We start from the raw sequence: 144,179 nt of genomic DNA, 5'->3' as shown, positions 1-144,179 counted from the left end.
TAGTACTCACCACTCTTCTTTCTTCTGGCTCTGTTAGGGGTGGTGGCATGCTGCGGGAATGTACGCTCGCCATGGTGGGGCTTGCGAATAGTTCCCTCAGGAGCTAGTGTCCTGTCAGCGGGGAACAGGACCATTAACCCTTCAAGAGGTTTGGCCCCCCCAAGTCCACGAAGCAGGCAGGCTGGTGCCATCCAGTCCTGCCTGAAAATAACAAACATATAAAATAAATGCAGAAAACTCTTCAGGAGCTTCCAGAGACATGACCGGCTCCTCCGGGCACATTTTCTAAACTGAGTCTGGTAGGAGGGGCATAGAGGGAGGAGCCAGCGCACACTATCAAATTCTTAAAGTGCCCATGGCTCTTAGTGGACCCGTCTATACCCCATGGTACTAAGTGGATTCACAGTATCCCCTAGGACGTAAGAGAAATGCTGTGATTCGCTGGTCTACGGGGAGGGGTGGGGCTAAATTATGTAAATTCACCTAATTTAACACTGCCACCTCCATACGGTGCCGCAATTCCATGTATAATCTCGTCATGGGCAGGATGCGGGAAATCTGGCCACTTTTGGGAGCAAGGGACTGCCCAATAAATCGGGAGCCTCCTACAACTTGCCGGAGAGTAGGCAAGTATAGTTGTGTCCCTATCATTCAGGAGGTATTACTGTATGAATAACAACGTATAACAGAATGTTACATTAAATATATCAAAAATAAATATAACAAATACAGTATCTGTGTTTTTACTCACACATACAGACTCAAATCTTTTGAAGTGTTGTCATTTTTTCATACATTTGGATTCAGTTTCTTGGCTTCACTACTAAGTGAATCAATCTGTATTACTTAATGCTTGTTGACAATTTTTCAAGATAATGAAATAATTAATCTGCCGTTAAGCAGACGCCTTCAGCCATACACACTTCATATCTTGGGGCCCATTCATGAAGAATCACATTTGCCATGTGATCTTGGCGCAATATTGGCAAGATGTAACAATCTACACCTGCAGGGACAGCGGTTCTGTCCTTGCAAAGTGTGCAGCATGGTGGCAGGGCATCTGCGCATGTGAGGTCCCGATGGCCACCCTCTACCAGCTAATTTTTGCGAAGTGTAGCACCATAGACTACAACGGGCTAACACCATCTTCAGATGGCGTTAGCTGCCAGTGCCAAGCTCAGGGATGCTTCACATGTCAGAGCTTGGTAAAAATGGCAGCATCACATCCACCATAGAAACCTATAGGGGTTGTGGCTGCAGGAGGGAATGGAGAAATCTCCCATATCTGCTGCAGTCTCTCAGTAATACATTTCTGTGATATTAAATATTTACGGATACCAGAGTAAGCCACAAATATTCATTGATAAATAAGCCTCCATGACTGTTTAACAATAAATAAGTATATAAGGATTAATATGTATCACTATCTGCTTCTTTAAGAGCTAGCAACAAATATGCTTTACATAGGCAAACGCAGGGGGGCTTCCGGTTGCCAGGAAACCTCCCTCCTCTTGGCAAGTGGCTCAAATTATGACAATAGCAATGGGAGAGCTGCTGCCAAATCATGCAGTTTAAAGCGCAGGGCAGAACTACTATACATGCACAGTGGTAGCAGCTTTTTCTACCAAGTTTGCTGTGTGTGTGGATCTGACTCCTCAATCAGTGCACTGGACCAGAGAGTAGCTACCAGGATGAAGAGACAGGAGCCTTACCATAAGGAGAGAGAATGTGTGCTTAGAAAGTGCAGTACTGATTCTATTATGTTTGTGTATTTATTTATTTATTTATTTATTTATTATGGTATGTTTAACCTTTTCCTGACCGATAATTTATGTTATTTAAATGTTTGAAACAGCCTATACCAGGGGTGGCCAAACAGTTGATCGCGATCGACTGGTTGATCGCGGACATGCGACCAGTCGATCGCGATCCGCCGCCCATCCACCCGAGGCGAGGAGAGCGCAGCGCGCACCTCTCCTGCCTGCCGCCCTGCCCCTCAGTCTGGTCTCCGGCAGTGACAGCGGAGTGTATAGCTCAAATCAGGCACCGGTTCTTTAGCCAATCAGAGCTCGCGGACCGGCGCCTGATTTGAGATATACACGCTGCCGTCACCACCGGAGACCAGACTGAGAAGCAGGGTGGCAGGCAGGAGAAGCGCGCGCTGCGCTCTCCACACACAGCAAAACGGTGAGCAGTACTATGGGGGCATATCTGGCACTGTGGGCACATGGCACAATGGAGGCATATCTGTATCTGGCACTGTGGGGGCATATCTGGCACTGTGGGCACATGGCACTGTGGGGTCATATCTGTATCTGGCACTGTGGGGGCATATCTGGCACTGTGGGCACATGGCACTGTGGGGTCATATGTAGCACTGTGGGGCCATATGTGGCACTGTGGGGTCATATGTGGCACTGTGGGGCCATATGTGGCACTGTGGGGGCATATCTGTATCTGGCACTGTGGGGGTATATCTGGCACTGTGGGGGCAAATCTAGCACTGTGGGCACATGGCACTGTGGGGACATATCTGTGTCTGGTACTGTGGGACATATCTAGCACTGTGGGCACATGGCACTGTGGGGGCATATCTGTATCTGCCACTGTGGGGTCATATCTCGCACTGTGGGGGCATATCTGGCACTGTGGGGTCATATCTGTATCTGGCACTGTGGGGGCATATCTAGCACTGTGGGCACATGGCACTGTGGGGGCATATCTGTATCTGGCACTGTGGGGGCATATCTGGCATTGTGGGGGCATATCTAGCACTGTGGGGGCATATCTAGCACTGTGGGGTCATATCTGTATCTGGCACTGTGGGGTCATATCTGGCACTGTGGACACATGGCACTGTGGGGTCATATCTGTATCTGGCACTGTGGGGGCATATCTAGCACTGTGGGCACATAGCACTGTGGGGGCATATCTGTATCTGGCACTGTGGGGTCATATCTGGCACTGTGGGGGCATATCTGGCATTGTGGGGGCATATCTAGCACTGTGGGGTCATATCTGTATCTGGCACTGTGGGGTCATATCTGGCACTGTGGGCACATGGCACTGTGGGGGCATATCTGTATCTGGCACTGTGGGGTCATATCTGGCACTGTGGGGGCATATCTGGCACTGTGGGGACATATCTGACACTGTGGGGGCATATCTGGCACTGTGGGCACATGGCACTGTGGGGGCATATCTGTATCTGGCACTGTGTAGGGGCATATCTGTATCTGGCACTGTGGGGTCATATCTGGCACTGTGGGGGCATATCTGGCACTGTGGGAGCATATCTGGCACAGTGGGCACATGGCACTGTGGGGGCATATGTGTATCTGGCACTGTGGGGGCATATGTGTTTGAGGTTTTTACCTGTAGGGGCCAATGTGTTATTTCGTGCGAGACAGTCATTACACTCTGTGCAGCAAGGCTACGTCCCTTTTTTTGTTATACCACGCCCACTTTTTTGTTATACCATGCCCACTTTTTTTGTTATGCCACGCCCCCTTTTGGGGCGCTTCTGCGGCGCGCGCTATTATCCCGCCTTGGTAGATCACAAAAGCTTTTCAGCTTTCAAAGTAGATCTCTGACTCCAAAAGTCTGGCCACCCCTGGCCTATACTATAGATCACAGGTTCTCAAACTCAGTCCTCAGGACCCCACACAGTGCATGTTTTGCAGGTCTCCTCACAGAATCACAAGTGAAATAATTAGCTTCACTTATGGACCTTTTAAAATGTGTCAGTGAGTAATTAATACACCTGTGCACCTGCTGGGTTACCTGCAAAACATGCACTGTTTGGGGTCCTGAGGACCGAGTTTGAGAACCACTGCTATAGATCATCTATCTTGTTAAATATTAATACTGTATTCCATGCACTATATAGTGTATAAAAAGACCAATGTTTACATTAATGTCCAAGGTCATTACTAGGTTCTTCTACTGCTCCCCAGACTTCCGCACTTGCTCCAATGTTCCACAGAGTGGGAGATTGTGGATTGCATTTGGAAGCGCCCCTATAGAAATCCTGCGTTTGCCATTGCTTTAACATATAATGGAAACATATTTACATAAACTACTCATTTCATAACTCTAAGCCATGCACACAATAGCTAGAGAAGATGGAAACACTTTGTGAATCATTTTATCTAATGGTGGGATTTTTTTCATAATTTTTATGGATGTTTTTCTTGTTTTAATAATAAGCTCTCTGCTCTGACTTAGCCTAATACTGGGGAAACTAATAGATCATCTACTTGCGGAAATAAATGCTTTTGCTTTTGAAAATTGTTTAGTAGAAAATTGGAGTTTGTAGTGATTGCTTGAGAGCTGGACCTTAGACAGCGCTGATCATAATGTCTCTTTGTTATAGTAATGAACAGGGATGCTGCTTTTTCTAATTGTCTGTTTACATGCATTTTTTTACATGAACCGCTTTATGACAATTTATAAATATTGTTTTTTTACTTGAGAAAATATTCTTATGCTAATATATTCTAATTCGCAGCCCATTTCACGGCAGCCTACTTAATATGATATGCTTATGTGACTGCTTGTCTATGTGAATATCCGTGCGCCTGCACGCTTCCGAGTGTCATATCTCCCAACATGACCCTCTCCAGCAGGGACAAAATGCTCTGCTTCTGGACTTCCCTCTTAGGGGTGTATTCAGTAATTGTCGGAAGCTGCCGTCTTGTCAGAAAGACGGCAGATTCCAACAGGTTTAGGTCGGAAGGGGATCCGACTTATTCAATGGGGTGCTGTTTTTCCAACAAGTCGGGAATTCCTGACTTGTCAGAAAGCTGTCGGAATGCACTGCGTGTATTGTCGGAAGCGCGGCCAAACTCGACAGGTTTTAGCCCCGTTTCCGACAATGTAAATCCGCACTGCCATTGTCGGGACCGGGCCAAAATTGTCGGGTTTGGCCCGGCATTGAATACTGACCTGTCAGATCCATTCCGTTGGAAAGGATCCGACAGGTATTGAATACACCCCTTAATGTATGATTGCAAGCACCTGAATGAATGACACAGGATTTCACAGAACAAAACAGGATCTTTTCTGTATAACTAGGGGTCTGCGATTCTTACAGGAGGAGCAGAGGTCATGGCAGTAGTAGGGATGTAGTGTGTGCACTATGGAACAAGACTAGGCCCTATGGTGACAGAATAGCTGCATAATGCCTCTACCAGGGCTGGATTAAGCCTTCGGGAGGCCCGGGCACTAAAAACTGAAGAACCCACACTCAGTGCTCTGGCCCGCACCTCACCTTTTTGTCAGCAGTCCCTGGGACTTAGCTGTGAAGCGACAGCACCACTGCAGCAAAGGACACTGGTTACTGATGAAAGTCATCAGAGCTTTCTACACAGGTAACTACATGTGGCTGGTAACACTGTAACTACATCAATGGTGGGTGCACTGCCACTGAGCTGCAGTGAGAGACCAGGGGTTGCAACAGAAATCCTAAGAAACTGATGTAACTTGTGGCTGGTGGATAGATAGAAAGATCGATAGATAGAGTCCTTGTGTCAGGCATCTTTTGTGCAGTAACAGGCAGCACAGAGTGCTCCTGTAGAACTGCATAGTGCAGCAGTTTGCTGCTGTGAATGTGGGGCCCCCTCAGAGAGGGGGGCCCGGAGCACTGTAATCCCGGCTCCCCCCACTTAATCCAGTTTTGGCTTCTACATGGGGATGTCTGCTGTCGTCCATGATTTCTGCACCATTCTGACCGGAAGTTGGTTCAACTGGTCAATTTTAAGTTCTGCAAACAAAAAAAAAATATCATGCCTTTTCCATTCTGCATCCAGAGAACCCTTACTACCCACACTATCAATCTCATTATATCAGTATTTGGTTATAATACTCAACAAGAAGGCTATTTCCAGAGTAATAACCATTTTAATAAATGGAATCATGTAAAAGGAAAGTACTCCAGGCAGAATATTTTATGACATTATATTTAATACAGTATTTTGCAATTTATTTTCAGGCTCTCATCTTAAGATCAGTGCTTTGTTAGCAATAAGTAATGTGCAGATATTACACTTACAAAGTTAAAATAATCCCTTGAAATTGCACAGCTACAATACTGCTACAAATTAGTTTAAAAGCTCATTAAGAGCAACCTAAGAAGTGTTTTCCATAATGAGACCACAGTTTGTTATTCACTTGAATTATTGCTTCTCTGGTTTTCTGTAATAGATTGTATCTAGTATTTTGTTCAGATAATTTTACATTCAATTAATATTGCATTAATTAAACAATTTCCACATTATGTCTCAGGTTAACTGCTTTGTATTGTAGTAAAAGAAATTCTGGCGGTGGTTTATTGGATATTGGCTGAAAATGCTTCATGTATAAGACCTGAGTGTCTGCTGGATTTCTTCTAGTTGAGAAAAAAAATAAGAATTTACTCACCAGTAATTCTATTTCTCGTAGTCCGTAGTGGATGCTGGGACTCCGTAAGAACCATGGGGAATAGCGGCTCCGCAGGAGACTGGGCACAACTAAAAGAAAGCTTTAGACTACTGGTGTGCACTGGCTCCTCCCACTATGACCCTCCTCCAGACTTCAGTTAGGATACTGTGCCCGGAAGAGCTGACACAATAAGGAAGGATTTTGAATCCCGGGTAAGACTCATACCAGCCACACCAATCACACCGTATAACTCGTGATACAATACCCAGTTAACAGTATGATAACAACTGAGCCTCTCAACAGATGGCTCAACAATAACCCTTTAGTTAAACAATAACTATATACAAGTATTGCAGACAATCCGCACTTGGGATGGGCGCCCAGCATCCACTACGGACTACGAGAAATAGAATTACCGGTGAGTAAATTCTTATTTTCTCTGACGTCCTAAGTGGATGCTGGGACTCCGTAAGGACCATGGGGATTATACCAAAGCTCCCAAACGGGCGGGAGAGTGCGGATGACTCTGCAGCACCGAATGGGCAAACTCTAGGTCCTCCTCGGCCAGGGTGTCAAACTTGTAGAATTTAGCAAATGTGTTTGACCCCGACCAAGTAGCTGCTCGGCAAAGTTGTAGAGCCGAGACCCCTCGGGCAGCCGCCCAAGAAGAGCCCACCTTCCTCGTGGAATGGGCTTTCACTGATTTAGGATGCGGCAGTCCAGCCGCAGAATGTGCAAGCTGAATCGTACTACAGATCCAGCGAGCAATAGTCTGCTTTGAAGCAGGTGCACCCAACTTGTTGGGCGCATACAGGACAAATAGGGAGTCAGTCTTTCTGACTCCAGCTGTCCTGGAAACATAAATTTTCAGGGCCCTGACTACGTCCAACAACTTGGAAGCCTCCAAGTCTTTAGTAGCCGCAGGCACCACGATAGGTTGGTTCAGATGAAAGGCTGATACCACCTTAGGGAGAAATTGGGGACGAGTCCTCAATTCTGCCCTATCCATATGGAAAATCAGATAAGGGCTTTTACATGACAAAGCCGCCAATTCTGATACACGCCTGGCCGAAGCCAAGGCCAACAACATGACCACTTTCCACGTGAGATACTTCAATTCCACGATTTTAAGTGGCTCAAACCAATGTGACTTTAGGAAATCCAACACCACGTTGAGATCCCAAGGTGCCACTGGAGGCACAAAAGGGGGCTGAATATGCAGCACTCCCTTAACAAAAGTTTGAACTTCAGGTAGTGAAGCCAGTTCTCTCTGGAAGAAAATCGATAGAGCCGAAATCTGGACCTTAATGGAACCCAATTTTAGGCCCATAGTCACCCCTGACTGTAGGAAGTGCAGGAAACGGTCCAGCTGAAATTCTTCCGTTGGGGCCTTCCTGGCCTCACACCACGCAACATATTTTCGCCATATGCGGTGATAATGGTTTGCGGTTACTTCTTTCCTAGCTTTAATCAGCGTAGGAATGACTTCCTCCGGAATGCCCTTTTCCTTCAGGATCCGGTGTTCAACCGCCATGCCGTCAAACGCAGCCGCGGTAAGTCTTGGAACAGACAGGGCCCCTGCTGCAGCAGGTCCTGTCTGAGCGGCAGAGGCCATGGGTCCTCTGAGAACATTTCTTGAAGTTCCGGGTACCAAGCTCTTCTTGGCCAATCCGGAACAATGAGTATAGTTCTTACTCCTCTTCTCCTTATTATCCTCAGTACCTTTGGTATGAGAGGAAGAGGAGGGAACACATAAACCGACCGGTACACCCATGGTGTCACTAGAGCGTCCACAGCTATCGCCTGCGGGTCTCTTGACCTGGCGCAATATCTTTCTAGCTTTTTGTTTAGGCGGGACGCCATCATGTCCACCTGTGGCCTTTCCCAACGGTTTACAATCAGTTGGAAGACTTCTGGATGAAGTCCCCACTCTCCCGGGTGGAGGTCGTGCCTGCTGAGGAAGTCTGCTTCCCAGTTGTCCACTCCCGGAATGAACGCGGCTGACAGTGCTAACACGTGATTTTCCGCCCATCGGAGAATCCTTGTGGCTTCTGCCATCGCCGTCCTGCTTCTCGTGCCGCCCTGTCGGTTTACATGGGCGACTGCCGTGATGTTGTCTGACTGGATCAGTACCGGCTGGTTTTGAAGCAGGGGTTTTGCCTGACTTAGGGCATTGTAAATGGCCCTCGGCTCCAGAATATTTATGTGCAGGGAAGTCTCCTGATTTGACCATAGTCCTTGGAAGTTTCTTCCCTGTTTGACTGCCCCCCAGCCTCGAAGGCTGGCATCCGTGGTCACCAGGACCCAGTCCTGTATGCCGAATCTGCGGCCCTCTCGAAGATGAGCACTCTGCAGCCACCACAGCAGAGACACCCTGGTCCTTGGAGACAGGGTTATCAGCCGATGCATCTGAAGATGCGATCCGGACCACTTGTCCAACAGGTCCCACTGAAAGGTTCTTGCATGGAACCTGCCGAATGGAATTGCTTCGTAGGAAGCTACCATCTTTCCCAGGATCCGCGTGCAGTGATGCACCGACACCTGTTTTGGTTTTAGGAGGCCTCTGACTAGAGCTGACAGCTCCTTGGCCTTCTCCTCCGGGAGAAACACTTTTTTCTGTTCTGTGTCCAGAACCATCCCCAGGAACAGTAGACGTAGGGACCAGCTGTGACTTTGGAATATTTAGAATCCAGCCGTGCTGGTGTAGCACCTCCCGAGATAGTGCTACCCCGACCAACAACTGCTCCCTGGACCTCGCCTTTATCAGGAGATCGTCCAAGTACGGGATAATTAAAACTCCCTTCTTTCGAAGGAGTATCATCATTTCGGCCATTACCTTGGTAAAGACCCTCGGAGCCGTGGATAGACCGAACGGCAACGTCTGGAATTGGTAATGACAATCCTGTACCACAAATCTGAGGTACTCCTGGTGAGGATGGTAAATGGGGACATGCAGGTAAGCATCCTTGATGTCCAGTGATACCATGTAATCCCCCTCGTCCAGGCTTGCAATAACCGCCCTGAGCGATTCCATCTTGAACTTGAATTTTTTTATATATGTGTTCAAGGATTTCAAATTTAAAATGGGTCTCACCGAACCGTCCGGTTTCGGTACCACAAACATTGTGGAATAGTAACCCCGTCCTTGTTGAAGTAGGGGCACCTTTACTATCACCTGCTGGGAATACAGCTTGTGAATTGCCTCTAACACTGCCTCCCTGCCTGAGGGAGTTGTTGGCAAGGCAGATTTGAGGAAACGGCGGGGGGGAGACGTCTCAAATTCCAGCTTGTACCCCTGAGATACTACTTGAAAGATCCAGGGATCCACCCGTGAGCGAGCCCACTGATCGCTGAAATTTTTGAGACGGGCCCCCACCGTACCTGGCTCCGCCTGTGGAGCCCCAGCGTCATGCTGTGGACTTAGAGGAAGCGGGGGAGGACTTTTGCTCCTGGGAACTGGCTGTATGCTGCAGCTTTTTCCCTCTACCTCTGCCTCTGGGCAGAAAGGACGCGCCTTTAACCCGCTTGCCCTTATTGGACCGAAAGGACTGTACCTGATAATACGGTGCTTTCTTTGGCTGTGAGGGAACATGGGGTAAAAATGTAGACTTCCCAGCTATTGCTGTGGAAACGAGGTCCGAGAGACCATCCCCGAACAACTCCTCACCCTTATAAGGCAAAACTTCCATGTGCCTTTTAGAATCTGCATCTCCTGTCCACTGCCGAGTCCATAACCCTCTTCTGGCAGAAATGGACATTGCACTTATTTTAGATGCCAGCCGGCAAATATCCCTCTGTGCATCCCTCATGTATAAGAGTGCGTCTTTAATATGCTCTACGGTTAGCAATATAGTGTCCCTGTCTAGGGTATCAATATTTTCCGACAGGGAATCTGACCACGCAGCTACAGCACTGCACATCCATGCTGAAGCAATAGCTGGTCTCAGTATAACACCTGTGTGTGTATATATAGACTTCAGGATAGCCTCCTGCTTTCTATCAGCAGATTCCTTCAGGGCGGCCGTATCCGGAGACGGTAGTGCCACCTTCTTTGACAAGCGTGTGAGCGCTTTATCCACCCTAGGGGATGTTTCCCAACGTGACCTATCCTCTGGCGGGAAAGGGTACGCCATTAGTAACCTCTTAGAAATTACCAGTTTCTTATCGGGGGAAGCCCACACTTCTTCACACACTTCATTTAATTCCTCAGATGGAGGAAAAACAACTGGTAGTTTTTTCTCTACAAACATAATACCCTTTTTTGTGGTACCCGGGGTAACATCAGAAATATGCAACACATTTTTCATTGCCTCAATCATATAACGTGTGGCCCTATTGGAAGATACATTAGCCTCATCGTCGTCGACACTGGATTCAGTATCCGTGTCGACATCTGTGTCTGCCATCTGAGGTAGCGGGCGTTTTAGAGCCCCTGATGGCTTTTGAGACGCCTGGGCAGGCACAGGCTGAGAAGCCGGCTGTCCCATATTTGGTATGTCGTCAAACCTTTTATGCAAGGAGTCGACGCTGTCGCGTAATTCCTTCCACAGAACCATCCACTCAGGTGACATCACATTTATCGGCATCTGCTCCGCCTCCACATAAGCCTCCTCATCAAACATGTCGACACAGCCGTACCGACACACCGCATACACACAGGGAATGCTCTGACAGAGGACAGGACCCTACAAAGCCCTTTGGGGAGACAGAGAGAGAGTATGCCAGCACACACCAGAGCGCTATATAACACAGGGATCCCACTATAAATGAGTGTTTTTTCCCTTATAGCTGCTTATTATATATATATATATATATATATATATATATACTGCGCCTAAATTTAGTGCCTAAATTTAGTGCCCCCCCCTCTCTTTTTTACCCTTATGTAGCTTGACACTGCAGGGGAGAGCCAGGGAGCGTCCTTCCAGCGGAGCTGTGAGGGAAAAATGGCGCCAGTGTGCTGAGGGAGATGGCCCCGCCCCTTTTCCGGCGGACTTCTCCCGCTTTTTCTGGAATTCTGGCAGGGGTATTTTTACACCTATATAGCCTTCCTGACTATATATGGTGTAGATTTGCCAGCCAAGGTGTATTATATTGCCCTCAGGGCGCCCCCCCCCATCGCCCTGCACCCATCAGTGACCGGAGTGTGAGGTGTGCATGAGGAGCAATGGCGCACAGCTGCAGTGCTGTGCGCTACCTTGTTGAAGACAGAAGTCTTCTGCCGCCGATTTTCCGGAACACTTCTTGCTTCTGGCTCTGTAAGGGGGCAGGCGGCGCGGCTCCGGGACCGAACGATCGAGGTCGGGTCCTGTGTTCGATCCCTCTGGAGCTAATGGTGTCCAGTAGTCTAAGAAGCCCAAGCTACCACCAGTTACGTAGGTTCGCTTCTTCTCCCCTTAGTCCCTCGCTGCAGTGAGTCTGTTGCCAGCAGATCTCACTGTAAAATAAAAAACCTAAAATATACTTTCTTTCTAGGAGCTCAGGAGAGCCCCTAGTGTGCATCCAGCTCAGCCGGGCACAAGATTCTAACTGAAGTCTGGAGGAGGGTCATAGTGGGAGGAGCCAGTGCACACCAGTAGTCTAAAGCTTTCTTTCAGTTGTGCCCAGTCTCCTGCGGAGCCGCTATTCCCCATGGTCCTTACGGAGTCCCAGCATCCACTTAGGACGTCAGAGAAAAAGTATTTTGAATGCCAGTTTGGCCAGGTATTCAATACTCAAGTGTGGACCAAAGCTCACTTTTGGGTTTGCAATGACATAAGTTTTTTGCCAAATGTTTTAAGTACAATTATTTATTAGGAGGTAAAACATTTAAATAGGAACACAAACACTGCTCCAAATATTGCAACTGTATTTACTTTACCCATCAGGAAGTACAGATGGCACTCATATATGAAGCCTGGACTGACAGGGAGCCCGGCCATTGCCAATGATCCAGGCCTCCAACTATCAGTGTAATATATACATTTGATATATATAGAGAGAGAGAGATGTGCGGCTGGCACTTATCGTGTTTTGTGTTTTGGTTTTGGTTCTAATTCCACTTTCGTGTTTTGGTTTTGGCTTAGTTTTGCCAAAACCACCCTTTCGTGTTTTGGTTTTGGTTCTGGATGATTTTTGAAAAAACATAAAAACAGCTAAAATCACAGAATGTGGGGGTAATTTTACTCCTACAGTATTATTAACCCCAATATCATTAATTTCCACTCATTTCCAGTCTATTCTGAAGACCTCACACCTCACAATATTGTTTTTAGGCCTAAGAGTTGCACCGAGGTGGCTGTATGACTAAGCTAAGCGACACAAGTGTGCGGCACAAACACCTGGCCCATCTAGGAGTGGCACTGCAGTTGCAGACAAGATGGCACATGATGCAAAGAAGAAAAAGAGGTGCAATTAGGTAGCTGGATGGCCAAGCTAAGCGACACACAAGTGTGCGGCACAAACACCTGGCCCATTTAGGGGTGGCACTGCAGTGGCAGACAGGATGGCAGATTTAAAAAATAGGCCCCAAAAAGCACATGATGCAAAGAAGTAAAAGAGGTGCAATGAGGTAGCTGTGTGCAGTGCCGTAACTAGGTATTTTAGCGCTGTGTGCAAGAAACGGCATTGGCGCCCCCCTTCCCTACGCAAGACAGGGGCAGTGCACGCCGCAGGCGCGCGGAAAATATATAGGGGCGTGGCTTCATGGGGAAGGGGCGTGACCAAAAAATAATACCAATTCATACTACGGTGCATAGTAGTCTCCATTATTCAAATTACGCTGCACAGTAGCATCACTACACGAGGTAGAGCCCCTTTTTACACATTACAGCAGATAGCGTCCCCTTTTTACACATTACGGCAGACAGCGTCCCCCTTTTTACACATTACGGCAGACAGCGTGCCTTTTTACACATTACGGCAGACAGCGTCTCCTTTTTTACACATTACGGCAGACAGTGTCCCCCTTTATACACATTACGGCAGACAGCGTCCCCCATTTTACACATTACGGCAGACAGCATCCCTTTTTTACACATTACGGCAGACAGCGTCCCCCTTTTTACACATTACGGCAGACAGCATCCCCCAAATTACACATTACGGCAGGCAGCGTCCCCTTTTTACACATTACGGCAGACAGCGTCCCCCTTTTTACACATTACGGCAGACAGCGTCCCCCCTTATTACACATTACGGCAGACAGCGTCCCCCTTTTTACACATTACGGCAGACAGCGTCCCCCTTATTACACATTACAGCAGACAGTGTCCCCCTTTTTACACATTGCGGCAGACACAAGAGAGAGAGAGAGAGAGAGAAAGAGAGACAGAGATACTTACCATCTCTCCCAGCTGGCAGTCAGGCTCCTCGTGCTGGCAGATGATCAGATCCCTCGATGCAGGCAGCGGAGAAGGAGGAGGAGGAGGAGGGAGGGGGACTGGAGCTGCAGCAGCACTATGTAATTGGTAGAGATGCCGCTGCAGCAATACCCTCTCCTTCCGCATGCCTGCTGCTGAGAATGCTGGAATGAAGGAACCGCATCCCAGCATTCACAGCAGCGCCGGGCAGCCAATACGGAAGGAGAGAGGACTGCTGCAGCGGCGCTACTACTACCAATGACATAGCGCTGCTGCGGCTCCAGTCCCCCGCCCTCCTCCTCCTTCTCCGCTGCCTCCGGCGCTGCTGCTCTCCTCCAGGGCGGTGCACGGCACACAACAGGCGGCATGTAATGAGTCAATTTGACTCATTACAAGCCGCTGGCCGTGAGCCCTCAGGGTAACTGCGCTGTGTGCCAGGCACACCTGGCACACAGGTAGTTACGGCGCTGGCTGTATGACTAAGCTAAGCGACACAAGTGTGCGGCACAAACACCTGGCACATCTAGGAGTGGCACTGCAGTGTCAGACAGGATGGCAGATTTAAAAAATAGTCCCCAAACAGCACATAATGCAAAGAAGTAAAAGAGGTGCAAGATGGAATTGTCCTTGGGCCCTCCCACCCACCCTTATGTTGTATAAACAGGACATGCACACTTTAACAAACCAATCATTTCAGCGACAGGGTCTGCCACACGACTGTGGCTGAAATGACTGGTTTGTTTGGGCCCCCACCAAAAAAGAAGCAATCAATCTCTCGCACAAACTGGCTCTACAGAGGCAAGATGTCGACCTCATCCTCCGGTTCCTCACCCCTTTCACTGTGTACATCCTCCTCCTCACCAGAGGCGTCACTAGGGTTGGTGTCACCCGGTATGGTGACTCATGGTGTCACCCCCATGGACCTCCTTCTGTATCACACCACACGGAACCCTTAGTAATGTTTTTGTACTAGTTTTTGGACTGGGGGTCTGGGGCGGTGGTGCAATGTGTCTAAATGCTCTACCTGGCGCAATGTGTATAAGGGGTTCTACCTGTTGCAATGTGTATAACATGCTGTACCTGGTGCAATGTGTATAATGTGCTCTACCTGGCCCAATGTGTATAGGAGGTTCTACCTGGTGCAATGTGTATAACGTCACGTGCTCTACCTGGCGCAATGTGTATAGGGGTTCTACCTGGTGCAATGTGTATAACGTGCTCTGCCTGGTGCAAGTTGGGGTAGACAAGTTGTCTAGCCCTGAGGACGGGGAGCATCCCCGAAACATGTAGGCGAATAAAGGGACACTATTTTGCATTATTGTTCCAGCCTGCTTGAGTGCCGCCGATTTCTCTATTCTATATATATATATATATATATATATATATATATATATATATATGTATATGCCCGGCACTCCCTGTGTACCTGCAATAATCCCGGGTGCCCTCCGCAAATTGGTAATGAAATAAACGTGGAAAAAGGCAGCAGCACTTCGGTAAACGTTAAAAGATGATTTTAGTGTGGAATAAAAAAAAAGTGGTCACATAGTGCCAACGTTTTGGGGCTCGTAGCCCCTTTGTCAAGGCGTGAACAGGTTTTAACTTTTACCGGAGTGCCGCTGCCTTTTTATATATATATATATATATATATATATATATATATATATACAATAAACACAGATAGGGTATTGTGGGCGACCTCTGGTGTCGTGAATTATATAAACCAACTATAATAGTATGTAAAAAGTATAAAAAATATTTATTAAACACAATACTTACTGTTTTTAATAAATATGTGTTATACTTTTTACATACTATTATAGTCGGTTTATATAATTCACGCCCACAATACCCTATCTGTGTTTATCATATATAAATTTCTGCAGGCGACTCATCCACCGCTTGCTTATACTTAGTGTTGGAGCAGACACCCCAATATACTTAAGTGGGGGGCGTGTCAATTGGAAACATTGTGGTAACTTGTATACTGGACATGTTTCTGGCGCTGAGAAAAATCTTTGTGTAAAAAAAACAAATATATATATATATATAAGATATATATATATATATATATATATAAATCACACAGATCAATGTATAACTATTTAAAAGACACATATTCATGTATAAATATATTTATATAATAATATAATACATATTAATATTAAATCTTTATATATATATATATATATATATATATATATATATATATGTATATATATATATATCTCATACACCCATTGCTGGCGGTAGTCAGTAATACCCTAAGCGAAGCCGCAGCTCTTACTCTATATATAAATTATTCATCCAACTCCCCCACTGCTGTCAAATTCCTGCCTCTCCCGCCGCTGCCGACTGCCCCCCTCCTCCACAGTCGCTGCCGAGTGTCCTCACCGCAGCGGTCCCGCAACTCCGACAGGTATCCGCGTGTTTGTCTAACCCGCCGCTGCCGAGGTCCAGACTCCCCCTCCAGTGACTGCAGTTCTCGCACCTTCTGAGTGAGTGGCCGCCGCTGTTCAGTGCCTGCTGCTTCCAACGGCTATCCGCGATCTCTGCCTGAGCCTGAGGAGCAGCAGGTGACAGTCAGTGGCAGTGCGAGTGCGCGGCGGCGGCTCTATTTGGTGTCACCCCACTGAAGAGTGATGTCCGGGTGCGGGCCGCACCCCCCGCACCCGCCTCATGACGCCTCTGCTCCTCACACAGTATTAATTCGTCCCCACTCGAATCCACCATCACAGGTCCCTGTGTACTTTCTGGAGGCAATTGCTGGTAAAGGTCTTCCCGGAAGAAGAATACTAGAAATGTTGTGAGGGCTGCGCTAACACCTTATGTTTAAAATAGCAGCTATGGAGGATATGGGGTTCTACTAGCCCTGTTGCGTATATATATGTTGGTTGCTCCCAGCACTTACTTTTAAACAAAGGACAAATATACAAGTAATAATTAAAATATATATATATATATATATATATATATATATATATAAATATTTATTTATTAGTACAAAGAAAATATATAAGTATATGGCTGTAGTATGCAAATAACTCTAGAGAATATTAATAAAATACAATTTTGTATATGGTGTATAATTTATAAAGGATAAAAAGAAAAAAGGTGTACTGTAGAGAATATTAATAAAATACAATTTTATATATGGTGTATACAGGTTGAGTATCCCATATTCAAATATTCCGAAATACGGAATATTCCGAAATACGGACTTTTTTGAGTGAGATTGAGATAGTGAAACCTTTGTTTTCTGGTGACTCAATGTACACAAACTTTGTTTAATACACAAAGTTATTAAAAATATTGTATTAAATGACCTTCAGGCTGTGTGTATAAGGTGTATATGAAACATAAATGAATTGTGTGAATGTATACACACAGGGCCGGTTCTGGCGTTCTGTGCGCCCCGGGTGGCAATAGGGGGCGTGGCTTCGTACAGGGGGCGTGGTCATATACGCCCCCTGTACAGACTGAAATGATGTGCGGTGCGCGATGACGTCATCGCGCACCGCACAGTAAAGGACCTCTCCACGAAGGGAAACTAGACGCGTACGCGTCTAGTTTCCCTTCACAGCGGCAGCGGGGGGGGGGGGGCAGCGGCCAGCGGCAGCAGGGGGCAGCGGGTCGCGGGGGGCACACAGCAGCAGCGGATCTTGCCCTGGTGCGGCGCCCTCCGGATGGCGCCCTGCGCCCTCCGGATGGCGGCGCCCCGGGCAAAAGTCCTGCTTGCCCGTGGCAAGATCCGCTACTGTATACACACTTTGTTTAATGCACAAAGTTATAAAAAATATTGGCTAAAATTACCTTCAGGCTGTGTGTATAAGGTGTATATGTAACATAAATGCATTCTGTGCTTAGATTTAGGTCCCATCACCATGATATCTCATTATGGTATGCAATTATTCCAAAATACGGAAAAATCCCATATCCAAAATAACTCTGGTCCCAAGCATTTTGGATAAGGGAGACTCAACCTGTAATATATAAAGGATAAAAAAAAAAAAGGTGTATTAAAAATGTAAGTATATTCCTAATACCGGTATACATACACTGAACAATGACAATACTAAACAACATATAAGATAGAATTGAGGAGTGTAATAAAAGGTTCTGTGGAATTTAGTAGAAACGCTTGTGCGGTTTAGTCTACTAAAAAGGTGCATCAAAATTGCTTGAAGATTTAACTTCTATTTGATACTATGTTTTAAAGCATGCTTGTTACTTGTGTCAGATTCTGGATACAAAGTCTCTCCAGCCAGGGGATATGGCAGTGTTAGGCAGTAGTAGCTGATAAGGATGATTTCCAAAATGCATTCACCGCTATTATAAGTGGGGTGGTATCTTTGACCGCTGATAGGGTCTCGTGCTGGTGGTTAGAAACGGGTGTCTGCCGGCAGACAGAAGAAATCGGCGACAGTGGTCAGCGTTTGAAAGCGTGTGTCCAATCCGTAGCTCAGCAATCTATGCATTTTGCCTGTATAGAACAGGCTGTTTGGTTGTTTTGGGGAACTTTATACTTCATCTCTCTCCAAGTCTTGATATAGGGGGTAATTCCAAGTTGATCGCAGCAGGAAATTTTTTAGCAGTTGGGCAAAACCATGTGCACTGCAGGTGTGGCAGATATAACATTTACAGAGAGAGTTAGATTTGGGTGGGTTATTTTGTTTCTGTGCAGGGAAAATACTGTCTGCTTTATTTTTACACTGCAAATTAGATTGCAGATTGAACACACCCCACCCAAATCTAACTCTCTCTGCACATGTTATATCTGCCCCCCCTGCAGTGCACATGGTTTTGCCCAGTTGCTAACAGAATTCCTGCTGCGATCAACTTGGAATTACCCCCATATTTCTCCTAAATGGTTTAGAATATGGAATAGTGAACCTGTAAAGGCAAAAGCTTTTACTATTACTACTACTACTAACAATTTCTTATATAGCGCAGCGAATTCTGTTGCACTTTACAATTGGAAAAACAGTGATAAAACAAAACTGGGTAATAACTGACAGTCATAGAGGTAGGAAGGCCCTGCTCGCAAGCTTACAATCTATAGGGAAATAGGCATTGATACAGAAGAGTAGGTGCTATTTATTCCATAATGGTTCACCAGATTACAAAAGCTCTTGATGGGCTGTATGATATGGTCACTGTTAACGGATGCGCCTCACTGCCCACGCCAAGTGATCACAGATTGGTTTCGGGACCTTAGCCAACAAGGTATTCCCTCTTATAGTCAGTAACTGCCTGTTACTAACCCCACTCACTGTGACGTGAGCAGGTATTTTTATCTAGTGGGATGTTGACAATGCCTCCTCCAATTCCCCTATTGACAGGGCCGGCGCCACCATTAGGCAGCTGCCTTTGGGCGCCGGCCACTAGAGGGCGGCGACTCACGCTGGCGATAAAAGAATGCTTACCTTATTATTATTGTAGCTGAGCGCCTTAAGAGATGAGGAGCAGGGACTGCCGCCCAACTTTTATCAGTCAGCCGGCAGCACAGCCACAGTGTAAGTGTGTGTACCCCATCTTATATGCGCTGTCTGCTCCCTCCCTCCTCCGCAATCATCCTCCTTACCTCTACACCCTCGTATATGCAGAGTGCAGTCTCCCGTATATACCACGCGCTGCCTGCCGCTGCCGCCCGCCCCCCCCCCCTCCTCGAGACTATGCCACCCGCCCCGCGATCTCTTACCCGCATATATTCTTTCTTCCCCCCTACCCTTTATGATCCATTCTAAACATGCTACATGCCTAATTTGTTCAGTAGGCCCATGGAGTCTAGCTAAAGAAAGGGGTGGGAGGGGGAGGGGGGGAGCGGGGGGGGGGGGGGGAGCAGCAGCGGCTCTGGGGGTATATAACAGATAGGGTAACCCTTTGTTACCAATGGAATTTTATTTTTTGGCTATATATATATATATATATATGTAGAAAAATCCACAAAAGAAGCCGCTTCTCACTTTCTATGATGAATGATGCTGGTGCTCGGTCAGTATAAAAATGTAGCAAAAATTCCAAGAATAACCACCAGAGGGATCAGACTCAGAAAGACCAGCACACTGCTTAAATGCAAAAAAAATTGCTTTTTACTGATGATGAAATAAACAGTGATGTTTAAAAAAACAGCAAGCATATGGCACACATGATAGCAGCATATGAAAACCAATAAATACTTAACATCCCGACAGCTGTTTCGGCTATCTTCTTCAGGGGATTGAGTAAAGTGTCATGATGCTGACCACTGCACACACCGCAGTGTCAATTCTTAAAGTGTCATGTGCGGGGGGGGGGGGGGGGGGGAGCAGCAGCGGCTCTGGGGGTATATAACAGATAGGGTAACCCTTTGTTACCAATGGAATTTTATTTTTTGGCTATATATATATATATATATATATATATATATATATGTATATATATATATATATATATATATATATATATATTGGAAGTAGTTGGCGGCACTCTCAGGCACTAATGGAATCCAAAACTGTATGACTTGAAGTCATATTGTTTTGGATTCCATTATTGCCTGTGCGCCGCAAACTACTTCCAATATATACAAACAGTGGTAGCTGCCACTTCCAGTGCATATATGTGTCTGTGGTGGGCACCCGACTTTTATTACCTTTAAGTATGTAACTGGAGTGCCGAACACCAGCTCTATATATATATATATATATACATATATATATATATACGCACAGATGTGAGAGGCAGGTAGAGAGGGATGTAGTTCGTATGTCGGCGCTCAGGATCCCGGGGGTCAGCATGCCGACATCGGAATCCCGAATGCTAAAAATGCCACCCCCTGTCGGCATTCTGTATGCCGGGATCTCGGTGTCGGTATACTGAGCACCGGGAACCCGGCAGCCCGCATACCATACCCAACCCCTCTAAGCTCCTCTAGCTGACACTCAGGTGTAATGTGCACGCACGTCAGGCTGCTGTGCGGTGTGTGTGACACTGCTGGGGAGCTGAGCAAGCTGTCATTGGGCAGGAACAGCTGAGCAGCCACGGAAGAACAGGAGGCTAGGCCAATGTACAACTGGTGAGTTTGCTTATGCTGCTGTGGGAGGTGCTGTGGTGTTATTATTGTAGGGGCTGTATCTGTCAGTGTGGTCAGTCCTGTATGTATACGTATCAGTGTGGTCAGTCCTGTATGTATACGTATCAGTGTGGTCAGTCCTGTATGTATACGTATCAGTGTGGTCAGTCCTGTATGTATACGTATCAGTGTGGTCAGTCCTGTATGTATACGTATCAGTGTGGCCGGTCCTCTCTGTATGTGTATCAGTGTTCCCGATTCTGTGTGTACTGTATATGTGGTCAGTGTGGCCGTTCCTGTCTGTATATGTGTCAGTGTGGCTGGTCCTTTCTGTGTGCATTTCAGTGTGCCCGGTCCTGTGTGTATATGTGTCAGTGTGCCCGGTCCTGTGTGTATATGTGTCAGTGTGCCCGGTCCTGTGTATATATGTGTCAGTGTGCCCGGTCCTGTGTGTATATGTGTCAGTGTGCCCGGTCCTGTGTGTATATGTGTCAGTGTGGCCGGTCCTTTGTGTATATGTGTCAATGTGGCCGGTCCTGTGTGTATATGTGTCAGTGTGGCCGGTCCTGTGTGTATATGTGTCAGTGTGGCCGGCCCTTTGTGTATATGTGTCAGTGTGCCCAGTCCTGTGAGTATATGTGTTAGTGTGCCAAGTCCTGTGTATATGTGTGTTAGTGTGGCTGGTCCTGTCTCTGTATATGTGTCAGTGTGACTGGTCCTGTGTGTGTATGTGTCAGTGTGACTGGTCCTGTGTGTATATGTGTTACTGTGGCCATCCTGTCTCTGTATATCTGTCAGTGTGGCTGTCCCACTTCTGTATATCTGTCTGTATGGCCAGTCCCGTCTCTGTATATCTGTCTGTATGGCCAGTCCCGTCTCTGTATATGTGTCTGTGTGCCCGATCCTGTATTTAAATCTGAAAAGCCAGGGCCACTTGGTTGCATTTGCCCCCCTGGCTGAAAGTTGCCACCCTGCCCCTGGTCATCACCATGTTATATATTTTCACTAATGGCATATAGGGCATTACCCCACCTGTCACAATCAATCCAGGGATGTTTTTTAGATTACATCTCACTCTGGGAATGGAAAAATGTGATAAAACCCTGTTTTCAGGGTTTTACAGCATTTACCGTATGTACTAAGACCTGGCCTCCAGGCTTCCGATAGCTAGGTTAAAGCCAGCTAAACCTGACATCACCCGATAGAAGCCTATGAGATTCTTTCCTCATTGGTGCTCTCAGAGGGGATCCATCAAAGAAGTGCAGTACCAATAGATAGTGGTATTATATTGCTGGATTATTGGCAGGAAAAATACAGGTTGAGTATCCCATATCCAAATATTCCGAAATACAGATTTTTTGGAGTGAGACTGAGATAGTGAAACCTTTGTTTTCTGATGGCTCAATGTACACAAACTTTGTTTAATACACAAAGTTATTAAAAATATTGTATTAAATGACATTCAGGCTGTGTGTATATGGTGTATATGAAACATAAATGCATTTTGTGCTTAGACTTGGGTCCCATCACCATGATATCTCATTATGGTATGCAGTTATTCCAAAATACGGAAAAATCTGATATCCAAAATATTTCTGGTCCCAAGCATTTTGGATAAGGGATACTCAACCTGTATTGTTATATTTTTCTGTTAGTCTTCAAAGTGTTGATGTAATCTTGATGTTATGCATTTTTTTTTTTTTACGGTAGTTGGTATCCAAATTAATATTTTATGAGCTGTCCTATAGTGGTTCTTGTTGTGCAGTGGTGTGAACATGTATGATACCAAAAAGCAGTGTTGCTATTAGAAATGTATATTGGACTTTTCTGGACCCTGAATGCTGTGTGGAGAGATTAGGAGCCGTCCCGGTGCGCACTTTGGGAGCTGTTTACCCTGGTGCAACCCATCAGTGGTGCTCCACCCCTGTGACGTCACACGTCGATGCGCAGGGAAGGCTTGTGTTTAAGAAGACTTTCCTGCACATCGCCCAAAGTTTGAGGCAGAAGCGGGCCCCCATCTCTGTCCAGGTCTCCACTCCCAGCAGTCCCCACCTGATGGCGGCCTTGTGTGTATATATGTGTGTGTGTGTGTGTGTGTGTGTATATACATAGAAACATAGAATTTGTCGGCAGATAAGAACCACTTGGCCCATCTAGTCTGCCCCTTTTTTTTTTACACACACACACACACACACACACACACACACACACACACACACACACACACAGTCAAGTCACAGTATTATGACTAATTGCCAGAGTAACCGCTGTGCGCAGAATCATGTTCAGCAGCTAGATGGAGCTGAGCTGTTGTTTTAGCCCCAGATTCATTGTGACGGTCAGCTGCTCCACTGTAGTGTGTCGGTCGGCCCTCGCGCATCTTCGTAGCCAACATTCACCTCTCACACCAGTGGCACGTGGTGCTCCGCAGTTTCCACATCAATTATTTGCAATGTTGCCATTTGTCCAGTCACAGTACACCTGCAGCAGCATGTGAACAGTTCACACACTCCACTGTTTAAGAAATACTGCCGCCCTTGGACCAAAACCTGATAATCACCCCTTTTTTGCAACTCTGATGAATCGCGTCATTTACCCATGACAGCAACGAGTGATATGTGTGCAGACGGCCTATCGCACACCTTATATACACACACCAAGCCAGCGCAAGACACGTGGCGTACTTCATGGTCTACGCGCTGCCGACATCACATGTAGGAGGTGGTCATAATAATGTGACTCCGCCGTGTATAATTATTCCAAAGGCAAGTGCAAGCTTGCCTTTGGGGTAATTCAAGCCGTTTTACGGATATGTGCAGAAGGTTTTTTTTACTTTAAAAAATATATAAATTGTGCCAAGGTTATTGCTGTTACTGTTAGTGTTATTTATTGTTGCTATAATTTATGTTGTAAATCTAAAAAGAAATCTAATACTAATTTAAAAAGTCAAGTGTGTACAGTATGTGAGCAGCTGCGGGGAGGGTATAGGTGAAGGCAGGGGCACTATTGTGCAGCTTTGCCTAGGGCGCCTAGAAACCTTGCACCGGCCCTGCCTATTGAGAAAGGCTGAAGAATCCTTACATTTTCTTTAAAATCTGTGACTGTTTTTCCTTTTTTTGTGCCCTGCTTGTTACTTCCAACCAGTTTGGACACATCTGTGTGACCCTATTATATGCAATTACTGTAAGCTGAACAACAACTGTAGGGTGTAGATGTGTGGAAAGATTCACCCATATGCAGAGCCATGATGGGCCCATCGGGGGTATGTAGTGGTAGGGGCCCATGCTTAGGGGTGTGACCAGTATCCTGAGGGTGTGGCCAGCTATCAAATTGGATTGCCAATTAGACAGTGCATGGGCTTGGCCTCTTTATAAATATATATAGTAAATACTGCTAGCGCATGGATGATATGATAATGTAGCAGATTAATAACAGCAATGCTCTGTAGAAAAGACATCATATTCCTGTGCAGTACAGTATAAGGTAACATATGTATAATATATAATTTAAGTGCAGTCTAGTACCTGATCCCTAGAGGAGGGCCTCAATTGCCCCCTTTGCCCAGTCCAACCCTGCCAATATATGTAAGCACTCACTTTTACATCAGTACCATAGGCATAATTAATAACAGACACACATTCATTTACTGTCATCCAGTACCTGTAAATCTGGTTTCAATGTAAAGTCGAATAAGCCGCAGAATGCAGAGATGGGTACGTTTACCTATACGTACAGTATGCATAGTGTGAAATCTTGCAAATGACACATGCCCACATTGTGTGTTCAGGGCTGGCAACAGAAATCAGGGGAAGAAATATCTCTGGGGCCCCCTCAGACTACATTATTGTATGTATGTATGTATGTATGTATGTATGTATGTATGTATGTATATATTATCGGTATGCAGGCTTCCGTGCATTGGCCAATCCACTAACTAAACCCCCATCATTTATTTATTGAATTGTTGAGGATAAGTGAGCTTACTTTGGTGAGTGCTGAGTTTTTTGTTTATATTTATTTGAGCGATGTGGTCATGGGCTACATGCACCCCGCCCTGTGAGTGGTAAGTACAGCTGTGTACCCTGCTTTTGTGGTGGAGAGTGCTGTGTTACATGCACCCCACCCTGTGAGTGGTAAGTGCATAGCTGTACTGGGGTGTTCTGGGGTGGTGAGTGCTGTGGTTTTCTCTGTGTGTGTGTGTGTATATATATATATATATATATATATATATATATATATGCGCACACACACACACACACACACACACGCACATGTGCCTTGAAGTGCCTTCTTTATTGGGTGATATATATATATATATATATATATATATATACGCAGATGGAGCATCGTTCATCTGGGCTTCTCTGCTGCGCCTATTGTTCTCAGATGCAATACAATACAGAGAACAATACATCAGGGGATTAAGTCATTACAGCAGGGGATTAAGTCTGACTGCCCTGGCTCAATTGATCCTATTAAAGGGATAGATGAGGAGGGCTCCATCTGTATATCTCCTATATAATAGCCCAGATCTGTCACTCTGTGACTGTGTGGATAACGCTGGGCGTGGCTAGAAGCTCTCATTGGGTTAGCAGCAGGTCTATCACACCCAGTCCACAGCTGATTGGGCAAGAAACGCCCACCCACACAGGTTACATCAAATGGGAGGCTCTGCCCTTTTGCTGCTGTGTGTTCCCAGAGCAAGATTAACAATGGGGCTGATGGAGGTGCAGCTCCAGGTCCACACCCCAAAATAGTTCCACTGCATCTGCAGCAACATACCCTCCAACAATTTACACATAAAAATCGCCACAAATTCGAAAAGGGGGCACGGCCATGGGTACAGTCCCTTTTCCTATACTTTCAATGGAGATTTGGAGAGCCAAAAATCAGTACAGACCATAAAAAAAGGTACTGTACCTGCCAAAAAGGTCCAGCTGGAGGGTATGCCACTGCATCTGCAGCAAGTCTCTGCATCTCAGATAGGGAAAACAAAAAATCCTTTTACTGCAGCATCCTATATCCTGCTGCCAGTCCGCCTGCCCCCTCCGGCATCAACAATCACCACTCCCTAGCCACGTCGCAGGTGGAACAAAAGCTGCTGTGGCCACCGGCATAGATGTGTATGAAAGCGGCGCAGTGGAAGGCTTTCATAGCCCTCTCTGCACTGCATACTCTCTGAGCCCCGGAGCCTCCTCTGCGCGTGATGTCACAGAAGTGCCTCCCCGCCACAGCCATACCTAGATCCCCAGAGGCCGTGACTCCGCAACACAGCACCTGGGCTGCCGGCCTGGAAGACTCGAGATGGCTAATGTAACAGATAGAGTGGGTGATATCGCGGAGGGTAATGTCTGGACGCTGAATCAATGTAAAAGGTGACAGTGAGGTGCAGTGCAGTGGGTGTGCATCCGCGTCTCCCCCACCCCCACCACTTACCCAACCACAGCACCTACTAGGTGATTCATCAGGCCCTGCATGTGCTGTTCACGCCGTTGCGACCCCTTAACCATCGCACGCCCTTTGTCCGTGCAATATTTAACCACTCACACAATTATTAGAGGTAATACTCCATATAATACAAATATTGCACGCCACAAGGGCGTGCAAGGGTTAAGGGGGCGTAGTTCCTTACGACGGTGTGAAGAGTGCCCGTAGGGTGCGATGAATCACCTAGTATATATATATATATAAAAATGCAACTGAATTTGCTGCGCTATATAAGAAAATGTTTGAAAATAAATGCCGTGATTCTATACAGGCATTGAAACGTTGCCATTACATGCTGCTTAGTATCATTTTGCTTGGAGTGCCGCTATCTTTGTGCATTGTGTGTATATATATATATATATATATATATATATATATCATACTCCACAGAATGGCACCCATCGGCCTTTCAAAAAGATGACACAGACAAGTTTTCTTAGCAAGCTTTCGGGCTTTAATGCCCTTCGTCAGGTAATGTGTACAGACGAAGGACATTAAAGCCTGAAAGCTTGCTAAGGAAGCTTGTCCCTGTCATCTTTTTGAAAGACCGATTGGTGCCATTCTATGGAGTATGGGAATTATGAAAATGTGCACCAGGGCTGTTGAGTCTAGTGAAGGAGGGTGCTAGCCTTTTGGATACTGCATATATATCTATAGCTATATATATATATATATATATATATGTATGTCATTTTTTCCTCCCCCACACACCACAGTTTGTCTCTCCCCAGTGACTCCATGCTGCATTTCCAGCTCCCCCACCCCATCCCAAAGCCTTGTATCCCCTCACCAATCCACTCTTACCCCGGTCAGAGACTCCCCTGTGCTGCACTCCCCAGTATCCAGACCCGAACACCGCACAGCAGGTACCATGCAGCCATCACATCCCAACAGAAGAGACTGGCGCAGGGTACAGGAATCCTGGCCAGGGGAGCTGCTGCCATGTCCGTAACTGCCTGCAACAGAGCTGGACCCGGAAGAGCAGGCACACTCACGCCGCACAGTCACTGTGTGTGAGAGGCTCCTGTCACTACAGCTCGCTGTCTTATTTGGTAAAAACGGCTCACATCCCTGCCAGGCACTAACCGGCGTATACTTAGGGCCCCTCTGATCCTCGGGGCCTGGTACAGGTGTCCCCTTTGACCACCACCCTGTTGCCAACCCTGTACAGGTTACATGATCTTCTAGCACCTTTCTCTTTTGCCTATGTGGTATGTGTTTGTATGTTCATTTATATATTTATATGTTTATCTATACTGTATATAAAAAAGATGTGTATTAAGGGGTCCGCTGGGGTATAGTGCTGCAGTACAGCCCAGAGTCACCCCAGACACCCACTCAAAGACCTACACTGTCCACTTTATTCATGTATTAATTTCATGCTAACATAGGGAGCTGTCTGTGCTGAGTAGAGGATAATACATTTACTACTCATTGAAAAAGTACTGTAACTGATATTCCAAAGTGATGTCATTGTGACCGAACATCAGCTCGGCATCCTTGTCCTGTCTGCTCTGATGAAAGGTCAGACAGTGTAGGAGTGTAATGTTTTGTATATACTCACAGATAGCAGCTCGTCTCTCTGCACTGAAAACATTTATTCTATGTGCATGACATCAGATAGTCACGACATACTTGCCAGCTTTTGGTGGGAGGCATACAAGAGAGGTAGATACTAAATCAGGGGTAATTTAAGAGAGGAGGAGGCCCATATGCAGCCTCCTCCTCCGGGCCCCCTCCTCTCTGTTGGCAACGCTGTAGAGTCTGAGCCTAGACTTTAATGCGCATGCACAGATCTCCGGGAAAATGGCACGTGGCCATTTTCCCAGTGATTTCTCTACTGAGCATGCGCAAAACACCATGAAAATGGCAGCTGCAGTGATTGAACAGTGCTGCTGCCGTTGGCGTGGGAATCTGGAGGGGTGAGTATTTAAGAAATGGGTGCAGCGTGTGGGTTCCCCTGGAGTCAGGGGCACATGTGCACCGCACACACTGCACCCATTATAAATATGCCAGTGTGCTAGATCCAAGTGAGTTATAGGGGGGAGCAAGGCCGGTGAGATAGCACTATCACAATCCATGTCGACAACTACTTGCTTCGCTTGCCACTGAGCCCGAAGCGTAGCGAGCCTGAGCATATACAATTTCTAGTCCCATGTTCTGACCTTGCTCCTATCCCCTCTTGTCGCTGGTCACGTGGTGGTGACATCACAAGCCCTTTAGCCAACTTGGATTCAGCCATAACCATATCAGAGATCCACTGAGGGGAAGGTCCAGGTGACAGAGAGGCAGATGTGATGCTATGGATTGAGTCATCACGGCCCCGTCCCTGCAATGTTTTGCAGCGATTCACCGTAGCAGTGGGCAGCATGCAGCATGCAGGAAAGATGCAAACTATCCGAGGGGCTGGAAGGACTTCCCCAAATACTGTAGTCCCTCTCCTGGGGAGTTGGCAACTATGATTCACGATACAACAACTAGTAGTGACAAAAGAAATGGTTCTATCTCCTGCATGTACTACACCAAAGAAAGGCTATGGGCCTAATTCAGATTCCAGAATTTTTGAGAAAAAGATGCGGGGGGCGCAGAAAATGGCAGAGGCGGCCAAACTGGGGCGTGATCATGGCGTCTGCAATACATCACACGCAGCCACGGTGATCGCGAACATGGCGGCGGGACTCCTATGGGCGCAGCTAAGCTGTGCCAGCAGGAGGCTTCCACAGTTTCTGCTAATAAGCAGAAATTGCGAACCGTTTGCAATTTCTGTTTGTTGAACTGGGGGAGGCGGCGGTCAGCATGCAGGGTGGCCTTGCCCAGCGATGGGCGGCCCAAAGCATGCGCTCCAAAGGATAGCAAATTCTGCTAATTAGCAGAATTTGCTATCCTTACTGAATTAGGCCCTATGTACCCACTGACCTTAAAATTATGCGTTTAACATGTATCTCCATACCCTCCAACTGTACCTTTTTGGGAGGTACAGTACCTTTTTATTAAAGCTCTGTACCGATTTTTGGCTCTCCAAACTTCCGTTGAAAGTGTAGGAAAACCCTTTTTCGAATTTGTACCGATTTTTATGTGTAAAATGTTGGAGGGTATGTATCTCTAGCTCAAAGTATTCACATATAAACAGATAAAACTCTAAAGCACTGAACCGAAAAAGACCATGGGCTAAATGTACTAGCCTGCGAGAAGTAGGAAGTGCGGAATTTCATGCAAGTCTGGTTGGATTTTTAAAGTGTAAATCATATACAAAGCAAAACCAACCTGGTTATGCCGTGTAAATGCTGTACTGCATTGACTGCAGCCCATAGAAGCTGGCTAGGGCTGCCCAATAGGCAATGAGTGGCTTCCTACAGGAAGTACGCTCTCTGCTAATCGCAGTCCAGTCTGACAGTCCCAGAGGGAGGACATACCTCAACAATGGGACTGCCTGTAATGTCACAGTCTACACTGCCAGTCACAATGTAGCCAGTGCAGTCTCATGAGCTGCATCTGACTCACTGACATGAGCCGAGGTGTCTAATTTTACTGGCCGGGGGTGGGGGGGGTGGGGGGGGGGGGGGGGGGACACCCTAGGTAAAATTTGCCACTGATAGTGACACAAAGTAACAGGAAGCAGATTTCTCCACTGCTGATCTGTCCCCTCTCTGTTGTTTGAGATCTGTTGGCAGGGAGGTGAGGGGTGTGTGCACGCCTTACAACAATAGTAATAATAATAATAATAATAATAATCATCATCATCATCATCGTCATCATCATCATCGTCATCATCATCATCTGTAGAATCGTTGGGAATGGCATGTCCTCAGTTCGACATGCACTGCCGGGTATGCACATGTTTGTCTCAGGACATACCATTTTTTAATATTTAATAAATTATTATTGAGTAGGAAAAGAAAACAAAAACATAAGAAGAAAGTGTGACCCTTTAAGTAAAAATTAAGTGGCAACAATGACACAAACACAATACATAAAAACAGTTATGATTGTCAATTCTTAAAAATAGTAAGCAGTCTGTAGGTGAAAGGTTGAAATGTCAACGAGTAGATGTTTTAAAAAAAGATAAAATGTACTTAATAAATGGTTTAAGTGATATACTGTATATTTACTCCTATTTCGCAAAAGCATTTCCAAAGAGAGAGTTCTGCATATGCCTTAATTACTGAGCAGATATTCAAAGGTACTGTTACCCATTGTGGACTATTATTTCCCAGACATAACCCCGGATTACCAAGGAATTAGAGCTCCATGACAACAGTGCACCCATTGAGGGAATACCTAATGCGCCAATATAACAACCCAAAGGCATCACACGCTTTCTGTGTAATCTGAACCTGGCAAATGTTCTTTTATATATCGGTAAATCCAACCAGTGGTTTTGAACCTTTTAAGTATTCGTACCCCTTCAGTTTTCAGAATTTCCTCTTGTACCCTTTGTCAAGTATTATTACTTTGAATGATAACTTTGCACTAGAAATTGTTGTAAATAGGTCCATTGGAACATAAGCCTCATGGGATATTACCATACACACCTACCGACCTAAAACTCATATTATAAAAATGAAAAAGCATCCATCCGAACCTCAATGAACAACTTACCGAAAAATAAATAGGCATACAGTATAAAAAAATTGAAAATCACCCATTCACGCCATTACCCGTCAAGAATATTACATTTACAATAATAAATTCATAATTTTATTCACATAAAAAAACCCCTGAAAGATATTCTTCGACCACGATACGCAATACACACAGATGCATTGCTGGAGACTCTTTTATTGTATTTTAATAATAAAGATTTTCTTAAATAGCCACACGCATGTCGTCACTTGCATTGCAGCGCAGTCTGGCCTTTACTTTGATCTGCACGAGTTTAGAAAGCCGACTTGGCACAAGCAGCTGGAAGCAAATGCTCTGAGGACCCTCATACCTCTCAGCACAAGCAAAAATAGCACTCCTATGAGGGTCTGGGACTCCAGGTCGACAACAAAAAGGTCGACACACCTTAGGTCGACGCCAATTGGTCGGCACACCTTAGGTCGACATGGACAAAAGGTCGACATGAACAAATGGTCGACAGGAACAAGGTCGACATGGAAAAAGGTCGACATGAGTTTTTTATGTTTTTTTGGTGTCGTTTTCTTCGTAGAGTGACCGGGAACCCCAATTAGTGCACCGCATCCCCTCGTATGGCTCGCTTCGCTCGCCATGCTTCGGGCATGGTGCCTTCGCTCCGCTTCGCTCGGCACAGATTACCGTTCCAATCGTAGTTCATGTGGATCGTTAAGTATGAAAAGGTTCCAAAAAAGAAAAAAATTGTGAAAAACTCATGTCGACCTTTTTCCATGTCGACCTTTTGTCCATGTCGACCTAAGGTGTGTCGACTAATTGGCGTCGACCTAATGTGTGTCGACCTTTTTGTTGTCGACCTGGAGTCCGGATACCCTCCTATGAAACCAGTTGTGCAAGCAGAATTTTTTCTTAGTGGTACTGATAGTAAAAATGGGCATGGTCACGTGTCATGAGGGGACGTGGTCAAACAAAACTAGAGGAGTGGCTACATGACAATAGGGGCATGGCCACATTATGCCATGCACCATAATGCCCCTTACACATTATGCCAAACACCGTAATGCCCTTTAGACATTATGCCACACACCGTAATGCTTATTACACATTATGCCACGCAACGTACTGCTTATTACACATTATGCTACACATAGTAATGCCCATTACACATTATGCCAGACACCGTAACACCCATTACACATTATGCCACACACTGTAATGCCCATTACACATTATGCCACACACCGAAATGCCTATTACACAGGGGTTAAAGTGAGCCGGAACGGGGCGGAACTGTGTTCCGTCAGTTCCACTTGGAGACGGAACACAGTTCCACCTCCTCCGGCCTACCTCGCCCGATGTGTGCCCGGCGCCGTAGGGAGATGCCAGGTGCCCTCTGAGATTGTGTTACCAGCGGGCGCCCGGCTCTCTCTTCACAGCGGAAGCCGGTGGCAGTAGCTCACTACTGAGCTCCGGCTTCCGGCTCTGTCAGTGCGCACTATAGGAGAGACATCATGACGTCTCTCTCATAGTGCCGGGGAGCAGACGCCAGGAGGATCACAGCGGTCGGACGTGGGAGCGAGGCTTGGTAAGTATGGTGTTTTGTTTTTTTTAAACCTATGTGTGACTGTATTAGCAGCACGTCTACTGGGGGCAAGCTACGGGGGGGGGGGGGACGACGACAAACTACTGGGGGGCAAGCTACAGGGGGCTAACCACTGGGGCAATCTACTGGGGGGCAAACTAATGGGGGCAAGCTACAGGGAGCTAACCACTGGGGGCAATCTACTGGGGGCAAACTACAAGGGGGCTAACTACTGGGGGCAAACTACAAAGGGGCAAGCTACTGGGGGCAAACTACAAGGGGGCAAGATACTGGAGGCAAACTACAAGGGGGCAAGCTACTGGGGACAAACTACAAGAGGGCATAACTACAGGGGTGCATTACTACTGGGAGCATAACTACAGGGGCATAACTACAGAGGTAACACTACTGGGGACATTACTACTGGGGGCATAACTACAGGGGCATTACTACTGGGGGCATAACTACAGGGGCTAAACTACTGGGGGAATTACTACAGGGGGGCTAAACTACAAGGGGGTAAACTATAGGGGGGCTAAACTACAAGGGGGCAAACTACAGGGGGGCATTACTATTGGGGGCATAACTACAGGGGCTAAACTACTGGGGGCATTACTTCTTGGGGCTAAACTACTGGGGCATTACTACTGGGGGCTAAACTACATGGGGCAAACTACATGAGGACTAAACTACAGGGGCTAAACTACTGGGGACACTACCACTGGGAGGCTAAACTAAAGTGGGGGTAAACTACCGGGGTCATAACTGCAGGGGGCATTACCACTGGGGACTAAACTACTGGGGGCATAACTACTGGGGCTAAACTACAGGGTGCTAAACGACTGGGGGCATTACTGCAGGCGACATTACTACTGGGGGCAATACTACACAGGGGCATTACCATTAAGGGCATTACTAATGGGGGCACTACTAATGAGGGCATTGTAAAGGGGGCACTTCATAAGGGGCATCACTCCTGGGGACATAAGGGGCACTGTATAAGGGGCACCACTACTATGGGCTCTATATAAGGGGCACTACTACTGTGGGCACTACCAGTACAGTGGACATTGCATAAGGAGCACTACCACTGTGGGCATTGTAAAAGGGGCACTACTGCTGTGGGCATTGTGTATTACAGGGTGCTACTACAGCGGGCATTATTACTATTGTGTGATCACGCCCCTTTCTTTTTGAGACCACGCCCCTTTGCAATACCTTTATTCCATGGGCGCCGAGGGGATGAGTTCCACCACCTCTCTAGGACCACTTTAAGCACTGCTATTACATATTATGCCACACACAGTTATGCCACTGACACCATTTTACAAAAATGCCCCTTATAAATTATGCACCAACAGTGGGCTGGTGGTACTGCATCCCACCAACACATTTCTTAATGGTACTCTGTACCACCCTGTACCACTGTATGAAGCTGAGTGGGGTGGCATGTCTCATACCCCCGAGCGTGTACATTTCATACCCCCAAGGGGTAACTATGGTTAAGAACCCCTGCACTAAACTGTTTCCTGTAAACAAATTCCTTTTAACAGCGAATAAGGCCATTTGGTGACAGCAGAGGACTCTTGATGAAAATAATTTGTAAAATGAATTTTGGCTTTAGAAAACACCTCATAATAAATTGTATGTGTGCCTTGCTAGCACCTGGCACTGCTGCCTGCCTGAATACCCTCCATATGTAAGCACAGGCTAGTGCTGCTTTGGACAGTGCACTAAAAGGCTTGCTGAACAGCAGCACAATGGGACCTGCACAATTGATTCCTGTTTAAATCTACCTTGTAGAGCTCAGCAGTTTACTTACTATGATGTGAGCAAGAGGCAGGAAAAGAGAAGCAAGGTCACATGAGCAGCAGCAGCAGCAGTGCCCCCACCCCCTCCCAGCCCCTAGCAGATCATCATGCCTCGCTCTATCAGTCTGTGCTGATGCTAAGGGGACTGGGGGGAGCACCCTCTGCTTCCTCCCACATCTGCACCGACAGCCCCATCCAGCAGCAGCAGCAGCAGCAGCCCTGCACCTGAGCCTCCACTTTGCATGTGCTGCTAGCCTGCCAGGGGCTTCCATCCAGCTCCGCTCTGCAAGACCAGGACAAGCAGCACAAGAGGAGCTGGATGCATGATCAGCTGCAGGAGAAGGGTATGGAGGGGGCACATGCCCATCCGTTCAGTGTGAGCCTCCATAGTCACAATGCTGTGCACAGACTGTAAAATACGAGATCCGAGGCTGGCATCAGTGGCAGGTAAGTAAATGCATGCTATGTCTTGGGTAGGAGGGCAGAGAACCAGTGCCACACTGTATGTGCCCGGCGCCGTACCCCCCACACTGGGTGAGCCCCAGATGAGACAGCAGCGGTGACCTCTGGAGCAATGCATAGAGGAGATTTGACTTGCAGCTAGGCACACACAAGGTTGGCTCTGCCAGGCAAAACAGGCATTAAACTGATCATTGGCTTGTGTTACAGAGGCTTCTTAATGCCTGGCAAGTTTTAAGTGATTTCTAGAGTTTATCTGGCACAGATGATGGTAACCAGGCAGTGCAGGGTAATCTCATTGCTGGAGAGGCTAAATAGGATAATTTAATAGTGCAACCAGTTCATTAATAGGAATCCTTTTTAATTAAGTCTGATAGTGTAAATGGGTTAAGGCTGCCTCAGTGAGAGGATGTTATATTGGGTATTGTCACCTGCTGCTATGCATCCTAATTCCATCACGTTTGGAAAATGGTTGTGATGTATATGTTTGTTTTGTATCAGTACTTTCATGAATATATGATGTGAGAGAGAAGATGACACAGACATGTGAAACATTCTTATTATGCTGGGTAAGTGCATTGTATTTGTTAATCATGTTCAGTGTATGCACAATATGCAGTTGCAGATATTACTAAACTACATTTCCCATGAGGATCAGTCAGCTGAGCAGTTCAGGAGATGCTGAGTTACAGTATGCTGAGGCTGAGCATCCAGTGGGTCTGTCAGTGACAGCCAGAGAGCAAAGGTCGCTCATAAATACCTGCTGAACATCATTTTATCTAGTCATTGTCTCTACAGGACCTTTAGGGTCAGAGGTTAGAGTACAAGGATGTATCATGTATAGTATGACCCCACACCCAAATCTGTAATTATGTCTCCCTGTCATAGGATCCTGCAGAGCATTGCTTTATCACCGATGGTGCTCCTGGGCACTTACAATGTGTTCCCTTATAAAGTCCTCTCATATTCATCAGGATGAACATCGCAGCTTTAACTCGGTATAAGAGGGATCATAGTGATGGCAGGATGCGTACCCGATGGCAGGGATCACTCCTGTGAATAAAAATATCTGTACCAACTATTTACCCCCCTTTTTTCTAATTCTATTGAACCTGCAGGCTATATACAGTATGCACATGGTCTGTCCAGGCTCTACAAATGGTGGAAGCAGATTATTCATCCCTATGGAGAACCACAAGTCTGTATTAGCATATGAGGAGAGGGAAATGCTTGAATGCACAAATGTGTGAGCTACAGTATATGACCCACTTACAGGCATAGAAGCATCTTCCTATGTTCTCACTGACTCTTGGTTCTTCATATGTATTAATCATCCTCAGTGCTTTTGTTTGCTATAAAATAGTTACCAGTACTCAGAATAAAGGTGCCACTCTCACCTAAAGTCACAAGTTGATACAAGTTATATAGTAGATTACATTCTCTGGTCAAGTCTTTCCAATGTTTATTTTATGAATTTATTCAATGGTTTAACTGAAGTCTCCCTGTTTCTGAAACTAGTAATGAGTTAATGTGTGTACACACTGTGAGATTCGGGCTAAACACCGATTCTCACTATGCAATAGGGACTAGGGGGGTCATTCAGACTTGATCGCACGGTAGGATTTTTTGCTGCGATCAGGTCAGAACTGTGCATACGTATGCACTGCAATGCGCAGGCGCGTCACACGGGTCCAAAGCGGATCGTTGCTGTGCGATGGATTGTTTTGTTGGTGGCAACTGACCGTTTTATGGGAGTGGTTGGGAAAACGCAGGTGTGTCCAAGCATTTGCAGGGCGGGTGTCTGACGTCAATTCCGGCCCGGACAGGCTGACTTGATCGCAGCGACTGAGTAAGTCCTGGGCAACTCAGAAACTGCACAAAACTGTTTTGTACCGCTCGGCTGCACATGCGTTCGCACACCTGCAAAGCAAAAACACACTCCCCTATGGGCGGCGACTATCTGCTCGCAGCAGTGCAAAAAACCCCTAGCGAGCGATCAGGTCTGAATTAGGCCCTAGGTCGGTATCGCAAGCTTGCGATACTGGCTTTGTACAATTTTGGCTAAGTGTCAATTTTGACTATACTTTTATACGAGATAGTCAAAATTTACTTGCCTGCGCAGTCTATCTGGGCTTGCGATACCGACCTTGCGGGACTGCGCATCAGGAACGCAAGGTGACTTTCACCTTGCGATCTGCACAAACTGTCTTTGCGATTTTTATTATACTGTGTAGTCAAAATCACACAAAAAATCTCACCGTGTGTACACACCTTAGAAATACAGGTCATAATCACAATGTAACCGCTGTTTGACTGACAGGAAGACGGCGTTTTGGGTGTGTCAGAAAAAACACAGGCATGTCCAGGCGTTTTTGAGGAGGGTCTCTGACATCAGCGTAGACCACTTCCAGGCCATCACAGATTAGTGGCAGACTCAGACCTACTCACATTTGCTCAGACGGCAAAGATTCTTCGATGTTCCAGGAATTGCGTATGCATCTGTGAGTGGATAGCGATCTGAGATGCATTTGCAATTTTGCACGGGGCATTTTTTTCTTCCCATCGTGGCAGCGACTTTCTACTTGCAGACAACTGCAATTTCTCTGAATAGCGATCCATGCTGAATTAGGCCCAGACTCAGATATGGCAGGTCATTCCGACCTGATCGCACGCTGCGCTTCTTCACAGCCGTGCGATCGGGTTGGAACTGCGGATGCATTGCGCAGGCGCTTCGTTGCCCGGCGACGGCCGTTGCCAGGCAGTGACGCCGCTAGCAAAGAAGGCGGGCGCAGCGGCGACCACAAGAAGATTGACAGGAGGAATCTGGAACTGGGCGGCAACTCACCGTTTTCGGGGAGTGGTGAGTCCAACGCAGGTGTGTCCAGGTGTTTGGAGGGCGGATGTGTGTCGTCAAATCCGGGACCTGCATCGCTGGATCGATCGCACAGGGTAAATAACCCTTACCCTGGTCTTCTTTTACAGGAAACCTTTTTTGCATAGCAGGGCTGCACAAGCGTTCGCAGCCCTGCTATGCAGAAATACACTCCCCCCATAGGCAGCGTCTAGTTGATCGCACGGACTGCAAAAAATTGGAATGACCCCCATGGTTTCTCAGGTGGCGATTACTTCCGTTGAGGCATGTGTGAGATCATTTGTAATCATTCAGCAATATGTGCTGCCACTACAGTGTTTTAGGCAGTGATTTAAAATACCACATGCAGCCTGCCCTTTCTTTGTGAGACCATGTGTGAGCAGATTGACCCAGATATTCTGTTACTGGGATCTGGTTTGTCAAAGCAAAACTCATACTGTTATGCTATGATATTTAGTCTTGAGGTTTCATTGGTTGCAGTTCCTTACTCTTTTGTGGGTGTCTATTTTTGCTAATCATGCCCATATTTCCAGGTAAGCCCATTGTATCAAGATGGCAATAACTACAGGGGTACAAATTATTACTCTTTTCCATGATAGGAGCTGGGCAAAGTGACTGATCCCACGCTGTGTGTGGAATGGCTGCAGTAACGCGTCTGATTCTGCTCCCAAATACCTTTGCAATTTGTGTGTTGTTCCCAGGCCTGCATAGTTAAAGTATCTATTACATACAATTGGACACCTATTGCATCATTATGGTGCCTTATAAATAAATAATATAATTCCAATAACAATATTAATACAGATCCCCATGGAATAGGGAAGTGCTTTACTATATATTAAAAAGATCATAATAAAAAAATTCAAACGCACATAATGTAAATATCAATAATGCCCATTTACACACAAGAGTTATTATGAACATAATGAGGCTCTAACGAGCTCTATTTTAGGAGAGAGAGACTGAAACAGTTGCAGTTAGTTAACGAGGTGGCCAATTAATGACAGTATTAGGAGCTCACAAATGGTTCTGTACTTTAGAAATTCAGAATGGGGCTTCCATCTGTGCATGATGCAGAATTGAATGCAACTCAGTTTTGTGTGCATATTTTGGGTGAGATTCAAATGATATATCACGCCCAATTTCCTTTCTAAAATGATCTCCGTTATCGCACATATTGCGCCCATAGTAATCAGGTTTAGCGGGGTAAAGGGTTGGGTGCCTCGCTACTCCGGGGGTAGCGAGCTGAAATTATGATACAACGTCCCTTAGGGCAGAAACAGAACGAGTGTGGAAAGGGGTGAAAAGAATTGAATCCCGCCCTTTGTGTGTCTTTGCACTGTGCATGCTCCGCAGTACAAGGAATGATGGGGGGTAATTCAGAGTTGATCGCAGCAGCAAATTTGTTAGCAGTTAGGCAAAACCATGTGCACTGCAGGTGTGGCAGATGTAACATGTGCAGATAGAGTTAGATTTGGGTGTGTTATTTTGTTTCTGTGCAGGATAAATAGCGGCTGCATTATTTTTACACTGCAATTTAGATTTCGGTTTGAACACACACCACCCAAATCTAACTCTCTTTGCACATGCTATATCTGCCCCCCCCCCTGCAGTGCAGATGGTTTTGCCCAACTGCTAACAAATTTGCTGCTGCGATCAACTTTGAATTAGGCCCGATGTGTCATAAGTAGCTCAGTTGCATCTAAAGGGCCCTACACATTTAGCGATCCGCCGCCAAGCTGCCTGACGGCGGATACGGCTAACGGGCGACCCGGCGGTGGGGGGGAGGTGACGGGGGGAGTGAAGTTTATTCACTCCCCCCGTCACCCGGCTCCATTGCAGCGCAGGCAAATATAGACGAGTTCGTCCATATTGGCCTGCATGCACAGGCGACGGGGCACCAGCGATGAACGAGCGCGGGGCCGCGCATCGTTCATCACTGGTGCCTCCACACTCAAAGATATGAACGGAATCTCGTTCATTAGTGAAAGAGATCGTTCATATCTTTGACTATTATCGCCCAGTGTGTAGGGCCTATAAGCTTGCATTTGAAGAGTTTTTAATTGGGTGGTAACAGGTAGGGTGGCCAATCCCGGGATCGGGATCGGCAGGATCCCGGGATTTAGGCCAAAAATCAGTCAGAATACAATCCTGGGATTGGAAGCTCCAATCCCAGGGATTGAGATTTCATGAGGCCCTTTGTGCTTTTAAAGCTGGGCAGCGTTGAGCGACCTCAGAACGCTTAGATGCTGCCCGGCTCCCTCCTCCAGGCTCCCCATGCGCAGCGTGATGTGCAGTCACAGGTCACGCTGCGCAGTCAGCCGTCCAACGTCACCCACCGCTGAGCCCGAAATATGTGTCTCACCCTCGTCGTGTGGTGAGTTATGTGTGCAGTGCGGGAGGGTGTGTGGCGAGAGGGGCAGACACATAAGGAAAAGCCAATCCCGGGAATCCCGGGATTGACCATTTTTCAAGACCGATATCCGGGATTGAAAAAATGGCCCGGGATTGGTCACCTTAGTAACAGCCCATTTGCATATAGGCACCATTTATTATCAGAGTGTCAATGGTGTGTTGACAGAATTACGGGCCATACAGAGTTGTCTGATTGTGTAAATACACAATTGCAAGTTTCAGACTGATCTTTTGCACCAAGGATAGTGTTGGTGAACAACGCACTGGTAATGATGACGGCCCGCCATCCACAGAGATGCGCACAGTGCTGCACAATTGAGTACATTAAGTTCCTGCTGAAAACGGTCTGTAATCACATTCTTGTATGAAGAATTATTCTCTGAGGCAGAATACCACAACGCATTTACAGGTACTTCTGCATCAAATGAACATGAAGTCGTCATACAGGGTCATATATTCTGCTGTCTTATACTAAAAATGATGTCTGTCTTTGCAAAGCATTGTGGAATGAAACTATTATCTTTCATTTTACAATCTTTTAAGAGATTATTGATAATTTACCCAAGTACTGTACTTGATTTTATAGCTATTTGAAGGGAAAAGGGAAGGGGGAGACCTGAGCACAGGTGTATCAATTAGGGTGTGAATCAATTGCTAAGAATATATTGTTCCACACAGTGGCGTAACTAGAAATTTTCCTCCCCCAAGCCAAAAAATCCTTCGGTGCCAGATCTTCCCCCACAGTGCCAGGTATATGCCCCCCAGTGCCAGGTATATGCCCTCAGTGCCAGATCTTCCCCCACAGTGCCAGGTATATGCCCCCAGTGCCAAGTATATGCCCACAGTGCCAGGTATATGCCCCCAGTGCCAGGTATATGCCCCCCAGTGCCAGATCTACCCCCACAGTGCCAGGTATATGCCCCAGTGCCAGGTATATGCCCCCAGTGCCAGATCTTCCCCCACAGTGCCAGGTATATGCCCCCAGTGCCAGGTATATGCCCCCAGTGCCAGATCTTCCCCCACAGTGCCAGGTATATGCCCCCAGTGCCAGGTATATGCCCCCAGTGCCAGATCTACCCCCACAGTGCCAGGTATATGCCCCCAGTGCCAGGTATATGCCCCCACAGTGCCAGGTATATGCCCCCAGTGCCAGGTATATGCCCCCAGTGCCAGATCTACCCCCACAGTGCCAGGTATATGCCCCCAGTGCCAGATCTACCCCCACAGTGCCAGGTATATGCCCCCAGTGCCAGGTATATGCCCCCAGTGCCAGGTATATGCGCCCAGTGCCTGCTCTCCTCTCCCCCCTCCCCGCACCTTTGTGTTGGAGGGACAATGAGCGCATAGCGCGTCTCTCCTGTGTCCCTCCTGGCTCTCCCCCGGCAAGTCTAATAAAGGAAGTGCCGGTTCGTGAGCCAATCAGAGCTCACGAACGGCACTTAGACCGGCCGGGGGAGAGCCAGGAGGGACACAGGAGACACGCGCTATGCGCTCCGTGTCCCTCCAAGTCCTTACAGCAGGGAGGGAGACCACAGATTGACATGCGGACGCTCGTCCGCATGTCAATCTGTGCAAAGTCAGTGGCGCCCCCGCAGCCCCTCGCCCCCAAGCCACCGCGAGGACTGCGGGGGCAGTAGTTACGCCACTGGTTCCACAGTGTAATATAAGTACCATGGTTTTATGCAGTGGAATTCCACTTAGAAATGTCTCGGGTGGAGGTGATCACCTGAGTGTATGGTATATAAGAAGGGGCAGAAGAAACTCTCTTTTTCTGGGGGCACTCTTATAATTATAAAATGTGACTTTTATTACTGTACTTTAAAAAACAATAAGGGGGATATTCAATTTGGTCCGAAGAGACATCGGGAGTAAAAACCCCCGATGTTTCTTCGGGTGCTGCGGTCGGGCTATTTAATTTGCTCGGCCGGTAACAAGTCCTCTTACACCCGAAAACACACAGGTTCAGTGAAACCTGTGTGTTTTCGGGTGAAACAGCCCCGTTTTCGGTTGAAAACGGGGCTGCTATCGGGCATTTTGCTTCGCCTGCCGGAGGCAGGTGAAGCAAAACCCCCGATAAGCCGCGGCACGCGCCGGCTTATCGGGGCCAATTAAATAGCCCCCACCGGCCGATACTTATCACCCGGCACCCCGGGCCAAATTGAATATCCCCCTTAGTATTGTAATCACATACAGATAGACAAACATCACATATAACATATAGGGCAGAATTCAAATGATATATCACGCCCAATCTCCTTTCTGAAGTGTTCCCCGTTATCGCGCATATCGCACCCATAGTTATCGGGTTTAACTGCGTAAAGGGTTGGACGCCCTTGCTACTCTGGTGGTAGCAACCTGAAATTATTATACCACGCCTGTTAGCAGAAACAGAACGGGTGTGGAAGAGGGTGAAAATAATTGAATACCAATAAGTTGTAGATAATAGCAGAGATAATAAATTATTTTGCTGTAATAAATGCTTCAACTAGACAATGGGGGTAATTCTGAGTTGATCGCAGCAGGATTTTTGTTAGCAGTTGGGCAAAACCATATGCACTGCAGGGGAGGCAGATATAACATTTGCAGAGAGAGTTATAGGCCCTACACACTTGGCGATATTCTGAAAGATATGAACGATCTCGTTCATAAATGAACGAGAACTCGTTCATATCTTTCAGTGTGGAGACTTAAGCGATGAACGATGCGCGTCCCCGCGCTCGTTCATCGCTGGTCTCCCGTCGGCTGTGCATGCAGGCCAATATGGACGATCTCGTCCATATTTGCCTGCACTTCAATGCAGCCGGGTGACGGGGGGAGTGAAGAAACTTCACTCCCCCCGTCACTGCCCCCCCGCCGCCGGGTCGCTCGTCGGCCGTATCGGCCGTCGGGCACCTCGGCGGCACATCGCCAAGTGAGTAGGGCCCATTAGATTTGGGTGGGTTATATTGTTTCTGTGCAGGGTAAATACTGGCTGCTTTATCTTTACACATGTTATATCTGCCTTCCCTGCAGTGCACATGGTTTTGCCCAACTGCTAACAAAGATCCTGCTGTGATCAACTCAGAATTACCCCCAATGGGGGTGATTCCGAGTTGTTCGCTCGCTAGCTGCTTTTAGCAGCATTGCACACGGATGTCCCCCTTCAAGACAACATGAATCTACCTGCTGCCTACACGCTGCTTCCACTGAAGCACGGTGTAGTGTGATTAATGAGAATGATTGTTGCACAAACCCACTTATTTCATAACAATGTTATTGAGATACTGTAACTACAAAATATGTCTGGGCTGCACAATTATTACCCCTTTCACACAAATCCCGAGTTATTGCATGTGAGCGCGCTGCAACCCGGGATTTAGCTTAGTGTAAAAGCAAACTACCTGGGACAAAGCCTTGGGATCCCCGAACCTGCTTATTATAAGGGTCGGGCTGAGACACTGGATATTGGTGGTCATTCCGAGTTGTTCGCTCGCTAGCTGCTTTTAGCAGCATTGCAAACGCTAAGCCGCCGCCCTCTGGGAGTGTATCTTAGCTTAGCAGAATTGCGAACGAAAGATTAGCAGAATTGCGAATAGAAATTTCTTAGCAGTTTCTGAGTAGCTCCAGACCTACTCACAGATTGCGATCAGCTCAGGCCGTTTCGTTCCTGGTTTGACGTCACAAACACGCCCAGCGTTCGGCCAGCCACTCCCCCGTTTCTCCAGACACTCCCGCGTTTTTCCCAGAAACGCCTGCGTTTTTCCACACACTCCCAGAAAACGGCCAGTTTCCGCCCAGAAACACCCGCTTCCTGTCAATCACACTCCGATCACTTCAACGATGAAAAATCTTCGTTCGGACGTGAGTAAATCTACTAAGTTTTATGTTAAAATACTAACTGCATGCGCACTGCGAACCATGCGCATGCGCATTTTTGCCTTAATAGCTCCGTTGCGAAAATCGGCAACGAGCGAACAACTCGGAATGACCCCCAATGTGTAGTTTACTGATAATTTAGAAAGCTTGAGCGAAATAATTATTTTTCAAAACTGGTAACATATACAGGTTGAGTATCCCATATCCAAATATTCCGAAATACGGAATATTCCGAAATACGGACTTTTTTGCGTGAGAGTGGGATAGTGAAACCTTTGTTTTTTGATGGCTCAATGTACACAAGCTTTGTTTAATACACACAGTTATTAAAAATATTGTATTAAATTACCTTCCTGCTGTGTATATAAGGTGAATATGCAACATAAATGAATTGTGTGAATGTAGATACACTTTGTTTAATGCACAAAGTTACAAAAAAATGTTGGCTAAAATTACCTTCCTGCTGTGTGTATAAGGTGTATATGTAACATAAATGCATTCTGTGCTTAGATTTAGGTCCCATCACCATGATATCTCATTATGGTATGCAGTTATTCCAAAATACGGAAAAATCCGATATCCAAAATACTGCTAGTCCCAAGCATTTTGGATAAGGGATACTCAACCTGTATTCAAAGTCTCATAGATAATTCCTATTGATACAGTAGCATACCCTCCAACATTTTACACATAAAAATCGGTTCAAATTAGAAAAGGGGATGTGGTCATGGATAAAGGGGGCGTGGTCACACCCCTTTTCCTATACTTTCAATAGAAGTTTGGAGAGCCAAAAATCGGTACAGACCATAAAAAAAAGGTTCTATACCTGCTAAGAAGGTACAGTTGGAGAGTATGTAGTAGGTAACACAGTTCACAGTGCAGATACTGTATACAGCCGGTAAAGAATAATAATGACTCCAAAGAACAATCACCAATGAGTCCGCACCACAGAATATCTCACAAAATTGCCAAATAGCTGATGATATCAGTCCTTAATGTCAGTATTGCTTATTAATAACATGCAATGTGAGGGTATGTCGTGCAGGATAAAGGTAAAACTCCTTGCATGAGAGGAGAGGTAACATAGTATCTACATAGTATCTAAGGTTGAAAAAAGACAATTGTCCATCGGGTTCAACCTATTTGTGGTCTCCTATGCACGATTATTTTGTATAAAATTTTGACTGAAGTTGATGACTGTCGTTACGTTTTACCCCTCTTTTTTATAATAACCATAGTGCGTGACTATGCCCCGTAACCCTGGATATCCTTATCCATTAAGAATTTATCTAACCCATTCTTAAAGGTGTTGACTGAGACGGCCATTACGACTCCCTCAGGCAGGGAATTCCAAACACGTATCGTCCTTACCGTAAAAAAGCCTTTACGCCGTATTGTGTGGAATCTCCTCTCCTCTAACCTGAGCGAGTGTCCATGAGTTCTCTGTGTTGATCTAACCAAAAACAGGTCCTGCGCAAGATCTGTTTATTGTCCCCTTATATATTTGTAAATGTTGATCATGTCCCCTCTTAATCTCCTCTTTTCCAGTGTAAACATGCCTAGTCTTGCAATCCTTTCCTCGTATTCCAGCGTCTCCATACCCTTAATTAGTTTGGTCGCCCGCCTTTGAACCTTTTCTAGCTCCAGGATATCCTTTTTGTAGTAAGGTGCCCAGAATTGTACACAGTATTCAAGGTGTGGCCTCACAAGTGATTTATATAGTGGGGGTATAATACTCTCGTCCCTAGCATCAATTCTCCGTTTTATGCATGCTAATATCTTATTAGCCTTCTTTGCTGCAGTCCTACTTTGGGTACTACTGCTTAGTTTGCTATATATGAGGACACCTAAGTCCTTTTCCAGTACAGAATCCCCTAATTTTGCCCCATTTAGTAGGTAGGTGTTATTTTTATTCTTGTTACCACAGTGCATTAACTTACACTTGTCTGTATTGAAGCGCATTCTCCATTTCGCTGCCCAAGCTTCTAATTTAACTAAGTCGTTCTGAAGTGACTCAGCATCCCCCTCCGCATATATAACTTTACACAATTTGGTATCATCTGCAAAAATTGACACCATGCTCTCTAGACCTTCTGTTAGGTCGTTAATGAAAATATTGAACAATAGTGGTCCTAATACTGAGCCTTGCGGCACACCACTTAGCACTTCAGTCCAAGTTGAAAAAGATCTATTAACCACAACGCGCTGCTCCCTATTATCTAACCAGTTTTTGACCCAAGTGCATATTGTGATTCCTAGCCCTGATTCTTGTAGCTTGTAGATAAGTCTCATGTGTGGTACAGTGTCGAACGCTTTGGCAAAATCTAAAAAGATTACATCCACCTCTTTACCCTGATCTAGGTTTGCGCTTACTGTTTCATAAAAGCCAAGTAAGTTGGTTTGACAGGATCTGTCCTTCATAAACCCATGTTGATTCCTTTTAATGACCTTATTGACTTCAAGGAACTTCTGAATACTATCTCTTAGAATACCTTCCAATACTTTCCCCACTATAGATGTAAGACTAACTGGTCTATAATTACCTGGTTCAGCTTTACTTCCCTTTTTGAATATAGGCACTACTTCCGCTATATGCCAGTCTTTGGGAACCATACCTGATATTACTGAATCCTTAAAGATCAAAAATAGCGGTTTTGCAAGTTCAGAGTGAAGCTCCATTAGAACCCTTGGGTGAATACCATCGGGACCTGATGACTTATTAATCTTTAAATGTTTTAATCGGTCACAGACTACTTCCTCGCTTAAATTAGTACCTATCAGTGGGATATTCTCATTATTGAGATTATGTGATAGTCCCTGAATTGGGTCCTCTCTAGTAAATACTGTTGAATAAAACTCATTTAGTGTGTCCGCTATGTCATTATAATTTTTGCTTAAGACTCCCAATTTGTCTTTTAAAGGGCCTATACTCTCCTTCTTTAATCTCTTGCTGTTAATGTATTTAAAGATTTTTTTGGGATTCGCTTTGCTTTCCTTTGCTACTAGTTTTTCAGTTTCTACTTTAGCCGCTCTTATTTCCTTTTTGATTATTTTGTTACATTCCTTATAGTGCTGAAATGACTCTGCTTCCCCGTCAGATTTGTATTTTTTAAATGCTCGCCTTTTCTTGCCCATAAGTTCCTTTATCTTTGTGTTAAGCCACATCGGTTTATGATTTTTATTCCTTTTTTTGCTGCTCGTAGAAATAAATTTTAGTGTATTTTTAGCTAGCAGGAATTTTAGTACCTCCCATTTCTCCGTAGTATTTTTTCCTAAAAACAAACTTTCCCATTCAATATCCCTGAAAAATACCCTCATCTTATCAAATTTCGCTTTGCTAAAGTTTAGAGTCCTTTAGAGTTGAGCCAGTATAGGGCTCTTTATGGAAACTGATATTGAACGTGACCATATTGTGGTCGCTGTTTCCTATGGGTTCCCCTACTATAATACCTGATACCAAATCCCCATTGTTTGTTAATACCAGGTCTAAGATTGCATTGTACCTAGTTGGTTCCTCAATTAGTTGGACTAAGTAGTTATCATTAAGTGTGTTTAAAAACATATTGCCCCTAGCAGTATCACATGAATCGTTTTTCCAGTTTATCTCTGGATAGTTAAAATCTCCCATCACTACTATGTCTCCTACTCCTGCTGCTCTTTCAATTTGCTTTAGTAACAATTCCTCATCAGATACGTTGATACCAGGCGGCCTATAGCATACACCCAATACTAACTTTTTTATTCCTTTTCCCCCGCATGCAATTTCTACCCATAATGTCTCGGTAGTAACAGGCAACCTTGTATTTTGACACTAATTGGGGCAGCTGCTGCTCACTTTGTGCCGGTGCATTTATAGTGAGTGAGCTTGTCCCACAGCGTCACCGGGTTTAGAATAAGGTTCATTTGGTGCTTCTTCTGTTGTAGTGTAACGACCTGAGTACTCTTTTGTATTCAGCGCAGGGGACTCAGATCATTACCCACAATGAGAGAGCGCAGACGTAGAAGATGATAGAGTAATGTATCAGAAAAGATATAGATTATATTCAAGGCACACTCCACCTGCTCAGCATGGTATGAACCAGGAGTACCTGACATATAATACAGGTTGAGTATCCCTTATCCAAAATGCTTGGGACCAGAAGTATTTTGGATATCGGATTTTTCCATATTTTGGAATAATTGTATACTATAATGACGATGGAACCTAAGTCTCAACACAGAATACATTTATGTTTCATATACACCTTATACACACAGCCTGGAAGTAATTTTAGCCAATATTTTTAATAACTTTGTGTATTAAACAAAGTGTGTGTACATTCACACAATTCATTTTTGTTTCATATACACCTTATACACACAGCCTGAAGGTCATTTAATACAATAATTTTAATAACTTTGTGTATTAAACAAAGTTTGTGTACATTGAGCCATCAGAAATCAAAGGTTTCACTATCTCACTCTCACTCCAAAAATTCCGTATTTCGGAATATTCCGTATTTCGGAATATTTGGATATGTGATACTCAACCTGTATTGTTATACCTGCACCGGACTTATTCTAATTTTGTGCCTCTACCAGGTGCTTTGCATTGTGTCACTTTACATATTAAACTGCGATACAATTCTGGTACCAGATTTTTGCATGTCATTTTATATGTGTTTTGTTAACAGAAGGTTTAGTGCACTTCATACCTTATGCACATCCAATTAATGTGTAATAAAAATCAAGTCAGCCAGTGATATACATTGATTTGCATACCTCCTGTTTTTTGGGACTGTTCCGCGGGCCGCAGTGTCCCGCGGGGGGGGTGGGGAGAAGCGTTTGGGGGGTGCAGTTGGGAGGCTCCTGTCATCGCTGCCCTGCTTAGCAGAGCAGCGGTGAGTAGACGGCGTCTATTCATTGGAGAGGGAGAAGGGAAATGCCAGCAGCTCATAGAGCGCTGGACATTCCCCCTTAGTGATGAAAATGGGGGCGTGGCTTGCAATCGCAGTATGCCCCTTTCCCCATAGACCACACCTCTTTTAAAAACGCTGCGCAAATGTCCCTCTTCGGCTGTCCCAAATGTTGGGAAGTATGGATTTGGTATATATACAGATTTAAGAACATTCTTACAGGAGCAGCGTTCACGTCGGTCACCAGCTTTTTTTGCTCACAGCTTGGTAGTCATAGGCCCATTCCAGGTTCTCATGTGAATTAAGGCAAAAAAGACCTCTGTGTAGGTGGCATTAGCAGTTTGCTCCATGATGGCCTGTTCTTGCAGTTACTTTTGTACCATAGTAGTCATGTTACCGTAATAGTACTTAGTACCCGGTCTAGCAGCCTTCAGATTCCTGGGTTTCAGCTCCATGACCCTTGTTGGGAACTGTGTCGGTAACCCGGGACTTAATGGGTCTATTTACTAATCCATGGATGGAGATAAAGTGGCCGGAGATAAAGTACCAGCCAATCAGCTCCTAGCTGCCATGTCACAGGCTGGGTTTGAAAAATGACAGTTAGGAGGTGATTGGCTGGTACTTTATCTCTATCCACTTTATCTCCACCTGAGGCTTAGTAAATAGACCCATAGTCCCGCGTTGTTTCCTTTCAGACATGCAGAAATCTCTGCTTGATGCGCGTTCACATGCAAAAACCCGTGATTTAGCTGCATGTCTGAAAAGGGTATAATTTGCCTGCGGATATCCTCCTCCGCTCTCTAATTTCCTTCTTTCAATGTGCCATGCTGTGTGTGTATTTCTGCAGCACACTTGTGACATCAGACGCCAGTGTGAAGCCAGCTCAACCAGACCCGTCCACTCAGCCAATCAGCCAGTGTCCCGCCAGCTCAGCCAATCAGCCCTGGTTACCACCAGCTGGCTTGAGAAACCCAGATTGCGCCTTTTTCAAACAGCCCGCAACTCATGTAAGACAGGTAACTTAGACCTGAGTTAACCCTTTGACACAGAAAAACATCCCAGGTCGAACCAGCTTGTGCCGGTAAATTACTAGTTTGTTTTCTCTGTGAAAGCGATGGGGGACATGTACTAAGCAGTGATAAAAGTGGAGAAGTGAGCCAGTGGAGAAGTCTCCCATGGCAACCAATCAGCATCGACAGAACATTTATAATTTGCATTCTATAAACGTATACAGGGCAGCTGATTGGTTGCCGTGGGCAACTTCTCCACTTTCTCACTGCTTAGTACATATCCCCATTAGTCCAGAAGCTGAATCACACAAACACACATGCAGAGCTATGAATATTTCATGCTTGTTGCTATAAATGTATCATTCTTATTTCTGTTTCCTGAGTGTTCCAGAGAACGTAAGGGCTGTACAAAGTCTCTGACTGACGTGCAGGCTTTGTTTTGTCTTCCACATTCGAGCAATCCTTTTAGCCTTGCAGGATTTACTGTTTATATCTAAGCAGTGCATTTGACGAGATAAAAATAATGTGCGCAAACAAAAGCCTGTGAATACAGCATGGTAGCCATGGAAAATGACATGCAGAAAGACTTCACAAGATCAACGCTCATGTTTGGTAACCTTCTAACCTTGCTAGTACCAGAAAGACCTACATTTCAGCACTGTTAATTAAGACCTGCAATGAAAGACTAATTGTATTCCCAGTATTCCCTATTGTGAGACAGCGGACTGATGTTATTAGCCACTTAACTCACTTCATACACATTTTTCTTTTCAGGAAATTCAACCGTTCATTGTGGTAAATTTAGAATGAGACAGCCCATAGCAATGACAATAACCTACATTGAAAGAATAACCGGGAAAGGTAGAGTGTTATTGCCCAAATTGGATGCTGGCTGCTGATTCATAAGGGGCTCCATATAGGAACGAGTCATAACCCCTGTAGCTCAAAGAGGATACAACATCGGGATGCAGTTAAAATACCGGCTGTCAGGATCCTGTCGTTCAGGAGACCAACGCCGGAATCCCAATAGCCAGTGAAATACCACCGGACGGATTCCTGACCACCGCTGGGTATTCCCACTCAGTTGGTGGGCCCAAAGCATAGCAAGCGCAGTGAGCCCGCAAAGGAACTCACTGCTGAGTTACCAACAGAAGGGATGCCGCTGTCGGTATACTGACAGACGACCTCCCATCTGTCGGTAAAACATACCGATTCCATAACATCTGCTCTGTAATTGGCAAATAGTTGTAAGATCATCTTACTGATGTTTATGACTGTACCACTTATGCCATCTATAAATGGCATTGCTAGCAGCAAATACGGACAACAATTGACTGATGGTCAAAATACAGACAAGGTCAAAATATCGATACAGTCAAAATACCGACACTGTAACAGTGTACTGCGTCTCCTTGCATGGCTCTCTTCGTTCACCATGCTTCCGGCACGGTGCCTCGCTGCGCTCGGCACACTATTATATCCTCCCTCCAGGTCCACTGGAATGGTAAAGTATGAACAAGTCGTTTTCGATGAAAAAATCATGAAAAACATGTCGACTTTTGGACCTGTCTGTCTTTTGACCTTTTCGGTATTTTTAATGTAGGTATTTTGACCATGTCGGTACTTTGATTTTGTCGGTATATTGACCATCGGTCAATTGTTGTTGGTATTTTGACTGCCGGGCTTTTGATTGTAGGTAAATTGACTGCATCCCAAAACTCTGGCACTTTGGGGGTCATTCCGAGTTGATCGCTAGCTGCCGTTGTTCACAGCGCAGCGATCAGGCTAAAAATATGCATTTCTGTGCATGCGTATGGCCCGCAGTGCACACGCGCGTCGTACGGGTACAAAGCCCGTTATGGTTGTGCACAGGTTCTAGCGAAGTTTGCAGTCGCACTGACGGCCGCAAGAAGATTGACAGGAAGGGGGCTTTTCTGGGTGTCAACTGACCGTTTTCAGGGAGTGTTTGCAAAAACGCAGGCGTGTCTGAAAAAACACAGGCGTGGCTGGGCGTTCCCTGGGCGGGTGTATGACGTCAAGTCCGGACACGAATAGGCTGAAGTGATCGCAAGCGCTGAGTAGGTTCAGAGCTACTCTGAAACTGCACAAACTGTTTTTGCAGAGCTCGGCTGCACAAGCGTTCGCACTTCTGCTAAGCTAAAATACACTCCTGAGTGGGCGGAGGCATAGTGTTTGCATGGCTGCTAAAACTAGCTAGCGAGCGATCAACTCAGAATGACCCCCTAAGGGCCTAATTCAGTAAGGATTGCAAAGCATCGCAATTTCTGCTTGTTAGCAGAAATAGAGGATGCCTCCTTACCTGCGCCCGCAGGAGGCCCGCTGCCATGTTCCCGATCGCAGCGGTTGCGTGTGATGTCATGCAGCCGTCGTGATCACGCGCTGCACCGCCCCCTGTTTGGCTGACTCTGCCCCCACAACGATCCGTCGCCGCCCTGGAAACATAGCATTGGTGCCCCCCACCCTGCAACCGCTTCTGCCTGATTGACAGGCAGAGGTGATCACATTTTCTGCGCCCCCCCCGCAGAAAGTGCGGACGCATGCACAGGACGGGCGCTGCGCATGCGCCCGTGGGGTGATCGCAATAATTCCGGTTGGATCGCGATTTACGATCCAACCTGAATTAGCCCCTTTGTCTTCAGCAGCAAGTATGGGGTATAGAGGTGTTGCTGCAGCCCACATGATCCCTCTTTTCATAAAACACCCCAGGGCAGTATTATAGGGTAACGCAGGGATGCTTTTACCATTTTCTGTCCATAGGTGACACAATTGTGGGAGTTTTCATTCTATCTTTCTAAAAACTACCTTTCTTTTTTTTTTATTTCTTTTTTTTTTATTTCTTTCGTTTTTTTTTATTTCTTTGACACTTTTTTTATTCCTTGCTGTGTGAATCACTAAAGCATTGGATTCCTTCCTATGTGACAAAATAAGTGCTCCTTTTCCTCTTCTAGCACTTCAACAGATGTGTATTTCTAGTTCTACAGCTATTAAGGAAATGGCTGCACTGACATGTTGTGAAGAAAATGTCGTTTTGTTCCTGTCTTTGTAAAAAGAGAGGAGGGGGCGTATACACAGTCGCTGATGGACGCCAGAAACGTAAGTATAGAAGAAATGGGTGCAGTGTGTGCGGTGTGGGCCCCCTCTGGACCCAGGGGCTCATGTGCACCGCACACACTGCACCCATTATAGATACCCCAGTGGTCATACTCCATTTCATTGGCGGCTTCTTCCTACAATTCCTGTGGGCCCCCTCCTCTCCTGTAGCCGTCACCGCCGCTGCTAGTGCTCTCAGCGCTGAGACTCTGGCACAGTGCCAGAGTCTACAGCGCATGCGCAGGACTCCGAAAAATGACCGCCGTGCCATTTTTCCGGAAGTCCTGCGCATGCGCTGTAGACTCTGGCACTGTGCTCACTTATCCTCACAACATCAATAAATAAATAAATAAATATATATACACTGCTCAAAAAAATAAAGGCAACACTTAAACAACACAATGGGCCAGATGTACTAAGCCTGAAAAGTGATAAATATCACAGTGATAAAGTACCAGCCAATCGGCTCCTAACTGTCATTTTTCAAACACAGCCTGTAACATGGCAGTTAGGAGCCGATTGGCTGGTGCTTTATCACAGTGATATTTATCACTTTTCAGGCTTAGTACATCTCCCCCAATATAACTACAAGTCAATCACACTTCTGTGAAATCAAACTGTCCACTTAGGAAGCAACACTGATTGACAATCAATTTCACATGCTGTTGTGCAAATGGAATAGACAAAAGGTGGGAATTATAGGCAATTAGCAAGACACCCCCAATAAAGGAGTTGTTCTGCAGGTGGTGACCACAGACCACTTCTCAGCTCCTATGCTTTCTGGCTGATGTTTTGGTCACTTTTGAAAGCTGGCGGTGCTTTCACTTTAGTGGTAGCATGAGACGGAGTCTACAACCCACACAAGTGGCTCAGGTAGTGCAGATCATCCAGGATGGCACATCAATGCGAGCTGTGGCAAGAAGGTTTGCTGTGTCTGTCAGCATAGTGTCCAGAGCATGGAGGCGCTACCAGGAGACAGGCCAGTACATCAGGAGACGTGGAGGAGGCCGTAGTAGGGCAACAACCCAGCAGCAGGACTGCTACCTCCGCCTTTGTGCAAGGAGGAACAGGAGGAGCACTGCCAGAGACCTGTAAAATGACCTCCAGCAAGCCACAAATGTGCATGTGTCTACTCATGAGGGTGGTATGAGGGCCCGATGTCCACAGGTGGGGGTTGTGCTTACAGCCCAACACCGTGCAGGACGTTTGGCATTTGCCAGAGAACACCAAGATTGGCAAATACGCCACTGGCGCCCTGTGCTCTTCACAGATGAAAGCAGGTTCTCACTGAGCACATGTGACAGACGTGGCAGAGTCTGGAGACGCCAAGGAGAACGTTCTGCTGCCTGCAACATCCTCCAGCATGACCGGTTTGGCAGTGGGTCAGTAATGGTGTGGGGTGGCATTTCTTTGGGGGGCCGCACAGCCCTCCATGTGCTCGCCAGAGGTAGCCTGACTGCCATTAGGTACCGAGATGAGATCCTCAGACCCCTTGTGAGACCATATGCTGGTGCGGTTGGCCCTGGGTTCCTCCTAATGCAAGACAATGCTAGACCTTATGTGGCTGGAGTGTGTCAGCAGTTCCTGCAAGACAAAGGCATTGATGCTATGGACTGGCCCGCCCGTTCCCCAGACCTGAATCCAATTGAGCACATGTGGGACATCATGTCTCGCTCCATCCACCAACGCCACGTTGCACCACAGACAGTCCAGGAGTTGGCGGATGCTTTAGTCCAGGTCTGGGAGGAGATCCCTCAGGAGACCATCCGCCACCTCATCAGGAGCATGCCCAGGCGTTGTAGGGAGGTCATACAGGCACGTGGAGGCCACACACACTACTGAGACTCATTTTGACTTGTTTTAAGGACATTACATCAAAGTTGGATCAGCCTGTAGTGTGTTTTTCCACTTTAATTTTGAGTGTGACTCCAATCCAGACCTCCATGGGTTAATAAATTTGATTTCCATTGATAATTTTTGTGTGATTTTGTTGTCAGCACATTCAACTATGTAAAGAACAAAGTATTTAATAAAAATATTTCATTCATTCAGATCTAGGATGTGTTATTTTAGTGTTCCCTTTATTTTTTTGAGCAGTGTATATATGTATGTATATATATATATATATATATATATATATATACATATGTGTTTTAAATATATATATGAAATTGGAGTATCTATATTCACTCTCTGGTTATTAACAAAATAATACAGGAGCGCAGCCTTTTTTGTTTTCTTACATTGTTATGTATACTGTGACAATGCTGCAGAATGTCAGAGTTCCAGTATTGAAAGCACTCATCTGTAAAAAGTGGTGTCTTTGTGCAGCAGTAGATGAAGACTTCATGATGCAATTTGTCATGATCATTGCTAAACAATGATGCAAATTGTATTCTCAAGCAGCAGATACAACACCTGACATTGCAAATTACATCAAAGTCCTGCTTTGCTCATTTAACAAGAGATATGACTTAAGGAGCTTACACACTGGGCATTATATCGGCCGTTCACTCAATTGATCTGTATATATATCTTTAGGTGTGTACCCAGTATTAGAGTCTGCTAGACAATCCAGGAGAGTAGACATGTACAGTATTAAATACAGGAGGAATTATAAGCTGCCACTCATACACAGCAAGACTTTGAAAGACACTTATATATGCAGCACAAGAGACAATAGTACAGTGGACAACAGTGGATTTAAAAAAAAACAGAGTCAATTTTTTTTTTTTTAATGAGTGGGACCCGTGTGCAAGTTTCCATGTGGGCCCCCATCCAATGATGCAGTGCCAGAGTCCTTTTTAACCCATATTTCCAGTGATTGTGCCAACGTCACATTTTTAAGAAATCAGTGCAACACTAGTGTTGGCCTTGTTCTGGGTGCTGGGTATGCGGTGTAGGCTGCCCTTAGGGCAAGTGTACTCTGCACATACTGCACCCATTGTAGATACACCCCTGGTAGGAGTCAGGCCATTGTCACTACTGGTTGAGTTGCCTGGATCACATTTAGCACTAGGACCTATAATCTCTCAACTATGTAATTGTGTATTGGAGTTTATACATATTTATGTCACTTACGTAATTGGCATTCAGTTCACAATTATTGTCATTTAGAATTGTTTTAGAGAAATCATAACCGCAAGGTCATCTGGTTGCTGTCATATCACATTGCAGCTGTCTGTTGTGCAATCCCTCAGGCATCCATGCATTTATCTTGCAAATAAAGAGAACTGTAAGGAATAAAATAAATCAATAATTTGCTGTTTGTGGAGGATTTCAATAGCTTTGAGTGCCGAAGATATGTGATCATCTAGTATAGGGCTGTTCAACTGGCAGCCATGAGCGTGACACAACCCTCAAAGCTGTTTTCTGGCCAGCGAGCTGTAATAACAACCTTCACACCCTTTATTATGTGGAACTTTTTTTTATATTGGTCGTACTATAGGAATGTTTAATCTCCTAATTAAAAACTTGGACATCACTGGCTTCGAATATTTGCACCTGTGTATGCATAAGTAATTAGTAGTTATATACATTGACTACTATAAATTATAATGCTCTGGGTTTCTGAGAGTGTTTACATTTCTGTTACTTATTTTTCCCAGCTTAGTACAGATATAACTTTTGCAGGTGGCCCCCGACAAGGAGTCCCCAACAGGTCTAGGTCAAGGCTTGTTGGGGCACCATGGCAGCTAGCTTGTGGGGTCCTTACCCAGGGGGAAGTAGAATTCCTGTCACCCAGGGCAGATTCCCCGATCAGCTGCACTGTTGGTAATCCCACATTTAGTAAAAGGTCTTGACAAATCTCTTGGCACCCCTGCCATTGCATTTACACACATTTCCAGTAATTAAGGTACGTACAACGGGCGTTATTTTGCCGCATAGAGTAAAACAGAAGAAATATGTACAACTCTGCGCTGGAAATTAAAAGCAGCAACCAGATATCTTCCAGTGTTATCAAACTGGAATAAACAATGTATTTGGGTGGTCATTCCGAGTTGTTCGCTCTGTAATTTTCTTCGCATCGCAGCGATTTTCCGCTATTTGCGCATGTGCAATGTTTGCACTGCGACTGCACCAAGTAAATTTGCTATGAAGATTGGTATTTTACTCACGGCATTACGAGGTTTTTTCTTCGTTCTGGAGATCGGAGTGTGATTGACAGGAAGTGGGTGTTTCTGGGCGGAAACTGGACGTTTTATGGGAGTGTTTGAAAAAACGCTACCGTTTCTGGGAAAAACGCGGGAGTGGCTGGAGAAACGGAGGAGTGTCTGGGCGAACGCTGGGTGTGTTTGTGACGTCAAACCAGGAACGACAAGCACTGAACTGATCGCACTGGAAGAGTAAGTCTCGAGCTACTCAGAAACTGCACAGAGAAGTCTTTTCGCAATATTGCGAATCTTTCGTTCGCAATTTTGATAAGCTAAGATTCACTCCCAGTAGGCGGCGGCTTAGCGTGTACAAAGCTGCTAAAAGCAGCTTGCGAGCGAACAACTCGGAATGACCACCCTGATGTAAGAGATGATATCAACATGCGCTAATTAATGAAGAGTACAGATCCTATAATTCAAGACAGTCTGAAACCAAAAATATACCCACTCCACATATGCAGTCCTTTTCAGGTTTTTCTATTTTCTTAGTCTGCAAAATTGTGCAAACTCCTCCAATAGAATGTACATGTAAAAGAGAAAACACAAATCCGCTCCAATGTGTAGTACTATCCTTGTCGGTAAAAGGTCAAGGGATAACGAGGTGATAGAAGGTATGTATATCCTCCGCTGCGTGATAGTAAACGTAGTATGGGGTCACCCAAAGTGTACAATGATCACAAAAACTGATGCTCACTTTCAAGCTTACATTAAAATATAAAGTCCATGCTCATAAAGGTTTCATGGGGTTTTGGGAAGACCAATGTGTTTGGAATAATAACATGTATATCAAAAACCTTGTAACGTGGAAACGTTATATAGATGATATTTTAGTTATTTGGTGAGGAGAAGAGGAGGATTTGAAGATTTTTTGTGACATCTTAAACACAAATATATACAACATCCATCTTACCTTCGAGATCAGTACAAAAGAAGTACATTTCTTGGATCTATGTATATATATATCGAAAATAACTCTATAGAGACAAGAAATTATATAAAACCTACAGATAATAATTCTTATATACCAAGAACAAGTAACCACCATCCAGCATGGCTCAAAGGAATCCCTAGAAGTCAGATACAAAGGATAAGAAGACATTGTTTCAATGTGCAGGTATTTGACAAACGTCGGACATGACCGCAAGATTTGTGGAAAAAGGGTATAATAATGAAGAAATAGAAAACACAGTAAATAAGATACGTGATACAAAATGGATAACATTACTTAAATATAAGGGTAAGACTACAATGAAGGTAAAGAAAGTTCCATTCATTACCCAATATAATGCTCTGCATCGAGAGATAGAAAAGACTATAAAAAAGCATTGGCACATCCTTAGAGGTGATCCACTCCTTAAAGAAATCATCCCAGAACGGCCACATTTTGTATATAAGTAAGCCAATAATTTCAGATCACATTTAGTAAAAAGTGCCCTCCCAGAGAAGAAAATGGGGAGAGTGAAAGCGGTGAGTTTCAACAGATGCAGCGACTGCATTATGTGTAAAAACCATAAAAATACCCCAAAAAAGGTCACTGAATTTATGGCAACAGGAAGTGGTAGGAAATACCCTATAAAGGAGTTTATCACCTGGAATAGCAAGAATTGCCTTTATTTAATTCAGTGCAGTTGTAATTTACAGTATATTGGACATACAGCTCGGACGCTTCGGGAACGATGGGGTGAACACACGCAATATAAAGAAAGGATTTGAGAATCACAATTTATTGAACCATTTCAAGGAAAAACATGAATGTTCATTGAAATCCATTTCCCTAGTTATTGGTATCAAGAAGATAATTGGTAACTGGAGAAAAAAGGATACAAGTACACTACTGGCACAAACAGAAATGAAGTATATATATGACATGAAAACTCTGATACCATTGGGATTAAATGCAGAATTTGAATTGAAATGGTTTTTATAAGCTGCAATGAGCGATGCTTTTTACCAGAACATTCCATAGAGATGGTTATTATGGTGCGCTGCAATTAATTGAATCCACCCATTGATATGAAACGTACTGTAAATAAGATTTACTATATCTTTCCCTGCATGCTGGTCCAATTATCTTTACTAAGACAGTGACATGAAAACAATTTGTGAAATGATCAAACTGTGGTTTAGTAGATAAATATACCCAGAGATAAAGCCATCCTGTCACTTTACTCTCCGCAGGGTATGACATAAACGTTGTAGGGAATCAGTGCTCTTATACATAAATATCATTTGTGATTGAAGAAGCAGTAATCATCTTTTCAGTCACTGCATTAAGATATATGTATGATATCCTCACTTTACCAGATAAAGACTACTATGAAGTTAAAAAGCTTCAATATACTGTACTAACAAATTGCCTTATATTATAGTGATTCAAGGACATTTTATTTAAGCAGAAGTTGTTCATTGATTGTGTGTTTGAAGTGGAATACATAACACTAGGCCTCAGATTATTTTTCTCCTGAAAACACAGAATTAAACATATGTAAGTTTTATTTTTCATTTGTTAAGAGTGAGGGAAAGGGTTACCAGGCAGCCCAGGCATTTCCTTAGGGTGTGATAATGCCCCCTCCATGGTGTGGCAATGGCCCCAGCCCCAATCTGCTCATGTAACTATGGGGGTAATTCTGAGTTGATCGCAGCAGCAAGTTTGTTAGCAGTTGGGCAAAACCATGTGCACTGAGGGGGGGGGGGGGGCAGATATAACATTTGTAGAGAGAGTTAGATTTGGGTGGGTTATTTTGTTTCTGTGCAGTGTTGTTATATCTGCCCCCCCCTGCAGTGCACATGGGCCCTCATTCCGAGTTGTTCGCTCGCTAGCTGCTTTTAGCAGCTTTGCACACGCTAAGCCGCCGCCTACTGGGAGTGAATCTTAGCTTTGCAGAATTGCGAACGAAAGATTCGCATAATTGCGAATAGAAATTTCTTTGCAGTTTCTGAGTAGCTCGGGACTTACTCTGCCACTGCGATCAGTTCAGTCAGTTTCGTTCCTGGTTTGACGTCACAAACACACCCAGCGTTCGCCCAGACACTCCCCCGTTTCTCCAGCCACTCCCGCGTTTTTCCCAGAAACGGCAGCGTTTTTCCGCACACACCCATAAAACGGCCAGTTTCCGCCCAGAAACACCCACTTCCTGTCAATCACACTCCAATCACCAGAACGATGAAAAAACCTTGTTATGCCGTGAGTAAAATACCTAACTTTTGTGTAAAATAACTAAGCGCATGCGCTCTGCGAACCTTGCGCATGCGCAGTAAGTGACTAATCGCAATATAGCGAAACTCGACAACGAGCGAACAACTCGGAAATGAGGGCCAAAGTTGGCGCTCCTGCTTCAAAGCAGACTATTGCTCGCTGGATCTGTAACACGATTCAGCAGGCGCATTCTACGGCAGGATTGCCATTGCCTAAATCGGTTAAGGCCCATTCCACAAGGAAGGTGGGCTCGTCTTGGGCTGCTGCCCGAGGGGTCTTGGCATTACAGGTGTGCCGAGCAGCTACTTGGTCGGGGTCAAACACGTTTGCAAAGTTCTATAAATTTGATACCCTGGCTGAGGAGGACCTCCTGTTTGCTCAATCGGTGCTGCAGAGTCATCCGCACTCTCCCGCCCGTTTGGGAGCTTTGGTATAATCCCCATGGTCCTTACGGAGTCCCAGCATCCTCTAGGACGTTAGAGAAAATAAGATTTTACACTTACCGGTAAATCTATTTCTCGTAGTCCGTAGAGGATGCTGGGCGCCCGTCCCAAGTGCGGACTTCTTCTGCAAAACTTGTATATAGTTATTGCTTACATAAGGGTTATGTTATAGTTTTATCGGTTTAGACCGAGACTATGTTGTTTGTTCATACTATTAACTGGGTAGTTATCACAAGTTATACGGTGTGATTGGTGTGGCTGGTATGAATCTTGCCCTGGGATTTTCAAAAATCCTTTCCTCGTACTGTCCATCTCCTCTGGGCACAGTTTCTCTAACTGGGGTCTGGAGGAGGGGCATAGAGGGTGGAGCCAGTGCACACCCAGAGTCATAGGCGTGCGCAGCACATTTTATTAGGGGGTGCACCGTCGGAATGGTGTGCATAGCACCGCCTTTTGGGTATGTCTAGCAACATCTATTGACATCTATCAACATCTATTGACATCTATCAACACAATATAAATATCCACCCTTGTATCAATCCTAACAAAGCAGATACATTGTCAGATGTTGTGGTGTGCACCAAACAAACACCCCTGATGGCACTCACTGCAATTACACTGCTCCTCCTCAGCCTGGTCTGGCTCCCCCTCTCTTTCCGTGTGACGGGTGGGCGTGCAAGCAGCATGACATCATCACGTCACATCACGCTGTTTTTGTACATGGAAGTGGAGCCGGAAATTTGAAAGCCGATGTCAGTGGCACCGTTGATTAACCCAGGCGTCCGGTCAGTAATGCAGTCCTGACAGGGTGCAGCGCAGAGGGGACAGTAATCAGCCTGCTCGGCAATCGCTGCATCAGGCATGTGAGATCGGAGGGCGAGACATTAGGGGGTGCCTGTGCGCACCAGGCACCCCCCCTGCGCACGCCTATGCCCAGAGTCCAAAGTCTTTCTTAAAGTGCCCATGCCTCCTGCGGAGCCCGTCTATTCCCCATGGTCCTTACAGAGTCCCAGCATCCTCTACGGACTACGAGAAATAGATTTACCGGTAAGTGTAAAATCTTATTTTATGCCTTCTCCAGGCTTAATACATCTGCCCCAATTTTAGTTATACCAGATTCCTTAGTATTGTCCTTGATTTTCATGTACGGTCACTGGCAAAATGATGTACTGTTTTTCGGAGTATTCACGTAAAAATTATGTCTCTCTAGTCAGTGTAGTTTCCCAGTCCGTCCCTGACCCTGGATATTTTCAGAATTTGTCATGCCTCCCAACCTTTGGACAGCATAGAATGGGACCCATGTCGAAAAAGGGCGTGTGTCCTTGCAGGAAAAAACTACCTTACACCTCAGTTTTGCACCCGGCACCCCGACACATTGGCCATCACAGGAAAAAACACACACTCCTGACAGGAAAAAATAAAACAAACTGACTCTGATAGGGAAAAAAAACACCTGACCTCCGCAGTAAAAAAAACAAAACACTTTGGCCCCTACCAAAAAAATAAATAAAACACACAGGTCCCCACAATAAAAAAAAGACAATGGCCCTCATTCCGAGTTGTTCGCTCGTTATTTTCCTTTGCATCGGTGCGATTTTCCGCTAACTGCGCATGCGCAATGTTCGCACTGCGGCTGCGTCAAGTAAATTTGCTAAGAAGTTTGGTATTTTACTCACGGCATTACGAGGTTTTTTCTTTGTTCTGGTGATCGGAGTGTGATTGACAGGAAGTGGGTGTTTTTGGGCGGAAACTGGCTGTTTTATGGGTGTGTGTGAAAAAACGCTGCCGTTTCTGGGAAAAACGCGGGAGTGGCTGGAGAAACGGGGGAGTGCCTGGGCGAACGCTGGGTGTGTTTGTGACGTCATACCAGGAACGAAACTGACTGAACTGATCGCAGTGGCAGAGTAAGTCTCGAGCTACTCAGAAACTGCTAAGAAATGTCTATTCGCAATTTTGCAAATCTTTCGTTCGCAATTCTGCTAAGCTAAGATTCACTCCCAGAGGGCGGCGGCTTAGCGTGTGCACTGCTGCGAAAAGCGGCTAGCGAGCGAACAACTCGGAATGAGGGCCAATGGCCCCCACAGTAAAAAATAAAACACACATTGACCCCCCACACAGTGTTGGACTGGGGCATGAATGGCCCACCAGGGAAATGCAATTACAGGGGCCCACTAAGGAACGTTGTCATATACTGGAAGGGGTGTGGCCACATGACCAGAGGGGAGTGGCCAGCCATTTTAGGCACCACCTAGCATAGTCTATAAAGAAAAAGAGCTCTACTTTGCTGCCAACTTCGAGCTGTTGTGTATGTGTCTGGGTTACACCAGGAGAGAACAGTAGTATATGCGCCTGGGTTACACCAGGAGAGAGCAGTAGTATATGTTCCTGCGTTACACTGGGAGAGAGCAGTAGTATATGCGCCTGGGTTACACCAGGAGAGAGCAGTAGTATATGTGCATGGGTTACACCGGGAGAGAGCAGCAGTATATGCATCTGGATTACACCGGGAGAGAACAGTAGATATACAGAAAAACCCCAGTATAGTGCCAGATACAAATAGTGACCCCAGTAGAGTGACAGATATAAATAAGGACCCCAGTAGAGTTCCATATACACATAATGACCCCAGTAGAGTGCCAGGTACTCATACATCCCCAGCAGTGCCAGATACACATATGCCCCCAGTAGTACAGTGCCAGATACACATATGCCCCACAGTGCCAGTTACACACACTAACCCCACAGTGCCAGATACACATATGCCCCCACAGTGCCAGATACACATACTGACCCCACAGTGCCAGATAAACATATGTCCCCAGTAGTGCCAGATACACATATGCCGCACAGTGCCAGATACACAAATGGCCCCAGCAGTGTCAGATACACATAATGACCCCAGTATAGTGTCAGATAGATTAAAGCACCCAGTAGTGCCAGATAGACATATGCCCCCAGTAGTGCCAGATACACGTATGCCCCCAGTAGTGCCAGATACACATATGCCCCCAGCAGTGCCAGATACACATATGCCCCCAGCAGTGGCAGATACACATACTGACCCCACAGTGCCAGTTACACTTATGCCCCCACAGTGCAGGATACATATATGCGCACACAGTGCCAGGTACTCACCGCCACGGCTCTGCTGCTGCTCCCACGGATGCTCCGTGTCTGTGGACTGGGAAGGAGAGTGCAGCGTGCGCCTCTCCTGCCCCTCAGTCCAACTCTGCCTGCAGCTCTCTCAGGAAAACTGCGTGGGCGGGGGTCTCGGGGCTGCCTTAGGTGGCTGTGCAGCGAGTATGCTGGGAGTTGCTGTCTGTCTAATCTCAGCGGCTGCCTCCGGATACTAGAGGGGCTGCACTGCCTCTATTAGCCGCCCTGTCTTGCCCGTGGATGTCAGGGACGCTGTGGCTGCTGTATGCAGGGAGCCAAGTTGGCGCTCTTCACTCGTCACTCTGCACTTTTTTCTACCGGCTGCAGCTCCACCTCCTAACCCATATCCCGAATCCTTCCCACTCCACAGAGGTTCAATCTGGTGAGTGTAGATGGGTCACACGATCCTCCTCCACACCTCCCGTGCCTGTTGTAACTGAGGCAGCCGCAACATAGGGCAAGCAAAACTGTGGGGAGGGATGTAATCTCCGCCGCCGCCCAGGCTCTGCTGCTGCACCTGTGTCGGGGCTGGAGAGGAGAGCGTAGCGCGTGCCTCTCCTGCCCCTCAGCTGACTCTGCCGATGTGTCCTGCCTGCCTCCCTCCCGGGACCACTGATGGAGGGCAGATTTATATGGCCAGGCGGCTCTTCACAGCACTGATCTCCTACAGTAAGCCCCACCCTCACACAAATGGGGCGTGGCTAAGAATCAGTGGGGCCTACCTGTGATTCCACCGGCTCCCCGGTGGCCCAGTCCAAGCCTGCCCCCACAGAAAACTTACCTGACTTGTCCGTAGCACTGCAGAGCAGTGGAGCTCAGTCCCTCCCTTACCCTCAGCTAAAGGCAATACCAGCAACAGGAGCTGTGCAGCCTCGCCTCAGTGATGCAAAGCAATGTGTGGGGGACGGGATGGTGATGCGGCGTGCGGCTGTGTGACCTATGATGTCATACTTACGCACCACAGTTAAGTCACAGCCTGGGAAGTGTCTGAGTCATCTGGAAGAGCCCAACGCAGCCTGTGCCCGAAGGGACTGCGTTGCACCCCCATTTGTTTGCTCTGGTGGTGAAAGTGATTATCACTTATCTGCCCAGCAACATTATCTTAGCAATAGTAATTGATTTTCTAAAGTTGCAGTAACTGGTGAAAATCAGCCTTGTCACTACAGATTAATAAAAATAAAAATCTGTAAATTAAAACTATTTGCTTACAACAAAATACTTAAAAGTATAATTTTTAATGTGTGAATTTTTGTTGTTCAGCCATTAGATAACACTTCTTTTCAAAGTTCTTAATGTTATTTTTCTAAAATACCGAACATAACATAACATAAGAAAATGTCCTTTCGGATGTGCTACAATGATCTATATTTAGTTTGAATAGATGAAAGTGTTCTCTCATTCTGACAGCAGTGTATGACAATGAATACAAAGGATAAATAACAAAACTTAGACAAGAAACTAGAATAAAGGATCCATTTGAAAAAAATAATAGTAAAAACGTGCGAGCTCATTGTATTTATATACATATATACAGTACTGCAATATGTTTTAAAGTAAGTTTATTTTTATCAATTAACAAAATGCAAAGTGAATAAACAGAAGAGAAATCTAAATCAAACCAATATTTGGTGTGATCACCCTTTTCCTTCAAAACAGCATAAATTATTCTACAGTAGGTAGACTTGCAATCAGTTGCACACAGGAACTCATCAGGGAGATTGTTTCAAACATCTTGGAGAACTAACTACAGATCTTCTGTGAATGTTGGCTTGCTCAAATCCTTCTGTCTCTTCGTGTAATCCCAGAGAGACTCGTTAATGTTGAGATCAGAGCTCTGTGGAGGCCATATAATCACTTCTGGGACTCCTTGTTCTTCTTTATGCTGAAGATAGTTCTTAATGACATTGGCTGTATGTTTGGGGTAGTTGTCCTGCTACATAATACATTTGGAGACAATCAGACGCCCCCCTGTTGGTATTGCATAATGGATAATTACTTGCCTATATTTCTCAACGTTGAAGCACAAAGAAATGGGCAATGTTGAGGACTGTAGATGCAGTGGTCTGCAAAAGAAACTTAGTGCATCAGATGAAAGACACATCATGCTTACAGACAGTCAGATTCGCTGATATATCTGAAGATATGTCGGGCATCGGCTGTGCTGCACAGATGGCGTGATATGTCTGTGAACGACATCATTCACAGACATTTCAGGGGTACACACCCGCCAACGGGTTTGCGATATATCGGCCGTTCCCAGCCAATTCTAGCTAGTCTTTCATTAGGTTAAGTTGACTCACCAATACAATATTGCTTTCCATCTTCCCAGTCAACACTGGGTTATTCTGTGGCCTGAGATGCCTGATTTTTCTGTTCATCACTTATGCAAGGTATGTTTGTCTCTTCACACTTTTATCATGTTCCCTTGGCTGAATGTGTTGACTGAAGCTTATAATAAAAACATTCCTTTCAGGTTGGTACAGCTAATGAATATGAGGTGACAGGTGACCTACAGCACCACATAGTTATTATCCCTGTAGAAAAACATCAAATGAGATTTCATCAGTGTGGTAGTGTAGGAAATGTTATTTGAAGTGTTAAAAGCTGCTATTTACTGAAGAAACATGGGCCCTCATTCCGAGTTGATCGCTTGCTAGCTACTTTTAGCAGCCGTGCAAACGCATAGTCGCCGCCCACAGGGGAGTGTATTTTCGCATTGCAAGTGTGTGAACGCGCGTGCAGCCGAGCGGGACGAAAAAGTTTTTTGCAGATTCTGAGTAGCTCTGGACTTACTCCCTTCAGTCTTTTTGGTCCCGGAATTGACGACAGACACCCGCCCTGCAAACGCTTGGACACGCCTGCGTTTTTCCAAACAGTCCCTGAAAACGTTCAGTTGCCACCCACAAACGCCCTCTTCCTATCAATCTTCTTGCGATCAGCTGTGCAAATGGATTCTTCGTTAAAACCATCGCCCTGCTACGATCTGCTTTGTACCCGTACAATGCGCCTGCGCATTGCAGTGCATACGCATGTGCAGTAGTAACCTGTTTGCTGCGTTGCAAAAAAAGGCAGCGAGCGATCGACTCGGAATGACCCCCCATGGTACTGTACATGGTGTTCACTGCAGCAATATACAGTATCAGTGGTAGCAATTATTCTTTTTCAGAATAATAAAAGAATTCCAGTATTTACTCAATAACTTTTACATAGCCATAGCAATCCTAAGCAATGGCCCTGAAATGTACTTTTGTAATTGTAATGAGGATAAGGAGGGGAGATGTATACCAGCTGGATCATCATGTTGGAGAAGTGATATGAACAGCTGGCTGTGCATCCGGTTCCTGGCTGACACACATTGGTCAATCCAATTAGCTGCAAAGGGTGTAATGTGCCATTGCCACAGCGTTTCAATGCTGGCAACGACACCCTTCAGCCCCAATTCGCACAAAATTTCTTGGACCTCTATGGCAGGGGTGGCCAACCCGCGGCTCTCGAGCCGCATGCAGCTCTCGAGCCGCATGCAGCTCTCCCCTTCATTTGATGCGACTCCCGCACTTGTCACTGGTCCTGGATGCGCCGGCATCGCTCCGCTTTGTGCGCAATGTGATGTCATGACGTCACATCGCATAATGAGAGGCGGAGACGCTACCACGAGGAGAGGAGAGACGCGGTCGCGGGACTCGTGGATGCCGTGGTAAGTATGTATTTATCCCTAGGCCTAATAGCCCACAGAGAATCGAGCCTGCCTGGGGGGCGAGCCTGGGTAGACTGGAGCCAGCCTGGGGAGACTTGAGCCTGCAGCCTGGAGCCTCATGCCTGCCGTAATGTGTAAAATGGTTACTCTTACCTGCCGTAATGTTTAAAATGGGGACTCTTGCCTGCAGTAATGTGTAAAATATGCACTCTAGCCTGCCATAATGTGTGAAATAGGGAATCTTGCCTGCCGTAATGTGTAAAATGGGGACTCTTGCCTGCCGTAATGTGTAAAATGGGAACTCTTGCCTGCTGTAATGTGTAAAATGGGGACTCTTGCCTGCTGTAATGTGTAAAATGGGGACTCTGCCTGCTGTAATGTGTAAAATGGGGACTCTTGCCTGCAGTAATGTGTAAAATGGGGACTCTGCCTACCGTAATGTGTAAAATGTTTGTGTTTCTCACCCCCAGTATAACTAAAAAATGGGGGTGTGACACACGGTCATGCTCCTACGAACGTCATACTGAAGGCCGGTGCACAAAAATTGGGCGTGGCCTTGTGCCTGTTAGGCCACGCCCCAGTCTTTGGCTTGACTACAGATTTTTTGGGGCTCTTTGCCTCTGACTGGTTGGCCACCCCTGCTTTATGTGGTGGTGAGCCCTTTTCTTGTAGAGAGCAGTACCAATATAGACAGGTCCCCTTGCACACATTCCTGCAGAAAGCCCAACAGTTGAGTCTCTGCCATTAATGGTGGAGAACCATCAGGTTTCTGCCATTGATGGCAAAACCATCGTCCATTGGTGGCCATCCCTACTGAAAGCTAGGGCAGCCATATCAGGGCCCTAGATCTTCATCTCTCCATGGCTATTAAGAAAAAAAGTGTCAAAGGGGAAACTGTTAAAAAAAATAATTCAAGTTGCCCCATGGCATCACAGGGCTCCCTTCAGGCCTATAGTAGTGCCACATACATGATATTTTGTAGGGTTATGATTGCTGGGTTAACAAAATTTTAGTCCCCTTTTGATGTAGATTTAGCTTCATCCTGTTTTAATCACATTTTGATATAACCTAACAATGGGGGTAATTCCAAGTTGATTGCAGCAGGAATTTTGTTAGCAGTTGGGCAAAACCATGTACACTGCAGGGGAGGCAGATATAACAACACTGCACAGAAACAAAATAACCCACCCAAATCTAACTCTCTCTGCAAATGTTATATCTGCCCCCCCCCCCCCCCGCAAATTAGATTGCAGATTGAACACACCACACCCAAATCTAACTCTCTCTGCACATGTTATATCTGCCTCCCCTGCAGTGCACATGGTTTTGCCCAACTGCTAACAAAATTCCTGCTGCGATCAACTTGGAATTACCCCCAATGTGTCTGTAAAAATGTGTTTTCAGTCATTTTTATTATGTAAAAACTGATATTACATTTTTTGGGCAATAGTGATTCTAGACTAAGAATAAAAAAACTGTATTATGTCCTTGACTTTAATGTTTCCATAGCAATTGATTTTCCATATTTACAAAAGCAAAACAGAGAGAGTAAATCCGATATGAATGGGTAAAGAACTACATAGGTCCCTGCCTAATGACACACTATCATGAATAAATGACCAATGAGAGGAAAATGTAAGATCTAATGCAGATTGTTTTTATTGTGTAATCCATAATTGTCAGCACTTTCAAATAAATTACAGGGATACTTATAATACATCATTCAGCCTTCTAGTTTGATAATCCCGAGGATTGTGCTGCCTCCTTATTTCTTTCTCTCCTTCCTCCTTCCACACACTGGATTCTGTTCTCTCAACTCTGGCTACCAGCAACCTTATTGCTTCCTCTTTCTGATCAACACCGACTAAAGTGTATATTCAATTACTGCCGGATCTATTCCGATATGCATTTGTAGGAATGGATCCGACAAGCCCTATTCAATTGAGTTGCCAGATCTGACTGTCGGATTTGGCTGGCGTCCGTACTGCTGCTATCAGCAGCTCCCCATGTGTGAGATTACAGGGAGCTGCTGGAGGGAGCTGCACATCACGGTACTCAGCCGTGTAGCCCAGTGCCGGCCGGGGAGCGCTGCAGGGAGAGAGGTGCCTAGCCGGGGGGATGCCCGTCGTAAGGTACCTGCCTGCCCTTAGCCCGCCGCCCCGCTCTCCATAGCCCTCCGCCCTGCTCCCCCGTCTCCTCACCTCAATCCGACTTTTTTTAAAGTCGAATTGAGATTGTCGAAAACGGGACCACAACCTGTCGAGTTTGGTCCCGTTTCTGATTGTGGTCCCGTTTTTGACAGAAGCACGCAGATCGGTGGCTATTCCACCGATCCACGTGCTTTCCGACAAGTCGAATTCCCCGACTCTTCGGAAAAAAAGCCAAGGATTGAATAGGTCGGAACCCCTTCTGACCTGTAAAAGTCGAAACCTGCTGTCTTTCCGACAAGGCGGCAGGTTTCGACTTCAATTGAGTATACCCCTAAGGGTGCATACAAACGGTGAGATATTGACTATGCCCGATTTTGACTATGCGATTTCCCTTGAACTCCCCCAGAGCCCAGAAGCACCGATATTGTCTATATACACGGTGCAATTTTGGCTTTTTTGCGATTTTGACTATGGCCATTTTTTACTATACTTTGTACTAGATTTTACAGAATATAGTCAAAATTGCCTTGCCTACACAGTCTATTTTTTCTTGTGATACCGATCCCGCAGTACCGCGCATCGGTATCGCAAGCTGTGTACACATGGTGCGATATGTGTGAACTTTTCTTGCGATTTGGACTATATAGTCAAAATCGCAAAAATACATTGCACCGTGTGTATGCACCTTTACAACCTGATTATACTACTCCCAAGTCCACCAAAATATTTTTTACAAATACAGAAATCACAATTGTTATACAACGGCATCAGTTCTTTACTAATTTCTAAGACGCTTCCCCTTTTGTAACCACTACCATTGCATCTTCACATTTGCCGTGTTCACATTGCAACAACACTCCCAATGCATCACTTACCAAAAATGCCCTTCTCCCTATTAAATAGTAATGTCAATGGACATTAATCCTGGTGCAATGGACATTAATCCTTGTGCAATCAAATGAGAGACCTTCAAATAAGCACTAACTCAAAATAGTACCTTGTGATCCTCCAGAATAGCATTGGTGCCTCACACTGATAAACATCTAGCCAAATGGGTGGTCCATATATGTAACAGGTGTGGTATAGAAGATAGACAATTAAAATATAGACAGTCATTAGGTCGACACCATATGGTTGACAGCGTAAAAAATTCAACACAAATTCTCTTTTTGTGTGTGTGTGTGATATTTTGTGTTTTTAAAAAATTTTTATCCAAATTTGTTGAAATGCGTTCGCTCGCTACGCTACAGGCTTGGTGGTTCGCTTCACTCGCCACAAGGTTACTAAAGGTAATAGTTTGTGACATGGATAGTAAATGAGGCAAGAGTTGTAAAAGCATGAAAAACCCCTAAAAAACATGTCGACCCTGTTGACTTTTTGACTGTCTATACATTGGAACCCAATTTTGTGGCTTCAATGGAGTATAGTACATGCTTGCAAAACAGTTCCATGGCCACTTATCACAAGGTCTGGTCCCCATGGTATCTTTTTCAATCAACACTTTTCCCTGGTCTCTGCTAACTACCCAACTGTCTGCTTTCTTTCTTTCTTTCCTTCCTCCTAAGTTTTTACTTACCACCTTCCCATTCGTTGTATTCTCTTGGTAATTAATTTACATTGTGCAGTCTTACCTCCCCCCCCCTCCCCCCCCCTTCTTTACCCCAACTTGTGTCTATTATTCTATATCTACAACGAATGTCCGGTGGGTTCTGGGTTGGTTCCATATTTCACTGACTATATTTTTTAGTCTTTGGCGTTTATTCACCTGTCTGTACTGTTTGTTCAATTTGTTATACATGTCCATTGTATTATGCTTTGTGTTTATGTACACTCAATAGGAAAACGAATAAAAAAATTTACTCACACAGCTAACCACAAATTCATGCTCTACATCTGTAATTCTGGAGACGTGGACTCTAATTAACCCCTGATGCTCTTTTCCTGTCCCTGGGCATCTGTCGATACACAGTACAAACTTTTGGCTCCTTCTACTGTACACGAATTCTACTTTCACGTTCATATTTGTCCAGCATATTAAATTGAATTGCTACTTCAAATTGTATATAATACAGGTTGAGTATCCCATATCCAAAATGCTTGGGACCAGAAGTATTTTGGATATCGGATATTTCCGTATTTTGGAATAATTGCATACCATAATGAGATATCATGGCGATGGGACCTAAATCTAAGCACAGAATGCATTTATGTTTTATATACACCTTATACACACAGCCTGAAGGTCATTTTAGCCAATATTTTTTATAACTTTGTGCATTAAACAAAGTGTGTGTACATTCACACAATTCATTTATGTTTCATATACACCTTATACACACAGCCTGAAGGTCATTTAATACAATATTATTAATAACTTTGTGTATTAAACAAAGTTTGTGTACATTGAGCCATCAAAAAACAAAAGTTTCACTAGCTCACTCTCACTCAAAAAGTCTGTATTTCTGAATATTCCGTATTTCGGATATGGGATACTCAACCTGTATACTGATAGTGATATTACTGTATAACAGCTCTTGGTGACTAGAGATCATTGATCACTGCATATTTGGTGCTTTGGACCTTAGGCATGCAGTAATATAAGTGGCCTCTGTGGGGCGCCTATTAGTATTAGTGATCATTGGGCATAATTTATGTTTGTACGCCGTTGCAATTGTGATTGCGATTCTCTAGGCTACGGAGCTGCAAATGTTAGCAAGTGAAGCTGCCGTCCAGGAATGAACAGAGACACCCTCCGGAGGCATCACAAACTCATTCACAATTGCGTACACATTTGCAGCCTGTACACATAAACCAGGAACATCGAGGTTTACGGCAGGGCTATGGCTATGCACACTGGACACGGCAGTAGCAACGCAGACCCCATGTTTTTGTTAATTCAAGCTCACAGCTGACGGCAGATACACGCCCCAAAAATGGCCATGACACGCCTGCGTTTCCCCAACCACTCCCCATTTACACCTCCCACTTGAAATCCTCCTTGCAACTGAAATCACACCGGCAGCTTGGCGCATGCGCACTGCAATCGCAGCACATGCGTAGTTGGCTGATAATCGCTCCATTGCATGAATATCGGCCATTGCATACAAACATGAATTAGGCCCATTGTCTCTATCTCACACTCTAAGCCAGAGGTTCTCAAACTCAGTCCTCGGGGGCCCACACAGTGCATGTTTTGCAGGTCTCCTCACAGAATCGCAAGTGAAATAATTAGCTCCACCTGTGGACCTTTTAAAATGTGTCAGTGAGTAATTAATACACCTGTGCACCTGCTGGGTTACCTGCAAAACATGCACTGTGTGGGCTCCCGAGGACCGAGTTTGAGAACCTCTGCGCTAAGCAATACTTTCATTATCTTTAGGCTCGCATTCACTGAGATAACGTTATTGATATTTAAAGGGCACCGATGCAGTTTTATCTGTAGATAGACCTACTTTAAAATAGAGGCTCTTAAGAAAATGAATAAGAAGGAAATTCTGGTGTAGTTGTATAGAACCTGTTGGACTATGAAGAACCCTACAGAGAGGATTAGCCTTCATTTTTTTTTAATCCTGATCCTTAACAGCACCTGATTTTTATGCATCTGTTTCCAGTATTGGTGTCTGGGATAAGACATGTCCAGACTGCATATTTGCCTACTTTCTCTTTCTCCTAGCGGTCATTGGCCACGCAAATCTGTCACTGGCCACATCCCCTCCCTACAGACTCGCGTTTTCTGGTATTATCTCCCCCTCCTGCTCACTTCACTGGGAAATGGGCGGGATGCAGGATGTCCACCCACTCTTCCAGGGGTCCGGTGGACTACCTGAAAAATCAGGAGTCTCCCTCGTCTTCCAGTAGAGTATTTTTCTAAATAATGAGTGAAAGTTTTTAGACATTTTAGATTAATATTCTCATGGATGTTTTTAGCTGTGAGTTTTTGGTTGTATTTGCTTTTGCACTCATATTTATGTATTGTTCTCTTCCAGCATGGACTATGAAGCTGCCCAGCTGGAAAATCAACATGTACACAGTGTGTATGAAAGCACCGCCCCGTACTTCAATGAAGTGCAGAGTAAAGCTTGGCCAAAGGTTCGACAATTTCTGCTGGAGCAAAAGCCAGGTAGTCTCATTGTGGACATAGGTAAGCATGCATTATTTCAAGCCATACAGATGTGTCCTCATACTTCTAGCCTCCCTGCACGTTAAACAGCCCTTTTAGTGGTGTGACTCCGTAGCGCCGAATGTCTTTTCATGCAACTTTTTCAATTAAAATGCTTCTCATTAGCAAAATGATGCGAATAGGATGCACAAGCAGCTTATGCTGATTAAGATGATATGCAGCATTCCTATATTTTTTGTGCGACCGTGGCTGTATCTGCATATGAAATGTTACATTACAGCGTTTTCCTAAAAACACTGTAACAGACCATTTCGTATGCAGATACACCGCAGACGCTCTTAGAATATAGGCATGCTGCATATCATCTTAATCAGTGGCGTCTGCTTGTGCCTCTTATTCACATAGTGATACGAATAAGATGCATTTTTGGGGAAAAAAGCCACCTGATGGTAACAGAGTTGCACGGGACCTGTCAGCTCACTCACGCCATGCATCTCCCGCTGCATGGCATATTCAGGAACGATGTATGAGGACACATCTGTAGTTGCCTAGTCTGCCAGAATGTCTCCTGCCGCAATCACACCAATTACAAGACTGTCTATATACATCAGGATAGATGGAAAGTATGGCTTGAGGCATAAAGATAAAAATAAAATGTATATTGTAAATGGGAAGTTGGAAAAGACAGGCTTTGTATGTTGCTTATTTAGAATCAGGCAAATCCTCTTGTGATGTCATGTTTCTAATGCATCCAATTGTGCACCTCATTTATTTGGAGGACAAGATGCTAGCAGTGACGTAGTTTGATGTGCATTTTTGCCTTTAATAAATCTTAAGAGTCTTCGTTTTCTTCTTCTGTTTTTTAAATCTTAAGTTTCATAAACTTCTCATAAAGGGGATGATTGAGATCAACTAATGCAAGAGTCCCAGCATGTGCAAGTGTATTGATTTTACTTATCTGTCGCACCTGCCTGTCTGCACTTGCATCAGCCCCATACTAGGTGCAAGAGATCCACTGGAAACAGGCTTCAATTATACATGACTCAGGATCGTACAGAGCTCTTTATAAAAGCCTATGGGGTCTATTTACTAATGGTGTGTACACATGGTGACATCCTTGCTATGCTGATTTTCACTTTGCGATTTCCCCTGAACTCCCCGGAGCCCAGCACCACCGATTTTGACTAACTTTTCTTGAGATATGGACTATATGTGCTTACGATTTTGGCTTATGTGAGATTTTGGCTTATGTGAGATTTAATTGAAATGTGAGATGAACCAGATAGTACACCGATCTAGCAAGGATTGACTTGCCTGCACAGTCTATTTTTTCTTGCGCTACCGACCTGGCGGGACCGCGCATCAGGATCGAATCGGGATCGCAAGTGGCATAACACCTTGCGATTTGCACTAACTTTTCTTGCGATTTTGACTATATAGTCAAAATCGAAAGAAAAAATCTCACCGTGTGCACACACCATAAGCCTTAGATGGAGATAAAGTGGACGGAGGTAAAGTACCAGCCAACCAGCTCCTGTCATTTTTCAAACACAGCCTGTGACATGGCAGTTGGAAGCTGATTGGCTGGTACTTTATCTCCATCTAAGGCTTAATAAATAGACCCCTAAGACACTCCCACAAGCCAGTGCAGTTACATGCAATGGAAGTGTCACCACCCAGTCCCTGTAACACCTTATTTCTCAGAAAGACAGATCCAGACAAGTTGTGTCCTACTCTGAAAATGCATACATCTGCATGTGTGCATGTGCTATATGCACAAAATCGCCAGTTGCGCCCATGAACAGAGACTGTGCAACCCCCAAAACCTTTACTCTAGTAAGTCTCCCCCTCTGTAGTTGTATTTCTACATTTGGATGTACATTTCTCTCTGCCGATCATCTTCCTGGCACCAGCTTCTTGGCTTCTGAGTAATTACAGCCGTCTCTGAACAATGGCATAAATAGACAATGGATAAAAATAGGGTAATATGTGTTACACTGTGCAGATGACACATTTGTAAAGTGATTTCTTCAGCTCATTACCCTGAAGGCAGAATAAATGGCTATTTCTTGCTGAATGACGAGGTAAATTAACATTTAGGGAAGGAGAAAATATAGCCTATGAAATAAACCCATTTTGCAATGTTGTTTTATTTCCTAACTTACTTGATACTTCAGTATTTCAAACTGTGTTCATTGCACATTTCTCATAAATCTTTCCAGCAATAATTATTTTCCCATAGCCTGGAGAAAGTTGAGTAATATGCTACATTCTGGTGTAGAAATGGTTCTTTGCTTTGTGTACGTACAGATGTGTCCTCATATACGCTTATCTTTTCTGCACCACATGGAGCAAGGTGCATGGTGCGACTTAGATACTCTGCCATGTGTAGCCATTCAGACTTTTTCCTTAATTTAGCATCCTATTCCCAGTGTAGCCACATACAAAGCCGCTTATAGTCGCTCATAATTGGCACAAAGCATGACACGGATCACTCATATTGGACATCCGTCTATTGCCTTTTTACAAAGGTTAGCATTCGAGTCAAACACAGCAGCTTCATGAAATACTAGCTTACGTACCTTCCAACATGACCCATTCCATTAGGTACAAAATGCTCTGTTCCGGGACTTTCTTGCTAGTGGCAGGTGCAGAGGTGGGGCTGCAGCACAGTCCAAAATTCAAATAGGGGAGCCACACCAACTGCCAGTGAGTTCCAGACAGCGATGTTTGGAAGTGTTTGAGGTGACAGTTGGTGTGGCTCCCCTATTTGAATTCATTTTGGACTGCACTTCAGCACATACAATACGGCCTCCCGATCCCAAGTGCTGCAGGATCCTTATAATCCAATTAGCGGCTTACGATCCTACATCGGTACTGCATACAGACCTATATAATAGGGATGTGCACTTGAAATTTTTCGGGTTTTGTGTTTTGGTTTTGGGTTCGGTTCCGCGGCCGTGTTTTGGGTTCGACCGCGTTTTGGCAAAACCTCACCGAATTTTTTTTGTCGGATTCGGGTGTGTTTTGGATTCGGGTGTTTTTTTCAAAAAACCCTAAAAAACAGCTTAAATCATAGAATGTGGGGGTCATTTTGATCCCAAAGTATTATTAACCTCAAAAACCATAATTTCCACTCATTTTCAGTCTATTCTGAATACCTCACACCTCACAATATTATTTTTAGTCCTAAAATTTGCACCGAGGTCGCTGAATGACTAAGCTAAGCGACCCTAGTGGCCGACACAAACACCTGGCCCATCTAGGAGTGGCACTGCAGTGTCACGCAGGATGGCCCTTCCAAAAAACACTCCCCAAACAGCACATGACGCAAAGAAAAAAAGAGGCGCAATGAGGTAGCTGTGTGAGTAAGCTAAGCGACCCTAGTGGCCGACACAAACACCTGGCCCATCTAGGAGTGGCACTGCAGTGTCACGCAGGATGGCCCTTCCAAAAAACACTCCCCAAACAGCACATGACGCAAAGAAGAAAAAAAGAGGCGCAATGAGGTAGCTGTGTGAGTAAGATAAGCGACCCTAGTGGCCGACACAAACACCTGGCCCATCTAGGAGTGGCACTGCAGTGTCACGCAGGATGGCCCTTCCAAAAAACACTCCCCAAACAGCACATGACGCAAAGAAAAAAAGAGGCGCAATGAGGTAGCTGTGTGAGTAAGCTAAGCGACCCTAGTGGCCGACACAAACACCTGGCCCATCTAGGAGTGGCACTGCAGTGTCACGCAGGATGGCCCTTCCAAAAAACACTCCCCAAACAGCACATGACGCAAAGAAGAAAAAAAGAGGCGCAATGAGGTAGCTGTGTGAGTAAGATAAGCGACCCTAGTGGCCGACACAAACACCTGGCCCATCTAGGAGTGGCACTGCAGTGTCACGCAGGATGGCCCTTCCAAAAAACACTCCCCAAACAGCACATGACGCAAAGAAAAAAAGAGGCGCAATGAGGTAGCTGTGTGAGTAAGCTAAGCGACCCTAGTGGCCGACACAAACACCTGGCCCATCTAGGAGTGGCACTGCAGTGTCACGCAGGATGGCCCTTCCAAAAAACACTCCCCAAACAGCACATGACGCAAAGAAGAAAAAAAGAGGCGCAATGAGGTAGCTGTGTGAGTAAGATAAGCGACCCTAGTGGCCGACACAAACACCTGGCCCATCTAAGAGTGGCACTGCAGTGTCACGCAGGATGGCCCTTCCAAAAAACACTCCCCAAACAGCACATGACGCAAATAACAATGAAAGAAAAAAGAGGTGCAAGATGGAATTGTCCTTGGGCCCTCCCACCCACCCTTATGTTGTATAAACAGGACATGCACACTTTAACCAACCCATCATTTCAGTGACAGGGTCTGCCACACGACTGTGACTGAAATGACGGGTTGGTTTGGACCCCCACCGAAAAAAAAGCAATTAATCTCTCCTTGCACAAACTGGCTCTACAGAGGCAAGATGTCCACCTCATCATCATCCTCCGATATATCACCGTGTACATCCCGCTCCTCACAGATTATCAATTCGTCCCCACTGGAATCCACCATCTCAGCTCCCTGTGTACTTTGTGGAGGCAATTGCTGCTGGTCAATGTCTCCACGGAGGAATTGATTATAATTCATTTTAATGAACATCATCTTCTCCACATTTTCTGGAAGTAACCTCGTACGCAGATTGCTGACAAGGTGAGCGGCGGCACTAAACACTCTTTCGGAGTACACACTTGTGGGAGGGCAACTTAGGTAGAATAAAGCCAGTTTGTGCAAGGGCCTCCAAATTGCCTCTTTTTCCTGCCAGTATAAGTACGGACTGTCTGACGTGCCTACTTGGATGCGGTCACTCATATAATCCTCCACCATTCTTTCAATGGTGAGAGAATCATATGCAGTGACAGTAGACGACATGTCCGTAATCGTTGTCAGGTCCTTCAGTCCGGACCAGATGTCAGCATCAGCAGTCGCTCCAGACTGCCCTGCATCACCGCCAGCGGGTGGGCTCGGAATTCTGAGCCGTTTCCTTGAACCCCCAGTTGCGGGAGAATGTGAAGGAGGAGATGTTGACAGGTCGCGTTCCGCTTGACTTGACAATTTTGTCACCAGCAGGTCTTTGAACCCCAGCAGACTTGTGTCTGCCGGAAAGAGAGATCCAAGGTAGGTTTTAAATCTAGGATCGAGCACGGTGGCCAAAATGTAGTGCTCTGATTTCAACAGATTGACCACCCGTGAATCCTTGTTAAGCGAATTAAGGGCTCCATCCACAAGTCCCACATGCCTAGCGGAATCGCTCCCTTTTAGCTCCTCCTTCAATGCCTCCAGCTTCTTCTGCAAAAGCCTGATGAGGGGAATGACCTGACTCAGGCTGGCAGTGTCTGAACTGACTTCACGTGTGGCAAGTTCAAAAGGTTGCAGAACCTTGCACAACGTTGAAATCATTCTCCACTGCGCTTGAGACAGGTACATTCCACCTCCTATATCGTGCTCAATTGTATAGGCTTGAATGGCCTTTTGCTGCTCCTCCAACCTCTGAAGCATATAGAGGGTTGAATTCCACCTCGTTACCACTTCTTGCTTCAGATGATGGCAGGGCAGGTTCAGGCGTTTTTGGTGGTGCTCCAGTCTTCTGTACGTGGTGCCTGTACGCCGAAAGTGTCCCGCAATTCTTCTGGCCACCGACAACATCTCTTGCACGCCCCTGTCGTTTTTTAAAAAATTCTGCACCACCAAATTCAAGGTATGTGCAAAACATGGGACGTGCTGGAATTTGCCCATATTTAATGCACACACAATATTGCTGGCGTTGTCCGATGCCACAAATCCACAGGAGAGTCCAATTGGGGTAAGCCATTCCGCGATGATCTTCCTCAGTTGCCGTAAGAGGTTTTCAGCTGTGTGCGTATTCTGGAAACCGGTGATACAAAGCGTAGCCTGCCTAGGAAAGAGTTGGCGTTTGCGAGATGCTGCTACTGGTGCCGCCGCTGCTGTTCTTGCGGCGGGAGTCCATACATCTACCCAGTGGGCTGTCACAGTCATATAGTCCTGACCCTGCCCTGCTCCACTTGTCCACATGTCCGTGGTTAAGTGGACATTGGGTACAACTGCATTTTTTAGGACACTGGTGAGTCTTTTTCTGACGTCCGTGTACATTCTCGGTATCGCCTGCCTAGAGAAGTGGAACCTAGATGGTATTTGGTAACGGGGGCACACTACCTCAAGAAATTGTCTAGTTCCCTGTGAACTAACGGCGGATACCGGACGCACGTCTAACACCAACATAGTTGTCAAGGCCTCAGTTATCCGCTTTGCAACAGGATGACTGCTGTGATTTTTCATCTTCCTCGCAAAGGACTGTTGGACAGTCAATTGCTTGGTGGAAGTAGTAAAAGTGGCCTTACGACTTCCCCTCTGGGATGACCATCGACTCCCAGCAGCAACAACAGCAGCGCCAGCAGCAGTAGGCGTTACACGCAAGGATGCATCGGAGGAATCCCAGGCAGGAGAGGACTCGTCAGAATTGCCAGTGACATGGCCTGCAGGACTATTGGTATTCCTGGGGAAGGAGGAAATTGACACTGAGGGAGTTGGTAGGGTGGTTTGCGTGAGCTTGGTTACAAGAGGAAGGGATTTACTGGTCAGTGGACTGCTTCCGCTGTCGCCCAAAGTTTTTGAACTTGTCACGGACTTATTATGAATGCGCTGCAGGTGACGTATAAGGGAGGATGTTCCGAGGTGGTTAACGTCCTTACCCCTACTTATTACAGCTTGACAAAGGCAACACACGGTTTGACAAATGTCCGCATTTCTGGTGAAATACTTCCACACCGAAGAGCTGATTTTTTTGGTATTTTCACCAGGCATATCAACGGCCCTATTCCTCCCACGGACAACAGGTGTCTCCCCGGGTGCCTGACTTAAACAAACCACCTCACCATCAGAATCCTCCTTGTCAATTTCCTCCCCAGCGCCAGCAACACCCATATCCTCCTCATCCTGGTGTACTTCAACACTGACATCTTCAATCTGACTATCAGGAACTGGACTGCGGGTGCTCCTTCCAGCACTTGCAGGGGGCGTGCAAATGGTGGAAGGCGCATGCTCTTCACGTCCAGTGTTGGGAAGGTCAGGCATCGCAACCGACACAATTGGACTCTCCTTGTGGATTTGGGATTTCGAAGAACGCACAGTTCTTTGCGGTGCTTTTGCCAGCTTGAGTCTTTTCAGTTTTCTAGCGAGAGGCTGATTGCTTCCATCCTCATGTGAAGCTGAACCACTAGCCATGAACATAGGCCAGGGCCTCAGCCGTTCCTTGCCACTCCGTGTGGTAAATGGCATATTGGCAAGTTTACGCTTCTCCTCCGACAATTTTATTTTAGATTTTGGAGTCCTTTTTTTACTGATATTTTGTGTTTTGGATTTTACATGCTCTGTACTATGACATTGGGCATCGGCCTTGGCAGACGACGTTGCTGGCATTTCATCGTCTCGGCCATGACTAGTGGCAGCAGCTTCAGCACGAGGTGGAAGTGGATCTTGATCTTTCCCTAATTTTGGAACCTCAACATTTTTGTTCTCCATATTTTAATAGACACAACTAAAAGACACAGAGGTAGCTACAGCCGTGGACTACCGTACTGTGTCTGCTGCTAATATAGACTGGATGATAATGAGATGAAATCAATATATATTATATCACACTAGTACTGCAGCCGGACAGGTAGATATATTTATTATGTAATGACTGATGACGGACCTGCTGGACACTGTCAGCTCAGCAGCACCGCAGACTGCTACAGTAAGCTACTATAGTAGTATGTATAAAGAAGAAAGAAAAAAATAAAAACCACGGGTAGGTGGTATACAATTATGGATGGACGAGCGACTGCCGACACAGAGGTAGCTACAGCCGTGGACTACCGTACTGTGTCTGCTGCTAATATAGACTGGATGATAATGAGATGAAATCAATATATATTATATCACACTAGTACTGCAGCCGGACAGGTAGATATATTTATTATGTAATGACTGATGACGGACCTGCTGGACACTGTCAGCTCAGCAGCACCGCAGACTGCTACAGTAAGCTACTATAGTAGTATGTATAAAGAAGAAAGAAAAAAATAAAAACCACGGGTAGGTGGTATACAATTATGGATGGACGAGCGACTGCCGACACAGAGGTAGCTACAGCCGTGGACTACCGTACTGTGTCTGCTGCTAATATAGACTGGATGATAATGAGATGAAATCAATATATATTATATCACACTAGTACTGCAGCCGGACAGGTAGATATATTTATTATGTAATGACTGATGACGGACCTGCTGGACACTGTCAGCTCAGCAGCACCGCAGACTGCTACAGTAAGCTACTATAGTAGTATGTATAAAGAAGAAAAAAAAAAACCACGGGTAGGTGGTATACAATTATGGACCGACGAGCGACTGCCGACACAGAGGTAGCTACAGCCGTGGACTACCGTACTGTGTCTGCTGCTAATATAGACTGGATGATAATGAGATGAAATCAATATATATATATATAATATCACTAGTACTGCAGCCGGACAGGTAGATATATTTATTATGTAATGACTGATGACGGACCTGCTGGACACTGTCAGCTCAGCAGCACCGCAGACTGCTACAGTAAGCTACTATAGTAGTATGTATAAAGAAGAAAGAAAAAAAAAAAAACCACGGGTAGGTGGTATACAATTATGGATGGACGAGCGACTGCCGACACAGAGGTAGCTACAGCCGTGGACTACCGTACTGTGTCTGCTGCTAATATAGACTGGATGATAATGAGATGAAATCAATATATATTATATCACACTAGTACTGCAGCCGGACAGGTAGATATATTTATTATGTAATGACTGATGACGGACCTGCTGGACACTGTCAGCTCAGCAGCACCGCAGACTGCTACAGTAAGCTACTATAGTAGTATGTATAAAGAAGAAAAAAAAAAAACCACGGTTAGGTGGTATACAATTATGGATGGACGAGCGACTGCCGACACAGAGGTAGCTACAGCCGTGGACTACCGTACTGTGTCTGCTGCTAATATAGACTGGATGATAATGAGATGAAATCAATATATATATATATAATATCACTAGTACTGCAGCCGGACAGGTATATATATTTATTATGTAATGACTGATGACGGACCTGCTGGACACTGTCAGCTCAGCAGCACCGCAGACTGCTACAGTAAGCTACTATAGTAGTATGTATAAAGAAGAAAGAAAAAAAAAAAAAACACGGGTAGGTGGTATACAATATTATATATATATTATATACAATTATTTATATATATATATATATATATTAAACTCACTGGTGGTGATTATTAAACTGGTGGTCAGGTCACTGGTCAGTGGTCACACTATCAGCAACTTGCAAGTAGTACTCCTAAGCAGACAATCACAATATATATTATACTGGTGGTCAGTGTGGTCACAATGGCAGTGTGGCACTCTGGCAGCAAAAGTGTGCACTGTACGTTATATGTACTCCTGAGTCCTGCTCTCAGACTCTAACTGCTCCCCACTGTCAGTGTCTCCCCCACAAGTCAGATAATACAGTCACACTATCTATCACTTCAGCAAGTAACTACTAGTACTCCTCCTAATGCTCCCCAAAATTACTACTGTGTCTCTCTCTACTGTCTCACTCTCTTCTCTATAAACGGAGAGGACGCCAGCCACGTCCTCTCCCTATGAATCTCAATGCACGTGTGAAAATGGCGGCGACGCGCGGCTCCTTATATAGAATCCGAGTCTCGCGATAGAATCCGAGCCTCGCGAGAATCCGACAGCGGGATGATGACGTTCGGGCGCGCTCGGGTTAACCGAGCAAGGCGGGAAGATCCGAGTCGCTCGGCCCCGTGTGAAAAAAACTGAAGTTCGGGCGGGTTCGGATTCCGAGGAACCGAACCCGCTCATCCCTACTATATAATCGTCGGCTGTTCACCCGATATTGGAAGAACGTGCTGACGATTGTATAGGTGTGTTCCCAGCTTAAGTCGCAAAATCCATGGCACAAACTGGACTATTTGGTGCAATTTGAGGATAGGTGTATGCGGACACATCTGTGGACCTGTTGCAGTCTGAAGTCGCTGGTGGTAACATTTTTTATAAGTATATGAGTTCTGAGTATTTATATGTAGCCTTTTTTTTTTCATTGATGGTTATCACAGTGCTACAATAAAATCTTTTATTGCCGCTGTTTATCATTGATAGTTCATTGTGGCTCAGCCGCCCCAGCAAAACTGGCCACCAGCCACAAACAGAAACTTACTGCTTCACTTGCTAGCTGGGGCCACTTCTGTGCATGTGTGCCTGATACCGCCGGCTTACGCATACACACTGCACTGCGAGACTTAAGCTTTCAGAAACAGATTTAATCCAATTTAAACAATAGAAAAACAATAAACAATAAAATAGTTTAAAAAAGTTTTTGAATTTTTTATATTATCCATTTAATAACTTTAAATAGAACAAAGCTTAATTAAATTAAATAAAGCATATTTATTTTACGTCCTGGGGGATGCTGGGATCCATATTAGTACCATGGGGTATATACGGGTCCACCAGTAGCCATTGGCACTTTAAGAGTTTAACAGTGTGGGTTGGCTCCTCCCTCTATGCCCCTCCTACCAGACTCAATTTGTAAAATGTGCCCGGAGGAGCCGGTCACAGCTAGGGGAGCTCTACAGAGCTTCTTTAGTAAAAGTTTTTTAGAGTTTGTTATTTTACAGGGAGGCTGCTGGCAACAGCCTTCCTGCATCGAGGGATTGAGGGGGGGAGCAGTGTCCGCCCTGCGGGGTCTGAGCCACTGTCTCCGCTGACTGGACACCGGAGTGGATAGATCGCTCCCCGACGCAGGGGAACGCTCACTCCGGCAGCATGCCGCCACCCCCTTGCAGGGCTGAAGTGTGGCGAGTGAGTCATCAGCTCCCTGGCAAGCGGGGAGCCGATGTGAAGATGGCGGCTACAGGGTAGGGAGTGCAGTACTGACTGCGCTGTGGGGGCTCAGCGGTACATGGTGCGGCGCTGTGAGGGGCACCCTGAGCCGGCGTCTTAACCCTACACTGACCAGAAAGCCTGTCGGGGTCTTCGGATCTCAGCCAGCACAAAATCATCAGGCCAGTATAATCTTGGAAGAGCGGGAAGACAGTGCCATTAAGGGGGCGGAGCTTCTCCTCAGAGCAGACCCAGCAGCATTCAGCGCCATTTTCCTGCCTGCAGACACGCTGCCTGTGAAGAGCAGTCCCTCCAGAGCAACTCCAGCTATCTGTACGGTACCACGGGATTGTAGAAGGGAGGGGAGGCTGTGTAAAGACTGTGTCACCTATTAAGGGACGCAGTCAGCACTGGTAAAGGGTCTACCTATACCTGTATAGCGCTGTGTGTGGGTTGGCTCCAATCTCTGTGTCTCTCTGCCATTCTTGGGGGGGAAACTCTGTCTGCCCTGTACCCTGTGTGCAAGCAACCATGTCTAGAGACTATGTCTCATATTTTGCAGAGGATATATCTACTTGGGAAGCTCCCATCCCATGTAATCAGGATTGCACTGTTGTAGCGCAGATCCCGGCTAGGGAACCGGAGTGGTTAGCCTCTCTTAGGGGGGCTATTTCTCAGATTTATGAAAGGGTTGCAAGGACTGAGCATGCAACTCAGGTATTGCAGTCCTCTATGGCAGTATGGTCCGGTACTGCTCCCCCGAGGCCCCCTGCGGTTCTCACAAGCGTTCTCTTGCCCAAATTACGCAGAATGACACGGATACCGATTCTGACACAGCAGACGGTGATAGGGATGTGTCAAGGGGACGGCATCACTTGCTAAAGGGGTGCAGTTGATGATTGAGGCCATTGAGCTATTTTACTGGACCCTATCCGAAAATTGGTATTGTCAGAGGTCATTGTTCCAGTTCCACCTCATCAGTTGAACAAAGGTTACTATTCGAACCTTTTTGTGATAGCGAAGCCGGATGGTTCGGTCAGGCCAATTCTGAACTTGAAATCATTGAACCCTTATCTCGGGGACTTTAAATTCAAAATGGAGTCTCTGCGAGCGGTTATCTCAGGACTCACGGAGGAGGAGTTCCTGGTGTCCCTGGACATCAAGGATGCGTACCTCCACGTTCCCATTTGGTCGCCGCATCAGGCATACCTCCGGTTTGCATTGTTAGATGATCACTATCAGTTTCAGGCACTGCCATTCGGTCTCTCCACAGCACCGAAGATTTTCACCAAGGTGATGGCAGAGATGATGGTTCTCCTCCACAAGCAGGGGGTGAACATAATTCCGTATCTGGATGACCTGCTGATCAAGGCATTGTCCAGGGAGAAGTTGTTAAGATCCATTGCTCTCACGACGAATCTGCTCAAGGAGCACGGTTGGATCCTGAACCTTCCAAAGTCATTCTGGAGCCGACAAGGAGGCTGTCTTTCCTGGGGATGATTCTCAACACGGAGGTGCAGAGGGTGTTTTTACTGGTGGAGAAAGCATTGGTGATTCAAACGATGGTCCGGGATGTCTTGAAGCCGGCCCGGGCATCGGTTAATCAGTGCATCCGCCTTCTGGGGAAGATGGTTGCCTCCTACGAGGCTCTGCAGTTTCATGCTCGGTCCTTTCAACTGGATCTCTTGGACCAGTGGTCGGGATCTCACCTACACATGCACCAGAGGATACGTCTGTCGCTGAAAGCGAGGATTTCGCTCCTCTGGTGGCTGCAACTACCTCTCCTTCTGGAGGGCGAAGGTTCGGAGTTCAGGACTGGATCCTTCTAACTTCTGATGCAAGTCTAAGAGGTTGGAGAGCAGTCACTCAAGGGGAAACCTGCCAAGGAAGGTGGTCAAGTCAGGAATCCCTTCTTCCGATAAACATCCTGGAGCTAAGTGCCATATACAACGGCCTTCCGCAAGCGGCACACCTTTTACAGGATCGTGCTGTTCAGGTGCAGTCGGACAATGTGACCACAGTGGCCTACATAAACCGAAAAGGCGGAACGAAGAGCAGGGCTGCAATGTCAGAGGTGACAAGAATCCTCCTCTGGGCAGAAAGGCATGCTGTAGCGATGTCAGCAATTGTCATTCCGGGAGTAGACAACTGGGAAGCGGGCTTCCTCAGCAGACAAGATCTCCATCCAGGAGAGTGGGGCCTCCACCCGGAGGTGTTCGGGGAGGTAACTGGTTGGTGGGGGGTTCCTCACATAGACATGATGGCCTCCCGCCTCAACAAGAAGCTGCAGAGGTACTGTTCCAGGTCGAGAGACCCACAAGCAGTGGCATTGGATGCACTGGTAACACCGTGGGTGTTCCCGTCAGTGTATGTGTTCCCTCCACTTCCTCTCATTCCAAGAGTTCTACAGCTTGTAAAAAGAACAAAGGTTCTGGCAATCCTCATTGCTCCGGACTGGCCAAGGAGGGCTTGGTACGCGGATCTACTGGATCTCCTGCTGGAAGATTCAAGGCCTCTGCCTCTTCGGGAGGATCTTCTACTGCAGGGGCGGTTCGCTTATCAAGAATTACCACGGCTACGTTTGACAGCATGGCGGTTGAGTGCCAGATCTTAGCTCGGAAGGGTTTTCCGAGCAAGGTTATTTCTACCCTGATACAAGCTAGGAAAGTGTCTAAATATTACCATCGAATTTGGAAAAAGTATGTGTCTTGGTGTGAATCCAAGAAATTTCCTGCGGTGGAGTTTCAACTTGGACGGTTTCTCCTTTTCCTGCAAGCAGGTGTGGATTTGGGCCTGAGATTGGGCTCCATCAAGGTCCAGATTTCGGCCTTATCCATTTTCTTCCAGAAACAATTGGCTGTCCTCCCTGAGGTTCAGACCTTTTTGAAAGGGGTTCTGCACATCCAGCCCCCCTTTGTGGCGCCAACGGCACCATGGGATCTGGATGTGGTGTTACAGTTCCTGCAATCGGATTGGTTTGAGCCTCTACAGGAGGCTGAAATCAAGTTTCTCACATAGAAGGCAGTAACTTTGTTGGCCTTAGATTCTGCTCGACGTGTGTCGGAATTGGGGGCTTTGTCCTGTAAAAGTCCCTATCTGGTCTTCCATGAAGATAGGGCGGAACTCAGGACTTGTCCTTCCTAAGGCTGTGTCGGCTTTTCATATCAACCAGCCTATTGTGGTGCCAGTGGCTACTGACTCCTCAATTGCTTCAAAGGCCTTGGATGTTGTGAGGACTTTGAAAATTTATGTGAAGAGGACTGCTCATCTCAGGAAATCTGACTCTCTGTGTGTCCTCTATGATCCCAAGAAAATTGGGCGTCCTGCTTCTAAGCAGTCGATTTCTCGCTGGATCAGATTCACCATCCAGCATGCCTATTCTACGGCAGGATTGCCGTGTCCAAAATTGGTTAAGGCTCACTCTACTCGTAAAGTGGGTACTTCCTGGGTGGCTGCCCGGGGTGTCTCGGCCATACAGCTTTGCCGAGTAGCTACTTGGTCTGGTTCGAACACGTTTGCTAAGTTTTACAAGTTCGATACTTTGGCCTCTGATGACCTCAAGTTTGGTCAAGCAGTTCTGCAGGAGCCTGCACGCTCTCCCTCCTGTTCTGGGAGCTTTTGTACATCCCCATTGTACTAATATGGATCCCAGCATCCTCTAGGACATAAGAGAAAATAGGATTTTAATTACCTACCGGTTAATCCTTTTCTCGTAGTCCGTAGAGGATGCTGGGCGCCCAGCCATTGCTTCTTTATCCTGCAGTGGTTATATTGGTTCAGTACTGCCTGGTTCCTAGGTAAGTTCTGTGTTCGTTCCTGTTTCAGTACTGTTTCAGCTGTTGCTGAGTTTTCCGGCCTGTTGGCCGGATTTGCCTTATTTTGTGAGCTGGTATGAATCTCGCCACTATCTGTGTAATTCCTTCTCTCGAAGTATGTCGTCTCCTCGGGCATAGTTTCTATATTGAGTCTGGTAGGAGGGAAATAGAGGGAGGAGCCAGCCCACACTGTTAAACTCTTAAAGTGCCAATGGCTCCTGGTGGACCCGTCTATACCCCATGGTACTAATATGGATCCCAGCATCCTCTACGGACTACGAGAAAATGATTTACCAGTAGGTAATAAAAATCCTAGTTTTTCCCTCTATATTGATCAGAGGATTGTAGCATTACTGCAGGGATGGGAAAACTTCGGCCCTCCAGCTGTTGAACTACACATCCCAGCATGCCCTGCAACAGTTTTAGCATGGCCAAATAGCAAAACTGTAGCAAGGCATTCTGGTACTGTATGTGTAGTTCAACAACAGCTGGAGGGCCAAAGGTTCCCCACCCCTGCATTACAGGTATCGCCACGATTCTTCTTGAATAGGCTTCCTCATGTTTTGCTCTCCCCCTTTATTTCTGAAATCTTCATCTTTCCTCTTGGCAGATAAACATTTCCATCAATGGTGGTCATTCCGAGTTGTTCGCTTGTTATTTTTTTGTCACAACGGAGCGATTAGTCGCTAATGCGCATGCGCAATGTCCGCAGTGCGACTGCGCCAAGTAAATTTGCTATGCAGTTAGGTATTTTACTCACGGCATTACAAGGTTTTTTCTTCGTTCTGGTGATCGTAATGTGATTGACAGGAAGTGGGTGTTTCTGGGCGGAAACTGGACGTTTTATGGGTGTGTTTGAAAAAACGCTACAGTTTCTGGGAAAAACGCGGGAGTGGCTGGAGAAACGGAGGAGTGTCTGGGCGAACGCTGGGTGTGTTTGTGACGTCAAACCAGGAACGACAAGCACTGAACTGATCGCACTGGAAGAGTAAGTCTCGAGCTACTCAGAAACTGCACAGAGAAGTCTTTTCGCAATATTGCGAATCTTTCGTTCGCAATTTTGATAAGCTAAGATTCACTCCCAGTAGGCGGCGGCTTAGCGTGTGCAATGCTGCTAAAAGCAGCTTGCGAGCGAACAACTCGGAATGAGGGCCAATATTCTATATGTTTGTTACCTATGCCTTTACTGGCGTCCTGTTGGCAATTGTGCGCCTAGTGTTAGCGATGCCTCCAGATGTTCTATCTCCCCTTCCCCTGTGTTTGTGCTCCCATGTTCCTTTTCTATTTATACAAGCTCAATAAAAACGTTATGTTGAGAAAAATACAATTCTATACGTGTGACACAGTATGTATATGTGCATAATAATGTACACTACGTTATGTTACAACATGTACAGTTCATGCATGCGTGCTGTTATATATCTAGCTCCAGCTATACTGATAAAGCTAAATATTTATCTTATATAACACCCTTTATGAGGTCTAAGAACACTGTACGCTATTCACGTATGGAGTACCGTAAGGGTACGCACGTTGCGTAACAATCGCTTAGCCGTAGTCGAGACGCTCAAGCGTCACGTTCGCTCACGGCCAAGAGATCACAGGCAGGCACGCTATTGGCTGCCGACTAACGTAATGATTCGCTATAGCGTAGCGGACGCTCGGGACCACGAGGAGATCACCAGCGGCGCAGACGCTCACAATGTTAAACCTTTATATCTAAACCATAAACAATATAATACGCAGTAAAACCTTAGTGTAGAGATAGGGTGTAGATGCAACACAGTGTAACCTTATTAACTTAAAAGCTGTTCGAGCGTCACCGACGCTCTGAGAATACTTAACACTATAAGAAATACACAGATACCGTGCTTAGGGTCTAACGCCTTATATGAATGTTATTACTTGCAAAAAGAATAATACAATACAAGTCACACACTACAATATAACATAGACTAACTAACCAGATAACTACACAGGAAATACAATATAATACAATTACGTTTGCAGGAAAATTAAGAGAGAAAGGGGAGAAGAGAGAGAGAGAGAAATGGCCCACAATAACAAGAAATACAATATGATTGCGGAGAAAAACTTACGCACAAAGGGGAACGATCGCATGCGCCTCTGGACATCCAGCTCCCGATTATCAGCAATGAGAACCGTTGAAGAGTGAGAGCTGGATGTGATCGGCTTGTCTATTTATGCCCCACACACAATACGATTCAATGGTCCCTACAATCTCATTGTTCATTGGACACAGGAATTCCTCCTCGCATTATAACAAAAGGTCATAGGTTGATTCATACAGGTGGGCTGTGACAATTTCCAACTGCTCAGGTGGGTGGGAAACTAGGTTTCCCTCCGCATGGATAAGTAAGTGCAAATAATAGTAAATGGACATAAACTTCTTATGTCCATAACTATTCGCACGAGCGATTAATACGCTTCAAACCAACACCGGAATATTGCTAATTAAATACTCTTCCGATGGATACTAAACACCACTGTATTACTCCTGTCTGACCCTTCGTATCAAACAAAGAGGGATTTCTCCGTCCATGAACATTCTACATTAACCAAACTTTCAGATTCTATCAAAGGGACCATAATCTACAAAGTACATTATATGGTGAAAATATGTAACGAAAGAGTCGCCCGCTAGACGCTTACAATCTCTACCGTAAATGCGCATACCGTGCGCCTGCGGATGCCCGCAACAGCGAGTATGCGCACGCACGGGAGAGTGCACGCATGCGCAGCAGGGACACATATGAGGTGCAAATATGGCAGTGTGCATCGTGATATTTTTCTGACTTTGACAGTCCACCCTTTGGCAGTCAACAATAACTGCCACTTCCTAAAACATTTCAAAACGAGAAAAATATATGTCAGGGGTTAATACATTTCCATGGTTGGGTAAGGGAGGAGAGAGGAGAAGGTGTGAAGAGGGTATGACCTAGTGAGATAGCAGAAGCATGTGTGTATGAATCCGTGTTTGGGGGTCATGTATCATCGTGCCGTACGTGTTTTAAATCAAGCTTCGAGGTATTGCGAAGTATACATTTGAATTCCTTCTTATCCCGTGGTACGGGTCTGTGGATGGGCTGTCAAACTTTACCGAGCTCTTTTCGGATTTTGGTTGCAACAAAATGGGGAGCACATTTTAGTTGATGATACATGAATGGGGGAATATGTGATTGCTGATATCTGTGCCTGTATTCCCTATCGACTATGTGTGTAATTACCTGAAGGTTGTAGAGATGAAGAAAAGACATAATTACGGTAAATGCAGTGGTATTCTATGTCAGGTTAATGAACATTTGTCGGTTGAAGTCTTGTTCGGTGTCTGTTGAATGCAGTCTTCTTTGTGCTTTTGTCAAAAGGCGTGTGGGCAAAAAGCTTGGTCAATGTCCATAGGCTTACAAAAGTGTTGGGCTAGCGTAATTTTAAAATTTCTAGGGAAACTGGGGGTCTATGGCATTGTTCATCAAAAATCTGTGTATAAGGTTGTCAAAACTTCTTCTTTAATCCATCAGTTGTCTGTATACAGGATCATCAAATTCCTCGTCAAAAGTGGGTCTTTTTACCTTGGAAAAACCAGAAAAAAACAGGTGAAAGAAACGGACCGTAGAAATCGCATTTTCATCACATCATTGTTTCTACATCTGGGTCATAAATCAAATCCATTGGAATTACAATTTCCTCACTCCTTAGACTCATCACCCTGGTACTTCGTTTGCACTTCATTAAAGCCTGACCGCATCTAAATATCAAGCCAATGGATATGACAACACCTAAGATACATAGAAGAAACTTCCCAACATCCATTATGACTCCTTGAGCCCATTCTCCTAAACCAGAGAACCAATTTCGCGGGTTCAACCATGACACCCAACCAGTCAGCTCATTACTCACAGCAGCAAGAGTGAGATTGTGTCTCCTGCGAAATTCCCACTTCAATTGGAGAATATCGTCCATCTTTTGGTCTATGACCTCGACCGGGTCCTCGGTACTATTTGTTATATATGTGCAGCATTTCACGCCGTACTGCGTTGCCAGTGTGACACAATATCCGCCTGTCACTGCTGTGAGATAATTAAGAGCCATTCTATGCTGGACCAGTTCTGTTTTATAAGCTTGAAGTTCTCTTCCAGTATACCTAAACGTGTCATCATACATTTCTGTGATATTGTCTAGCAAATTTGCGAGCGCAGATATGTATTTATAATTCAACACTCCTCTGGCGGTGCGAGTGATGTCTAACGCGATTAGAAACTGAATCCCGGTGGATTCATGGATCATGTCAGAGGCCGGATGCTCTGTTCTTTCTATCAGGTGCCGTTTAACTACGTGCTCGTAGTGGGTGTGAGTATAAGGAGCTTGGGCAACACGGTGTATATCTTTCATTTTGGCATGTGATACAGTCATTACTTCAGGCAGTACTTTTCCAATATAACACAATCCTTCAGAGTTTGGGGCAAGCCACTTATACGCCTTCCTCCCGCATATGAAATATGCATCATCGGGGAGAACATATGGGACGGAGTAGGACATAACCATATTACACATCTTCCATGTGAAATCTCCTAACCCTAATGCTCCCATCTGTTTAGTACACGTATCAGTTTGTACGATATGTGCGCAGTATCCTGGTGATACCTCTCCAACTCTCGTAATCCTACTTCCTAGGGTATACCTATATCGGAAAGATTTTTCTCTACTGGCTATGTGGCGTATAAGCTCTGTATCTGTCGGCATTCTATCTGCTCTATATAAAAAGGTCATGGTTTGGTTACTCCATGACACTTCCCAATTTCCCGGCTTTCGGGGATTGGAGATGTTAAAACATATTAGGGACCTATCCACATGATATTGGTGGAGCTTCAAACTAGGAGGACTGGAGATATTAAACCTCCTGTCCACCGGTCTCCCACCCTTTAGCTCAAGTACCTCCCCTATCGTTAAAGGAAATGGTACTAGTCCTGATTTGCTATGACCTTGAGGTACTTGAGAGCATACCCAACAATCTGTCTGATTTAACACACTACCCACTAAGGAGTGATAGTCACTCAAGGGGTGCCGGTCCATGTGGATATTAAAACTGGATTGGCATTTCTTAATGCACCCATCCTCAACCACATTGTCACAGAGCCTACAGATACAGTTTTCTTCAGCTAACAATCCTTCACAATTCCTTCTATTGTCAATGTTATCGGATCGTTTTCTGATACTCGCCTTTACTTGTTGATTAGGTTGCTCTTGGAAAACTACGCCTCCATCTTTGTCATCAGAACCCATTCCAGAACCTTTCTCGACCTCCATGGTACTCTCGCCGGAACAGACTGCTCTGGTCAACATCATGGTCAACAGGAAAATCCGGATCACAGTCTCTTGGGGCAAGTCCATCTTATAGGAGGAAACGGAGAAGAATGAGAAGGGGGAAAAAATAATTGAGGGAGAGGGGATGGGAAGTGGAGAAAAACAATAAAAGGGAACAGGGAATCGACAACTGCTTTTGATCTTGTGATTTTCAATGCTCAGGTGTCGCCTCAGTCCTCCTGGAACAGACACTCCAGTGATACAACTTCCTCTACCGTCTGTTCCTTATCACGGGACCTCTCTGGATCAGCAACCTTCTTACAATGGGACGAATGAACCCAAGTCTCTCTCTCGGCAACTTTCAATGCTGTAGTGCTAGTCAATAAGACTTGGTATGGTCCTTCCCATCTGTCAATAAGGCAACCTGAGCTTAGAAAATTCCGTATCATTACATAATCCCCAGGTTCAATGTCATGACAATTACTATCTGGTAAATCAGGAATCACCAACTTCAAATTATCATTTTGATTCCTTAGCTGTTTACTCATGTTAATCAAGTATTTTACAGTCACTTCATTGTTACACTTCAAATCATCCTGAGGGTTAATCATAACATGCGGTTGTCGACCAAACAAGATTTCGAAGGGAGACAGATTAAGAGGGGACCTGGGAGTGGTTCTGATGCTGTACAGTACAATGGGTAAAGCTTCTGGCCATGTCAATCCTGTTTCTGCCATAACTTTGCTCAGTTTATTTTTAATAGTGCTGTTCACTCTTTCCACCTTCGCACTCGCCTGTGGACGGTATGGAGTGTGCAGCTTGCTATCAATTCCCATCAACTTACACATTCCTTGGAAGACATCACCTGTAAAATGGGTACCCCTATCACTTTCAATTATTCTAGGGATACCATATCTACATACAAATTCCTGCACAATTTTCTTAGCAGTAAACATAGCGGTATTTGTGGCCGCAGGAAATGCTTCAACCCAATTTGAGAAAACATCTATACAAACAAGTACATATTTCAAATTTCGACACGGGGGTAATTGAATGAAGTCAATCTGTATTACCTGGAAAGGGCCGCCTGCAGGTGGGATATGAGATGGTTCTGTTGGTATTGCCTTTCCGATATTCTTTCTCAAGCATGTAAGGCATGACATTGCTCTCTTACCTGCATGAGATGAAAATCCTGGGGCGCACCAATATGCTCTTACCAACTTGCACATTCCTTCCTTGCCCAGATGAGTCAGCCCGTGAGCTGCCTCAGCTAAACATGGAAGATATGCTCTGGGGGCCACCGGTTTACCATGTCCATCCGTCCAGAGTCCTGAGGACTCCTGGCCATATCCCTTTGCCTTCCAGACTGCCTTTTCCTGTGTGGAACACAAATTTTGCATTTCACACAACTTCTGTGTGTTGATGGTATTAAATACCATCAGTTGTGTGGTGTCTGTCTGTCTGGGGGTACCGGCTGCTAACTTAGCTGCTTCGTCTGCTCGGCTGTTACCAAGTGATACTGGATCTTGACTATATGTGTGTGCTTTACACTTGATAACAGCCACTCTGTCGGGTTCCTGTATCGCTGTCAGAAGCCTTTTAATGTGAGCTGCATGCGCTACCGGTGTACCAGCTGCCGTCATGAAATTTCTGAGGCGCCATAGGGCTCCGAAATCATGGACTACCCCGAATGCGTATCTAGAGTCGGTGTAGATATTGGCTGATTTGCCCTTAGCCAATTCACATGCTCTGGTTAGGGCGACCAGTTCAGCAACCTGGGCTGAGTGAGGTGGGCCTAGCGGTTCTGCTTCTATGGTGCCTTGGTCATCTACGACTGCGTATCCAGTACACAAGTCTCCCGAGTCTGACTGTCTGTGACAACTACCGTCCGTGTAGAAAGTTAGATCTACATCTTCCAGTGGGTTGTCACTGATGTCAGGCCTTGCGGTAAAATTTTGGGTCAAATATTCCATGCAATCATGTGTATCCTCCTTTGTATTAAATCCTCCTTCCCCACCACTCTCATCCTCCACCCTTTGTGCCTGTCCAGGCACACCTGGGAGATATGTTGCAGGATTTAATGCACTGCATCTCCTTATGGTGATGTTTACGGGGGCCATTAGTGCCAATTCCCATCTTGTAAACCGTGCTGATGAGACGTGCCTGGTTTGGGCAGAATTTAGCAAGGCTGACACTGCATGTGGTGTATGAATTGTGAGGTTGTGACCTAGCACTACATCTTCGCTTTTTGTTACTAGCAATGCTATCGCGGCAACGCTTCGCAAGCATGTGGGGAGGGATCGCGCTACCGTATCTAGCTGAGCGCTGTAGTATGCTACCGGCCTGCTGGCATCACCGTGCTTTTGGGTTAAGACGCCTGCCGCGCAACCAGCACTTTCTGTTCCGTACAGCTCAAAGGGTTTCCCATAGTCTGGCATACCTAATGCTGGTGCCTGCGTTAGGCACTGTTTAAGTCTCTCAAATGCCATCTCGGACTCGTCTGTATGCGAGCGCTCTATTACGGGATAAACTCCTAACTCCACCTCTGGCTTCAGAGGGTACTGTGGGATTTTTGGAGCTATCCTACCATCTTTTACTTGTACAACTACCGGAGCTACGTTTGCCATTAATCCAGTGTCCTGTCCATCTTTAGTCCAAAGTGACTCTGGTATCTGGGATGTCATTTCTTCTACTTGGGATGGAGTCCTACTTGTCATAATGGTATGTGACATTAATTTTGATGGGGAGTCTAACATGTCTCGCACTTCCTGAGCGTGATTCTCAGGTATGTCCAAGAATACACCTTCAGGAGTACAATAAATGACGCACCCCATTTTACACAATAAGTCTCTTCCCAGGAGATTAGTCGGTGCCGATGCAGCCAGCAAAAAGGAATGCTTGGTATGTAAAGGCCCTATTGTAATCTCGGCTGGTTTGCTAACAGGGTAGTGCTGGACTACTCCCGTTACTCCTATGGCTGGAATTGTCTTACCAGTGGTTCTCATGCCCACTGTCGAATTTATCACTGATTTGGCCGCCCCCGTATCTACAAGAAAGTTTAATGTTTTACCAGCTACATTTATTGCAATCTCGGGTTCACTTCCAAGATTTGCAATCAATTTTACTGGCTGCAGATTACAGGTATGGCCACACCCCTATTGGGTATGGTGACCTCCCTGAATCCCGCTGGCAGCAACTACTTGTGAGGGAGTTAGCTGGGAACTACCAGAGGCGTGCCAGTCTCTGTTCGGGGGGTATCTTTTTGTTTCCCCTGTATGTGGCTCATAATAAGAATTTACTTACCGATAATTCTATTTCTCGGAGTCCGTAGTGGATGCTGGGGTTCCTGAAAGGACCATGGGGAATAGCGGCTCCGCAGGAGACAGGGCACAAAAAGTAAAGCTTTAGGATCAGGTGGTGTGCACTGGCTCCTCCCCCTATGACCCTCCTCCAAGCCTCAGTTAGGATACTGTGCCCAGACGAGCGTACACAATAAGGAAGGATTTATGAATCCCGGGTAAGACTCATACCAGCCACACCAATCACACTGTACAACCTGTGATCTGAGCCCAGTTAACAGTATGATAACAGCGGAGCCTCTGAAAGATGGCTCACAACAATAATAACCCGATTTTTGTAACTATGTACAAGTATTGCAGATAATCCGCACTTGGGATGGGCGCCCAGCATCCACTACGGACTCCGAGAAATAGAATTATCGGTAAGTAAATTCTTATTTTCTCTATCGTCCTAGTGGATGCTGGGGTTCCTGAAAGGACCATGGGGATTATACCAAAGCTCCCAAACGGGCGGGAGAGTGCGGATGACTCTGCAGCACCGAATGAGAGAACTCCAGGTCCTCCTTAGCCAGGTTATCAAATTTGTAGGATTTTACAAACGTGTTTGCCCCTGACTAAATAGCCGCTCGGCAAAGTTGTAAAGCCGAGACCCCTCGGGCAGCCGCCCAAGATGAGCCCACCTTCCTTGTGGAATGGGCATTTACATATTTTGGCTGTGGCAGGCCTGCCACAGAATGTGCAAGCTGAATTGTATTACACATCCAACTAGCAAAAGTCTGCTTAGAAGCAAGAGCACCCAGTTTGTTGGGTGCATACAGGATAACAGCAAGTCAGTTTTCCTGACTCCAGCCGTCCTGGAACCTATATTTTCAGGGCCCTGACCACATCTAGCAACTTGGAGTCCTCCAAGTCCCTAGTAGGCGCAAGACACCACAATAAGCTGGTTCAGGTGAAACACTGACACCACCTTAGGGAGAGAACTGGGGACGAGTCCGCAGCTCTGCCCTGTCCGAATGGACAAACAGATATGGGCTTTTTTGAGAAAAAAACCCACCAATTTGACACTCGCCTGGTCCAGGCCAGGTCCAAGAGCATGTTCACTTTTCATGTGAGATGCTTCAAATCCACAGATTTGACTGGTTTTAAACCAATGTGTTTTGAGGAATCCCAGAACTACGTTGAGATCCCACAGTGCCACTGGAGGCACAAAAGGGGGTTGTATATGCAATACTCCCTTGACAAACTTCTGGACTTCAGGAACTGAAGCCAATTCTTTCTGGAAGAAAAATCGACAGGGCCGAAATTTGAACCTTAATGGACCCCAATTTGAGGCCCATAGACACTCCTGTTTGCAGGAAATGCAGGAATCGACCGAGTTGAAATTTCTTTGTGGGGCCTTCCTGGCCTCACACCACGCAACATATTTTCGCTACATGTGGTGATAATGTTGTGCGGTCACCTCCTTTCTGGCTTTGACCAGGGTAGGAATGACCTCTTCCTGAATGCCTTTTCCCTTAGGATCCGGCGTTCCACCGCCATGCCGTCAAACGCAGCTGCGGTAAGTCTTGGAACAGACATGGTACTTGCTGAAACAAGTCCCTTCTTAGCGGCAGAGGCCATAAGTCCTCTGTGAGCATCTCTTGAAGTTCCGGGTACCAAGTCCTTCTTGGCCAATCCGGAGCCATGAGTATAGTTCTTACTCCTCTACGTCTTATAATTCTCAGTACCTTAGGTATGAAAAGCAGAGGATGGAACACATACACCGACTGGTACACCCACGGTGTTACCAGAACGTCCACAGCTATTGCCTGAGGGTCTCTTAACCTGGCGCAATACCTGTCCCGTTTTTTGTTCAGACGGGACGCCATCATGTCCACCTTTGGTAATTCCCAACGGTTTACAATCATGTGGAAAACTTCCCCATGAAGTTCCCACTCTGCCGGGTGGAGGTCGTGCCTACTGAGGAAGTCTGCTTCCCAGTTTCCATTCCCGGAATGAAACACTGCTGACAGTGCTATCACATGATTTTCCGCCCAGCGAAAAGTCCTTGCAGTTTTTGCCACTGCCCTCCTGCTTCTTGTGCCGCCCTGTCTATTTACGTGGGCGACTGCCGTGATGTTTTATCCCACTGGATCAATACCGGCTGACCTTGAAGCAGAGGTCTTGCTAAGCTTAGAGCATTATAAATTTACCCTTAGCTATATTTATGTGGAGAAAAGTCTCCAGACTTGATCACACTCCCTGGAAATTTTTTCCTTGTGTGACTGCTCCCCAGCCTCTCGGGCTGGCCTCCGTGGTCACCAACATCCAAAACTGAATGCCGAATCTGCGGCCCTCTAGAAGATGAGCACTCTGTAACCACCACAGGAGAGACACCCTTGTCCTTGGATATAGGGTTATCCGCTGATGCATCTGAAGATGCGATCCGGACCATTTGTCCAGCAGATCCCACTGAAAAGTTCTTGCATGAAATCTGCCGACTGGAATTGCTTCGAAGGAAGTCACCATTTTTTTTTTTTTTTTACCATGGCCCTTGTGCAATGATGCACTGATTTTAGGAGGTTCCTGACTAGCTCGGATAACTCCCTGGCTTTCTCTTCCGGGAGAAACACCTTTTTCTGGACTGTGTCCAGAATCATCCCTAAGCACAGGAGACTTGTTGTCGGGATCAGCTGCGATTTTGGAATATTTAGAATCCACCCCTGCTGTTGTAACAGTATCCGAGATAGTGCTACTCCGACCTCCAACTGTTCCCTGGACTTTGCCCTTATCAGGAGATCGTCCAAGTAAGGGATAATTAAGACGCCTTTTCTTCGAAGAAGAACCATCATTTCGGCCATTACCTTGGTAAAGACCCGGGGTGCCGTGGACAATCCAAACGGCAGCGTCTGAAACTGATAGTGACAGTTCTGTACCACGAACCTGAGGTATCCTTAGTGATAAGGGCAAATTTGGGACATGGAGGTAAGCATCCCTGATGTCTCGGGACACCATATAGTCCCCTTCTTCCCGGTTCGTTATCACTGCTCTGAGTGACTCCATCTTGATTTGAACCTTTGTAAGTGTTCAAATTTTTTTAGATTTAGAATAGGTCTCACCTAGCCTTCTGGCTTCAGTACCACAATATAGTGTGGAATAATACCCCTTTTCTTGTTGTAGGAGGGGTAATTTAATTATCACCTGCTGGGAATACAGCTCGTGAATTGTTTCCCATACTGCCTCCTTGTCGGAGGGAGACCTTGGTAAAGCAGACTTCAGGAGCCTGCGCAGGGGAAACGTCTCGACATTCCAATCTGTACCCCTGGGATACTACTTGTAGGATCCAGGGGTCCTGTACGGTCTCAGCGTCATGCTGAGAGCTTGTCAGAAGCGGTGGAACGCTTCTGTTCCTGGGAATGGGCTGCCTGCTGCAGTCTTCTTCCCTTTCCTCTATCCCTGGGCAGATATGACTCTTATAGGGACGAAAGGACTGAAGCTGAAAAGACGGTGTCTTTTTCTGCAGAGATGTGACTTAGGGTAAAAAACGGTGGATTTTCCAGCAGTTGCCCTGGCCACCAGGTCCGATGGACCGACCCCAAATAACTCCTCTTCCTTTATACGGCAATACACCTTTGTGCCGTTTGGAATCTGCATCACCTGACCACTGTCGTGTCCATAAACATCTTCTGGCAGATATGGACATCGCACTTACTCTTGATGCCAGAGTGCAAATATCCCTCTGTGCATCTCGCATATATAGAAATGCATCCTTTAAATGCTCTATAGTCAATAAAATACTGTCCCTGTCAAGGGTATCAATATTTTTAGTCAGGGAATCCGACCAAGCCACCCCAGCTCTGCACATCCAGGCTGAGGCGATCGCTGGTCGCAGTATAACACCAGTATGTGTGTATATACTTTTTATGATATTTTCCAGCCTCCTGTCAGCTGGCTTCTTGAGGACGGCCCTATCTATAGACGGTACCGCCACTTGTTCTGATAAGCATGTGAGCGCCTTATCCACCCTAAGGGGTGTTTCCCAACGCGCCCTAACTTCTGGCGGGAAAGGGTATACCGCCCATATTTTCTATCGGGGGGAACCCACGCATCATCACACACTTCATTTAATTTATCTGATTCAGGAAAAACTACGGTAGTTTTTTCACATCCCACATAATACCCTCTTTTGTGGTACTTGTAGTATCAGAAATATGTAACACCTCCTTCATTGCCCTTAACGTGTGGCCCTAATAAGGAATACGTTTGTTTATTCACCGTCGACACTGGATTCAGTGTCCCTGTCTGTGTCTGTGTCGACCGACTAAAGTAAACGGGCGTTTTAAAACCCCTGACGGTGTTTTTGAGACGTCTGGACCGGTACTAATTGTTTGTCGGCCGTCTCATGTCGTCAACCGACCTTGCCGCGTGTTGACATTATCACGTAATTCCCTAAATAAGCCATCCATTCCGGTGTCGACTCCCTAGAGAGTGACATCACCATTACAGGCAATTGCTCCGCCTCCTCACCAACATCGTCCTCATACATGTCGACACACACGTACCGACACACAGCACACACACAGGGAATGCTCTGATAGAGGACAGGACCTACTAGCCCTTTGGAGAGACAGAGGGAGAGTTTGCCAGCACACACCAAAAACGCTATAATTATATAGGGACAACCTTATATAAGTGTTTTCCCTTATAGCATCTTTTTTATATATTTCTAACGCCAAATTAGTGCCCCCCCTCTCTGTTTTAACCCTGTTTCTGTAGTGCAGTGCAGGGGAGAGCCTGGGAGCCTTCCCTCCAGCCTTTCTGTGAGGGAAAATGGCGCTGTGTGCTGAGGAGATAGGCCCCGCCCCTTTTTCGGCGGCCTCGTCTCCCGCTCTTAACGGATTCTGGCAGGGGTTAAATATCTCCATATAGCCCCCGGAGGCTATATGTGAGGTATTTTTAGCCAAAAATAGGTTTTCATTGCCTCCCAGGGCGCCCCCCTTCCAGCGCCCTGCACCCTCAGTGACTGCCGTGTGAAGTGTGCTGAGAGGAAATGGCGCACAGCTGCAGTGCTGTGCGCTACCTTTAGAAGACCGAGGAGTCTTCATGCCGCCGATTCTGGACCTTCTTCTTGTTTCAGCATCTGCAAGGGGGCCGGCGGCGAGGCTCCGGTGACCATCCAGGCTGTACCTGTGATCGTCCCTCTGGAGCTAATGTCCAGTAGCCAAAGAAGCCAATCCATCCTGCACGCAGGTGAGTTCACTTCTTCTCCCCTAAGTCCCTCGTTGCAGTGATCCTGTTGCCAGCAGGACTCACTGTAAAATAAAAAACCTAAGCTAAACTTTTCTAAGCAGCTCTTTAGGAGAGCCACCTAGATTGCACCCTTCTCGGCCGGGCACAAAAATCTAACTGAGGCTTGGAGGAGGGTCATAGGGGGAGGAGCCAGTGCACACCACCTGATCCTAAAGCTTTACTTTTTGTGCCCTGTCTCCTGCGGAGCCGCTATTCCCCATGGTCCTTTCAGGAACCCCAGCATCCACTAGGACGATAGAGAAAACTCCGTCTCTGCGGACCTTGCTCCCAATGTCGTGTGTCGTGTCGTTGTCTAGGGGGTTGGTATGATCTTTGCGAATTTTTCGCTCTACAGTCTCGTGCTATGTGTCCCTGTTTATGACAAAAATAACATGTTACCACATTTGACTTACCCACAGGGTTTGGTGATATAAACACAGGCTGTTTTGTGGTCAGGGCCTGTATACTTACTGACATTAACTTATCACCTTGTGACTCCCTGTGTCTGGTGATATTCCGGTCGTGATCAATAGCAGCCTCTCTCAAAGTAGCCACCGACAGACCTCGCCAACATGGTTGTGTGGTCTGTACCCTGGTCTTTAATGCCTCTTTTAAACCATCCATTAGCACAGATACTGCTACTTCTTGATGATTTGCATTGGTCCTAATGTCCCCTATGCCAGTGTACTTTGCCATTTCTAATAATGCCCGGTGAAAATAATCAGCAGCTGTTTCTGACTCTTTTTGTTTAATGGAAAAAATTCTATTCCATTTGGCTACAGCTGGAAAATACTCTTTTAACTGTAAATTTATTATTTTTACATTGTCTTTGTTGTACACATCTGTAAGAGGTACATCCTGATCCAGTCCACAGTCAGCTAAAAATTGAGCTGCGTCGACATTGGAGGGTAAACAAGCCCTCAGCAATATCTGCCAATCTTTGTTATTGGGCTCTAAAGTGTTTCCTAGGTCTCTGATGTATTTTTGGCTAGCAACTAAGTCTTTTCTAGGATCAGGGAATTCAGACACTATGGTTCTTAATTCCATTCGGGAAAACGGGCTGTACATGGCAATGTTCCTGATAGGAGTGACTCCTGTAGTGTCCGTTTTCCCATTTGGAACTGCTATTACCCTCACGGGAGCAAGTTTAACAACATCATTCTGTGTAGATTCTACAGTCTGTGGTGAAATAGTTTCAGCATAGTGTATGGTGCCGTACTTACCCGTTGATACGACCTCACCTGTCCCTCCGCTAGGGGGCTTTGTTACTAATCTTATGGGTTGGGCCGTGCCTACTGTCGTTTCTGATATAGTGGCTGCTAGAGAGAGCGCCGATATTGTTGCCGATTCGTCCTCTTGATCACACTCCTGGGGAAATTTCAAAACAGGGTACAACTTGCACGGGTTAATACTTGCATGGGTTAACTTATTAACATTATCCTTAACATTTATACAGTTGCTAAGTGCCTGTTTGTTACCCCCTGATGCGTCATTCTCCGCAACCAATTTCTCTCCTGATATGTATGGTGGCGGTGGGGCCGTGGCTATCAGTTTCCTGATAGGGCCAGATCCCGCCGCCTGAGCCAATCCTCTCTGTATTTCACCCTCCTGTTGCCATAACTGCAAATAATCCTAATGTTTGATTCGTCTCTTTGCTGATTTAATGAGACATATCCTTCTCCTTAAATTTTGCAACACTTCTGGGCTGAAGCTGCCTACTCTTGGGAATTTCTCCCCGTCATGTACAGTCATTTTCTCCCATTCATCACATAAAATTTCTGTGTGCCTTCCGTATTTTTCACACATTACATACCTTGCCAACCCGACTGGTCGGTTTACAGAATCAACCCGAACCGAGGTTGATCGCCCCCTTCCTGAACAACTGGCCCCCATAATTTGCAGGTGTTGCTTGCTCTACCTCTGACCTTTATATCAGGGTCTTCAGCGAACCCTTACAAAAAACCAAAATATTCAAAGATAGGTTGACGGTGAAGTTTACCGAGCACCTCACTCACTCGCCCACGCCGACCAATATGCCCACACACTGATATAGTGCTGGCGTACTCGACCCAGGGCCCCTATTAACCTTCGTTTACTGGAACACGTGAGTGTGATCCGAAGAGCATTAACCCTTTCCAGTAAAGGTGGGGTTGTCGGATAATTCCTGAGTGACCAGCGAACTTCCCTTTTTGAAAAAATAAAAAATTACACAAATCACGTTAGAATGTACAAATAGCGTTTATGACCGGGTTCGTACACAAATGGTACTGGTCAGGTTACTAACTAATGCACACAATTACGTGCGGTACAATCGTTCAGTACATAAGCAACTAATCTTATGTACGGAGCGACCAGTGGAATCGACATTCAGCAGCTGCGAATTCCTTCAGCCTGAGCTTTTATGGCCTATATGGGTGTTGCACCAACCCTTCTTGGTGTTGTGCCTTGTCTCTATAGCGGACTTCTTTGTATCTAGACCTCCTGGTCTGTTATACGACCTCCTGGTCTGACCTCCTGGTCCGCTACACTCTAATGCTCAAATTTTATGTTTAACCAGAGATGCCTCCCTAGCCACCACGTATGTCACTTACACGTATGTACCTTCACGAGAACTCGATGATTTCTGTGGTTCAATCCCCAAAATTGTAAAAACAAACACTCACTCACCACATATACACTTTTGTTTCTATTTCTATTTCTGCGCAGAAATTTTCTTTAGACCAGATGTGTTGTAAATTTGGAGAAGGATCTGTTAATTTAAATTTCGAATACTAAAATAAACTTGCGCTATTTATCGCCTGTTGCGCTATTTATCGCCTTGCCACCTTTTCGCTTGTTAAAAATCAACACTATCGTGTGACTTGAGTTACGTGGGCGTACCCAGACGCTCCGTTGCGTAATTTACGCTGCGTGCGTCGGCCTTTGCGTACTCGAGTCTCAGCCCTTTGTTAGAGACACGTGTACACAAAACCAATGTCCACCGTAACACAATGTACACGTTTATCAATGTAGATGATCCTCGATCCTCTACTGAACCCCACACCAATCTCTCCTTGTACCTTTAGGTAGAGCTGCGTGTGTGCTTTACACTTTATCCCTTAATATATTACTTTTACACTTACTATGAAATAGCGACAAATCTCTCTTAGCACGTTTTATCAATTTATAAAATGGCAAACAGGAGAGTGATATATGAAAATACACGAATGAAAAAGAGATGCAGATATGTGCGTGCGTACGCAAGACAGAAATAAACAGTTTTAAAAGACACTAGCGTGTTGTTCTTACCTCCGGTTCCGGATTCCCTCAGCACCCTTTACTAAGCGAAGCAGACGCTTATCCCGTCAGCACTGCGAAGAATATGATCTCCCGCCCTTTGCTGATGGATAATGTCTGCTGAAATTACCTAGCAGAGATATGTGAAGGACAGGACGAGCCGCCAATTGATAAAGCTAAATATTTATCTTATATAACACCCTTTATGAGGTCTAAGAACACTGTACGCTATTCACGTATGGAGTACCGTAAGGGTACGCACGTTGCGTAACAATCGCTTAGCCGTAGTCGAGACGCTCAAGCGTCACGTTCGCTCACGGCCAAGAGATCACAGGCAGGCACGCTATTGGCTGCCGACTAACGTAATGATTCGCTATAGCGTAGCGGATGCTCGGGACCACGAGGAGATCACCAGCGGCGCAGACGCTCACAATGTTAAACCTTTATATCTAAACCATAAACAATATAATACGCAGTAAAACCTTAGTGTAGAGATAGGGTGTAGATGCAACACAGTGTAACCTTATTAACTTAAAAGCTGTTCGAGCGTCACCGACGCTCTGAGAATACTTAACACTATAAGAAATACACAGATACCGTGCTTAGGGTCTAACGCCTTATATGAATGTTATTACTTGCAAAAAGAATAATACAATACAAGTCACACACTACAATATAACATAGACTAACTAACCAGATAACTACACAAGAAATACAATATAATACAATTACGTTTGCAGGAAAATTAAGAGAGAAAGGGGAGAAGAGAGAGAGAGAGAAATGGCCCACAATAACAAGAAATACAATATGATTGCGGAGAAAAACTTACGCACAAAGGGGAACGATCGCATGCGCCTCTGGACATCCAGCTCCCGATTATCAGCAATGAGAACCGTTGAAGAGTGAGAGCTGGATGTGATCGGCTTGTCTATTTATGCCCCACACACAATACGATTCAATGGTCCCTACAATCTCATTGTTCATTGGACACAGGAATTCCTCCTCGCATTATAACAAAAGGTCATAGGTTGATTCATACAGGTGGGCTGTGACAATTTCCAACTGCTCAGGTGGGTGGGAAACTAGGTTTCCCGCCGCATGGATAAGTAAGTGCAAATAATAGTAAATGGACATAAACTTCTTATGTCCATAACTATTCGCACGAGCGATTAATATGCTTCAAACCAACACCGGAATATTGCTAATTAAATACTCTTCCGATGGATACTAAACACCACTGTATTACTCCTGTCTGACCCTTCGTATCAAACAAAGAGGGATTTCTCCGTCCATGAACATTCTACATTAACCAAACTTTCAGATTCTATCAAAGGGACCATAATCTACAAAGTACATTATATGGTGAAAATATGTAACGAAAGAGTCGCCCGCTAGACGCTTACAATCTCTACCGTAAATGCGCATACCGTGCGCCTGCGGGTGCCCGCAACAGCGAGTATGCGCACGCACGGGAGAGCGCACGCATGCGCAGCAGGGACACATATGAGGTGCAAATATGGCAGTGTGCATCGTGATATTTTTCTGACTTTGACAATACATATAGCAAAGAGACTACCATCACGTAGAGGTGCGTATGAAAAGTAATTTAATAAAATACCCACATGGGGCCCTTTCATGTTGGAATCTGTCCGCGCAATTCAGATATTTTTAAATACCATGGGCCTAATTCTAAGTCACACACTCGCCCGATGTCAGACGTGGTGGAGAAATATTTTGCTACTGTATGTGTTTGAGTCGCACTGCACAAGCATCCTGATTGTGTCCCTACAGAGTGGCAGTTCTTATGCACGCAAGGAGTGCCAGTGTAGTGAGCATTTCTGGGAGGTGACAGGGAGATGTCTTAGGGGGTGATTCAGAACTGATTGCTGGACTGCAAACTTTGCTGTCCAACGTTCGGATAGTAGCTACCCCCATGGGGAGTGTAAATTCGCCATGCAAGTGTACGATCCCATGTGTATGCCGAGCTTCAAAAATCCACTGTGTGCAGTGTGTGCGCAGCCCAGGACTTACTCCTACAGAGCGATGAGAACAGGCTGATCGGGGCCGGAGCTGACGTCAGACACCCTCCATGAAAACGCTTGGGAACGCCTGCGTTTTTCCGGACATTCCCAGTAAATGGTCAGTTGCCACCCACAAACGGCCTCCTCCTGTCAATCACCTTGCGAACGCCTGTGCGATCGGATTTTTCACACCATCCCGTCGCTAACCATCGATGCCCTTTGTTGCTGTCCGACGCATGTGCGCATTGCGGTGCATATGGATACTCAGTGGCTACCTGATCACCCGCTGTGCGAAAACACACAGCAGCGAACAGATCTGAATCACCCCCTTAGTGCATGCTCAGAGATGGTCCGTGTTATGGGAGTGTCACAGGTGTGTCGGTCTCAGTGGTTGTTTACACAGATGCTCGAACACTTACATACATGGATGGAGAACTGCACCTGCCTTAGGGATTTTGCTAGTTTCAGTGGTGCAACTGTAGGTGGCGTCTAAGGGCCTACTTTAGACCAGATCACAGCAGCAAAATTGTTCTCTAATGGGCAAAACCATGGGGGGTCATTACGAGTTGTTCGCTCGTTGCCGATTTTCGCAACGGAGCGATTAAGGCGAAAATGCGCATGCAAGTATTTTAGCACAAAACTTAGTAGATTTACTCACGTCCGACCGAAGAATTTCCATCATTGAAGTGATCAGAGTGTGATTGACAGGAAGTGGGTGTTTCTGGGCGGAAACTGGACGTTTTCTGGGAGTGTGCGGAAAAACGCAGGCGTGCCAGGATAAAACGCAGGAGTGTCTGGAGAAACGGGGGAGTGGATGGCTGAACGCAGGGCGTGTTTGTGATGTAAAACCAGGAACGAAACGGGCTGAGCTGATCGCAGTGTAGGAGTAAGTCTGGAGCTACTCAGAAACTGCTAAGAATTTTCCATTCGCAATTCTGCTAATCTTTCGTTCGCAATTCTGCTATGCTAACATACACTCCCAGAGGGCGGCGGCCTAGCGTGTGCAATGCTGCTAAAATCTGCTAGCGAGCGAACAACTCGGAATGACCCCCCATGTGCAGTGCAAGTGGGGCAAATTAAACATGTGCAGAGAGAGTTAGATTTGGGTGGGGTGTGTTAAAACTGAAATCTAAATGGCAGTGTAAAAATAAAGCAGCCAGTATTTACCCTGCACAGAAACAAAATAACCCACCCAAATCTAACTCTCTCTGCACGTTATATCTGCAGTGCACATGGTTTTGCCCATTAGAGAACAATTTTGCTGCTGCGATCAGGTCTGAATTAGGCCCGGAGTACGCACCGTCGGTATTACTGCATGTACAGATGCTGCACATGGGTGTCTCAGTCCATGCACATTAGGACGCAGGGATGTACACCAGAGAAGTGCTTTGTAGTGGTATTTGCATAGAGTGGCAGATGGGCGACCGCCAATAGACACAGCTACAGGCACTTCAGCTTCCACCTCTGAATCAGGCCACATATATGACGCAATGTATGTTACTATTTTAAGGTAGCTACAGTGAAGCAGGACCTCCTTCCTTTAACGGTCATCCCTTATCATCTCGCTTCTTTTTGTTGTGCACAAATGTAAGATCATCCAGCTTATCTCTACTGATCCTACAAGAAGATTAGAGTCACACTACAGCAGGCCTGGCCAATCTGTAGCTCTCCATCTGTTGTGAAACTACAAGTCCCAGCATACCTCTTACCGATCAGCTGGTTGAGCATGCTGTGACTTGTAGTTCAACAACGGCTGGAGAGCCACGATTGGCAAGGCCTGCGCTATATGGTCAGAGCAAGGAAGGAAGCAGGCCTTCACCACTGAAAAACAATCATGGTCCACTATAGGGATCAGTATGAAATACCTACAATCAAAATACCGACGGTCAAAATACCGACAACAATTGACCGATTGTCAAAATACTGACAAGGTCAAAATATCGACATTTGAAATGTCGACACAGTCGAAATACTGACATTTAAAATGTTGACAGGTTAAAAAGTAGACATGAGTTTTTCATTGACTTTTTGGAGTGTATGTCGACAGGTGCTGTCGACATACACCATGCTTCGGGTACTGTTATATTCCCCCTCCAGGTCCACTGGGATGGTAAAGTATGAACAAATTGGTTTAAATGAAAAAAATCATGAAAAACTCATGTCAACTTTTTGACCTGTCAACATTTTAAATGTCGGTATTTTGACCTTGTCAGTATTTTGACCATTGGTCAATGGTTGTTGGTATTTTGACCATCGGGATTTTGATTGGAGGTAAATTGACTGCATCCCCCACTATCTACCATGTGTCTCCTGTCAAAGTCAGAAAAATGTCTCTATGCACGTTGCCATATTTGCACCGCACACTGGTCCGTGCTGCGCATGCGTACGCTCTCCCGTGAAGGCGCATACCCGCAATAGCGTGCACTCGCAGGCGCGGTATGCGTATTTACGGTAGAGTTTATGTAGTCGTAGCGTGCGACTCATTCGTTACATATTTTCACAATTAATGTAGTTTATAGATCATGGTCCCTTTGATAGTTTCTGAAAGTTTGGTTAATATAGAAGGTCCCTGAGCTAAGGAATCCCTCTTTGTATCGTACGAAGGGTCTAACAGGAATCATACAGCAGTGTTTGGTACCCATCGGAAGAGTATTTAATTAGCAATATTCCGGTGTTGGTTTGGAGCGTATTAATCGCTCGTGCGAATAGTTATGGACATAAGAAGTTTATGTCCATTTCTACTATTTACTCATACTCAGGTATGCGGCGGGAAACCTAGTTCCCCACCCACCTGAGCTGTTTGAAATCGTCACAGCCCACCTGTATGAATCAACCTATGACCTTTTGTTATGATGCAGGGCCGAATTCCGACGTCCAATGGACAATGGGATTGTAGGGACTGTAGGATTGCATTGTGTGTGGGGCATAAATAGGCAGGCCGACCACATCCAGCTCTCACTCTTCAACGGTTCTCATTGCTGAAAATCGGGTGCTGGATGTCCAGGCGCATGCGATCGTTTACCCTTGTGCGTAAGTTTCTCTCCGTTATCATTGTCTTTCTGTGAGCCAATTTCTCTCATCTCTCTCCGTCTCCCTCTCTCTCTTTCCCTTCTCTCTCTCTCTCGTATCTCCCCTAGACTAGTATTGTATTGTATTAGATAGTATTGTTTAGTTCTGTGGTTAGGAAGTCTCTGTTATATTGTAGTGTATCATTTGTACTGTTATCCCCTTTTTACAAGTATACTAGATATAATACAGTTAATAGGCTTTGGAACCTAAACCAGTATCTGTGTATTTTCTATAGTGTTAAGTGTTCACTTGAGCGTCGGTGACGCTCAAGCAGCTTTGTAGTTAGTCAGGTTACACAAGGTTGCACTTACACCCTGTATTCACATTAAGGTATTCTGTGTATTTCTTTGGTATAAGGTTTAGACATAAAGGTATAGCGTTGTGAGCGTCTGCGCCGCTGGTGATCTCCTCGTGGTCTCGAGCGTCCGCTACGCCATAGCGAATCATTACTCTAGTCATAGCCAATAACGTGTCCTGTGATTGCTGGGCCGTGAGCGAACGTGACGCTTGAGCGTCTCGCCTACGGCTGAGCGATCGTTACGCAACTAGCGTACCATTACGGTACTTCTTAAGTAAACAGCGTACAGTGTTCTTAGCTTCATAAAGGGTTGTTTATACGACAAGGGAATTTAGCATTGTCAATTGGGGACTCGTCCTATCCTTCTCATATCTGCACTAGGTAGATCAGCAGACATTATCCATCAGCAAAGGGCGGGATCATATTCCTTGCAGTGCTGATTGGATAAGCGTCTGCTTCGCTTAGATAAAGAGTGCTGAAGGAATTCGGGAACCGGAAGTAAGAACAAAACGCTTGTGTCTTTTAAAACTGTTTTATTTCTCTTCTGTCTTGCGTATACACGCACGCATACATTTATCTGCATTTCTTTTTCAAATTTCGTATATCACTATTCCTGTTTGCCAAGTTTTATAGTTGATAGAAAGTGCAAAAAGAGATTTGCTGTTATTTCATAGTAGAGGTAATAGTTAAAGTATAGACCAACACACGGCTTGTCTGGGAGATAAGACAGTCAGTGTGGGGTGCGGTAGATGATCAGGGATCATCTACATTGATAAAGGTAGAAATTGTGTTACGGTGGATCTTTGTTTTGCGTACACGTGTCCCTAACAAAAGACTTGCGTACGCAATCCAAACGGCAGACGCACGCAGCGTACATTACGCAACGTAGCGTCTGGTTACGCAACGTAGCTCAAGTCACGAAAAGTTGAATTAGCGCAAAGCGATAATTAGCGCAAAGGCGATAAGTAACGCACAGCGGTAAATAACGCGACGCGGTAAATAACGCAAATCTATTTTTTGAAAAATCTGAAATTTAGCTTAACAGATCCTGCTCCTAATTAGTAACACTGTTGGACTGAAGACAATTTCTGCGCAGAAATAGATATAGAAACAAAAGTGTACATGTGTTGAGTGTGGTTTTGTATACAAAAGTTTATATAACTTTAAGGTGGAACCAAAAGGAAAGTCGGGTACTCGTCAAGGGACACACGTGTAAGTGACATATACGGTGGCTAGGGAGGCATCCCTGGTTAAATAATATTTGAGCATTAGAGTATAGCGGACCATAAGGTAACAGACCAGGAGGTCATTAACATAAGGTAACAGACCAGGAGGTCATTAACAGAAGGTAACAAGACCAGGAGGTCGTAAGGTACTAAAGAGGTCCGCTATAAAAGTCCAGTGGCACAACGCCTGGGGTGTTGGTGCAGAACCCATATAGGCCATAAGCTCTTGCTGAAGGAATCGCGGCCGGAAACATCGATTCCATTGATCTTTCAGTACATGACAAGTAGTGCTTGTGTACTGAACGATTGGACCACACGTAATTGTGTGCAGTAGTTAGTAATCTGACCTAATACCATTAGAGTAAAGTGGTCACAAACGCTATCTGTACATTCTGACGTGATTTGTGTAATTTTTTATTTTTGGAAGGGAAGTTCGCTGGTCACTCAGGAACTATCTAACAACCCCACCTTTACTGGAAAGAGTAAGTGTCCTGCGGGTAACCCTCATATGTTCCAGTAAACTGAAGGTTCCATAGGGGCCCTGTATCGAGTACGCCAGCACCATATCGGTGTGATCAGGTCGTATTGGTCGAGGTGGGCGAGTGAGTGGGGTACTCGGTAAACCGCCACCGCCGGCCTACTGTGGAGTAATTTGGTTGTCTGTAAAGGCTTGCTGAAAACCTTGATACAGAAATCCAAGGAGGACTAAGCAACACCTGCAGACTATGGGGGCCAGTTGCTCAGGTAGGGGGCGATCAACCCTGGTTCAGGTTGATTCTGTGAACCGACCAGTTGGGTCGGCACGATATGTAATGTGTGAAAAATACGGAAGTCACACAGAATCTTTATGTGATGAATGGGAGAGAATGACTGTACAAGACAGGGACAAATTCCCAAGAATAGGTAGCTTCAGTCCAGATGTGTTACAAAATTTAAGGAGGAGGATATGTCTCGTAAAATCATCAAAGAGACGAATTCAGCATCATGATTACTTACAGTTATGGCACCAGGAAGGTGAGATACAGAGAGGTTTGGCTCTTGCGGCGGGATCTGGGGCAGTCAGGAAGCTGATAGCCACAGCTCCACCTCCACCATACATCGCAGGAGAGAAGCTGATTACGGAGAGAAACGCACTGGGTTGTAAAACACAAACTCTTAGTAACCCTGTAAATGTTAATGATGTTAACCAAATAACTCATGCAAGTATTAACCCGTGCAAGATGTACCCTGTTTTGAACCTTCCTCAGGAGTGTGATCAAGAAGAAGATTCGGCAACAATTTCAGCGCTCTCTCTAGCGGCCACCATATCAGAAACCACAGTAGGAACTGCACCACCCACGAGATTAGTTAAGGCCCCTAGCGGAGGGATAGGTGAGGTCGTGTCAACGGGTAAGTACGGCACCATGCACTACACTGAAACAATTGTACCACAAGTTGTAGAATCTACGCAGAATGAGGCTGTTAGAATTGCTCCTGTAAAGGTGATAGTAGTTCCCAATGGGAAAACAGATGCATCAGGAGCCACACCCGTCAGGAACATTGCCATGTATTGCCCGTTCACTAGAATGGAATTGAGGACCATAGTGTCTGAATTCCCAGACCCCAGAAAAGATTTAGTGGCAAGCCAAAAATACATCAGGGATCTAGGAAACACTTTAGAGCCCAATAATAAGGATTGGCAGATAGTGCTAAGAGCTTGCTTACCTTCCAATGTCGACTCAGTTAAATTCTTGGCTGATTGTGGACTAGATAAAGATGTACCGCTTACAGATGTGTACGACCAGGATAATGTAAAAAGGATAAATTTACAGCTAAAGGAGTATTTCCCAGCCGTTGTTAAATGGAATAAAATATTTTCCATTAAGCAAAAGGAGTCCGAAACGGCAGCAGAATATTTCCACCGGGCACTATCAGAAATGGCAAAATACACTGGTATAGAAGACATTAAGACCAACCCAAACCATCGAGAAGTAGCAGTATCTGTACTGATGGATGGTTTGAAAGAAACATTAAAAGCTAGGGTACAGACCACACAACCATGTTGGCGAGGTCTGTCAGTGTCCACCTTGAGAGAGGCTGCTGTTGATCACGACAAAAACATCACTAGACACAGGGAGTCGCAAAGTGATAAGTTGATGTCCGTAAGTATACAGGCGCTGACCACAAGGCAGCCTGCGTATGTACCACCGAATCCTGTGGGTAAGGCAAGTGTAATAACATGTTTTTCTTGTAACAGACCGGGACACTTTGCACGAGAATGTAGAACAAAGAATGTACAAAGATCTTTTCAACCCCCTAGACAACAACACAACACACGACATTGGGAGCAGGGTCCACAGAGGCGGAGTTTTGAGCCACATACAGGGGAAACAAAAAGATATCCCCCGAACAGAGACTGGCAGGCCTCTGGTAGTTCCCAGCTAACTCCCCCACAAGTAGTTGCTGCCAATGGGATTCAGGGAGGTCAGCATACCCAATAGGGGTGTGGCCACACCTGTAATCTGCAGCCAGTTAAATTGATTGCCAGTCTTGGAAGCGAACCAGAGATTGCAATCAATGTAGCTGGTAAAACTTTAAACTTTCTTGTAGACACAGGGGCGGCCAAGTCAGTGATAAATTCGACAGTGGGCATGAGAACCACTGGTAGGACAATTCCAGCCATGGGAGTAACAGGAGTAGTCCAGCACTACCCTGTTAGCAAACCAGCCGAGATTACAATAGGGCCTTTGCATACCAAGCATTCCTTTTTGCTGGCTGCATCGGCACCAACTAATCTCCTGGGGAGAGACTTACTATGTAAAATGGGTTGCGTCATTTATTGTACTCCTGAAGGTGTATTCTTGGACATTCCTGAGAATCACGCTCAGGAGGTACGAGACATGTTAGACTCCCCATCAAAATTAATGTCACATTCCATTATGACAAATAGGAACCCATCCCAAGTAGAAGAGATGACCTCTCAGATACCAGAGTCACTTTGGACAAAAGATGGACAGGACACTGGATTAATGGCAAACGTAGCTCCAGTAGTTGTACAAGTAAAAGATGGTAGGATAGCTCCAAAAATCCCACAGTATCCTCTGAAGCCAGAGGTGGAGTTAGGAGTTTTCCCAGTAATAGAACGCTTGCTGCAACAGGGCATTCTGGTAAGAACGTCCAGCACAGCCAATAGTCCCATCTTCCCTGTTAAAAAGAGTGGGGGGAGGGGTTACAGGCTAGTGCAGGATCTAAGGGGGATTAACAAAATAGTTGAAAGTCAGTTCCCCGTAGTGCCTAATCCAGCTGTCATCCTAATGCAAATTCCTCCCACTGCCAAATTTTTCACTGTTATTGACCTCTGCTCCGCTTTCTTTTCGGTACCTCTGCACCCTGACAGCCAATATTTGTTTGCATTCACATACAGAGGAGTCCAATACACGTGGACTCGTTTACCCCAAGGTTTCATAGATAGTCCAAGTATATTTTCTCAGGCTTTGCATGATTGTTTACAGTCTTTCCAACCAGACAGTGGATCAGTATTGATACAGTATGTGGACGATTTATTACTGTGTTCAGATTCACTGGAAGCATCTCTGAAGGATACGAAACAGCTCCTGTTTCATCTTTCAGACACAGGTCACAAGGTTTCCAAAGACAAGTTACAATTATGCCAAACTAAGGTAAAATATTTGGGACACTGTCTAACACAAGGACTGAGACACCTGACCGCTGATAGAATCCAAGCCATTAGAGACATGACACTGCCACAAACCCAGCAACAGATCAGGACGTTTTTAGGAATGTGTGGGTATTGCCGTAACTGGATCCCAGGGTTTTCCATATTGGCGTTACCTTTGCAGGAAATGGTCTCTTCAAACAAACCTGACCGGATTTCGCATACAGACGAATCCGAAACAGCATTTGAGAGACTCAAACAGTGCCTAACGCAGGCACCAGCACTAGGTATGCCAGACTATGGGAAACCCTTTGAACTATACGGAACAGAAAGTGCTGGGTGCGCAGCAGGTGTACTAACCCAAAAACACGGTGACGCCAGCAGGCCAATTGCATACTACAGCGCCCAGCTAGACACGGTAGCGCGATCCCTCCCCACATGCTTGCGTAGCGTTGCGGCGATAGCATTGCTAGTGACAAAAAGCGAAGATGTCGTGCTAGGCCACAACCTCACAATCCATACACCACATGCGGTATCTGCCTTATTGAATTCTGCCCAAACCAGACACGTCTCATCTGCAAGGTTTACAAGATGGGAATTGGCATTAATGGCCCCAGTAAACATCACCATAAGGAGATGCAGTGCATTAAATCCTGCAACATTTCTCCCAGGTGTGCCTGGTCAGACACAAAGGGTGGAAGGTGAGAGTGATGGGGAAGGAGGATTTAATGCAAAGGGGGATACACATGATTGTATGGAATATTTGACCCAAAATTTTACCGCAAGGCCTGACATCAGTGACAACCCACTGGAAGATGCAGAACTCACGTTCTACACGGACGGTAGTTGTCATAGACAGTCAGACTCGGGAGACTTGTGTACTGGATACGCAGTCGTAGATGACCAAGACACCATAGAAGCGGAACCGCTAGGCCCACCTCACTCAGCCCAGGTTGCTGAACTGGTCGCCCTAACCAGAGCATGTGAATTGGCTAAGGGTAAGTCAGCCAATATCTACACCGATTCTAGATACGCCTTCGGGGTAGTCCATGATTTCGGAGCCCTATGGCGGTTCAGAAATTTCATGACGGCGGCTGGTACACCGATAGCGCATGCAGCTCACATAAAAAGGCTTCTAACAGCGATACAGGAACCCGACAGAGTGGCTGTTATCAAATGTAAAGCACATACATATAGCCAAGACCCAGTATCCCTTGGTAACAGCCGAGCAGACGAAGCCGCAAAGCTTGCAGCTGCTACCCCCATACAGACAAACACCACACAACTGATGGTATTTAATACCATCAACACACAAAAGTTGTGTGAGATGCAGAATTTGTGTTCCACACAGGAAAGAGCAGTCTGGAAGGCAAAGGGATATGGCCAGGAGTCCTCAGGGCTCTGGACGGATGGACATGGTAAACCAGTGGCCCCCAGGGCATACCTTCCATGTCTGGCTGAAGCAGCTCACGGGCTGACTCATCTAGGCAAGGAGGGGATGTGCAAATTGGTAAGAGCATACTGGTGCGCCCCAGGATTCTCCTCTCATGCGAGTAAAAGAGCAATGTCATGCCTTACCTGTCTGAGAAAGAATATTGGAAAAGCAATACCTACAGAACCATCCCATATCCCACCTGCCGGCGGCCCTTTCCAGGTAATACAAATCGACTTCATTCAATTACCCCCATGTCGAAATTTGAAATATGTACTTGTTTGTATAGATGTTTTCTCAAATTGGGTCGAAGCTTTCCCAGCAGCTACAAATACCGCTATGTTTACAGCTAAGAAAATTGTGCAGGAATTTGTATGTAGATATGGTATCCCTAGAATCATTGAAAGTGATAGGGGTACCCATTTTACAGGTGATGTCTTTCAAGGAATGTGTAAGTTGATGGGAATTGATAGCAAGCTGCACACTCCGTACCGTCCACAGGCGAGTGCGAAGGTCGAAAGAGTGAACAGCACTATTAAAAATAAATTGAGTAAAGTAATGGCAGAGACAGGATTGACGTGGCCAGAAGCTTTACCCATTGTTTTGTATAGCATCAGAACCACTCCCAGGTCCCCTCTTAATCTGTCTCCTTTTGAAATCTTGTTTGGTCGACAACCGCATGTCATGATTAACCCTCAGGATGATTTGAAATGTAACAATGAAGTAACTGTAAAGTACTTGATTAACATGAGTAAGCAGTTGAGGAATCAAAATGATAATCTGAAGTTGGTGATTCCTGATTTACCAGATAGTAATTGTCATGACATTGAACCTGGGGATTATGTAATGATACGAAATTTTCTACGCTCAGGTTGTCTTATTGATAGATGGGAAGGACCATACCAGGTCTTATTGACTAGCACCACAGCATTAAAGGTGGCTGAGAGAGAGACTTGGGTCCATTCATCCCACTGCAAAAAGGTTGCTGATCCAGAGAAGTCCCGTGATAAGGAACAGACGGTAGAGGTTGTATCACTGGAGTGTCTGTTCCAGGAGGACTGAGGCGGCACCTGAGCCTTGAAGACCGAAAGCAGTTGTCGACTCCCTTCTCCCTTTTATTGTTTTTCTCCACTTCCCATCCCCTCTTCCTTGAAATTTCTTTTTTCCCCCTTCTCATTCTTCTCTATTTCCTCCTCAAAGATGGACTTGCCCCAAGAGACTGTGATCCGGATTTTGATGTTAACCATGATGTTGACCAGAGCAGTCTGTTCCGGCGAGAGTACCATAGAGGTCGAGAGAGGTTCTGGAATGGGTTCCGATTATGATGATGGAGGCGTAGTTTTCCAAGATCAACCAAACCAACAAGCAAAGGCGAGTATCAGAAAACGATCCGATAGAAGAAATTGTGATGGATTGTTAGCTGAAGAAAATTGTATCTGTAGGCTCTGTGATAATCTGGTTGAAGATGGATGCATAAAGAAATGCCAATCTAGTTTTAATATCCATATAGACCGGCATCCATTGAGTGACTATCACTCCTTAGTGGGTAACGTGTTAAACCAAACAGATTGTTGGGTATGCTCTCAAGTACCTCAGGGTCACAGCAAATCAGGGCTAGTACCATTTCCTTTAACGTTAGGGGAGGTACTTGAGCTAAGTGGTGGGAGACCGGTGGACCGGAGGTTTAATATCTCCAGCCCTCCTAGTTTGAAGCTCCACCAATACCATGTGGATAGGTCCCTCTTATGTTTCAATATCTCCAATCCCAGAAAACCGGGAAATTGGGAAGTGTCATGGAGCAACCTTACCATGACCTTTTCACACAGAGCAGATAGAATGCCTACAGATACAGAGCTGGTACGCCACATAGCCAGTAGAGGAAAATCTTTTCGGTATCGATATACCTTAGGAAATAGGATTACTAGAGTTGGAGAGGTATCACCAGGATACTGTGCACATATCGTACAAACTGATACGTGCATTAAGCAGATGGAAGAATTAGGGTCAGGAGATTTCACCTGGAAGGTTTGTAACATGATCATGTCCTTCTCCGTCCCATATGTTCTCCCCGATGACGCATATTTCATATGCGGGAGAAAGGCGTACAAGTGGCTTGCCCCAAACTCTGAAGGATTGTGTTATATTGGAAAAGTATTGCCTGAAGTGATGACTGTTACACATGACAAAATGAAGGACATACACCGTGGTGCCCAAGCTCCTTATACTCACACTCATTACGAGCACCGAGTTAAAAGACAACTGTCAGAAAGGTTAGAGCATCCGGCCTCTGATCTTATCCATGAATCCACCGGGATTCAGGTCCTGGTCGCGTTAGATTTCACTCGCACCGCTCGGGGAGTGATGAATTATAGATACATTTCCGCACTCGCCAATTTGTTAGATAATATCACTGAAATGTATGATGACACGTTTAGATACACCGGAAGAGAACTTCAAGCGTACAAAACAGAACTAGTTCAGCATAGGATGGTTCTTAATTATCTTACAGCAGTAACAGGCGGATATTGTGTTACATTGGCAACACAGTACGGCATAAAGTGTTGCACGTATATCACCAATAGCACCGAGGATCCGGTAGAGGTCATAGACCAAAAGATGGACGATATTCTCCAATTAAAGTGGGAATTTCGTCGAAAACACAATCTCACCCTTGCTGCTGTAGGTAATGAGCTGACTGGTTGGGTGTCATGGTTGAACCCGCGAAATTGGTTCTCCGGTTTGGGGGACTGGGCTCAAGGAGTCATAATGGATGTTGGAAAGTTTCTACTATGTATCTTGGGTGTCGTTATATCGATTGGATTGATATTTAGATGCGGACAGGCTTTAATGAGGTGCAAACAAAGTACAAAAGTGATGAGCTTGAGGAGTGAGGAAACCGTAATTAACCTGGATTTGATTTATGACCCAATGATAGAAACCAGGATGTGATGAAAATGCGATTATACGGTCCGTTTCTTTCACCTGTTTTTCTGCTTTTCTCCAAGATACAAAGACCCCCTTGGACGAGGAAGCTGACGAGACGAGATGTATACAGACAACGGATTGACCAAAGAAGAAGATTTGACAACTTTAAATATGGACACTTGATGAACTTTGCCATGGATCCCCAGTTTCCCTAGTACTTTTAAACTCACGCTAGCCCAACATTTTTTGTAAATCTGATGGCTCAGACAAAGCTATTTGCTCATGCCCAAGGAGCAATACAGCGCAAAGAAGACGACTCTCAACAGATACCGAACACAACTTCGACGACAGATGTACATTTCCCTGACATAGAATATCATTGCATTTTCCATAAGTGTTCTTTATCTTCATCTCTACAACCCTCAGGTAATGACACACATAGACGATAGGGAATACAGGCACAGATATCAGCAACCACATACCTCCCCCATTCATGTATCATCAACTAAAATGTGCTCCCCATTTTGTTCAAAATCCGAAAAGAGCTCGGTAAAGTTTGACAGCCCATCCACAGACCTGTACCACAGGATAAGAAGGAATTCAAATGTATACTTCGCAATACCTCGAAGCTTGATTTACCACACGTACGGCACGATGATACATGACCCTCCAAACATGGATTCATACACACATGCTTCTGCTATCTCACTAGGTCATACCCTCTTCACACCTTCTCCTCTCTCCTCCCTTACCCAACCATGGAAATCAATTAACCCCTGACTTGCATTTTTCTCCTTAAATGTTTTGTGGCAGTTATTGTTGACTGCCAAAGGGTGGACTGTCAAAGTCAGAAAAATGTCTCTATGCACGTTGCCATATTTGCACCGCACACTGGTCCGTGCTGCGCATGCGTACGCTCTCCCGTGAAGGCGCATACCCGCAATAGCGTGCACTCGCAGGCGCGGTATGCGTATTTACGGTAGAGTTTATGTAGTCGTAGCGTGCGACTCATTCGTTACATATTTTCACAATTAATGTAGTTTATAGATCATGGTCCCTTTGATAGTTTCTGAAAGTTTGGTTAATATAGAAGGTCCCTGAGCTAAGGAATCCCTCTTTGTATCGTACGAAGGGTCTAACAGGAATCATACAGCAGTGTTTGGTACCCATCGGAAGAGTATTTAATTAGCAATATTCCGGTGTTGGTTTGGAGCGTATTAATCGCTCGTGCGAATAGTTATGGACATAAGAAGTTTATGTCCATTTCTACTATTTACTCATACTCAGGTATGCGGCGGGAAACCTAGTTCCCCACCCACCTGAGCTGTTTGAAATCGTCACAGCCCACCTGTATGAATCAACCTATGACCTTTTGTTATGATGCAGGGCCGAATTCCGACGTCCAATGGACAATGGGATTGTAGGGACTGTAGGATTGCATTGTGTGTGGGGCATAAATAGGCAGGCCGACCACATCCAGCTCTCACTCTTCAACGGTTCTCATTGCTGAAAATCGGGTGCTGGATGTCCAGGCGCATGCGATCGTTTACCCTTGTGCGTAAGTTTCTCTCCGTTATCATTGTCTTTCTGTGAGCCAATTTCTCTCATCTCTCTCCGTCTCCCTCTCTCTCTTTCCCTTCTCTCTCTCTCTCGTATCTCCCCTAGACTAGTATTGTATTGTATTAGATAGTATTGTTTAGTTCTGTGGTTAGGAAGTCTCTGTTATATTGTAGTGTATCATTTGTACTGTTATCCCCTTTTTACAAGTATACTAGATATAATACAGTTAATAGGCTTTGGAACCTAAACCAGTATCTGTGTATTTTCTATAGTGTTAAGTGTTCACTTGAGCGTCGGTGACGCTCAAGCAGCTTTGTAGTTAGTCAGGTTACACAAGGTTGCACTTACACCCTGTATTCACATTAAGGTATTCTGTGTATTTCTTTGGTATAAGGTTTAGACATAAAGGTATAGCGTTGTGAGCGTCTGCGCCGCTGGTGATCTCCTCGTGGTCTCGAGCGTCCGCTACGCCATAGCGAATCATTACTCTAGTCATAGCCAATAACGTGTCCTGTGATTGCTGGGCCGTGAGCGAACGTGACGCTTGAGCGTCTCGCCTACGGCTGAGCGATCGTTACGCAACTAGCGTACCATTACGGTACTTCTTAAGTAAACAGCGTACAGTGTTCTTAGCTTCATAAAGGGTTGTTTATACGACAAGGGAATTTAGCATTGTCACTCCCCATAGTAGAACTCCTTCCTTCCTGACTCAGAGGAGCCATTCACAGCAGGGAACCCTGAGAGAAGGTAGGACGTGTCCTTTGCTAGCCCCCAAGATGAATGCAGTCACTCCATACCACCCTGGTCTAGCTCCCCATGTCATCTAATGGCAATTACAGTATATTCCTATCTTATCCAACTTGTAAACCTCTTGAAGTGCTGTAGTAACAGGGATATTTTATAGCTTCAGATGTAACCCCTTCTAGTTTGTGGAGGCACTTCCCAAGAGTAGAGAGAAGGCGTGCACCTTGATGTGTACTGGATGGGGGCATTGGTGCAGAATATGTTCCGCTTGTGTTTTGTTTTATTGACTCATCTACCTTGTGTATCCCTGTCTATTATAACACTGTATTATTTAAGTTGCATCAAAGAAATTTATTTTTTGTTTTCTCAGGCTGTGGTACAGGAAAGTATCTCCGTGTGAACAGCGATACATACAATTTGGGCTGTGATTACTGTGAACCACTAGTGGAAATTGGTAGGAATAACAACCTTGAAGTCATGGTTTGTGACAACTTGAATCTCCCCTTTAGAGACCAGTGTTTTGATACCGTCATCTCCATTGGAGGTAAGTGGGATAACCTGTCTTGTTAGAGCTGAGCAATGATTGCAAAGGGTTTGGAGGTTTTGCAGTAAGAGCAGACACAACATGGCATAATTCATGACCAACATGCTCCATGCATTTTATACTCGAGTAGCCTTAAGATCATAGTACATTGGGGTTAATAGGAGCATCGTAAGTGTTGCAAGGCTCACTAATGAATTGGGGTCATTAGTGAGGGGCTGATGCAATACAATAATGTGCAACTTTTTTGTGCACTCACTATGGCTTGTACTCCTGTATAAGTATATGTCCAATTTAGAGCATACTGTTCTCATTTTCACTGCTGCCTGGAATGTGATATTGAGCTATTGCCCAGTCGGACATAGGGCCTAATTCAGACCTGATCGCTAAGCTGCATTATCTTACAGCCTGCAATCAGGTCTGAAATGCGTATGCACCGCAATGCGCAGGCGCGTTGGTCCGCGGCGACGGGGATCGGAGAGCAGCGACAGGTTGGTGCATGAAAAGTGATTGCACAGGCGATCGTAAGGTGACTGACAGGAAGAGGCCGTTTGTGGATGGCAGCTGACCGTTTTTAAGGAGTGTCCAGAGAAACGCAGGAAGGGCCAGGTGTTTGAAGGGAGGGTTTCTGACGCCAGCTCCGGGCCCGATCATCGCACTGGAAGAGTAAGTCCTGGTCTGTGCAGAGACTGCATAAACTTCTGTTTGTGCAGCTCTCCTGCACATGCGATCGCACCCCTGCACAGCGATTTTCCCCTCCCCCTATAGGCAGCGACTATCTGATCACAGGGATGCAAAAAAACAATTAGGCCTGAATTAAGCCCATAGGAGGTAATTCAAAGTTGATCGCAGCAGCAAATTTGTTAGCAGTTGGGAAAAACCATGTGCACTGCAGGGGTGGTGGTGGTGGTGGTGGGGGGGGTTTGATATAACGTGTGCAGAGAGAGTTAGATTTGGATACGGTGTGTTTAAACTGAAATCTAAATTGCAGTGTAAAAATAAAGCAGCCAGTATTTACCCTGCACAGAAACAATATAACCCACCCAAATCTAACTCTCTCTGCAAATGTTATATCTGCCCCATGTGCACTTGGTTTTGCCCAACTGCTAACAAATTTGCTGCTGCGATCAACTCTGAATTACCCACATTGGCCCTCATTCCGAGTCGTTCGCTCGGTATTTTTCATCGCATCGCAATGAAAATCCGCTTAGTACGCATACGCAATATTCGCACTGCGACTGCGCCAAGTAATTTAACAATGAAGATAGTATTTTTACTCACGGCTTTTTCATCGCTCCGGCGATCGTAATGTGATTGACAGGAAATGGGTGTTACTGGGCGGAAACACGGCGTTTTATGGGCGTGTGGTTGAAAACGCTACCGTTTCCGGAAAAAACGCAGGAGTGGCTGGAGAAACGGGGGAGTGTCTGAGCGAACGCTGGGTGTGTTTGTGACGTCAAACCAGGAACGACAAGCACTGAACTGATCGCACAGGCAGAGTAAGGTTGAAGTTACTCAGAAACTGCAAAGTAGTTTGTAATCGCAATATTGCGATTACATCGGTCGCAATTTTAAGAAGCTAAGATACACTCCCAGTAGGCGTAGGCTTAGCGTGTGTAACTCTGCTAAATTCGCCTTGAGACCGATCAACTCGGAATGAGGGCCATAGTCCTTGCACTTGGTGTAACATAGGGGGTAATTCCAAGTTGATCGCAGCAGGATTTTTGATAGCAATTGGGCAAAACCATGCGCACTGCAGGGGGGGCAGATATAACATGTGCAGAAAGAGTTAGATTTGGGTGGGTTATATTGTTTCTGTGCAGGCTAAATACTGGCTGCTTTATTTTTACACTGCAAATTAGATTGCAGATTGAACACACCCCACCCAAATCTAACTCTCTCTGCACATGTTATATCTGCCTCCCCTGCACTGCATATGGTTTTGCCCAGTTGCTATCAAAAATCCTGCTGCGATCAACTTGGAATTACCCCCATAATGTGTAAGTTCTGCCAAGTTATTCTTCTTTGGTCCACTCAAAATCAAAGCAACTCATTTTATTATTGAACAACTTGGGAAAAATAATGAGACCATAGCGTCTGCCTCATGAATGTTTCATAGTCGGAAAAATATTGCAGCACTCAACCTCTCATTTGTTCAAGGTTGCAGTGGCAAAGTAATGTAAATGCATAATAGTGCCAAATAAGGGGAATTTGTATTCAGTAACTGTATGTTAGGCACAACAACAATGGCCCTCATTCCGAGTTGATCGCTAGCTGCTTTCGTTCGCAGCGCAGCGATCAGGCCAAAAAATGACAATTCTGCGCATGCGTATGGGGCGCACTGCGCACGCGCATCATACTTTCACAAAAGCCGATGCAGTTTTACACAAGCTCTAGCGATGCTTTTCAGTCGCACTGCTGGCCGCAGAGTGATTGACAGGAAGTGGGTGCTTCTTGGAGGTAACTGACCGTTTTCGGGGAGTGCGTGAAAAAACGCAGGCGTGCCAGATGAAAACGCAGGAGTGGCTGGGAAAACGTAGGCGTGGCTGGCCGAACGCAGGGCGTGTTCGTGACGTCAAAACAGGAACTAAATAGTCTGAAGTGATCGCAAGCTAGGAGTAGGTCTCGAGCTACTCAGAAACTGCACAATCTTTTTTGTAGCAGCGCTGTGATCCTTTCGTTCGCACTTCTGCTAAGATACATTCCCAGAGGGCGGTGGCTTAGCGTTTGCACGGCTGCTAAAAGCAGCTAGCGAGCGAACAACTCGGAATGAGGGCCAATATTAGGTATTGCATGGAGTGTTTTAGTTTAGACCTTTATGCAGTGCTACACAGCCCATCCCTCTCCAGTAATTCTATGCTGCTGTACACTGCTTTTCTCAACCATTGTTTGATGTACGAAGCTCATTTAGACACATATCAGCATGTCCTCCTGCAATCACTATAGGCCTCATACTTAGTCAGACATAAGTGGGTTTGCGGGTGCATCTTGCAGAAAGTGTGTATAGATTAATCTGACCACTTCTTCCGTGAAATTAGCATTTAGGTACATGTAATATAAATACAATTCTAGTAATATACAGTACATGTTACACATATACAATTTTAGTAACATAAAGACAGTATATGTAACACAAATACAGTACACGCAGCACAGATAATACTAGTAATATAAATACAGTACATGTAACACACAAAGAATTCTAGTAACACATACAATACTAGTGACATAAATACAGTATATGTAACACAAATACCATATTAGTAATACAAATACAGTTTCAAGTAAAATAAATACAGATATGTAACACAAATATAGAACATTGGACACAAATAATACTAGTAACATAAATACAGTACATTTAACACAAATACAATTCTAGTAACATAAGTACAGTATATGTGACACAAATACAGTACATGTAGCACAAATACAATTCTAGATTAATAAATACAGTATATGTAACACAAATACAGTACATGTAACAAATAATACTGTTAACATATTTACAGTACATTTAACAGAAATACAATTCTAGAAACATAAATACAGTATATGTAACACAATACAGTACATGTAACACAAATAATACTAGTAACATAAATACACTATATGTAATACAAATACAATTCTAGCAACATAAATACAGTATATGTAACACAAATAATACTAGTAACATGAATACAGTACATGTAATACAAATACAATTCTGGCAACATAAATACAGTATATGTAACACAAATACAGTACATGTAACACAAATAATACTAGTAACATAAATACATTGCATGTAACACAAAATATTTGTAGCAAAAATACAATTTCAAGTAACATAAATATAGTACATGCAACACAATAAATACAGTACTAGTTACATAAACACAATACATGTAACACAAACACAGTATTCAAAGACATTTCAAAGCGAAGAACCCCTTCAAAGTACAGATAGACTGGGAAATGATAGCATTTTATATATACCCAGATATCATCATGTAGTTGCCCAGTCCTTAATCCCAGGGTATCTCAGCAATGCAGAAATATTACTTAATTTTAATAGATTCCTATTCCTGTAATGTATTTTAGCTGTAACTAGAAAATTGGCAAAACAACCTAAACGGTGCTTATTCTATTTTCTAGTGATTCATCATTTTTCCACTAAGCAAAGAAGAATTCATGCAATAAAAGAAATGGCAAGACTCTTACTTCCAGGTGGTCAAATAATGCTGTATGTTTGGGCCATGGAACAAAAGAGCCGTCGGTTTGAAAAGCAGGATGTATTTGTGCCATGGAACAAAGCACTGCTGCCTCAACGTGCCTCGGAAACCAGCCAGTGGGAAGTTAGAGTCAACCCCGATACTAAGTCACATGACATAACCCCAAAGCCTGTAAACCAGTGTGAGAACATCAACTTACATAACTTGAGACAGGCTATTGATTCTAAGCAATCACACAACACTGGCAACTGCTGCATGAAGTTTCCTAATGAAGAAAACAGACTCTACAGTGCCATAGGAAGGTCCCTTCGTTCATGGTTCTTCTCTAGATCTCTGGATGAGTCCACCTTAAGTCGGCAGATTGACAAGATCAAGTCTCTCAGCCCTGTCAGTGGCTGGGTGAATAGCACTGTATCTGTTCAGCCTTCTCGACACTGTAGCCTTGACCTTGGACATCAGAAGTTCCTACTAAAGGATCACAGTTTTGATGCCGATGAGGTGTTTATTAAAAATGAAACGCACAAAAAGCAACAGTGGTTCCTAGCTTTAGACTCCTCAGGAAATGGAAAGCACTGTGGTCTGATCCAGAACGATGCAAGAGAAACCTCCTTTCAGCCAGAAACCAACTACTGCAATTGCATTTGTAGCTATGAAGGTGAAAAGTGTACCCAAAGCAAAATCTTAAAGAGAACTTCAACCACAGAATCAAGTGACTCAGTCTTGGATGAGACTATAGCTGCCAGCGACCAAGAGTCAGATGCGTTTGACTCGAAGGCGTACATGCGATATTATCACGTGTTCCGTGACGGAGAACTGCGCAGTCTTTTGGAAACTGATGTTCCAGAACTTCACATCATAAGTTCTTGTTTTGACCACGGCAACTGGTGCATAATTGCAGAAAAAAAGTAACCAATTTTAGATTTTATTCCTATTTACATGAAGTCATGGTTAATGAGTACTGATCGTATATTTTAATGTCTTTTGTTTTTGTATGGTAAGAAAACATAATATTTTTGTTATTTATTTTATTTGTTACATGTGCAAATGACAATGTTTGAAAATAGTATTTTATATAAATTAGCCATGTATTCATAATAATATATATTTTTACTATGCTTATTTCCCTATTTTAAAAGTTCTATAATTTATTTTTTAACATAATAATAAGTATTGAAGCAATACTATTTGAAAAAAAAAATCTTATCCTTACATCTAGATTTTTGGAATTTTAAGAGCTATGTACCATTATTAATAACTCATGTATATTAGTAATTTGGTAGTATGTTCAAAATCAGTGTTTTAAAGAGCGTTACTGATATTTTACTGTCTTCTGCAAATAAGTGGGAAATGCAATAGGATTATTTCCCACCCCTAAATATTGCATAACTTAAATGGAAGCTACTGTATGTTACCTAAACAGGGGCACTGCTATACTTGCAGATATACACACAGTTGGATATTCATATATACTTAGAAGTATGTGGTTGAAATAGTGTAACTAAAATAACGTTATCCTTGCCTAAAATCTAGCCAGCATGTTAATGGGTATTTTAGTTTACAAAGAGCGGAGAAGTCTAAATAGTTGTGAAATGAAAAGTGAATTTGAGTGCTCACTTTTTCCTGCATTACTTTTACATGATCAAAGTAGAGATGAGCGCCGGAAATTTTTCGGGTTTTGTGTTTTGGTTTTGGGTTCGGTTCCGCGGCCGTGTTTTGGGTTCGACCGCGTTTTGGCAAAACCTCACCGAATTTTTTTTGTCGGATTCGGGTGTGTTTTGGATTCGGGTGTTTTTTTCAAAAAACCCTAAAAAACAGCTTAAATCATAGAATTTGGGGGTCATTTTGATCCCAAAGTATTATTAACCTCAAAAACCATAATTTCCACTCATTTTCAGTCTATTCTGAATACCTCACACCTCACAATATTATTTTTAGTCCTAAAATTTGCACCGAGGTCGCTGTGTGAGTAAGATAAGCGACCCTAGTGGCCGACACAAACACCGGGCCCATCTAGGAGTGGCACTGCAGTGTCACGCAGGATGTCCCTTCCAAAAAACCCTCCCCAAACAGCACATGACGCAAAGAAAAAAAGAGGCGCAATGAGGTAGCTGTGTGAGTAAGATAAGCGACCCTAGTGGCCGACACAAACACCGGGCCCATCTAGGAGTGGCACTGCAGTGTCACGCAGGATGTCCCTTCCAAAAAACCCTCCCCAAACAGCACATGACGCAAAGAAAAAAAGAGGCGCAATGAGGTAGCTGACTGTGTGAGTAAGATAAGCGACCCTAGTGGCCGACACAAACACCGGGCCCATCTAGGAGTGGCACTGCAGTGTCACGCAGGATGTCCCTTCCAAAAAACCCTCCCCAAACAGCACATGACGCAAAGAAAAAAAGAGGCGCAATGAGGTAGCTGACTGTGTGAGTAAGATAAGCGACCCTAGTGGCCGACACAAACACCGGGCCCATCTAGGAGTGGCACTGCAGTGTCACGCAGGATGGCCCTTCCAAAAAACCCTCCCCAAACAGCACATGACGCAAAGAAAAATAAAAGAAAAAAGAGGTGCAAGATGGAATTGTCCTTGGGCCCTCACCACCCACCCTTATGTTGTATAAACAAAACAGGACATGCACACTTTAACCAACCCATCATTTCAGTGACAGGGTCTGCCACACGACTGTGACTGATATGACGGGTTGGTTTGGACCCCCCCCAAAAAAGAAGCAATTAATCTCTCCTTGCACAAACTGGCTCTACAGAGGCAAGATGTCCACCTCATCATCATCCTCCGATATATCACCGTGTACATCCCCCTCCTCACAGATTATCAATTCGTCCCCACTGGAATCCACCATCTCAGCTCCCTGTGTACTTTGTGGAGGCAATTGCTGCTGGTCAATGTCTCCGCGGAGGAATTGATTATAATTCATTTTAATGAACATCATCTTCTCCACATTTTCTGGATGTAACCTCGTACGCCGATTGCTGACAAGGTGAGCGGCGGCACTAAACACTCTTTCGGAGTACACACTTGTGGGAGGGCAACTTAGGTAGAATAAAGCCAGTTTGTGCAAGGGCCTCCAAATTGCCTCTTTTTCCTGCCAGTATAAGTACGGACTGTGTGACGTGCCTACTTGGATGCGGTCACTCATATAATCCTCCACCATTCTTTCAATGTTGAGAGAATCATATGCAGTGACAGTAGACGACATGTCCGTAATCGTTGTCAGGTCCTTCAGTCCGGACCAGATGTCAGCATCAGCAGTCGCTCCAGACTGCCCTGCATCACCGCCAGCGGGTGGGCTCGGAATTCTGAGCCTTTTCCTCGCACCCCCAGTTGCGGGAGAATGTGAAGGAGGAGATGTTGACAGGTCGCGTTCCGCTTGACTTGACAATTTTCTCACCAGCAGGTCTTTCAACCCCAGCAGACTTGTGTCTGCCGGAAAGAGAGATCCAAGGTAGGCTTTAAATCTAGGATCGAGCATGGTGGCCAAAATGTAGTGCTCTGATTTCAACAGATTGACCACCCGTGAATCCTTGTTAAGCGAATTAAGGGCTCCATCCACAAGTCCCACATGCCTAGCGGAATCGCTCCGTGTTAGCTCCTCCTTCAATGTCTCCAGCTTCTTCTGCAAAAGCCTGATGAGGGGAATGACCTGACTCAGGCTGGCAGTGTCTGAACTGACTTCACGTGTGGCAAGTTCAAAGGGCATCAGAACCTTGCACAACGTTGAAATCATTCTCCACTGCGCTTGAGACAGGTGCATTCCACCTCCTATATCGTGCTCAATTGTATAGGCTTGAATGGCCTTTTGCTGCTCCTCCAACCTCTGAAGCATATAGAGGGTTGAATTCCACCTCGTTACCACTTCTTGCTTCAGATGATGGCAGGGCAGGTTCAGTAGTTTTTGGTGGTGCTCCAGTCTTCTGTACGTGGTGCCTGTACGCCGAAAGTGTCCCGCAATTCTTCTGGCCACCGACAGCATCTCTTGCACGCCCCTGTCGTTTTTTAAAAAATTCTGCACCACCAAATTCAAGGTATGTGCAAAACATGGGACGTGCTGGAATTTGCCCATATTTAATGCACACACAATATTGCTGGCGTTGTCCGATGCCACAAATCCACAGGAGAGTCCAATTGGGGTAAGCCATTCCGCGATGATCTTCCTCAGTTGCCGTAAGAGGTTTTCAGCTGTGTGCGTATTCTGGAAACCGGTGATACAAAGCTTAGCCTGCCTAGGAAAGAGTTGGCGTTTGCGAGATGCTGCTACTGGTGCCGCCGCTGCTGTTCTTGCGGCGGGAGTCCATACATCTACCCAGTGGGCTGTCACAGTCATATAGTCCTGACCCTGCCCTGCTCCACTTGTCCACATGTCCGTGGTTAAGTGGACATTGGGTACAGCTGCATTTTTTAGGACACTGGTGACTCTTTTTCTGAGGTCTGTGTACATTTTCGGTATCGCCTGCCTAGAGAAATGGAACCTAGATGGTATTTGGTACCGGGGACACAGTACCTCCAACAAGTCTCTAGTTGGCTCTGCAGTAATGATGGATACCGGAACCACGTTTCTCACCACCCAGGATGCCAAGGCCTCAGTTATCCGCTTTGCAGTAGGATGACTGCTGTGATATTTCATCTTCCTCGCAAAGGACTGTTGGACAGTCAATTGCTTGGTGGAAGTAGTAAAAGTGGTCTTACTACTTCCCCTCTGGGATGACCATCGACTCCCAGCAGCAACAACAGCAGCGCCAGCAGCAGTAGGCGTTACACGCAAGGATGCATCGGAGGAATCCCAGGCAGGAGAGGAATCATCAGAATTGCCAGTGACATGGCCTGCAGGACTATTGGCATTCCTGGGGAAGGAGGAAATTGACACTGAGGGAGTTGGTGGGGTGGTTTGCGTGAGCTTGGTTACAAGAGGAAGGGATTTACTGGCCAGTGGACTGCTTCCGCTGTCGGCCAAAGTTTTTGAACTTGTCACTGACTTATTATGAATGCGCTGCAGGTGACGTATAAGGGAGGATGTTCCGAGGTGGTTAACGTCCTTACCCCTACTTATTACAGCTTGACAAAGGGAACACACGGCTTGACAAATGTTGTCCGCATTTCTGGTGAAATACTTCCACACCGAAGAGCTGATTTTTTTGGTATTTTCACCAGGCATGTCAACGGCCATATTCCTCCCACGGACAACAGGTGTCTCCCCGGGTGCCTGACTTAAACAAACCACCTCACCATCAGAATCCTCCTGGTTAATTTCCTCCCCAGCGCCAGCAACACCCATATCCTCCTCATCCTGGTGTACTTCAACACTGACATCTTCAATCTGACTATCAGGAACTGGACTGCGGGTGCTCCTTCCAGCACTTGCAGGGGGCGTGCAAATGGTGGAAGGCGCATGCTCTTCACGTCCAGTGTTGGGAAGGTCAGGCATCGCAACCGACACAATTGGACTCTCCTTGTGGATTTGGGATTTCGAAGAACGCACAGTTCTTTGCTGTGCTTTTTCCAGCTTGAGTCTTTTCATTTTTCTAGCGAGAGGCTGAGTGCTTCCATCCTCATGTGAAGCTGAACCACTAGCCATGAACATAGGCCAGGGCCTCAGCCGTTCCTTGCCACTCCGTGTGGTAAATGGCATATTGGCAAGTTTACGCTTCTCCTCCGACAATTTTATTTTAGGTTTTGGAGTCCTTTTTTTACTGATATTTGGTGTTTTGGATTTGACATGCTCTGTACTATGACATTGGGCATCGGCCTTGGCAGACGACGTTGCTGGCATTTCATCGTCTCGGCCATGACTAGTGGCAGCAGCTTCAGCACGAGGTGGAAGTGGATCTTGATCTTTCCCTAATTTTGGAACCTCAACATTTTTGTTCTCCATATTTTAATAGGCACAACTAAAAGGCACCTCAGGTAAACAATGGAGATGGATGGATACTAGTATTCAATTATGGATGGACTGCCGAGTGCAGACACAGAGGTAGCTACAGCCGTGGACTACCGTACTGTACTGTGTCTGCTGCTAATATAGACTGGTTGATAAAGAGATGTAGTATGTATGTATAAAGAAGAAAGAAAAAAAAACCATGGGTAGGTGGTATACAATTATGGACGGACTGCCGAGTGCCGACACAGAGGTAGCTACAGCCGTGGACTACCGTACTGTACTGTGTCTGCTGCTAATATAGACTGGTTGATAAAGAGATGTAGTATGTATGTATAAAGAAGAAAGAAAAAAAAACCACGGGTAGGTGGTATACAATTATGGACGGACTGCCGAGTGCCGACACAGAGGTAGCTACAGCCGTGGACTACCGTACTGTGTCTGCTGCTAATATAGACTGGTTGATAATGAGATGTAGTATGTATGTATAAAGAAGAAAGAAAAAAAAACCACGGGTAGGTGGTATACAATTATGGACGGACTGCCGAGTGCCGACACAGAGGTAGCTACAGCCGTGGACTACCGTACTGTACTGTGTCTGCTGCTAATATAGACTGGATGATAATGAGATGTAGTATGTATAAAGAAGAAAGAAAAAAAAACCACGGGTAGGTGGTTTACAATTATGGATGGACTGCCGAGTGCCGACACAGAGGTAGCTACAGCTGTGGACTACCGTACTGTACTGTGTCTGCTGCTAATATAGACTGGATGATAATGAGATGTAGTATGTATAAAGAAGAAAAAAAAAACCACGGGTAGGTGGTATACATTTATGGATGGACTGCCGAGTGCCGACACAGAGGTAGCTACAGCCGTGGACTACCGTACTGTACTGTGTCTGCTGCTAATATAGACTGGATGATAATGAGATGTAGTATGTATAAAGAAGAAAGAAAAAAAAACCACGGGTAGGTGGTATACAATTATGGACGGACTGCCGAGTGCCGACACAGAGGTAGCTACAGCCGTGGACTACCGTACTGTACTGTGTCTGCTGCTAATATAGACTGGTTGATAATGAGATGTAGTATGTATAAAGAAGAAAGAAAAAAAAACCACGGGTAGGTGGTATACAATTATGGATGGACTGCCGAGTGCCGACACAGAGGTAGCTACAGCCGTGGACTACCGTACTGTACTGTGTCTGCTGCTAATATAGACTGGATGATAATGAGATGTAGTATGTATAAAGAAGAAAAAAAAAACCACGGGTAGGTGGTATACAATTATGGATGGACTGCCGAGTGCCGACACAGAGGTAGCTACAGCCGTGGACTACCGTACTGTACTGTGTCTGCTGCTAATATAGACTGGATGATAATGAGATGTAGTATGTATAAAGAAGAAAGAAAAAAAAAACCACGGGTAGGTGGTATACAATTATGGATGGACTGCCGAGTACCGACACAGAGGTAGCTACAGCCGTGAACTACCGTACTGTGTCTGCTGCGACTGGATGATAAATAATGATATAAAAAATATATATATATCACTACTGCAGCCGGACAGGTATATATTATATAATGACGGACCTGCTGGACACTGTCTGTCAGCAGAATGAGTTTTTTATAGAATAAAAAAACACCACACAAGTCACACGACGAGTGTTTAACTTTTTCAGGCAATCACAATATAGTATACTATACTGGTGGTCAGTGTGGTCAGGTCACTGGTCAGTCACACTGGCAGTGGCACTCCTGCAGCAAAAGTGTGCACTGTTTAATTTTAATAATATGTACTCCTGGCTCCTGCTATAACCTATAACTGCTCCCCAGTCTCCCCCACAATTAAGCTGTGTGAGCACAGTCAGATATTATACATAGATGATGCAGCACACTGGGCTGAGCACAGATATGGTATGTGACTGAGTCACTGTGTATCGTTTTTTTCAGGCAGAGAACGGATTATATTAAATAAAACTGCACTGGTGGTCACTGGTCAGTGGTCAGTCACTAGTAAACTCTGCACTCTCTAGTACTCCTAAGCTCCAGTAAATCAAGTGTCTCTGTCTCAATCTCACTCTCTCTCTTCTAATCTAAATGGAGAGGACGCCAGCCACGTCCTCTCCCAATCAATCTCAATGCACGTGTGAAAATGGCGGCGACGCGCGGCTCCTTATATAGAATCCGAGTCTCGCAATAGAATCCGAGCCTCGCGAGAATCCGACAGCGTCATGATGACGTTCGGGCGCGCTCGGGTTAACCGAGCAAGGCGGGAAGATCTGAGTCGCTCGGATCCGTGTAAAAAAAGCTGAAGTTCGGGCGGGTTCGGATTCCGAGGAACCGAACCCGCTCATCTCTAGATCAAAGTAGAGTCTGCGTGATTCCATTACTTTTCTGTAGATGGCAGAGTGGTACACACAGGGTATAACCATGGAAGGCATAACTGAGCATGCTCCTTTTTCTGTTTTTTTTTACCTTGTAGCCATTTTTTTTTTTATAAATTGGGGATTAAGAGGAAAGAAATATTGGCATACTTTACATTTCCACAAAGCTGCAGGAGAGTCAGTTTTAGTTTGTACATTTTACCTCACTGCTTCGGATAGGATAATGTAATTTTCCCTTTTTAATTGACCTTTGAGTATAATTATTTACAAGATTAGGCTCCGATATGCTCAGTTATTTATTTTCAGCAAAGAAACTCTAACTCACTTTTCTTACGTTAAAATTAGGTTAATGAGAATCAGTTGCACTAATCTAGATAGCATACAAGAAGGAACTGAAGGGGAGATGTACTAAATAGGACAGTTAGAGATTTATACCATAGCATCCAATGAGCTTCTACCTATCATTTATAGAATGTACTTGATAAATAGCTAAAACCAGATTGCTTGCTATTGGCAACATCTCTTCTTGTCCTCTTTAGAAGGTTTGATACATCTCCTCCATAGTGTTAGTGGCAGATACACATTCTATCTGAGCTCGACCTATCCAGGGATGTAACCAGGCGGCAGTGCCCTGTGAGCCCACAACATCATGATGTTGTGCAGTGGAGCGGGGACACTCCATGCGGCAGTACAGATTACAGGGTGCTTGCCTTGTCCGCAATATTGGCTGCAGTGTGCAGTTCCAAGCATCTGCTAGCCATAAACAAGGGTTGTGGGGAAGTTTAGTGCAACGGCGCTGTTAGCACACCCCTAGTTATGGGCCTGGCTTTATCCCGCAGTGCAGTGCAGTGCAGCCACAATCGCTATTCGCACACACCCCAAGTTATGGGCCTGGCTCTATTCCCCAGTGCAGTGCAGCTGCAATCGCTATTCACACACACCCCTAGTTATGGGCCTGACTTTATCCCCCAGTGCAGTGCAGCCGCAATCACTATTTACACACCCCTAGTTATGGGCTGGCTCTATCCCGCAGTGCAGCCGCAATCGCTATTCGCACACCCCTAGTTAGGGGCTGGCTCTATCCCGCAGTGCAGCCACAATCGCTATTCGCACACCCCTAGTTATGGGCCTGACTTTATCCCCCAGTGCAGTGCAGCCACAATCACTATTCGCACACCCCTAGTTATGGGCCTGGCTCTATCCCGCAGTGCAGCCGCAATCAATATTCGCACACCACTAGTTATGGGCCTGGGTCTATCCCACAGTGCAGTGCAGCCACAATCGCTATTCGCACACCTCTAGTTATGGACCTGGCTCTATCCCGCAGTGCAGTGCAGCCACAATCGCTATTCGCACACCTCTAGTTATGGACCTGGCTCTATCCCGCAGTGCAGTGCAGCCACAATCGCTATTCGCACACCTCTAGTTATGGGCCTGGGTCTATCCCGCAGTGCAGTGCAGCCACAATCGCTATTCGCACACACCCCAAGTTATGGGCCTGGCTCTATTCCCCAGTGCAGTGCAGCTGCAATCGCTATTCGCACACACCCCTAGTTATGGGCCTGACTTTATCCCCCAGTGCAGTGCAGCCGCAATCACTATTCGCCCACCCCTAGTTATGGGCTGGCTCTATCCCGCAGTGCAGCCGCAATCGCTATTCGCACACCCCTAGTTAGGGGCTGGGTCTATCCCGCAGTGCAGCCACAATCGCTATTCGCACACCCCTAGTTATGGGCTGGCTCTATCCCGCAGTGCAGCCACAATCGCTATTCACACACACCCCTAGTTATGGGCCTGACTTTATCCCCCAGTGCAGTGCAGCCGCAATCACTATTCGCACACCCCTAGTTATGGGCCTGGCTCTATCCTGCAGTGCAGCCGCAATCAATATTCGCACACCACTAGTTATGGGCCTGGGTCTATCACACAGTGCAGTGCAGCCACAATCGCTATTCGCACACCTCTAGTTATGGGCCTGGCTCTATCCCGCAGTGCAGTGCAGCCACAATCGCTATTCGCACACCTCTAGTTATGGGCCTGGGTCTATCCTGCAGTGCAGTGCAGCCACAATCGCTATTCGCACACCTCTAGTTATGGGCCTGGGTCTATCCCGCAGTGCAGTGCAGCCACAATCGCTATTCGCACACCTCTAGTTATGGGCCTGGCTCTATCCCGCAGTGCAGTGCAGCCACAATCGCTATTCGCACACCTCTAGTTATGGGCCTGGGTCTATCCTGCAGTGCAGTGCAGCCACAATCGCTATTCGCACACCTCTAGTTATGGGCCTGGCTCTATCCAGCAGTGCAGCCGCAATCAATATTCGCACACCTCTAGTTATGGGCCTGGGTCTATCCCGCAGTGCAGTGCAGACACAATTGCCATTCCCCTTATCCTCCCATCTACACATTTCATAAATGAAATCTGTGACCTGCATTGTGCTGTCTGGTACATGGTTGCCCAGTTACCCCCTGGAGTGGCACCCTTGCAGGGCGGCTGTTTTCAGCTCTATCGGGGAAGAGGGAAATAAATAAAACAGGCAAATTGATAGGCTGTCGCTGCGATGCAGGCTCATGGTGCAGAAGGGTGTGTCTATAATAGGGGCAGGGTGTGTGGTGCACATGGGCCCCTAAGTCACTAATACTGACTATACTTAGTTTTCTGTCACCAGAAATCCCGCCAACAATTTTTTCTCAGATATATGTGCAGTAGTGGAATGGGCAGTAATTTGGCACCAGTGGCAATATTCCGGATATATGCACTGTGCCAGAGTCTTCTCGGCTCATGTGTCAGCGTGAGGGGAACAGGGGGAAGGGGGGGGGGGGGGCAGGAGTGTGCACAGAGAGTACTCCATCATCTGATGTAATGCCTATGAATCAGCTCCTGGCTTCAGGTAAAAAGGTGGGTCCCCCATTTACAATATGGAGGATCTGCATGCACACATACCTGGACTTTCTCAGTCATACACAATATTTGCACACAAAGGCCTGGAGGCAGACTGACGCTTTCTGCTAGTTATGACAGCTGAGCCGCAGCGACACATCATTTACACTGCAAGCTACTTCAAAGCCGAAGGAGAACAAATCACTGGCTTCCTGGAGCCAATAAATGCTGGGTGCATGCTGCACCTTGTAGAGAGCAGCAGCCAGCACCATACAAGGTTATACACAGTCTAATTGTACCATGAGCATCTTATAGATTTTTTAGAAGCATCAACAAAGATGTAAAACATTTAGGGGAACATTTACTAAGCAGTGATAAGAGCGGAGAAGTGAGCCAGTGGAGAAATTTCCCCATCAACCAATCAGCAGCTCTGTATCATTTTATAGTATGCAAATTATAGATGTTACTTCAGTGCTGATTGGTTGCCATGGGCAACTTCTCCACTGACTCACTTCTCCACTTTTATCACTGCTTAGTACATGTCCCCCTTAGTAACAGAATAAAAAAGTGGAGGAGTCAGTCTTGGAAAGGGGTTGGAACGGGTTGGGAAGAGGGTGGAGTCAGGATTAATTATTAAACCAACCCATCCCCCCCCCAAAAAAAACCCTCAAACCCTCCTAAATCTGCCTCTGCATAGTGTGCCCTGCCGTTTTATATGTTTGATGGGTACAATGGGTAGGGAACTAGAAGCAATGCTGCTAATGTCTGTTGTGGGTGTGTTTTTTTTTTAATTTTAAATCTATTCCTTCTCAACAATTATTTTTGTCAGGGCTTTGCCGCAAAACATGAACTAGCACTTCCCTTTATCCAATGCTTATGTATTGTAACAGGTAACTGCAGCTGATATTTACTGTGAAGCATTAAGTCCTACTGTCAGTAGGCTACTGAGATAATATAGACAAGCATACCTCTGTAGCACTCCCTACAAAGACCACTATGTAACCAACGGAACATACAGTATACGGAGGACCACACACTGGATCGCATCCACAATACAAAGTCTGGGACCAGTGTTAGCTGACCTGTCCATAGTTCCACCTATCCGCTAACATTATGCTGCAGGCATTTAGGACACAGGCATTCTTAATGAACATCTCTGTTACTTACTAATTTATTGAAGAGAGCGCAATGTTCCTATTGTAGAAATGACTAATAAATACATTTATTATACTTGGCACTCTTGTATAAATTAGTTATTATTTAGTATAGCTACAATAACTTATAGTTTATTTATAGGTTATAATGAGCCTGATAATGTTTTGTTTAAAAACGGATAACACAATAAAATGCTGCTCTGTACAAACAGTTCCATTGTCAGCTCATGTTTTTTGGTAATACTGCCTGGTGCAATTTGCATGTGAAGAAAACAAACATACATTAATACACTAGAGACATGAATATATGTAAAATATGCACCGCATACAAACAGTTTTCATTACACTAATATAATGAATAGAACATTGATGAATACATCTACCTCCGTTTTCTTGTTAATGTTATATGCCTGTTGGAGCTACTGTGCTGTTTTTCACTAGGTACATACCCAGATATATTCCTGTATGTGGGGGAGTGCCTTGCTTTGATACAGCTCAGGAGTCCTGCTTTTTATATGGCCACAAACTCTTCTGTGAGCTGTAATATTCTGATATGTGATAGAAGGGGTACCTTATCCCCACCATAACATTTTACCAAAACCCCACAAGCGACATCTTAGTTTTAATACACTTTACATGGCACAGTGAATTTGTCTTGTGCACACATTTTCTTTAATAGAGTATAAAGGATGTATTTGTCTCTTTATAAAATAAGCTAAAAAGCTTTTCTGTTACGTCCTAGAGGATGCTGGGGTCCACATTAGTACCATGGGGTATAGACGGGTCCACTAGGAGCCACTGGAGTATAGACGGGTTCACTAGGAGCCAGGGACAGGTAAAACCACCTTTTTCGACAGTCTGGAAACAGATGCGTCAACTATGGGTGGGTTTTCCCATTTTTTCCTATCGTCCTGAGTGAAGGGAAAAACAACCAGAATCCTTTTTGGAATCTGGAATTTTTTCTCCGGGTTTTTACCAGGATTTTTCAAATAAAGCGTTTAATTCTTTAGACGCAGTAAAGGTTATCAAGGCTTTCTTATTGTCTGTTAAGTAAGCCTCCTCAACCTGCTCAGGTGTTGTGTCAGTAATACTTAACACATCTCTAATGGCCTCAATCATGAGCTGCACCCCCTTTGCAAGGGATGCCGCCCCCCTCAGCACATCCCCGTCACCGTCTGCCGTGTCAGAGTCGGTATCCGTGTCATCTTGCATAATCTGGGCAATTGCACGTTTCTGTGGGTATATGCTAGGGGATTTTAAAGGAATAGGAACAGAACCTGACCAAACTGCCATAGACTTCTTTAAAACCTGAGTTTCAGTCTCAGTATGAGCTACCCTAGTAGAGATCTGAGAGATCATATCCTTAATAGAGGTTAACCACTCAGGCTCATTAATAGGGATCTGAGACAAGACATTACATTCCTGTGTACATGGAATGGATTCCTCCTGAGAGGAAATGTCCTCTGTAGCATAAGACACAGAGTCCCTAGACATGGCTATGTGAGACAACAAACACACACACACACACACACACACACACACACACACACACACACACACACGGAAATGGCAAACAGCACTTTCCTAGGTATATATTATACAACTGCCTGGCGCTTACTGTGTACCTTAATAGATTACACAGTATTTACACAGCCTTCTACAACCCCCTGGTACCGCACAGGATAGCTGGAGTTGCTTGGAGGGACAGCTCTCCCTGTCAGCGGCTCTGTATAGGATCTGCAGGCAGGAAAATGGCGCTGAACGCTGCTGGATCCGCTCCGAGGAGAAGCTCCGCCCCCTGAACATGGCGCTGCTTCCCGCTCTTCAGTTCTTTATACTGGCCTGAGAATTGTTGCTGGCAGTGTAACCGAGGTCCCTGACAGGCTAATGACCAGTGTACGGTATAGGCTCAGGGCGCCCCTCACAGCACCACACTATGTACCACTGAGCCTCCGGAGCGCAGTTAGTACTGCGCTCCCACCCTGTTGCCGTCATCTTCACACCAACTCCCCGCTTGCCAGGTGGGCCGATGACTCACCACCGGAATCTTCTGGCTCTGTAAGGGGATGGCGGCATGCTGCAGGAGTGAGCGGTCGCCTGGGGCGGCTAAACGATCATCGCCCTCAGGAGCTCAGTTTCCTGTCAGTGGAGATAGTGGCTTGAACCCCTCAGGGCGGACACTACTCCCCCCTTAGTCCCACGAATCAGGGAGGCTGTTGCCAGCAGCCTCCTTGTGCCTAACTAACTCTTAGAAAAAAAAATAAAAACTAAAGAGGCTCGAGTCTAGGAGCTCCCCTAGCTGTGACCGGCTCCTCCGGGCACATTTTCTAAACTGAGTCTGGTAGGAGGGGCATAGAGGGAGAAGCCAGCCCACACTCTCAAACTCTTAAAGTGCCAGTGGCTCCTAGTGGACCTATACCCCATGGAACTAATGTGGATCCCAGCATCCTCTACGGACTACGAGAAAAAATGTACCGGTAGGTAAGTAAAATCCGATTTATTGTAGCATTACTTCTGCTCAGTGCAAGCTCAGACACAGCAAGCAAAGCATTATTACCATTTCACTCAAAGGTAGCTGTAAGTGTGGCGTTGGCAGTTTATGTCTAAGTGGTTGAGAGAGGTATCACAGGTGTTGGGTGGGGTATCCGATCTCTAGGTGGACAGTAACTAGGACGACAGTGTCTAGTTCGACTACTATTGGTCGACAGGGTTTCTAGGTTGACAGGGTCTCTAGGTCGACTTGTTCTAGGTCGACAGGTCAAAAGGTCGACATGAGTTTTTCACTTTTTTTTCCACGCAGACTACGATTGGGAATAGTAACATCACATGGCAAGCAAAGCGAGCCATGCGAGGAGACACAATGCATTAATTTAGGTTCCCGGTCACTGTACGGAGAAAACGACCCCAACAAAACATTAAAAAAATAAGAATTTACTCACCGGTAATTCTATTTCTCGTAGTCCGTAGTGGATGCTGGGGACTCCGTAAGGACCATGGGGAATAGACGGGCTCCGCAGGAGACTGGGCACTCTATAAGAAAGATTTGGTACTATCTGGTGTGCACTGGCTCCTCCCTCTATGCCCCTCCTCCAGACCTCAGTTAGGATACTGTGCCCGGAAGAGCTGACACAATAAGGAAGGATTTTGAATCCCGGGTAAGACTCATACCAGCCACACCAATCACACCGTATAACTCGTGATATTATACCCAGTTAACAGTATGAAATATAACTGAGCCTCTCAACAGATGGCTCAACAATAACCCTTTAGTTAGGCAATAACTATATACAAGTATTGCAGACAATCCGCACTTGGGATGGGCGCCCAGCATCCACTACGGACTACGAGAAATAGAATTACCGGTGAGTAAATTCTTATTTTCTCTGACGTCCTAGTGGATGCTGGGGACTCCGTAAGGACCATGGGGATTATACCAAAGCTCCCAAACGGGCGGGAGAGTGCGGATGACTCTGCAGCACCGAATGAGAGAACTCAAGGTCCTCCTCAGCCAGGGTATCAAATTTGTAGAATTTAGCAAACGTGTTTTGCCCCTGACCAAGTTGCAGCTCGGCAAAGTTGTAAAGCCGAGACCCCTCGGGCAGCCGCCCAAGATGAGCCCACCTTCCTCGTGGAATGGGCTTTCACTGATTTAGGATGCGGCAATCCAGCCGCAGAATGCGCCAGCTGAATTGTGCTACAAATCCAGCGAGCAATAGTCTGCTTAGAAGCAGGAGCACCTATTTTGTTGGGTGCATACAGGATAAAAAGCGAGTCAGTTTTCCTGACTCCAGCCGTCCTGGAAACATAAATTTTCAAGGCCCTGACTACGTCCAGTAACTTGGAATCCTCCAAGTCCCTAGTAGCCGCAGGCACCACAATAGGTTGGTTCAAGTGAAAAGCTGATACCACCTTAGGGAGAAACTGGAGATGAGTCCTCAATTCTGCCCTATCCATATGGAAAATCAGATAAGGGCTTTTACATGACAAAGCCGCCAATTCTGACACACGCCTGGCCGAAGCCAAGGCCAATAACATGACCACTTTCCACGTGAGATATTTCAGATCCACAGTTTTAAGTGGTTCAAACCAATGTGATTTTAGGAAACTCAACACCACATTGAGATCCCAAGGTGCCACCGGAGGCACAAAAGGGGGCTGAATATGAAGCATTTCTTGAAGTTCTGGGTACCAAGCTCTTCTTGGCCAATCCGGAACCACGAGTATCGTTCTTACTCCTCGCCTTCTTATTATTCTCAGTACCTTTGGTATGAGAGGCAGAGGAGGGAACACATAAACCGACTGGTACACCCACGGTGTCACTAGAGCGTCCACCGCTATCGCCTGAGGGTCCCTTGACCTGGCGCAATATCTCTTTAGCTTTTTGTTGAGGCGGGACGCCATCATGTCCACCTGTGGCCTTTCCCAACG

The 144,179-nt window shown here is 45.6% G+C and overlaps 1 protein-coding gene across 2 annotated transcripts; it reads left to right on the top strand.

The window, feature by feature from the left end:
- The first annotated feature begins 34,282 nt into the window (after positions 1-34,282).
- On the top strand, positions 34,283-128,474 carry TRMT9B (tRNA methyltransferase 9B (putative)). Of its 2 annotated transcripts, XM_063950547.1 has the most exons (4): positions 34,317-34,713; positions 73,663-73,817; positions 123,056-123,229; positions 127,367-128,474. In XM_063950547.1, exons 2-4 carry the CDS (start codon positions 73,664-73,666, stop codon positions 128,350-128,352), a joined length of 1,314 nt encoding a protein of 437 aa, XP_063806617.1. In that variant the 5' UTR covers positions 34,317-34,713; position 73,663; the 3' UTR covers positions 128,353-128,474. The 2 variants fall into 2 exon arrangements, 1 of the variants encoding a protein (XP_063806617.1); XR_010193940.1 differs by lacking the exons at positions 73,663-73,817; positions 123,056-123,229; positions 127,367-128,474 and adding an exon at positions 35,614-35,804 and having other exon boundaries at positions 34,283-34,713.
- The last annotated feature ends 15,705 nt before the right edge of the window (positions 128,475-144,179 follow it).

This window comes from Pseudophryne corroboree, chromosome 1 (genome assembly GCF_028390025.1).
Source record: "Pseudophryne corroboree isolate aPseCor3 chromosome 1, aPseCor3.hap2, whole genome shotgun sequence".
Classification (NCBI taxonomy): Eukaryota; Metazoa; Chordata; class Amphibia; order Anura; family Myobatrachidae; genus Pseudophryne; species Pseudophryne corroboree.
The sequence above is the reverse complement of the archived record's forward strand: the minus strand, read 5'-3'. Positions and strand labels throughout refer to the sequence as shown.

Excerpts from the sequence above, each read along its gene's own strand:
- TRMT9B (XM_063950547.1), top strand. The coding sequence starts at position 73,664 with ATGGACTATGAAGCTGCCCAGCTGGAAAATCAACATGTACACAGTGTG. Across the intron at positions 73,818-123,055 it reads TAGTCTCATTGTGGACATAG|GCTGTGGTACAGGAAAGTAT; the intron begins GTAAGCATGCAT and ends TTGTTTTCTCAG. Across the intron at positions 123,230-127,366 it reads TACCGTCATCTCCATTGGAG|TGATTCATCATTTTTCCACT; the intron begins GTAAGTGGGATA and ends TCTATTTTCTAG.